Below are 144,179 nucleotides of genomic sequence, written 5' to 3'. Positions count from 1 at the left end.
TGTCAAAAAGGACTTAAGCATGGGTTAATTCTCAGGCTCCTCAACCACTTACCCTTCCTTTGCGCTGGAAACTATAATATCTTTATGTGACTTATGCATAACATAAATAAATACCTCTTATCAATAAAATGGGCCAGAAGGACGCGTTCAACGAAACTTCTTCTCTTATATTCATCTCAGTACCTATATTTATCTCATCACGCTTTTTTAATCAATTTATCGTCAAATTTAACCATGTTTTAACGTAAAACTTTCAACCACTTGTCAAAATCGAGAAGCAAATAGATTTACTTCCAAAATTTGTAGAAATTTGACGGTAAATTGGACAAATGGGAGAAATAAGATGAATATACGTGCACCGAGCTGTTGAGTTGAATAATGGAGCGATTACCCTAATTGGCTATATTTGGCAGGAGGAACGAGGCTCGTATAGTAGAGCAGATAGCGTGTAAAAAAGGGAGGGTAAAATCCACATTACACACAAGCACGGATAAAATAATAATAAGCATGCCTCTTCTCAATAGCGGTATTGCTAGTAATAAAAGCAGACACCGGGCATATGTCACAATAGATCAACGATTCTGGTCGCAGTAAGGAAGTCCATACAGGGAAAAAAGGTCATGAAGCTTATTCTAAAATACTCGTTTTTAAAGTTTTTTTTGTTAAAAAATAACCAAGTTCGTGGCCAAGACAAACCCACAATAAAGGCCAATATGCTCCAAAGCAAAAAATTAATCTACCGTAATTTCGCAGACTGACGTATGCGCCAGCGAATAAAATTTTCGTTCGTATAATAAACGTTAGGACGAATTTCAACAATCAAGTTTGTAAATAATGCAATTATATGGTCACAAAACATTGCCGAACGCAGGTTTACTAACTGAAGTTATGTTACCAACGACATTTTATTGTAGAAACAGCGATTTTTCCACCGTTTCTACAAGCGATTGAACCGCTCCAACAATATTTTAATAATCCATCAAATAGTCGCGATTTGCGGTCCAGAATACGTGATAGTTGAGTCTAATACTGCCGTGAGATGACATTGTGACGTAGATCCAAGTGATCCGTTTTTCAGTACGGCCCAAAAACGAAAGAATTCGTCGTCACTTTTGTATGGAAATGTGTGCCAACGTCACTTTGTTTTTTTGATTTTATGCAACGTACGAATAAGTAACAACGAAAAGGAAGATATCAAAAAATAGGTCTTCGAATAAGGAACAAATTGGCATGAAAAACTCAGATTCGAGAAAGTGGCACTTACGTCACTTTGTCATCTCACGGCAGAATAGCACTCGTGGCCTCTGTCATTATTCATCTGGACTTCTTACATAATTGTTTTGGATTTACGTCACGTGAAGTGAAAATGGCGGTCACGTCATTTCGTTTTTGTGAATAAATGACGCCATTTTTCACGCTTTTGGTCTTTCGGTCTTTATAGGTTAAATTTTGTATGTTCTATCGTTTAATCACAAAAAAAAACACAAATCGACCACTTTGGCGCCTACATTAATGCGCAGGAATTACTGCAGTAATATGCCTCTAGCAGAATAGCAAGCGAAGTAAGAAGCGCTGAAATCTCAGTAGTAAATAAATTCAAAAGCATAAAACATATTCACAGTGCATTCTACCTTAATTTTAGTCATGTTCGTTTTAAGGTTAACCAGGAAGGAAATTTTCCTTCGCAATTTTTTCATGTTCTTCGAAATTCTACCCAATCTTTGTTTTGAATTTAAATTCATCGATAATTGGAATCCTGCTACTTTCTTTACTGTGCCTCATTTTGTTGCAACAATTGCCGGTAGCCGAATTCGATAATGACCTAAATCTACAAGCACAACGAGTAATTGCCTACCCAGTGAAAAAGCCTAGAAATCATTACCAAATTTCAGATACTAATTACACCGTAGGTATATACCACTACCCAACTGAAGACTTCAAAGTACCGCAATTTATGAAGCGTCAAACCATTTTTGACCCATGCGCACAGATTTTCACTTTAGTTAACAATTAACAAAACACTTTCCAGACGGTAAGTTGCTAAACTCTGTGGCCCGCCCCTTTTCGGAGGTAGTAAGCTTACTAGCGCGTGAGCGGGCTTAATGGGTGTTTTCCGTTTTCGGTGAACCGAAAGTATCAGCAAGGGCGTCAATTGGACATTTAACGACCGACGGCATCTGGCCTAATGTGCTGTCTCCCATCCCAACCGACCTATTGTATATTAATGAGCTGGTTTATCAATAAAGCAGATGGTATTAAAACGGAAGCAATCTTTTACAGCGCTACTTATTATGATACTGATTTTCTTTTGGATTGGACATAGGTTCGTAGGTTTAACCTTTTCAGTTTACAAACTTTATAATGAACAACAGATCCAAAAATTGCTTCAAGCTGTTAACGTAAATGTAAAATGAATATCTTTAAATTGCTGCCACTAAATTTTGGAAACAAATAATTAACATTGTATGAGAAAAGCAATAGAGCGCAAGAAGGCTGAAATTTTAACGAATCATTTAAAGTTTTCCAGTTGTAAGAAATGACATTATCAGCTAAATCACAATCCTTCCTGACGGCCGCAATTCAAAACAAACGTCGTATGATTTGTGGGGTGTCCACAAAGCTGACAACAGAATCGCATGGCTTGACAGAACCATCAAAATAGAATCGGCAAACTAACCTGGAAACAGAGAGCCGACGCGTGTGTGCCATGCGAAACCCCCTTTCCGGAGTGAAACGGAAAGCGGATTTGTGTTCTTCGCCCTGCTTCAAGTTTTCTGTTTGACTTTGTACACACTGGCGCTTCCTTAATGAGGGCTTCTATCACGCAATTCTTCGTCCAGCTTCACGCAAGTGAACTCGTTATCGGTTTCGCTTGTCGGATCAGTCGTAGATTGGTGGCCAATACACACGCGCACACACTATTATTACTACTGTTTGCGCTAGTTCCCTAGGAAATTAATTGCCGTGCACTTGAAGGAAGGGCAAAAATGCGGCCATTCTGACAGCCAACCGTGAAGATAACAGCTCACCGTGTACCGCGAATTCATGCAACTGTCAGAGCCTACTAATTGGACGTCCTTCTGTCCGAGCAGCGGGCAGCGTGGATAGGAACTTTGTCAGAATGTTCTCTTGCGCCGGACTTCGGTTCTGGATCGATTATGCTGTCAATCACGTGTCCTCAGATTTGACCGAATCGGGAACTTTGTAAACCCCTGCCACACCCAGTTGCAGTTGCGTCGACATCTTTGACATTTGGTAACATTTCTAACAATTTTTTTGTGCGAGGGAATCATAAATAAATGTATTCAAAGTCTCTAGTTTCTAAGCGTCCGATAAGATTTTTTGTTCGCTGTCTAATTTTAGCCATACCAAGCTAGCGGTTATTACTTTCACTACACCGCTAGCCAATAACGGACACTCGACAGTTGCCTTTTACGTAAAGGCACTTCACAGGGCCATCGACCAAAATCAATTATGCGGAGCGCTCTTTCGCACTTGTCGGCTCCCATTCACTATCGAGTGGCCGCGCAAATGGTGAACTTTTCGAACCATCTAACCCACTAATCAACGGTTACTCACCTTCTTTCCAGCAGTCGATTCTTCCTGCGCTTGTAGGTCCCGGTGTGGCCTTTAATAGTCCGATACAGTGACATCACCATGGTGTCGCGTAACTTCGACGGTTCGGATTCAAACGTAGATTCAAGCACACTTTCCAAAACCTTTACCAACAAGGGACACTCTCTTCCAACAACAACGGAATAAAACAATACCACCGAAATCAAAATAATCAACTTCTCGGAAAATCACACTTTCACTTTCACTGCAAATAAAAAGAATAAAAATAATAACTATTCTACTAGTTTGCCATCACTATCCGTCGCTAAGCTATCGAACATGTTCGTCACTTTTCACGCTTTCCCGTTGGCCAATTACCAAGCGTGGCACGTGCTCTGCCGCTACCATATGATTTCTTCTGAAAAATCCACGTGATTGCATTCGACACTCGACCAGAGCAGCCAGTGCGGTTTGTTGGTCCGATATTTTCCATTCGAAACTGATAAGCGCTCGGAAATCTAAATCTTGCCAGTCAACGGATGGGCGGGGGCGGAAAACAGACCCCAAGCCAAGCGCGGACAACGTTACTAATTTTGTGGAAAATTTTAATTTTTCCTCCCGCGTTCCTTCCAGCACCGTGTTGTACGCAACCGGCAACAGCCTCGGAGCGCAGTTGGGTATTTAAAGTGTTTGAGGAATCAACTGCTGGAGCTTGCCGCCTCGTAGCACAGGACGTTAGCGAACCACCGCCCGGGGAAAGCACATAAACATAGCACGATTGGATAAGAAAAATCGCGGTCGTGGTGGTCCAAACATTGGGGCCTAATCGTTGCTTGCTCGATTTCCTGCAGGTTTTTTCACGTTGTGTTGCTTGTTTCTTGAGGCCGTTTGTCTAATTCAGATCTGAAATAAAACACAAAATATTCTCTGATTAATAACTATGAAATGCGTGGTAAGATTTGTGAATATTTCAACAAAATTTAAAAATGCCATCAAAGAATATCAAAGCAAATATTAGAATATTAGAATGGCAAACGATGTTCAATTAGATCAGATTCACTATTATAATTTAATTACTATACTACTATAATGTTTATATAGCCTTTACTAACCCAACATATTTCAGTTTTAGTGTTCTATTATGTTATCAATTTTTTGCCTAACAGTAATTAAGTTTTATTTTTCGACATCAGCTCAAAATTATTGGGATTTTCATGGATTCAAACCTGAGACGTTAAACCAGCTTTCCACCGTTGTACACACAATAATACAAAAATCGTTTCGTAATTAAAGACAGGGCAGATCATCTCCGGGCAACTTGGTGGTCATTAATTTTAAAGACTATTTGTTTTGCATGCGACCTGTTAACTTCAGATCAAGCAGTTTTTCAAGTTTTTATTATTTTCTATATTTTCTTCAACTTTTTATTTGTGCATATATGTTTCAATCTATTACATATTATTATTCTATTACTAACAGGCAGAATCGAAAAGCTCTTATTCCAAATGGCGGGTCATGTATGGGATTCAAATTGTGAGTTGACAACTTAAAAGAAGCGTCAAACTTAGCTGCGGTCCTCACATGTTCCTATCTCACAACTCCACGAGTCATACGATCACAATAGACCGCCAGCTAAAACATGAACACAACTGGTTGGTGTATTCTGGGTAATGTTGTCACCCGACAATAGCTAAGTGAGAAGGTGCGACGCGATCATTCGCGCATTAACCATATTTTGGCGGTAGAGGAAATGCTTCGCCAACCCGAGCGTCTGTTCACCAAGATGGTGCGGCTCAAAACAGCGTCTGGTCTTCATACTAGGCTGTGTGGCTTATGATCGTCCTGGTGCCAGCGTGGGACTCTAAACAGTGCTGTCACGATGGTCCTCCGGCGTGGACTGTGGTTGGTGCTGGCTTCACAAGCCAGCCGTAAAAACAATCCGTACAGGAAGCAAATAATGTTAATACGGACCAGAACAATCTTCGTAGACCTAGGCAAGAAAATCATGAAACTGCAAGTTTCTTATTTTCTGGGAAGAACTGGCATTCTTCCCGACTTATTTAGCGTCCTCAAGTTCGACAGTTAGCGCTCCAGGAGGTACCGTACTGCATTTAATTTAGAACATTTAAGCTATGATGTAACTTCTTGCACTAAAACATCAACGAAAAATGATTTTTTTCAACGATCTTAAGGGTTTAGCATGTTGGTTATTTCATTGTTGCTGCAATTGAATGCTATTTGTATTGATTTTAATACGTTTTGTACATGAAAACAGAGAATTTAGAAATCGGCTATGATTCAAATTCCGAACACTTCAACGTAGTCGCTAAAGGTATGTTTAGACTATCTGATTTTTTATCCGATTCGAGCTGATTGCTCGAATATATATTGAATGCAATGTTGGTTTACGTTTACATCTATTCGATATTGTGATTCTAATTGCCGTTCGATATGTCGAATGGAATAGAATCGTTTCTATTTTTCGTTCGACTCCAAGAACATAGCAACCTTTGAATTTTTTTTTCAGTTGTTTGTCCTGGCTTTTCATAACAAACACCATTTTCGTTTCTTTTGTGCTGGCAAATATTAACATGGAGAAGAAAAAACCAGACTGAAGCTGTATCCAGCAATAAAAAAAATTCATTTGACAGTTCTTCATTTCGACTTGTACAAGCAGTGTGAACACTGCCATACAAACAGGCAGCGATGGAAACGAAACGATTATGACCCGATTGTCGTTTTGTCCCAAACTGTACAGATTGCGATGTGTTCAAGTAATGAATAAACTTGAATCCTCTCAGTACGTAACAAAATGTTGATGCATTGCTCACTCGGAAATAATAAATACATAACTAGACTATATACAGCTCTTAGAAGAGAATGATCCGCGCAACTCGTTGTGTTTTTTTTTCTCCGTACGTGGCTCGTCGCACGAGGAAAAACGATAGCAAAAGAGAATAATAAACTTGACTTGTCCCCTTCGCATCACAGTGACGCAGTAGCAATGATGTGGTACGGTGACGGCGGGAGGGAGAGTTATTTTAGGCTATCGGACTACTTGGGCAACGATTGTTTTCAGCAGGTTTGCTACACCAATTAATGAAAAACTGCTGGAGTAGTGTGAAACATGATATTATATAATATTTTTTTGTTTTATTCATTTAAAAAAAAGGCTGCTTAAGCAGGTAATACAGAAATTAATAGGTACCAAACTTTGCTATTATTCAATTAACCGAATTATCCTACGTTAAGCTTGCGGTTATGCCGAAAAATTTATCTACCTCTCGTTTTGGTTATGTTTTGGTGAATGGAACATTTTCCTCATATTAATTTCAGAGGTAGTGCTAAGAGGAGAGAGAGAGAGAAGGTGGCTACCTGATATAAATAAATTTAAAAAACGCAAGCTTGGCATAGTTTGCGTGATTGATAGTAGACACTCAAATGCTTGAACCTATCTCTTAAAACTAAATTCTTTTTAGTCGTATTGAACTAAGATTTTTAGTAAACATAACAATAATTCTTTTCAAGCAACAATAAGTTTCAGGGTACCTACGTGTAATATTTTATTTTTTTATCGTTTCCTTTTGGATTGACTTTTTACAAAGAATCACTTCGTTACTTATTGTTACGTAGGAGGGAGGGAGGGAGGGGGGTGGGTAGTAGAGACAGTTACGTAACTATCATGTTTGCTGGAAATTGAAAATTTCGGAGAGGAGTCAGACTGATTAGTAAGTAAGTAGTAAGTAATTTTAGGGGGGGGGGGAGTCATGTCGAACGCTACCTATCGTTACATAGGAGAGGGGAGGGGTCTGAAATCTAGATTTTCAGCGTTACGTAATTTGTAATATAACACGTCGATGTTGCACCATCATGTTTCATATCAGAGCAATTCCATCACAAAACCGGGCAATCAATTTAGTCGACCATTGCAAATACAGTGATCACCCGATTATATCACCCCCTTGATGATGTTTGGAGTGATAAGGGAAAGTGATAAAATCGGGAATTTTTTTTTTTATTATTATTTTGTTATAAAAGATGGTAAACCAATAATTTAACACGTAAAATCAGCGATTTTGATTACTACATTACTACAAGAAATCAAATCATATGAAAAAGCAGTTCTATCGGTCTGTCTGCTTCTCTGATCCTTATAGACGTGGGAACTACTCTACTAATCGGCGTGAAAATTTTTATGTAGGGGTTTTTGAGGCCGGAAAAGGTTATTAGAGTAGCTCGAGACCCCTTCCTCATCTTAAAGGGAGGGCTTCCATACAAATATAACACAAACTTCTACGTAACTTAAAAACTAATCAAGCAAATGGAACCAAATTTGACATGGTGAGGTTATTAGGAGTAAGAAATATGTCAATGATCACTTGACACCCCTCCCTCCTCTGGAAGAGGGAGAGCTCTCATATAAGTAAAACATAAATTTCACTACTGGTTCGTAGGATAGGTACTAGTGTTTGCATAAAGCTGTGAAGTTGTTCTCTTAGTGTCATACATATCTCAAGCCGCTCAAAAAATTAGTTTCAGCTATTTTCTAAGGTTACGGAAGAGGGATCAGAAATGACCCAAAATGTGTTTATGTGGTTTACTGATAGCCCTTTCACAAAATATCTCTTCAATACATTTCAAAACACATGACTTTTTGTACTTTTTCTTCATTCACCCAGAAGCAGAAACAAATAGATGGCGTACGTAACGTATCTAACAGTCACAATCCCTGGCTTTTTGGACCGATAGGCCTGAGCAAAACTAGAGAGGGAAAAAAATCGATGAAGTAGTTGAAACAACACCAATGATTTTAAAAATTAATCGAGGATACTGTCTACAGGATACTGTCTACAGACATTAAAAGACGAAAGTTTGTATCTTAATTGACAGTGGAACTGGCACTTGTAAATAATTGCGAGATTCGGAGATGGTGGACGTTAAATGTTATATGATGATAAAATTGGGCGAAAAAGGTGATAAAATCGGGGGCAGATAAAATCGGGTACTGATATAATCGGGTGATTACTGTATTTTCATAGCCAAAAAAAAAAATCGGTTTTCGATGGTTTTTGATGCCAAATGACTTAGAAACGCATGAAACGTCGAGAATTGGTGTCATCTGAAAAAAAAATTGCAAAAATCGACTCTCTGGGACTTAATCGTTTTTTCAATTGTGGAAAGCGGAGTTTAAAACATTTAGAATTTATTTAATGAAATTGATTGCTAGTCTCTCGAAATAGCCTGTATAATGATATATACTATAACTAGCATCGAATACATCATAATTCATAATATTGTGAAAAATTAGTATAAAATAAAACTGTGACGTCTTCGACAAAGTTGTAGATAATAATTCTGTCTTTCCAAAAAAATACATTTAAAAAAATCATTTATTGAAAAATAAAATAAGACGAAAAATTAAAAAACAATTATGTATTCAAATGAGCTCATTTTTTAAAAATCTGATTTTTTAATAGAACCTACAAAAGATTGCCAAAACAATGAAACTAGTCCGACCATTTAGAAGTTAAGAAAAAAAAGTTATCGTTTTTTGAAAAAAAAAATTTTTTTTTTGAAAAAACAAATTGTTTGAATCGTTTTTTCAAAAGGAATATTTTTCTTTTGAAAGGACAAAATATTATCTACAACTTTGCCGAAGACACTATGTCAATCAAACAAACCGTTTCGACTGTAGACATATTTTTAATTTCCAATAGAGCACTGTATGAGGAATTCAGAATGTTACTACGGTCAAAAAGGTTTATTTGATTGTCATAGTGCACCTGGCAAAGTTGTAAATAATAACTTTGTACTTCCAAAAAAGATGTACCCCGTGAAAAAAATAGCTTTTTTTCTGATTCCTCCATGACCGGTTTCGTTGTTCAGGTAATCTTTCGAAGTTTTTATAAAAAAAAATCGATTTTTTTCAAATGGGCTGTTTTGGATAATTAATTTTTAATTTTCTTTTAATTTGTTTTTAAAAAATCAATAATATGTTTTTACAGTCTATATTTTTTTGGAAGACAAAACTATGAGTTACAACTTTGCCGAAGACGTCACACCGCTCAAACGAACCGTGTTGGCTCTAAAAGTATTGGTAATCATCAATACCATCATAATAGCATTTTTCAATAGCTTTTTAATATGAGTTGTGTTTCAAAAAATTGAACCTATTGCACAAAAGGGCATTTTTTGCCTATGAAAACGACTATGCAAAGTTTCAGCCAATGGGCACGTTCACGTTCTGATGATGTAAACTTGTCAGAAAATGTATGGTTGAACTGTCAAAACGACGCAAACTCAGAAACAACGAGTCAATTGTGTTGCTTATTGATTGAGATCCCTATCCCTGGCGAAGGACATTATTGTGGTAAGGGGCTGTCCACATACCACGTGGACAGCTTTGTGTGATGTCCACGGTCCTTACAAAAATTTTATAATTCATATGGGCATTTGTCCACGGGGGGAGGGGGGGGGGTCAAAATCGTTAAAAATCTGTCCACGTGGTATGTGGACGGCCCCTAAATAAAACGAATAAATTGTCTGGTACAGCATTCGCATAAACAAGTACAAGTGCCCTAGAGAGTAGATTTTTCAAACAAAATCAAAAAAACATATTCCATCAGTATCCACCGTTTCATGTACTTTGAAGACACTTGGAATAGAAAACATTATTCAAATTCCATGCACCTCCCGTGTGTGATTTTGTAAATGACATGGAAGCATTCAACATTTTCCGCGAGACACAATCTTAATTTTGGTTGAGTTATATTTTTTTGCACAGAGTAGTTTTTTGAAACATTTTGTAAATTTGTTTTGAAATATCTTGCCATTTTACATGGTATTTTTTTCCAATTCAACATTGCCATCCTAACGACAATGATGTAGCAAATATTATATTTTCAGGAATTTTTCTATTGGTATTGAGTGAAAAGTGATTTTTTTCTTTTTATACTCATTTTTACACAATATTATAAACCACTCTATGTCAAATAAATGAACCACCCTAATGAAACAAAATGTTTTCGATGCTAGTTATAGTGTATATCATTATACAGGTTATTTCGAAAGACTAGCGATCAATTTCATTAAATAATTTCTTGATATTTTGAACTCCGCCTTCCGCATCTGAAACCGCCATTCTCTACTGCGAAAACTTGCCGAACTTTTTGCGGATATGTTAACCTTTTCTACCTTTTTGTCCATCCTGACACACGTTTTATACAAGCAAGATCTCTAAACCAACTGGGAACTTGAACCTGCCACCAAAACAATCTCATTATGGGAGTAGGAGACAACACACTTTTTTTTCACTCTCTTTTTGACAAAAATCTCAATCATTGGCTGAATGATCATGAATGATCTTTGTTCATCATATGTACATATTGCGACTAACCCCATTTTGCCAGCTGTGCACATTTAGATACAGATGTTGTTGTTAGCAGTCACGACAAGAGGCGAATAGTGCGAAGGAAGAGAAAGAGAGTACGCCAGCAGGGATACTATATACATGGTGCTCCTTTGCAATCCTCGTAACTCGTCTTACACATAGATCTGCTTGCAAATGTGAGAAGAGTAAATGTGTATCGCACACTGACAGAGATGTTAATGCATCACAAAAGAGATTTATATGTATTCAAAAATCGCTAGAAACGATTTTCTTCCATCGCTGCAAACAGGTTTGACAAAGTATGTCGAACGGTAAATCGAGCAGACTTTCGATTTCTGCAGTGGTCAAAATCAGACCGACCTGTCTAATAGTCTAAACGTATCTTAAGAGATAGAAAGGCAAACCGTCTGAATACTAACTGTCACTTTTCTCAACGCCTGCTATTTCCTCGGAAGTGGCCCTACTGTGAAGAGCTATACATCACTGGGTGAAGAACATTCTAAGGAACAAAATCGTATATAATAATCATTCGTTTAATAACACTAGCTATGTATAATAATTCGACTTTTATTGTAAAGTGTTCGAAGTTTGAATCAAAACGGTATACTGGAAGGGAATATCGGTACATACGTACAGAGATGGTTACACCATCTACCAGAGCAGCGGCAACACACACTAGCTGGGCACAGTTTTCATTGTGATAGGCAAAATGCAGAAGCACGTGATTGGGTGGTGGTCAATCTACAACAGAATGTGTAAGTTGGGGATCAGAGGCCGTTTCTTTAACGTCAACATCATTAACGTGCACAGCCCTTACCTAGGAAGTAACGCTGACGGTCCTTTTTACACGCAGCTGGAGCATGCATATGATAACTGCCCAAAACATGACGTCAAAAACGTTGTTGGAGATCTCAACGCTCAGATTGGTCGACTCATTGACTTCGCCACCTCCAAAAACATGGCCATAGAAACACAAATCGATCACGTTGTGATTGACGCCCGAGCCTATCGTGGTGCAAACGTCGATTCTGACCACTATCCCCTGATGGTCAAAATGAGTCAAAGACGTTCGGTTGTCAACAACACCCGCTACCGTCACGCGCCACGGTATGATCTGGAACGATTTGAACTCCCCGAAGTCACTACTGAGTACGCACAATGCCTTGAAAAACTAACCCAAAGCAGAATATCGCGGCTCAAAAAGCATGAAAATAAGATAATCTCAAACATATCTCCAACTTCTGAAAGTCAGAACGACCAGAAAACTGCATGATCAAAATTCACCCAGAAACCCTGAAAAACGTAAAGCAGCGAAAGCCCACAACATAAATTAAAACAAATAAAAACCGTTCGATGGAGCAGGCCTCCAAAACAAAAACAAAAAAAAACTAAAAAACTGGTTTTATATTAGTATTTAATAATTTAAAAAAGCAACTATAAGCCTGAAAAAATAGCGAACTCAAATAAACGATATCAAACCTAAATCAAAATACATAAAAGCTCTCGTAAATGTAGCTTGAAACGTCTGAGAACGCCCCGAAAAATTAAAAAGAATAATGAAGAATCAATTCCGAACTCAACTCGAAACGGTTGAATAACGTCTATACAGACTAGAAAAAAACAACCATTGAAAAATTGTTAAAAAACAATCAAATTAAACAGAGACAGTCAGAATAAAATATAGCCAAGAAGTATTTCAAAATGATTCTTATGTACAGAATAGGTAAAACAAAATTAAGTTTAGTCAAAAAATATATCACAAATATCCTCTAAAACAATGAAATTCAATAAAACTTAACATCTTTTTCATTGGAGCTTTAAGTTTTGCCTAATTCCTATAGGTATATTCATCAGTTTTTATTTTCAAAAAATGTATTGTATTCCTAACATTCAACATTAGAAGAATGTTGTAGTTTTTCGTTTAGTTCAAAACCAAAGCATTTTCAAGGTTGGTCAATGGCTGGACTCGTATAACTCGACACTCTATTGTGATAGTCCACTTCTGTTCAGCAACTCCTATACTAACCTTATCGAATTACCGAGCTGCCGGGATATGAGTAACCTTAGCGGAGCCTTGGTATCAAACCCCGGTGCAAACTTCGATCTTGTGTTAACTTTGCAAAGGATTGTTTGTCTGTGTTGGGGGGCGTACAACAGCATTTGACCCGGAGCAAGAGTTCGCAATGAGAAAATAATCATGTCGCCAACTACTCAAAGGTGAGCCTGGCATCGGAATCGGATGGAATTTTAAAACAAAACAGCCATTAGGGGGCCCTCAGGCTATTCCGGAAAGTCAGAAGTACCTGAATGATTTCTCTTCCCGGAAAGGTGGAAGCGACAGAGACCGGTTTTATTGTCGAAGGCTGGGAAACCGCCAGATGTCCCATCGTCATAAAGGCCTGTCTGTCTGCCAAACACTTCCAGCAGCCGCCAGGCTACAATGAATCCTTGCGAAAAATCACTCAAATGAGTTGCTCTAAAAAAATGATGGTTCTTGTACTAGCTCTGCAGGCGAAACATTAGAGGTAAAAATGAAAACACACTTTCCCGGGTTGATTATCAACTCAAGTGAAGACCGAAGTACATCTGTTTCAATAAAACACAAAGTGGTTTAACTTCTTTATTTGTGACTGTTTGTTAACTAAAATTTCAATTGTGTTACATAACTAGAGGAATCTTATGCAGAGGAATAATTTTCACTTGCAGCATTTCTTGATATCGAAGAAGCATTTGACAACTCATCTCATGACTCAAGGACTGCTGCAATGCAGAAACGCGGTTTCGACAATTACATTATACATATTATCAACGAGATGTTATCAAAAAAAAAAAAATATCAGCAAGCCTTGGTAAATCTTGTATAAGTGTAAAACCTATAAAAGGGTTCCCGCAAGGAGAAGTGATATCTCCTCTACTGTGGTCATCAATAGTTGATGATCTTCTCAGAAAATTGTGAGAAAAGGTTTTGAAATAGTTGGATTTACTGATGATATAGTCATAATTGTTTGTGGCAACTATAATGATATCGTCGCAAACCGAATGCAAATTGCCTTAAACATCGTCTCCTCGTGGTGCGATTGGGAATGTATAAATATAAATCCTTAAAAAACCACTACCATCCCATTTACACGTAGAAAATAAATTGTGCTTAATAATGTTAGGTTGAAAAGGTGAGCTTCTGGAACTCTCAGATAATGCCAAATACCTTGTAGTAATCCTTTTAAAAAACTTAACTAGACTTGAATACACATCTAGAGCAGGCAATAAGTAAAGCTACATAAAATCTACATTGGAATAAAGCCTGTACTCGAAAAAAATGCACCATTTTTATCCGTGTGTATTTTATTTGTTCGTGGGTAAAAATTTATGAAAAGCTGGGTATAACTAGTTTGGATTGTATTATTTACATGTGCAAATTTCATAAAATCGGTTCACGGTTTCACGGTTCACATCGCCACAGAATTTTGCGCGCCGTCATGGAAAATCCGACTACGACCAAGAGATGGGTCGGAAGTCAACTAAGACAAGTGTGTCTAGGGCGGTAGAATCATTCAAGGAATCCCGGACGACCGAGCGGCAGGCTGTAAGTGGAAAAAAAATCAAAGACAGCTGACCCTGTGATGGCCCGGAAGGTGTTGGAATTTTTCAAGCGTAATCCGAACCTTCCGATTCGCGATGCGGCTCTGAAGACAAAATGTTCCGCCTGGTTCGTTCAGCAAACCATGAAACGAGCTGGACTACATGTATTCAAGGTCCGGAAGACACCGAACCGGCGTGATCAATAAAACACGGTGGCCAAATCCCGCGCAAGGAAGCTGCATCGAGAATGGTTAAAGAAACCGATGTGTTATGGAAGACGAAATCTACATCAAGACAGACGCAAAGCAGATACCGATGCTGGAGTTCTACGTTGCCAAACCACGGTTTGATGTTCCGGAAGACATTAGGAAGTAAAAAGCGGACATATTCGCAAAAAAGTACTTCCTTTGGCAGGCCATATGCCAATGCGGTGAACTGAGTAAATCGTACATCACAACGGATACCACCTACAGCGAAATTTAGCGTATCGAGTGGCGGTGTCCATGCCATTACGCGCAGTCAACGTTGGATTGATGCAGAGACAATAACGTTGTTTTTGTACCAAAAACCGCCAACCTCCCAAATACACCAGAGATTCGTCCGATGGAAAGGTTTTGGGCCATAATGAAGGCTAAAGTTCGGAAATGGTCCAAGATGTTTGAGAACGAGTTGGAGTTGAAGAAATAATGAATGAAAGTGACCCAGAAGGTCGGCACAACCATTCGACAAAATGCAATGAAGGGTCTTAGGGGAAAGGTGCTGCCTTTAAGCGATGGAAAGAAAATTGAATAATGCAATTATGCCGAAACCATTTCCTAATAGTATGAAAAAAATCCGACTTAAAATAAGTTTCTGGCGAACACTTTTGTATGGTGCGTTTTTTTTTCGAGTACAAACTTTACATTGAAAGCACTGCATACGCCAAGCTGGATGCACTCCAGAAAACTGGAGTTAGCGTTCCGTAATACGGAAATCACGGTCTTGAATAACCGTAAATTAGAACGACAGGCGGTGGTCAAAGTCGGAGACTGCACCTCAAAGCGATCTTTGAAGTAGTGCTGGGACTTTTAACCGGGTATATTCGTGATCCGGTATTCGAAGCTCGGATCGCATCGTACAGTATCGTACAGTAACGATGCAATCAAATCAAGGAAAATGTAGATTGATTCGACTAACATGAAACAAGAGATATACGAGGTATCAGGAGATAAATCCTCGGTCCCCCATAAGTGCCGAAAGCGTTGATGCGGAGAAAACCGCTGCGCATGTTTTCTTCGTATGCACTTACGAGGAATAACATGATGGTATTTAGCAGGCCAGATACTATTCCGGAAAACCTAGTTCAAAAGATATATGAATAACCGGACTTTTTGAACGCGGCTTGTGCAGCCGTCTCTTAGTTTGTCCTGGAGCTATAACGTATGAGACAATTCTACCATCAACAGGCCAGTGGCAGCTGCCATTTAGGTAATTTCCCAGCAGATATAAAAGTGAAGATGTATCAAACACAAAAAGCCCCGACGTACTACCTAACCGTCTTTCCGGGGAGATAAGAACTGAAGACTGGGGGGACTGACGACGTGTTGACGAATACCAATGTGGTTTTTGAGGGGGATGCTCTACTTCGGACCACTATTCACCTTGCGATCAAATCTCGATAATACTCGATAATTTTACTTGCAGACTCATAATCTGTGCATAGACTTCAGGCAACGTACGATTCAGAGAAATGAGTAAAGTCGGATTATGATCGAGCATGGTTTCCAACATAACTCATTAAGCTGACGATCCTACATCAACGTTAAATCATTTGAAGCAGGGTGATGGGCTGTGAAGCATATTGTTCTACATCGCATTGGAAAGTGCTTTATGGTGGCCTGGTGTGCAAAGAAGTGGCACCATTATTACGATATTTGTTTATTTTGTTTTGTGTCACATGCTCCTTACGTTTGCGGAGTTTTGCGGACGTTATCGACACCATTATTATTATTTATAGACCAGTGAAAGCGACCTTTCGACCGCTCAAGAAGGAAGTTGCGAGAATAGGGCTTGTCATAAACTCTTTCGTAACTATGTAAGGTCCTGCAGCCGGCAAACCCGTACAGAACTTGCATCCTGCAGTACACTGATTCTCCTGGTTTCCCTCTATGGCCATGAAACATGGATACTAAAAGAGGCTGATATATTTTTCAGTATCGAATAAAACCAAATTAGTGCTTCATACAAATGCACAAAGTGTTGCTCAATCTAATCTACTTTCTAATTATCATCATTGACTCATTTTCTTTAAACAATCGATTTGCGGAGTATTAAATCCCGAATAGTCGCGTTTTTCTTCTGTCGTAAACATAAACATTCCCGAGTTTAACTATTTTTACCTTAACAGTATAGATGAATTTTCGTAAAACAAGAATTTTTCAATTTTCTTAAGATAACACTGATGAACACAGGTGTGACCCTGAAGCTCAAACTGAAAAAAATGAAAGATTATAGCTTTTTAACCATTTCTGTGAATGTTGGTGCCCCTAGCCACAAACATTAGTTCAGAGACATCACTGAGTTTTCTAGTAAACACAACGATAAAACGACAAACCTTATGAGCAATTATTATGCGACACTTTGACGTAAGTTGACGCGTTTGAACTATAGCTTCTACAGGCATCTAATTTCACAGGAATTATTAAAAAACTATTATCAAATTGAGAATTTATGCACATATTACTAAATACGTAGAATTTCCGTTTTAATTTTTGTATGAAGGCTATTTAGATAAATCACCAATGTTTTTGTGAATCTCAAAAATAAAAAGCTGCGTTTGAATATTTTTGCAACAGCTAAGTTTCTATTTTGATCAATACCATCCCTTTTTTGACCTCAAAGATAAATCATGGTCTTTCCTACTAATTTGTAGTTTTTTTTTTTTTTTTTTTTTTTTTTTTTTTTTTTTTAAGGGGGGATTTGTTAGTAGCTTAAGTATTTATGATAAATATTAGTAAATAATAAGTATGTGTGTCCAATCACAAATCGTGACTTCTCAACACTGTTAGAAATTTGTAATTTTAATTGTTAGGATTTGTTTGCTTTCGCAATTAGGACTTATCATTCGTAGGGATTTAAACCTACTTGTCAGAAAAGGGGAAGTAAACTTACAACTAACTTAATTGCTAACTTATTGGCTATAAAGAGAGCTTATCGTAGCAATTGAGGATTGCAACGATTTTTGTCGTAAATTGTTAATAATTTTATTTGACATAGCTTCTAATGGTTCAACACCAGTAAGTCTATGTAATTCGAGTGTTCCAAACCAAGGAGGACGCTTCAAAATCATCTTCAGAATTTTATTCTGAATCCTTTGAAGCGTTTTCTTCCTTGTTGAACAGCAACTTGACCAGATCGGTACAGCATAAAGCATTGCTGGTCTAAAAATTTGTTTGTAAATCAAAAGTTTGTTCTTTAAACAAAGTTTAGAATTCCTGTTAATGAGAGGATATAAACATCTCGTATATTTGATGCACTTGGCTTGTATACTCTCAATGTGCTCTTTGAAAATAAGTTTTTTATCGTAAATTAGTCCCAAGTACTTAACCTTGTCAGACCAACTTAAAATAACCCCATTCATCTTAACAACGTGATTATTGTTTGGCTTGAGGAAAGAAGCCCTAGGCTTATCATTTGAGTTTTAGAAGCATTGGGAGAGATTTTCCACTTTTGCAAGTAGGAAGAAAAAATATCTAAACTTTTCTGCAATCGACTGCATATGACACGAAGACTTTTTCCTTTTACGGAAATGCTTGTGTCATCGCAGAACAATGACTTTGTGCATCCTGGAGGCAAATCAGGAAGATCTGAAGTGAATATATTGTACAGGACTGGACTCAAGACTGAACCTTGAGGTACACCTGCTCTGACAGGAAATCTATCAGATTTTGAATTCTGATAGACAACCTGCAGAGTTCGATCAGTAAGATAATTTTTTAAAATTTTGATAAGGAAAATTGGAAAATTAAAAGTTTGCAATTTCGCAATCAAAGCTTTATGCCAAACACTGTCGAATGCTTTTTCTATGTCTAAAAGAGCAGCTCCAGTGGAATAACCTTCAGATTTGTTAGCTCGTATCATATTAGTAACTCTGAGCAATTGATGAGTTGTGGAATGCCCATGGCGAAATCCAAACTGTTCATTTGCAAAAATTTAATTTTCGTTGATGTGTGACATCATTCTGTTAAGAATAATTCTCTCAAACAGTTTACTTATTGAAGAAAGCAAACTGATTGGTCGATAACTTGAAACTTCAGCTGGGTTCTTATCCGGTTTTAAAATGGGAGTAATTTTTGCATTTTTCCATAATTTGGGAAAATATGCAATTTTGAAGCAGCAATTGAAAATTTTTACTAAAAATTCCATTGTGCTCTCAGGGAGATGTTTGATTAGTATATTAAAGATTCCATCGTCACCAGGTGCTTTCATATTTTTGAAATTTTTAATAATTGATTTAATCTCATTCAAGTTAGTTTCAATTATTTCTGCAGGTAAAAAATTCTGGGAAGAAATTAAATCAAATTGACGTGTGACTTCATTTTCAATTGGACTCACAAAATTCAAATTTGAGTTATGAACACTCTCAAACTGCTGAGCAAGTCTTTGAGCCTTTTGTTCATTGGATACAAGAAAACGTTCACCATCTTTTAAAACTGGAATTGGCTTTGAAGGTTTCTTAAGAATCTTCGACAGCTTCCAAAATGGTTTTGAATATGGTTTCAATTTTTCAACGTTAGTCTCAAAATTTTGATTTCTCAGAAGAGTAAATCTATGTTTAATCTCTTTCTGTAAATCTTTATAAATAGTTTTAAAAACAGGGTCACGAGAACGTTGATATTGACGTCTGCGGACATTTTTCAAACGAATTAGAAGTTGAAAATTTTCGTCAATTATTGGTGAATCAAATTTCACTTGAGCCTTTGGAACAGAATAATTCCTGGCATCAACAATTGCACATTTTAATGCGTCCAAAGCGGAATCAATATTCACTTCGTTTTGCAAATCAAGCTCATTATTGAAATTTCTCTCTATATGAGTTTTGTATCTTTCCCAATTAGCCTTGTTATAATTAAAAACAGAGCTCATAGGGTTTAAAACTGATTCATGTGATAAAGAAAAAGTTATTGGAAGATGATCAGAATCAAAGTCAGCATGTGTGATCACATCACTACATACATGACTTTGATCTGTCAGCACCAAATCAATTGTTGAAGGGTTTCTTACAGAAGAAAAGCATGTAGGACTATTCGGAGACAAAATAGAATAGTATCCTGAAGAACAATCATTGAATAAAATTTTGCCATTGGAATTACTTTGAGAATTATTCCATGAACGATGTTTAGCGTTAAAATCGCCGATTATGAAAAATTTCAAACGATTTCTGGTGAGTTTTTGTAAATCACCTCTAAAATAATTTTTGAGCTCGCGTGTGCATTGAAATGGTAAATATGCTGCGGCAATAAATAAAATCACAAGTTCAGTTTGAACTTCAATTCCCAAAGTTTCAATAACTTTCGTCTCAAGATGGGGAAGAGCACGATGTTTGATTCGGCGATGAATAACAATTGCAACTCCACCGCCGGAACCCTGAATCCTATCATATCTATGAACCACGTAATTGGGATCATATTTTAATTTTATGTTAGGTTTCAAAAATGTTTCAGTAATAATTGCAATATGCACATTATTTACTGTTAAAAAGTTAAAAAGCTCATTCTCATTGGCCTTCAATGAGCGAGCATTCCAATTTGATATTTTAATTGTTTTATTTAAAATCATTGCTAAATTTTAAATTAGAAACAATTTTAATAGTAAAATTTGTGCCTATTTGAATGGCTTCAAACATTGATTTTGCCTGCAACATGGCGTTCATAAGATCGAACATTGCCTGTTGCAAAAAAGAAAGTTTACCTGCCGTAATAGGTCCCAGGCAGTTGACATTAGAAAAAATATTTTCGGCAGCAATATTAGCTGGAGTGATAGGTGTACAATTATTTTCTAGCCTGTTTTGCTTACCCATATTAACGGTCATTTTCGAACTACCAACACTAGGCGGTATAATGTTCGAACTACCTGTAACCTGTGCATAAGTTAAACGGGTATGCAAAGGAGTAGGTAAACTATGCGTCACTGGTACGCTTGGAGAATTTTGTTTTGAAGTTGGTTTAAATTGAGAAATTGAATTTTGTTTACCTTGCCTTGCCTTAACAATTGCTAAACGGACTGGGCATTGATAAAAATTTGACATATGGTTGCCGTTACAATTCGCACAGCGAAAATTTTTACTCTCTTTCACAGGACATGTGTCCTTTTTGTGAGAAGAGTCTCCACAATTAAGACATTTTTGGTCCATGTTACAGAATTTGGAACCATGGCCATAACGTTGGCAAGTACGGCATTGGGTGATATGCTTTTCACCTCCGCCATACTTCCTATAAATTTCCCACTTTACACGCACATTATACAAAGCATGTGCTTTTTCAAAAAATTTTATGTTGTTAACCTCATTGCGGTTAAAATGAATTAAATAATTAACAAGGGAAATTCCAGTTCTCTGACTGTTTTCGCCTCGTGATTTTTGTTTCATTAGAATTACTTGGGTAGGGGCTATGCCAAGTAATTCTGTTAAAGTAAGTTTGATCTCATCAACGGTTTGATCGTTGGTGAGACCTTTCAAGACAACCTTGAACGGCTTGGTGTTCTTGGTGTCATATGTAAAAAATTTGTACATCTTGTCAGTTAAATACTGAACAAGACGATCACGACCCTTTACTGAGTCGGCTAATAAGCGGCATTCACCTCTACGGCCAATTTGATAGGTAACTTTAACGTCAGAAACAAACGTTGAAAGTTCCTTTTTGAATATATTAAATTCAGAAGAAATAGTTATTACAATAGGTGGGACTTTCTCCTTTTTTAAAGATTTTATATTTTGTATAGTTTCATTATTAATAACTTCCATTTCACCAGCTTCTTACTCAGGCAAAATATCAAAAGGATTGTCACTACAGACACTCGAAGTGTCAGAAAGAGATGCCTCTCTTTTCCTCCCCGCAGCGATGCGAGGTTTCTTTTTCCGTCCAGCCATTTCAGGTGATACGAAAAAAGTTAAAACAAATGTTAAATTCAAAAGTAGGTAGTCTTGAGAAAGACTGATGGGAAATAACTTTCAGGTAGTCTTTAAAAGACACACTGACAAAACACAAACTTTGAAGCTATAGGCAGTCAAAGACCAGTCCACAAGCAACCGAAAAAACGTCTGATCTGTAGGACAGTTCAAGACGCACTGATTTGTAGTTTATCATCAGTATGATGAGTTGATCAAAAAGGTAAGCTCCTCTAGCCTTGACATTATAGCTTTCCGGTAGGTTGTGGCGAAAAAAATTATCTCTGGCCGTCACTCCACAATACCTAATTGCCCTAATAAATTGACCCTCGGTCTTTATCATCGGTCTTGTCATCTTAAAATTGATTGTTTCAAGTATCCTTGATATTCAATCATTCTTTTGAAAGAACACCATCACAGGAAGTGCTAACACAATATAGCTAACTCACATTTGCATTACTTTCATGTATCGTCAATTAAGTTGATTGTATCATATTGTTAAGCATGAAAATGTAAGCTTGAACGAATAAAACGTAAACATACATAAATAATGAAAATTAATTTTGAAAAAAATTAATTTTAAAATTTTTTAAAACCTAGCAAGGAAAAATTTATTGCTAGTAATAATGCTCGCAAAATTTGTAAACACTAGTTGAACCAATATTGGTCAAATGTTATGTATGATTTAAGCAATATATTTCCTGCGGCTCTATTAACGCCATATTTACAACGCTGCCGGTCCAATAAATATGTGTACCACAAGCCATACCGAACAATTCGAACAAACATTTCTAATATGCGCTTATAGCGTTAATGTTTGCATCGTTTGTCCAGCAAACTTTAAAGCATGAATTTTTAACATGTTTTACAAAACTCAAAAGGGTTGCTAGAGGTAATCACTTCTGGCTGCTTGGGCCACTCTAGGCCATTAGGTAATTGTTAATCGAGCGCGAACAACAACGAAATCCGCTGCAACCAACCGCGGCGATCAGGGGCGAAAGGTGACGGCGGTAGGACTGGTGGGCGTCTGCATTTTCCATAATGAGACTCCCGGTTTGCCGCCGGTGTTCTAAAGAGGGTGGGAGGGTGATTTCACCGTTTCACGCGCCGTCGTTGGAAAACAGCACCTGTCTGTACGAAACCGCGTGCGGTTCGCCGGCAGACGGATTTCGCCAAAAGCTCCGATGCATTAGACTGTGGCCGCTGCCGCTGCCGACACAAATCAATCAATTAGTTCAACATACCGAAAGTGGACTGCGCCATATAGGTATAAATGCAACGTCGTGCATGCCGCGGTCGACGGCGTCAAATCAGCCAGTGAACGAGCGAGCGAACGGGTGAAGAGACTTCGACGGGCCGGTCAGCGACGAACCTTGTCACGCGTGAATGGCGAAGAGAAGGCGGACAAGGAGGAGGTCTTTTGAAAAACTAATTGAAATTCGATGCGATTCGTCTGCCACAGCAGCGCTCGCGTGTCGCAATTCGGCAGTAGATCTATAGTTAGACCGAAAAGAAATTTGCCTCTCGCAGTAATGAATCGCTAGGCAATATGGTTGGGGTTCGCTTGACAAATTAGTTCGTCCGAAGATGGTATAGAATGTGCCAGTTGTGGTTCGGTATTGGTGAAAGCTTTAATTTAAAACTTTCTTGCTACGTAAATTCGGCAAGTTTATTTTTAGTAGCGACGAATTATAATTACAACGTTTAAATGCTACCCACGTTTCAATTCATTTGGCACGGAAGCATAATGAGAACAAGAAACACTTGTCGTTCAGGGAACACCGTGTATACCGGTTTGCTAAATTTACCACAACCGAAGGCGGGAAAGGTCAACTTGTTTCCTATCATCTAAGACGTGCAATTATAGCCAAAAAAAAAATAACAATCTTAAAACAGGAATCCAATGGAATACCAAAGCTTCTAAACAACAGAGCTTACAATGCCGAGCACTCAAATCAAGATAGTTACCACCTCGAATGGCAGCATTCATTTCAAGGTCCGAGGTCCCTTGCCCGCGAAAACACTAAATTAAATGAGATCTGGTGCAGCAACTTGTCGCCTGGCGCGTCATCATCGAGGCGATCTTTGTGCGCCAGTACAGGCCCAAGCGGGGCGGAAGTTTTTACAATGCTTACAGCCGAGAGTCGACCTTCGACTGTGATAAAAGAAAGACGACAATAATTTATTTACCCTCGGTGGATGAACGTCCGCGGCGTCGTCCTGTATGTCGTCCGACGCGAATGCCCACATATGGGACAGAAGGGCCGAGCCGGGAGAAACCGTGCTACGATTTACGACTTGAACCCTCCAACGAGAGCCTGACCTTTGACAGTTCGAGCGCGGTTGCTTGTACACTACTACAGCAGGTTAATCTGCCCTCGGGGTGCGTTCGCATCATTTCAGGAATCCGGTCAATAAAGTATTTTTAGAAAGGGAATGAGGGCCTGCATGCTGTGTTTATTGATTGTTGAGGGCGAAACCCCAAATTAATATTGGATCAAAATTAAACTGTAGCTATAATGTGAAGGTTTTATGGAGGGTTTAGCCACGAAAATCTATGGTTCCAAGATGCTGCGCTTCACATTATTCCGTAATCTATATCTTGAATTTTCGTTGGTCTTGAAAAGTCGATTTTTGTAGAATTTGAAAATTCAATGAGATCTAACACCGGGTAAGATGTAGAATACGTCAAAAAATTCAACGCCGAGTGAAGTAAGAAATTTAGTGCTCGAGTTAAAACACAAAAAATAGGTTGGTATACATAATATGCAGGTCACAAGAAATTCCCTAAGTGTTAGAGCATCATCCAACAGACTTCTCAAGTTCTTCTGTTAAGAATTACAACATTCACCATCATTCCCATATGTCGCATGAAACTCTACGCGGCCGATCGATATCATATTACTGCACTACGTTTATTCTTTCCGCTGAAACAGTGCTGCGACCCTTTACACCAAATGAGAAACCTTGTGCGAATTACTCCGTTTTTTTTGTCGTTCCTCTCGCATCAAAGTGGTTGACCATCAGTGACGATCATTTCAACCGGCGGTTGACTGACCATTAGTAAATAGTGGCAGCTAGTAGTAGAAGAATCGGTGATACGGAGGCTGTCAGTTTTTATTACTCACCACCGTGAGCAACAACAATAATAACAGCAACTAAAAACTTGTTTATTTTGCAATTTTTCCTTTCCAACACTCTCCCCCTCCCACAAATACAACACTATTCTTTGAGCAGTGAGCTTCAAACCCCCGGAGGCTCTCAGCCATCATGACTGGCCGATCCGGCTTCTTGTTGGCTAGCGACATTCGAGCGTATGAGCGAAAAAAAAGTGCTTCAATAATATGTGGTACAAATGATTGCTCGAAGCGATTTGAACTTTCCGTAAGGTGCGACTCTGCACGATGACTTCGAAGGACACCGCTTTACTCCGATGCGAACCGCTGGTTCGCAGCTAGCGGTCTCCTATCGATCTGCTGGCAGAGTGGCGGAATACCAATCAGGGAAAAACCTTACTGTTATCTAATTAACGAACGAATCTTGACTTCTATATCGGCTAATCATAATTTTCCACCTTGTATCTAAAAGCCCGCGGTTGCAGCGAACGGTGGCCTTGAATTGTTTTAAGATATTCAGGTCTCCGGAGCTGCCAATCGACCACGCCAACAAGTTACGCGGCTGAGCTGCACAGTTGTTGAAGCTGAAATCCACCCCAAAACGCCACTTGTTAAGCGATGACCACGGTTCATTGCCAGTGTGGTTTGATGAGTGTGTATCGCCACAGTTTTGCAAACAAATTAAGTATAATTACTAGCAAGACTCGCTCGTTAAGCTCTGTCCCGTGCAAGAAGTCAACACGGGTTTAACAAGTGTTTGCACCAGTTTGTGCACATTTTTGCTCACTTTTCAGTTGATCGACCACCGAGGATCGGCTGGGCTGGGTCTTTCGCCTAGCACGCGGATGCATGAAATATGTAGAGTAAATGATCGAATTATGCAGCGATCTACCTATTTTCGAAAAACCTATCATCAATTTAAACCACCTACCCTATCAATAAAAGACTATTTTCGAAAGGTCTCTGTTCTGTGTGCATCTATTTTAGCCGATCCGCCCTTCGGCTGGTTAAACACGCTAATTCTGAGTGGGAAGGCAAGCAAGACTTTCTAGCGGATTGTTTAGTGGCTTAGTGGCTTGACGCGTGCGGCAGGCTGCAACTCTGTTCGAGTTTGTTTTACCATTTTGGGTTGTTTCGTTATTTCGGTTAATACATACGATTGCTAATTGCATGTACTATTACGGTTAACATAGTATTATTTTTGTTCATTTTATATCTACTATTCGTGTTTAGAATCAATTATTTTTTATGTTTTTTCATTAATTTTATTTTCGAATTAGTGGGTGTGTTCCTCCACTATACGAAAGTGATTAAATTTGTATGTTTTAATTGAGTTATAACCGGAGCATGGCATATAAAACTTGTTTACACAAGGGTTTAACTGCTTCTTTTTATTCAGGTCTCTAATCGGGTTTGGAACTGTAATAAAAATTGGCAATACTCAATTTTCACAGTCTACGTTGGTCGTTATGTTTGTTTGAGTTAGTGAATGTATCCGCCTCTAATAGTCGCGTTTCGTAAAGGCCTGAACAGACATGTAAATAAATGTAGTATACTTTAGTGACCGCTTGCGGCATAATTTCATTCGGCTGCCGTAAAACGGCAGCTTTAGTTGTTTATGGGGTCGATATTTTTCTATTACGTTTTGAACTAATCGTTAATGAATCGTTCGAAATGTTAACATGTGCGACTTTCTGTAATCAATTTGTTTAGAATGTTTGATATTTTATTCAACATTGCAAAAGATAAATAACATGAGTCATGTTTGGCACACAATCTCATTATAACAATTTTTATTAGTATGCCATAGTTTTATATAAAATAAATTAGTTCCCCCTTGAGTAACTAATAATAATATGCATTTCGAGTTAATTAGCCCACTCACCACGCATGATGCCGTATAGCATCACCTGACATCTAAGCTTTGATTACAATTTAACGACTATAGTTGAAACTATAAAACTATTGAACACGGTTAGTGATCGGAACGATCCTTCATATGTAATACGGTTTGTGCCAATTATAATAAGTTATTACAATTCGAAGGTCTGTATTCGAAGCAAAAACTGATTTCTCTCCGCGAAATGTGGGTTAAAATTATTTGAAAATGTTTCATTATTGTGACAACTTAGTATTCTGTTTATAATTCATGACTTACTATAGAGAAAAATGTGCTTATGTAAAATGGTATTGATGATTATAAATATTTTCACAACCAGAACGGTTTGTTTAATCTGTGTGACGTCCCTCTTTCGCTTACCCACTTTTTCACATCTTTTTAAAAATCTCATAGTTTACAAAAACTGCACAAAATTAGCTTGGCATTGAAAGTTGTTTAAACTTGAAGAAATGAAAAAATATTTACGAATTACGTCTTTCGGCAACATTTATATGAAAATGATTCAAACTCAGTCATGTTCCAACAGATTTGCTTGAATTCTAACAGCATTCGGCTGGATAATTAGCGGAGTGGGGTGCATGAAATTTTGGTTTTCGAGATTTTTTCTGGTCGCAGATGACTCCAAAATGCATTAAACGTCCAGATCTGGTATTATCTAAATTCTCAATTTTGGTGATTTTTTGAATTTTTCAAGATCAAACTTCGATCGCTTTGCGCCACCATGTTTTTACCCAAGTAACACACGTTGTTATAGAGCAGTTGAGATAACTCCTCTAATAAAACCTTCAGTCATAGATTTCAGTTGACATTACTTTTTCCATGACATCTCTATCACCAGAAAAGCGCAAAAATTAAAGGCTACTAGAACAAGTACTGGTACTTTATGAAGTATTATAAAACTTCATGAAAGCAAGCCAACTTGTTAGACCAAGGCTGTAAAATACATCTCGAGTACCAATATGGTAGAAATACGTTGAAAATAGGTTATTTTTAAGTTGTAATTGCTAACTAATCAAAACATCGTTGACGCAAGCATAAAACTTCCAAATAAAAATATCGCAGAACGACACTGATTTATATCAGGAACAGTAATGGAAAAAATAGTGATTATGGCGTTTTGAATAATCAAGCTTTTGATACAAAGTTTTACGTGCGCGTCAAATTTCATGGTGAAACATTACGTTTCACTTCTGAAAAAATTATGCGCCATTCATTGGATTTTTTTTTATTTGTCAATCAGTGGAAAATAGATTATGCATTACAGAATGTTCACTGATTTATTTCATTGCGAAGAGTCAATTTACCCCACCACCGCATGGGCTTAGTTCGTGAACAACTATCTGGCATCTCTTTCTTACATGCGTCAACCGCAATGTTCTTTTTTTCCTCGGGTAGATCTGCACTGACCCAGTGCAATAAAGAAATTCGCGCATTCGTGGGTCAGAATTCGCCATAACAAAGCGCATGCGCAAATGCGTTGCTATGACAACATTTACCCAGCGCATGCGCAAATGTAGTGTTACGCGCAGTGTAACCAGTTCGATGATCGTTTTTGTCAGTGGCACTTTTAATCAATTATAAATTGATGATGAAGAACAATGTTCAACCTTCCAAATTAATTGTTTCTGTCGCTTGAATATTAAAATTGTTTTCGCATAGTTTCAACGTTATCCAGACATAAAATAATTCAAAACTAGAAAACGTTGTTAGATATACGGTAACAAAAATTAGAGTGATATTGGTTGCACTGTAAGCGTTTTGTTTACCTTTTCATGGCGCATTTTGACCCAGCTCGAATAGGTTTATTAAAATCGTTTAAATAATTCCAGTAACAATTTGATCAAGTAGTTTTACGTTGGTTTTCGAATACCAATAATAGGAAAAGTACTTTACAGGTACGTAGTATTGTTATTAGGCGTATAATATTGAACGCGCGCGGCTGCCCCGGCTGGGCATTTCATACACAGTTTTTCTAATACATAGTGAAAACATCTGAAAGACAACTTTAAGACAAGTGTCATTTGTGTCATAGTTGTTGTTTGTTCAACTCATGTTATTGAAAAACATCTCCAGAACTAGGAAAAAATGAGTTTGTGTTCGAAATGTGATTGAATTACTGATGAAAAACATCTCACAAATGTTGTATTTTAAGTTGCTTTCTGTACTGTTTGGATAACATCATAAATACAAGTTACAGATAAGCAGCAGCAGTTTATATTCGATAATATATTAGATACACTTATGCTATGAAATAACATCTCGAGGACAAGAATATAACAACACAAGCTTTGAATTGCGCTTATAGTATTCTTAGATGACTACTGTCATTGTGAATTATTTTCTAACATGTTTTGTGTGTTACTTGGGTAGTCTTGTCGAGCTAAAATATTGCATAGGGTGTTTTTTTCGGGTGGATGAACATTATGTGTAGGATTTTTTCTTTAAATTTTTTGGTTACTTTTTTCCCATACAAGTGATTGGCACTATAATACAAGTGATTTACAAGTGATTACAAGTGGATAACTTTTAGTAGTCACGCACAAAAGCTAGCATGCAGAAATTGTCATCGGAAGATGGAAATCCAAAATCAACGCTTCTCTTCAAAGCTACCAATCAACGCGTTACCTTGCGGTCGTGTCTTCTTAACAACCACTTTGACTTTTTTTACAGTTTAGATCTTTTTTTGGAAGAACAAAATGAGCATCTGAAACTTTGCCAAAAACACTATACCGATAAATGGTTTCAACTCAAAAAATGATCTAGAAAAATAATAATTTTAGGCCACCCGTTCACGAGTGCTCTAGAACTATACCTCATGATTGGTAGCGCTTAGTTAATCAGTTTGTATATACAATGTGACAAATATGACGAAGCTGACAAAGAGAGGGTTATTCTAAAGAACCCCAGTATATTACAGAGAAGGAGGATTCATCTTCCTTGTAGTTGTTTTTGTTGTTGTCTTAATTTCCATTCCTCTCAGTAGTACACCCAACCGGCCAACTCCCTACAAGGATGAAAACTTTGACGACAACAAAAACGGCGGAAGGCGAATCGACGCAGTTATAGGGCGAGCAAGACACGTGACTATACGGTGAAGACAATACCGCCATAACATTAACACGAAGATAAATACTGCGAAGCGACAAATATTCTCGCCAAAGTGGCAGGCGAAATACATTGCGCCAGAAATCTATTCCAAAGCTAGGGCTGCACTATTTCCTGCTTCTGCAAACGAGGGAAAAAAGAGCATCAATGTTAGCCTCGAAGGCGAAACTAAGCACGTGGGAAGAAAGGAAACGCCGGTAATTGAAGAGACATCAAGCCAACCGACACTAACGGATCCACTCGCAATCACGGAACTGTCTGCCTATGTCATCCATAAGGACGAAAGATAATTAACCTAGAACGCAGCTTCAGTTAGAGCTTAAAGACAAACCTGTCAACATTGGTCAATAAAGTGAAATAACCTTAAACTGTAAAAAAAAAAAACTAAAGATAATGAATGCTAGTCATGCTCTTCTATAGGGCTCACATCTTGTTAAGAAGGGGCGGATGTAACGGCACCCTTCAGCTCCAAATAACCTATGGGCCTCCGTTACTTGGTTTAAAGTATTTAAAACCTGGTAGAACCTGTCTTCTACCGGGTAATAAAATGCAAACAGATAAAATGTGAACTAGCAAACAGCCTTCTAGTGTGTGAGTTGAGCTGAAGTAGAACAGTTGACATAAAAATAACAGTTGTAATGAAAAATTGCGATAAGTTTGATCGAAAATGATGGAAGAAATTGCGTTTTCAGCAAGCCGTCCTGTTTGGGGTAAAATGGACAGCTTTTTTGGAGTGATATGGTCAGGTGAGTTTGAGATAAATTCCTTTTGTCGGGCTGATGTCGCGGGCATATAAAAACAGACAGACAGACGGGGGTGTATAAAGGATGAACTGTGAAAAGTATAGCAGGCAATCCGGGATGAATTATCTGTACACAAAGTGTTTTCAATCCCCCGCACAGTGGCGGGTTTCTGAACAAACGTTGGAAAAAACCTAAAAGTCTTTCTTAAGTGATCGAAAATGACATAAAATGCCAATTTTGGGGTGCTGAACTCATTTCTGATGTCAGAAAATTTTTGTCATCTAAAATGCCGTTGTACCTTCTTCCCCCACAAAGACATCCACGAAGCCACCTGGAGATCACCTGACTTATAAGTGGAGAACCAAATTGACCACGTTCTAATCGATGGTAAATTCTTCTCTGACGTCATCAACGTTCGCACCTACCGCAGTGCGAATATTGATTCGGACCATTACCTTGTTGCAGTATGCATGCGCTCAAAACTTTCGACGGTGCGAAACACGCGTCAAAGTCGCCCACCGCGACCAAACATCGGGCAACTCCGGGACGCCGAGGTTGTACGGGAGTACGCGCAGCAGCTGGAAGCAGCATTACCAACGGAAGAGCAGCTTGGCGCAGCTACTCTTGAAGATGGCTGGAGGGACATTCGATCAGCCATAGGTAGTACTGCTGTAGCGGCGCTTGGTACTATGGCTCCGAACAGGAGAAACGACTAAAGCGCTACCGACGCGCACGGAACAGACAAAATTCGGTCTTACGGAAGAAAAAGCGCCAGGAGGAAGATCGAGATCGCGAGGCTATGGAGGAACTGTACCGTGCGAATGACACACGAAAGTTCTACGAGAAGCTGAACTGTTCCCCCAAAGGCTATGTTCCACAAGCCGACATGTGCAGGGACCTGGGCGGCAACCTTCTCACGAACAAGTGTGAGGTGATTGACAGGTGGAAGCAGTACTACGATGAGCACCTCAATGGCGATGTAGCAGAGGAAAACGACGGAGTGGTAGTAGATCTCGGTGTACGCGCAGATGACGACAGAATCCCAGCCCCTAACCTCCAGGAGGTTAGAGAGGAGATCGGCCGGCTGAAAAACAATAAAGCCGCTGGAGCTGACCAACTCCCCAGCGACCTGTTAAAACACGGTGGTGAAACACTGGCTAAGGCGCTACACTGGGTTATTGCCAATATTTGGGAGGAGGAGGTAGTACCGGAGGAGTGGATGGAGGGTACAGTGTTCCCCATTTATTTTAAATCGGCATACGACACAATCGTTAGAGACCAGCTATGGCAGATTATGCACGATTACGGCTTTCCGGATAAACTGGCACGGTTGGTCAAGTCGACGATGGATCGGGTGATGTGCGAAGTTCGAGTTTCGGGGACACTCTCGAGTCCCTTCGAATCTCGAAGAGGGTTACGCAAGGTGATGGATTATCGCGCTTGCTATTCAACATCGCTTTGGAAGGTGTGATACGTAGGGCTGGTATCGACACGAGTGGCATGATTTTTAGAAGGTCTGTTCAGCTTTTGGCTTCGCCGATGTCATTGATATTGTAGTACGAACCCTTGAAAAGATGACGGAGACGTACATCAGACTGAAGCCGGACGAATTGGACTGGCCATAAACGCTTCGAAGACCAAGTACATGAAAGAAAAAGGTTCCAGAGAAGACAGTGTTAACCTCCCGCCACGAATTCTAATTAGCGGTGATGAAATCGAGGTGGTAGACGAGTTCGTGTACCTGGGCTCACTGGTGACTGCTGACAACGACACCAGCAGAGAAATTCGTGGACGCCTTATGGCAGGAAATCGTGCCACTTTGGACTCCGGAGGACGCTCCGCTCGAATAAAATCCGCCGCCGTACGAAGTTAACCATCTACAAAACATTGATCAGACCAGTAGTCCTCTACGGCCACGAAACCTGGACTATGCTCGTGGAGGACTAACGCGCCCTTGGGGTTTTCGAACGGAGGTGTTGCGTACCATCTGTGGTGGAGTGCAGATGGAAGATGGATCATGGCGGAGGCGGATGAACCACGAGTTGCATCAGCTGCTGGGAGAACCACTCATCGTTCAAACGGCGAAAATCGGGAGACTACAGTGGGCTGGGCATGTCGCTGGGATGTCGGACGACAACCCGGTGAAAATGGTTCTTGATAACAACCCAACTGGAACAAGGTGACGGGGCGAGCAGCGAGCAAGGTGGCTCGATCAAGAGGAAGACGACCGGCGGGGCCTCCGCAGACGACATGGCTGGCGAGCTGCAGCCATGGACCGAGTTGAATGGAGACGACTTCTTTGGACAGCAAGGAACACTTCGGGCTGGAGCTGGCTGGTAAGGTAAGTATGATACTATGAAAGTCACATTTCTTACCCTGTCCACATCCATTTCCATCCATGTCCATTTCACGCCAAACTATTTTTTTGTCCGAAAGTCATTATTTTTAGTATCGTTATAGTTTTGTTCTTTTGACCTCAATATCATATTTTTTTCATGTAAAAACATAGAAAACAGATCAATATAACTATAATAAATTATGTTTAAGGGATGAAAAAACAGGCTACGAAATAACAGGAGTTTTCCAAAGGGGGTCCAAATTACCCCAAACAACCCTACAAGTCACTTCGCTTTTTGCACCGAGCAAGATTATTATTTTTAGAGACATTCGCAAATTTAAATCAGTTCAACCGTATAAATGAGGTTACAACTGAGTTTGAAAAAAAAACAGTGGTCAGTTTCGTAAGATTTCCGTATTTCCGTGAAAGTGACCCATAATTGTAGCTGATCCATAATTGTGGAGGGACTGTAGATCACAGATATGATTTTATCAATAATTTGAGTGATTTAACCAGACGTTTATTTCAGTATTATATTTTAATTTGTTTTAATTTCATTACCTGATTAACCCTCTAGTGCCCAAATTAATTTTCAGACGGACTTCGAAAAAATCACTTTGAAACTTTATAAAAATTTTTCAAGTATTGATTGAAGCTTTTTAGAGGTCCAACTGAAGACCGTCTAAAAGCGGCTCTGGGCACTAAAGGGTTAAGCCTCATTTAATTTTCACAAATACAGCTAATCCGAAACCCAAAAAATTGTAGATAAAAATCATAAACTTTTTAATATTTATTTACCCTTTTAACTTTTCAACCTCTCAACTATTTTATGTGGCTAATGTTTTTGATTGCCATCTCGTTTACTATCTGTCTGATTCCGTGACGCTTCGCTACCGTCTTCCAAATGCAAATGCAAAGGCCAACTTAATCAAGAGTAAAGAAAGTCTCAAGCAACCATATGACATAAAAGCAAATGACTGGCAGCTAATGTGGGGTAATTTAGTCCTAGTAAAGTCCTAAAAGCTCCAGAACATGTGGAGAGGACCTTTTTTTATTCTCTGTATGCCTGAAGGGCACTGGGTACTGAAATGCCACTGCGACATTCTTGCTGATTGTCTTTTGGGGCGGGCCCCCATCGCTATGCACAGGTTACGGATTGCTCGTACTCATTGATGGAGTAGAACTGTTTTGTTGTATACCTATACCCCAATTAGGTACAACATAGTTGATGAAACTAATTACCTGTTTGGGAGTAGAGCTCCACACTTGGTATGGAGTTAAAAGGTAGCTTCCTAAGAAGTTGTACCTAGAGAAAGCAAGAGCTTCGCAAGAGCAAAGCAAATGCTCTGAACTCTCTGGTTCAGATTTGCAGTATCGGCAGGTGTCATTCAACACTACACCGATTTTCTTTAAATGATAAAAAGCGGGACAGTATCCGGTAAGGAGTCCCGTGATTATCCGTAGGACACTACGATTTAGATTAAGTAGCTTTCTGGCGGTTCCAGGGTTCGGGTAGATAAACTGTTTAGCTTGTCTACACTGTGCCTGTTGCCATTGGGATACTTTTTCTAGCCTTTCCCAAGTTAGTAGTTCGCTTTTGATAGCGGAAATGGACGTACCGAGAAACGGCTAGGGGCCAAACCGCTAAACCGCTGAGCTGATCCCTGTCTTGCTAGGTAATCAGCGTGTTCATTACCCTCGACTTCGCAGTGTCCGGGCACCCAAAACAGAAAAACTGAATTCTGTCGGGTAAGTTCCCTAGAGTTTCAATGCATTCTTAAACAAGTTTGGAAGCGCATTTGACGGACTTAAGTGCTAGTAGTGCTGCTTGACTGTCCGAGAATATACCGATTTTCTCACATACAAAATACAAATACAAAAATACAAATATATGGAATATACTGCCCTTACGAGCATAGTTGTCCCAGCGTGCATAAAGTTTGTATAGAACATGGGACTACTATGATTGGAACGGCAGTATACCTCTGCTTGAAAAACGGTGGGCCATTTTCCCAGGGAAAACGTTTCCCTGATACAGGGTCCGTATATACCAGATCCCGTTAGGGATCCCATTTTCGAGCCATCCGTATAAAAACTGACGATGCCAGGTGGAAGATTAGGCCCTCCATTGTTCCACATAGAACGGTTTGTTTCAATCACTTTATATGGAATATCCATGTTGGTCCTAAAGTCCATCCAGTCGGAGACTGTGGTTAATAGCGAGGTTAGTTTGAACTCCCTAAGTATACGAAGGTGGCTGATTTGGTCCCTTTCAAGTATAGTTTTCCTCCTTTGCAACCTTAGAGCGCCAAGCTCTGCTTCCTTTTTCACATGAAGATGTAGAGGTAGTAGGCAAAGCATAGCTTCCCTGGCTGCAGTTGGAGTTGTTCGCATAGCGCTGGTAACCGAAAGACATGCAAGTCTTTGAACTTTTTTGAGTTTGGCTTGCGTAGTCACTTTGTTCACCTTAGGCCCCACGCTAGGGCTGCATAGGTGATCCTTGGTCGGGCAATGGTCTTGTAAGACCAGAGTGCCAAGTCTGGTTTCAGTCCCCAGGTTTTACCGAACAGAGTTCTGCAGGCCCAGATCGCTGAGATCGCTTTCTTAGCGGCATGATCCAGTTGTGCAGACCAGTTCAGTTTCTTGTCCAGAATAATTCCGAGGTATTTGACTTCATTGCTGAAGCCCAGTCTAACTCCATTCAGTATTGGAGGTGTGATGGAGATCTTACTTCGTCTGCCAAATGGAATTAGGACTGTTTTTAAGGGGTTTGTGATTAGACCCTCCTGTAAACACCATGACATGGTGGTATTCAGAGCCGTTTGCATTCGCCTCGACAGAGTTGCGTCATATTTACCTCTGACGATGAGGACGATGTCATCGGCGTATCCAATGACCTCGTATCCAAGCTGTGGAAGCTTGTTGAAAAGTGCGTCGACAACTAGTGGCCATAACAAGGGTGAGAGAACTCCTCCTTGCGGGCATCCCTTGAACGCCGACATTGTAACAGACGAATCACAGCGTGACAAGCAAGTAATCCGGAGGAAGCGCAAGAAAGCGCAATCAATTCGAAGATTGTTGGAGAATGCCAAAAAGGAATGTGTTAATACCGCAGCGACGATGTTGAGACTACCAAATTCGAAGAATTATTTACACACAAAATCATGCACGACATGTGGACACAGAGGAATATTTCAGTTGAAGATAACAAGCTACAATATAGAATTGCGTTAACAGGAGCCGACCACTCGGGGCAATAGTTAAAAATGGATCAAATGATAAAAGGAACGACATTTAAAACGAGGAAAATTTGTACCAAGCACGAGGAACGATAAGACACGACAAATAGAACTAGGAGAGTTTTTTGAGAAGCGGGTCGAGCTTCCCAACGATAAGGCCGTCAGAAAGAAGCAGACGGTTACGAGGACAGTTGAACGGCGGGTGTCAATAGTCGACGGGGCTTAGGAAAACGATACTACCGAGAAGAGACGAGCAGCAACCAGTTCTCGGCCTTAGAGGGGGTCAGAAGTGCAACGAAGACGACTACAGGTGGCAAGACCAAATCCTTGCGGCCCATGATCTAATCAAAACACAACTTTACCGCGAAGACGAATACCTACCACAAACCAAGAGGGAAGAATTTGCGCCAGATAACTCCTACAAACAAGGATTCGTGGTTAGAATCATATAAGCAAAAAGTCACCATATAATTTTGCTTTCGTTTTATCAACTATATATTTTCCGCACCACGGTTTGAAAATGTGCGCACACATGGAAGCGAGGAATTGGGTAACCCGTGCAGTTGGAATTCGCAAACCTTTTCGCTACACGGTACGTAACGATAATATACACCAAACAAAATGTAGTCGGTTTATGTCAAAAGCACACGACTGGCTCCAACATTGAAGTTCAACGGCATACATTGAACAATCGTAAACTGTCAGGTAAAACGCTGTCTTATAGATGGTTTTGAGAGGATGACACCACTACCAACCGATGAGTACCTTAGCTGCCAAACCCACTCTGCCCTCAGAATCTCCAGTGACCCGGGCTATGAACATCCCCCTGGACCCCCCTGGAATCCGGTTATGAGCAACATTGTAAATGACCGCATTTTCCAAGCAGGATGAAACAAGACACATTATACAAAAACGAATATGATTACACGCGAATCTCATGCTCTCTCATGCTCCCGAGATCCTAGATTTTAGGTGAGAATTTTAGCTAGGTAAACGGTAGCCAGAGAGTAGAGGTGGGGTAGCCGCTCACTCTGGGTTATCCATAGGTATATTTAAATACACCCAGCTGACAATAAAGTTGGTCATCATCCGCATCCATCTTGATGAGAAGTGATTCCGCGCCGAGTCAGGAAACGGCGTCTACAGGACTTGTGTCTTTTGTATTTAGCATATATTTGATACAGACCGAGTTATTGCCGACAACATTATCTACAACTTTGCTGAAGACACCATTTTTCTAAAGTGCAGGACTGGAAAGTTTGATTTTACAGCGCCACTATCGGTGCAGTTCTGAACTCAAACTTTTAGGCATTCTCTGAGGCTTCTTATATACTTAATTTGCTCTTGAGAGTAAATGAAAAAAGTTCACGATTTTGGATTCTCGTAGCACTGCACTGTGGATATATAATCAAAGCAATAAAACTGTCCAAGAAAAAACTGCGACCTTCGTATTTAACAAACTCACTATTTTCCAGATTTTTTGTAGTAATTTTCAAACGTAGGATTTTTCAACAGTGACATTTTAGAACCTAAATTTTAGACAGTATGCGTTTTTATTGAACATTATGATTTTTTAGAACTTTCGGCTTTTCGACTCCCCTAGCTTTATATTAAATATAGAGTTCACGTAACCTATTTTTTACAATCCGAAAATTATTTACGTGTGATAAAAACCAGACAACCGGGTATCGTGTCCTTTCCAGCTTAAATATGGATATCGTGCGCTACTATGATTGTGCCCAGTGTGATTACATGAATGTATTGATACTCAAAGCAAAAAAAGGAAGATAATCTTTGTTTTCAGGTAGAATTTGCAATCGATTGAATTCGGCTCTCAGTTTCGCTTAATAATTGAGCAAATCCATGCCAAAAATACTTAACGTCTAGTATCGATCATTTTCGATTCGGTCAGCCAAACTTTACACATCTGTTTAACTTAACAAACTGAATGTCTTTCGCGCATGAAGGAGTTTTTCAGACTCAAGAGTAATTGTCTAACAGTATTCATTTTGGTGTAAGCCTTATGTGAAGTACTGTTGCATAGAAAAATTTTCTGAGAATGAATAATAACACATCACAGTGCCTTGTAAAAATATATACACCACAGAAATTTTTTTGATAATTTGAAATTCAAAAAAAAAAAACAAAATAAATAAAAAATTTTCAAACAAATTTGAATTTCTAAAAAGAAACACTTTTGATTAAAACTTTTTTTTATTTAAGTTGTTTTAAGTCAACTTTTTTTAAAAATCATATTCCAATGATGTAACATGCTTTTAATAATTATTTCAAATAATAGAATTCTTACGAGCGGGGGCCTAGTGTGGTTGGTAACGTCTCCGCCAACCACGCTCGACGCCTGGGTTCGAATCCCACCGCCGACATAGGTGTCGATGGTTGTGAGGTGGCGTGATCCACTCACAACCAACCCAACTGGTCTAGATTCAATCCTAGCCGACACCGGGAGATTTTCTGAGGCGAAAAATCTCTGGGATCACGCCTTCCATCGCATGAGGAAGTAAACGGGTCGTGAGTTAGGGTCCTGGGTGTGGAGTCGCCTCCCTGGGCGTCGGTGATTGGCCACAACAGTGGCGGAACTAGACCGACGGAAAATAAGCGAGAATAAAAAAAAATAGAATTCTTGGTGACTTACTTTCAAAATGCATCTATTTTCGAAATATTTTGAAATTAGGTTCAGCTTCTCTAGATTTCGAATTTTCATGAAAATACAAATTGTCTTTATTACATTGCTTCGCAATCAAACTTTCATGGTAAACTTTTTCATACCACTGACAAAAGTTACAAAGTTTAAAAAAAAACGGAATTTGTTTCAGTATAGGATCACGAATTCGTTTTAATTCGTTTTTTTTTCAATAGTTTGATATGAAAATCTAGACAATTTTCTTCAAACAATATCTTGAAAACTTTTCCCTAACTATTATCTAAAAATGTTGTCGAGTTAGCACAAAATTTATCTATAATTCCAAATTATTTTAAGTTTAAACTGCAATCTAGCTTGCAACAATTTAGTCAACTGTAATTGTTGAGCTTAAGCTAAGAAAAAAATAATATTTGAAGCGAACTACTCTAGGCATATTACTGACAATTTTAAATATGTAGAACTTTTTTTTTTCTCTGTGTGGACTCATCACTGCGACCAGAGACATTTTGATCTATTGTGATATTGCCCAGGTGCTTTTTGTATTGCGCACTTCATATTATTGGCAGTATCACTATTGAAGTGAATGATACGCTTTTTTTTTTTATTTATATCCGTGCTTGTGTGTGAGAGTTTACCCTTACGTTTCAAGCTTACTGCTCTACTATACCGAGCCTCTTTTCTATCCTACCAATATTGCCAAATTACAATTGCCTGAACTGAGGCTACACCTAACGTTCCTTTCTGGCCAGGTTTATTCTAAGAGGGACTTATTATGTCAAGAGGAAGGAGTCTTATCGAAACCTCGTTCCTCGTGCCAATATCGTAGAGGGTAAATATTTCTGAAATCAGTTTTATTATAAGAAGGACTTATTTTGTCAAGAGGAAGGAGTCTTATCGAACCTCGTTCCTCCTACCAACACCGCGTCACAATCACAATTCCCTGAAGAGGCACTCAATGGTTCACCTCTGGTCAGGTTTATTATAAGTAGGACTTATATTTTTGTCAAGAGGAAGGAGTCGTGTCGAAGCCTCGTTCCTCCAGCCAAGACCGCGTCATAATTACAATTCCCTGAAGAGAACTATTATACGTGGGGACGGGACACGAGGCATATGGACGCTAGGCATATGGATGTTAGGCATAGTATGCCAGGCATACAGACGTGAGGCATAATGGATGTGAGGCATAATGGATACGAGGCATACTGCCAAAAGGCATAACGGACGCGAGGCCGAATGGACACAAGGCCAAATGGACGCGAGGCCGAATGGACGCGAGGCCGAATGGACGCGAGGCCGAATGGACGCGAGGCCGAATGGACGCGAGGCCGAATGGACGCGAGGCCTAATGGACGCGAGGCCGAATGCGATGTTGTACGAACGCATGAGATCCAATTATGTAGTTCAGGTGTTATTATATTCCTTAAAGGTTTAAGTTGAATATAATACTTTTCTTGAAATCATGCGGTGAAGACGCATAATCGAGGGCAAGGAAACGAGGCGGCACTAAGCCGCCGTGGTTTCCGCAGTCCGAGCCGGCCGCCGACCCGCCGTCGGAAGCGGCGGCCTCTCGCACTCAAACGACTGATCTACTGGTTTGCTAGGTCTACTCAAACAGAGTTTTCTTCCCTTAGTTAAGTCCGAACGAGCGGTAGCGAGTAAGGACAGCATTCGCTCGAACAGCGAGTCGGCCGAAGGCCGCGAGTGTATTGCTTTCCAAATGACACTTTGAAACGAAATACATGATATTGAATGCTGTGATGATGATGACGATAATAACATATTCCGCATCACTTCCCCTTGGCCTTGTGTCCTTTCGGCCTTGTATCCATTCGGCCTCGCGACCATTCGGCCTCGCGTCCATTCGGCCTCGCGTCCATTCGGCCTCGCGTCCATTCGGCCTCGCGTCCATTCGGCCTCGCGTCCATTCGGCCTCGCGTCCATTCGGCCTCGCGTCCATTCGGCCTCGCGTCCATTCGGCCTCGCGTCCATTCGGCCTCGCGTCCATTCGGCCTCGCGTCCATTCCGCCTCGCGTCAATATGCCTCGTGTCCGTATGCCTGCCGTCCATTATGCCTAGCGTACTATGCCTCGCGTCTGTATGCTTAACGGGGTGTCATCATTATACGTTACTCAGAACAGTTTTATTATTAGAGGGACTTTTTTGTTAGGATGAAAGTCAGCAAGGGTACTATAGAATTCAGCTTTGGAGGAAGGGTATGTAGTAGAGAGCCTGAGAATGAACCCATGTTAAAGTCCTTTGACAACCAAATAACCTGATTCTACTAAGATTCGAACCCACGACCACTCGCTTATCAAAGCGGACTCTGTAACCTTGCGACTACGAAGCTCTCTATATGTAGAACTTAAAAATAGCAATAGAAAATCGAGTCTTATCTTACCTTGAACTCAAATCATCGCTAATCTAATCGTTTAGTCGCTAGCCGTTTTGGTCTTTCCATCACGGAATAACCTTGACCCAATTGTTTTAGGACTCGTGGTCATTCACTACACAGTTTCTTCGGAAAAGGAAACAGCACGCGCTTGAAAGTAAGATCCAAAATTAGCCACCCCTATGATGGTGCCATGTCGATGCCACTAATCAGCAATTCAATCCGAATGATTCACCCCAGACGCGATTGACCATCGCCAAAACCCGTTTCCAACCAACTCGATCGAATCCGCCAGCCAGAACACTTTTCCTTTCTACTTTTATTGAAAAAAAAAAATCACCGCCTGTGGCTAGTCGGTATTCCTTTCGCTTGTTGTTCACATTCGTGTTCACACAGACAAACAGAAAAAAACCGCGATGTCCTTCCGGTTGAACTACTCCAACTTGTCACCGACGATGCCACTGAGCTGCCAGCCTTGATTTTTGTGCAGATCACAGTCGGTAAGTTTAACGAGCTTTATTTTAGACTGTCGAATATTTTCACCTAAAATTTCGAACTGAGAATTCACTACCCACCAAGTAGAAGTAGATTTCTAAAAAAACATGAACAGGAGACTTCTTTTCACCAAGTTGCAACGAGCAAACAGGATCGCCCGTCGACAACATATGCCAAAAGGATCACACCTCGCAGCGAACCACCAAGCGGGACAGAAGACGAAAAGCACACGCGAACAACAATTCGACACTAACCTCGCGGCACACTTCCAGCGCGCGCGTTCGACAACGGAATAAAGTCTCGTCGAGTTTTCGACCATCGCCGACTGACAAGTTACCTAGCCTCTCACTCTCACCCACTGCACTGCACTGCTACGCTGCGATCTACTTGACAGCATAGTGCACTAGCCCAAACTAGTTGCTTCATTCATTCGCGCGCGCTAAGTCTACTAGCAACGATGAACTTGAACAGACGTCAAGAAGACGCAGAAGGTCTCATTGTTGTGGTCGAGGAATGAACGGAACTCACACTCACTCTCTCGTAGAAATGCGAAAATTTACAATTCAAAAATTGGCGCCCTCTCATAAACAGAAATGAATCCCAAGAAGCATAAAACTACCAACAACCGGCTTAGGCTGGGGGCAGACCCGGTTGGGTGGGTTTTCGTGATGGTGTAAAGATAAGTTAACAGTAGCAACTAGCAACCAACAATGTGGAGCCGACGACGGTGGATGAAATGGATTTCAGTTTTGTGCCGTGAAAAATGAGTTATGGCAATTTTACCAACCGAATGCGCAGAGTGATCAATCATCGGTGACTTACAATTAAGATTTTGGAAGTATAGCACTAGAAATAGGTGAAGATTGAAGTTGCGATTTCTTTAAATTAAAATGAAAGTTTGAAGTAAATACGTAAAATGTATTTGCTACATTTGGTAAGGAATTTATTCACATAACATTTTTTTTGGCAAATATGTTTTTGTACGTGGTGCAAATTATCTTAAGGAAATAAACTTCATTGAGAATGTAATCTTGTTTTTATTTGCAGAATCAGTTAATTTCTCACTCGATTTTTTTTTGTTTATAAGCTATATCTATTATACCAATATGTATTTTGGTTTGAGTAAGAATGGCTGATCATGAAGACGAAAAAATATTGTTAGTTTGCTTTTTTGGTCATGATTACCATGCGGATGCGTGATTGAGTGAAATGACAGAACATCGAACGTTGCTCGATTTTATTTATGCATCGAATGTTGCTCGATTTTATTTATTTATTTATTTAAATATTTATTCAAAATGACAAAAGTCTGATTAAATGTTGTGCGGTCGAAATTGAGTGATGGTTCTTCACTATTGTGACCTCAAATATAGCGATATTCCGCAATTCCAACGCGAATCCCGAAATCCAATGTAATAAAATTGCGCTTTTCCTATTCAGTCGAGCTTGTTGCCTAACTTTACACAAAAGCTTCAGTATGCGAACACTTTTTTTTTATTCATGCACCAACTACCCAATTTTTCTACTACACAACTGCTAATTTATTAACTCAAAGAAGATTTTACACTCTTACAACTTTTTATTAGACTTTTCAAACTTTATTACACTAACTACTTGAATTATTTTAACAACTTTGATAATCGATTTGGTTACCAGCCGTGATATTCGTTATCGAGTTGATCGAAATTGAGTATGAGGAAGCTATGATGGTGAGGCGCGGGGCAAGAAGCATTAAATTATTATGCTGAGAGATATCAGTTAATTTGCTTGGGATCGTGTCTTTGGATAACCTTTCGACAAATATGGTAGTGTCTCGGCTAAACTACACCTACCCTACAATTGCTACTAATGGTTACCGACAATAGCCCTTTCCATACCGTGAATCTACACTCACAATCGAACAAATTTTCCACTACAGAGAAGATGCCGATATAGGCAGTCATAATTACCCAAATGCGGTAGGATGGAAATTTCGTTGCAGCAATCCAATAGAGCGAAGAGTTTTTTGTGAAGTCCGAAAGTTTATTAGAGACAACGTTCTCAGGAAGTCGACTTCGTTATTAATTATCTTAACGATAAATACAGCTCGATAAATTTTCCTTCGTCGCTCAAATGAATAGATGACAGCGATCAGGATACGATGGAAGCTTGTTTGTTTGTACCGAATTAAAAACTATTTGAAGCCTGCAATATTTAGAATAAGGTCATTACGTAGCGATTCTATATTCATATCCAGCTTTTCGAAGCTGTAGATGCAAAATAGAAATTAATAATAAAAAAAATGAATAAAATTACAATACACAGTTGCTTTTAGCTGCTTTAAGGGGTAATATCTACCAACAAAAAATTGCTCTTGTCATTTTTTTAGTGGCTTAAATCATGCTAAAACTATCCTAGAATCAAAATTTACATCGCCCAAGTACTGAAGTACTAAACTAAACCAAGTACTAAACTCAAAATTCGTTGAAATCAATTTTTACCGAACAACTTCTATGCTTCAAGATAACATTTTTCGTTTATTTTGGTGATGCTCGTTTTTGTTTTTAATTCGGAGGCTTTGTAAACTAGTAGAAATTACCTATGATCGATATCATGTTTCAAATTTGAAGTATAGTCGCTGGATCAAGTTTCGCTTTCGATCAAGTTTCGACCGTTACAGCGTCTCTACAGCAGGTGTTTACTCACAATTTCCATATGTTTAATCGATCAGCCGTTCTTGTTGTGTACGTTTTTTGTTTGAGTTTTTCTATGCCTTTTAACTGTGAATTATATTCAAAAGTACTTAAATATGAGTGTCAAGTTTGAGTTTTGCGTGGGATCGGACACAAACCGCGTCAAAGTCGCTGAGCATCTCATGCCTGATATCGCGAAAGAGGCTAGGCGTAGCCTTACATCAGATAACAAAGAGAAAGAAGAGGAAAATAAAGCCCAGGAAGGACAACTTTACGGCGCAGGGATAGCTGACTGAAGGTAAAAAAATATTAGGGGATTTATTATTACGATTCTCAAGATTTATAGCATTTTGAAACTTTAAACGCGTTTTTCTAAAAACCATGTTTTCAAAATCGCACAGAGAAGTACCTAGAACAAAAAATTGGCCAAAATAAGAAAAAAGTTTTTTGTCGCTTTTTGGTGCCGCTATATTTTTTTCTGCAGCTTTTATAAATGCTTTACAAGATGCAATCACGCGATGAACGTTGAACGGTATTATCATATGCTGGGAGCACTGTAAACATTGACAAATTTTCAAGCATTTTTTCGGGAATCGGACCATTTATAGTAACGAGTGGTGCCAGGGGTCAAAAAAATGACAATTGATCAATATTTTGCAGCAAATGAGTTCTTTACGTTCAATGCTGATGAACCGGTTGAAAGAAATTCCGAAATTAAAAATTATAGCTACTATTAGGAAATTTTCGAAATTACTTTCTTTTTTTTTTTTAAGGGGGGATTTGTTAGTAGCTTAAGTATTTATGATAAATATTAGTAAATAATGAGTATGTGTGTCCAATCACAAATGGTGACTTCTCAACACTGTTAGAAATTTGTAATTTTAATTGTTAGGATTTGTTTGCTTTCGCAATTAGGACTTATCATTCGTAGGGATTTAAACCTACTTGTCAGAAAAGGGTAAGTAAACTTACAACTAACTTAATTGCTAACTTATTGGCTATAAAGAGAGCTTATCGTAGCAATTGAGGATTGCAACGATTTTTGTCGAAAATTGTTAATAATTTTATTTGACATAGCTTCTAATGGTTCAACACCAGTAAGTCTATGTAATTCGAGTGTACCAAACCAAGGAGGACGCTTCAAAATCATTTTCAGAATTTTATTCTGAATCCTTTGGAGCGTTTTCTTCCTTGTTGAACAGCAACTTGACCAGATCGGTACAGCATAAAGCATTTCTGGTCTAAAAATTTGTTTGTAAATCAAAAGTTTGTTCTTTAAACAAAGTTTAGAATTCCTGTTAATGAGAGGATATAAACATCTCGTATATTTGATGCACTTGGCTTGTATACTCTCAATGTGCTCTTTGAAAATAAGTTTTTTATCATAAATTAGTCCCAAGTACTTAACCTTGTCGGACCAACTTAAAATAACCCCATTCATCTTGACAACGTCGCAGACGCCATTTGTTCTTTGCGAGCATACGCCAGCTGAATATCTGTTGAAAGCAACGCAAGACAATCATTCGTCCCTTTGGCACGGCGGAAGCCAAATTGAGTTTCTGATAGTAGACCATTTGATTCGACCCAGTGGTCTAAACGACGGAGTATCATTTTTTCCATCAATTTCCGGATACAGGATAGCATTGCAATCGGGCTATAAGAGTTGTGATCAGAAGCTGGTTTTCCTGGTTTTTGGATGGCGATCACCTTCACTTGCCTCCAATCCTGCGGTACAATGTTTTGCTCCAGGAATTTATTGTACAAGTTCAACAAGCGCCTCTTGGCATTGCCGGGTAGATTCTTCAACAAGTTGAAATTGATTCTATCTAACCCAGGCGCGTTATTGTTACAGGACAGGAGGGCAACTGAAAATTCTGCCATCGTAAAAGGTGATTCTATCGCGTCGTGGCCCGGAGACGCATCGCGAACAATGTTTTGCTCAGGAACAGAGTCCGGACGTACTTTCCTGGCAAAATCAAATATCCACCGACTTGAAGACTCCTCGCTTTCGTTGACCGTTACGCGATTCCGCATTCTTCGGGCTGTGTTCCAAAGAGTGCTCATCGATGTCTCCCTCGACGTCTCGTTCACGAACCGACGCTAATATCCGCGTTTCTTTGCCTTAGTCAAGCTTTTAAGCTTGGTATTAAGCTCCGAATACCGTAAATAGTCGCCAGGTAAACCTCCCTTCTGGAGGGCTAAAAACGCGTCGGATCTTTGCGTGTAGACATCGGAGCACTCTTTGTCCCACCACGGAGTTGGAGGCCGTTCTTTGATCGTTACGCCGGGATATTTCTTCGTTTGGGCTTGTAACGCGGCATCGAGAATCAAGCCCGCGAGGAGGTTGTATTCTTCAAGTGGTGGATGATGTTGAATCGACTCGACCGCTTTTGAAATCATTTCCTCGTATAACTTCCAATCGACATTCCGTGTGAGGTCATACGGAATGTCAATTGGTCGCATGCGAGTTGATCCGTTAGTAATTGAAATAAGGAAAGGCAAATGGTCGCTACCGTGAGGATCGAGGATTACCTTCCATGTGCAATCCAGCCGTAGCGACGTCGAACATAAGGATAGATCCAAAGCGCTTGGGCGCGCTGGAGGTTTAGGGGTACGTGTCATTTCACCGTTGTTTAAAATAGTCATGTCGAAGTCATCGCAAAGGTTATAGATTAAAGAGGAGCGGTTATCATTGTAAGGGGAACCCCAAGCCACACCATGAGAGTTGAAGTCTCCCAAAATCAAACGTGGCGAGGGAAGAAGTTCTATTAAATCAAAGAGCAGCCGTTGCCCAATCTGTGCTCTGGGAGGAATATATATATTGAGGCAATACAAAGCTCTTTACCTTGTATTGTCATTTGACATGCGACAACTCCGATGCCTGGAATCGAGGGGAGGTTAATACGATAGAAAGAATAGCACTTTTTAATCCCTAAAAGTACTCCTCCATATGGGGTGTCTCGATCAAGGCTAATAATATTAAAATCATGGAAGTTGAGATCAATATTTGAAGTAAGCCCAGTTTCACAAAGGGAAAATGCATCGCATTTGTTTTTATTTATCAAAACTTTAAACGAATCAATTTTTGGTAAAATACTTCTACAATTCCACTGTAAGACAGAGATAGAATCCTTCAGATTAGCAGATGAATTAGGCATCAAAGGATCGATCGCTGCAAGAAGGGGCCATTGAGCAGTCAACTACTTCAAAAATGTTCTAACTGTTGGGAGGAATGCTGTAAGAAAAACTTTTATTGGATCGGGTACATTGAAAGTTTCAAAAATCCAGTCCACAATGTCAGAAAATTTCACCAGTCCAGCATTTGATTTTTCAACTGGATGTGCAAAAGGAACGACTGGGGTTTTAGATGTTCCAGGAAGTGCTGGGAACTCCTTCTGGGACTTTAGATTTGCAAGCCCAGGAGGAGTTTGCTTCGGTTTTTCCGCTGCACTTTTAGGTTTGTTTGTACCATTCATTTCACTTTGGGAAATCTTTGGACCTTTTCGGGGAAGTTTAGGAGAGGAAATATTTTTCCTCTTTCTAGACTCCCCAGGATTGGCATAGGATGTTCCCGCTGGTGAATCGTCAGAATCGGTTTCATCAGAAGACAACAGATCGAAGTGGTTAGAAGTAACAGGAGAAGTGGTAACGGTCTTCTTCAGCATGTCAGCGTAGGAACGCTTTGAACGCTCTTTGAGAGACCGTTTTATTTTATCCCTGCGCTGCATGTACACCGCACATGTCGAGAGCTCATGCAGATTTTCCCCGCAGTGAATACACTTTTCAGCGTTAACACTGCAAGAATCTTCCGCATGAGACTCCCCACACTTGCCACAACGTGCCTTATTGCAGCAGTAGGCGGCTGTATGGCCCAACTGCTTGCAATTCAGGCAGTTCAAGACGCGGGGCTCGTAGAGCCTCACAGGGAGACGAACCCGGTGGATCGAGATGTGGCTTGGTAGTGCAGACCCGGCGAACGTAACTCGAAACGAGTCTGACGGAGTGTAAACTTTTTTGTCACCGACGAGCGATACCGACCGCAATTGCTTGCAGTCGAGCACCTTCGCATCGGGACATGTGCTGTTCTTGAAGCACCCTTTAGCACTTTTCAATATACACTCCACGGAAAGACTCGAATCGGTCACGACACTGTCGATCTCCACATCTCTAGCGGGTACATAGACACGGTATTCCCGTGTCAAGAGCTCGGAGCAAGCTAGATCGTTGGCCTCTTTAAGGTCATTGACCACGACACGGAGCTTGTTCGGCCTGATTTTAGAAATTTCAGTCACAGCTTTATAGTGTGACGTCAGGTCTTTCGAAATCTGTAATATATTCAATGATTTCGATTCCGGCCCTGCTTTAGGCCTGAGGTAAACTGCCACTGGAAGCGTCGATCCGTCTGGATACAACCTGACACGTGAGGAAGCTGAAGAATTAACAGTAGAAGGAGGGGCAGGTGGGACAGGGTCGGGGGGATTCGAGGATGGAGGTGCGGGAGGTGGGGGATCTACATCCATCGCGCTAAAACTAGCGCGCCGATGGGACAGACAAGAAGTACGTACCTTCCTTTCCTTCTCTCCTTCGTGTTGGATAAACGTCCACAGGAGTACACTGCACTCACCACCAAATCGTTCGACAGCAGGCAGCTACAAAGCGACACAGTTACACAAAGGCACTTGACCTTGAATGCGAAACAGCAATCTAAACAAAAGACACCGGGCCCGGTCAAAAAATGCCAGCACTTGTGCACACGTTTTGAATTTTATCGGAGCGGATTCGAAACACAACCGATGCTGAAGCGTGTTCGGCACAGAATCCATCAGCCGTTCTTGTTGTGTACGTTTTTTGTTTGAGTTTTTCTATACCTTTTAACTGTGAATTATATTTAAAAGTACTTAAATATGAGTGTCAAGTTTGAGTTTTGCGTGGGATCGGACGCAAACCGCGTCACAGTCGCTGAGCATCGCGAAAGAGGCTAGGCGTAGCCTTACATTAGATAACAAAGAGGAAGAACAGGAAAATAAAGCCCAGGAAGGCGCAGGGATAGCTGACTGAAGGTAAAAAAATATAGGGGCCTCATTATTACGATTCTCAAGATTTATAGCATTTTGAAACTTTAAACGCGTTTTCCTAAAAACCATGTTTTCAAAATCGCACAGAGAAGTACCTAGAATAAAAAACTGGCCAAAATAAGAAAAAAGTTTTTTGTCGCTTTTTGGTGCCGCTATATTTTTTTCTGCAGCTTTAATAAATGCTTCACAAAATGCCATCACTCGATGAACGTTATTCGTTAAACGGTATTATCATATGCTGGGAGCACTGTAAACATTGACAAATTTTCAAGCATTTTTTCGGGAATCGGACCATTTATAGTAACGAGTGGTGCCAGGGGTAAAAAAAATGACAATTGAACAATATTTTGCAGCAAATGAGTTCTTTACGTTCAATGCTAATGAACCGGTTGAAAGAAATTCCGAAATTAAAAATTATAGCTACTATTTTTACGTATTATCGAGCGTTTTCAATATTAAAAAAGTTATGAAATCTCGCGGAATCCGATCATATAATCATCGGGGGAATGAAAGTTCTTAACATCACGAGCACATCCTCGCAAATATCTCATCCGGTAACGTTCGTACTGACGTTTGCGACCCGTTTGAAAAATATTGTTTATGATGAATTATGACGTAAAGTGCTCACGCGTACATGGGAAATGAAAAATAAAACCTGATGGGTCCCTGTCTCATGCTTAAAACAGTATTTTAGCTCAACAAAGATTAAATGAGATTAGCTTAGTGAATGAATTTCAACTAATTTAAGTTAACTTGAAATTAACTTGATGCACAGAATCTATAATCCGGGTAAATAACACACCGTACAAAAGGCTACGTAGGCTCCACGAGGGATCATATAATTTGTGAGCATCAAATTGAAAATTCTTAATAAAGATATATTGCTACATCATTTTTCTGGTAAATTGTTCGATTGTTTCGCTGCCCGTTTTGCAAACGCAAATTATACGAGCGTATTACTTCATCTGCTCACTAACATTAATGAAGACACATAGGCTATGTAAATGTAAACATTAAGTTGAGTGTGTGATATTTAGAGTTACCCTTTGATACAATACTCGAACCAGCCACTAACACTTCTCACTTTAAATATTGCTAAATAGCATCGAAAATAATTTTGGCCAGGTTTTCACTTAAGTTACTCCTCTGTGCGATGCCTTAATAGATTTTCAAATTCAGATACCTGACTTCCTAGCCTACAAGGTCAAAATTGATAAAATACAGTTAGCAGAACCACGTTCTATCGCACGACAAAAATAACAAACATCATCATGTTATCCGCTAACGTCTGTCACCATGGGAACAGAAACTAATAGTCGTTTCTGAAGGGGCCAGGGTGTTCGCATACGAATACATTAGCGCAGCCTGGTTGTCACAATTAATAATAACTTTGTGTTATTGTTAATGTTCAGGCTCAAGTTCAGATTAAGATTCTGATTAAAATTTAAATGCAAATTCAGGTTTGGGTTTGAAAGTTTTGATTCAGGTTTAAGATTCTGAGATTAAGATTCATGTTCAATTTAAGGCTCGGATTCAAATTCGGATTTAGATGCAGATTAGGATTCAGGTACAGGCTTAGGTTCATGTTTAGGTTAAAGTTTAGATTTAAGTCAGGTTCAGGATCATGTTTAGATTAAAGTTCGGATTTAGTTTTAGGTTTAAGTAAAATTTTAGTAGAAGATTCAATTTCAGGAGCAACGGAATTTTATTAGAAGGCGATTGTTTCCATCGCAAAATGCCTAAAACTTCCCGAACGAATATTATTCTTACTGAAAACATGATTGAAATGTATATTTCATCCTTTCACACGTAAATGCAATCTCCCGTTAATGAACACTTTAAATCATAATTGCCAGTTTTTGCTTTGTTTTGTTTCAAACACTGCTTTGTTTCGCATCGAACCGACATGCCTCCTCCTTGCTGACACGCAAGTAAAGCCTGAAGAGGTAAAATCGAGCACACAAGTATGTAAAGCGTTGACCGGCAAGCGTGTTAAAATCCTGTATCGATAATAGATTTTTTTGTTACACACCGCCCGTCCAGCGCGAACGGATCATAAAGCTGTTGCATAATTACAGGGCCCCCAGGCGACAGCGCCGATTACAGACGGTTCGGGTGAAAATTTTTGCACTCCGGAATGGCTCAGGCGCACTGTTTAGTGTCCGAAACACTTCCAGTCAACGTCGAACGGCCACGCCGGCCGCTCTGTTGGTAGGTATTAGGTAGCGAACGAGCGCTCAACAACTGCTCCGGTTTCGGCGTTTGCATCCTTTACGTGTGTGAAACTTCAAGATTGAATTCTAATGATTGCTATTAGGGGCAAATATTTGCGATGCCGTGGCTCGATTAGAATATTCTGCATCGAGCTGCATTGCTGTGCAAGTGCGGAAACTTCGTGGAGGTCTGCTTTCGTGCAACATGCGCGTAACATAAAAATTTGAAGTTTTTCAATTATGGTTTGATAGCCAATCAATGAGAACATTAGTTTTTTAACTGCTCTCAAAAAAAGGCTATGCAACATAAATCATATCCGGTGCTCTGGTTAAAAAACCAAACTGTAAACTACAATATGAGCAACGTTGTAATTTTTTAATAGCAATATGCGCTCCTTCGCTGAAAGCTTTCGTTGTAAACGGTATTGTATCAGATCAGACCAATTTAGTATGCTAGTAATTAAAAAAAAAATCTACTCTAACAACGCATTCGAAGCGCACAGTATATTACTTCGAACCAAATATCTGTACATACCTACCTCAATCGAATGGTTATGTAAATAATATCAAATCATAGCATTAGTTTAAAATTGCTGTTGCGGAATTTGATCACAGCTGCGAGCTGACATAATCGAGCCGTGCAGCGGTTGTCGATGTCGATTCTGGTTTGTCATCGGACGAATGTGGTGACGAAAATGCCGAATTTTATAGCAAATATTGACCGACCGTTTTAGTAGTTGGTTTCTTGCTCGGACGCACCAGTGCTAATGCTAATTCCATTCCGGCTTGTTCGAATCGTTTAATACAGATGGTCTGGTCGCGTCTTTTGGGGCTGACCGCCTTTCGCAGCAGCAGTCACTATTTGGCGAAGGCCATGAATAAAATGGCTGAAAGCTATCATTATGAGGGGTATATCTTGTATACAAGATGAGTTTTAAACGAGTAGGTAGGTATGTATTGGCTTTACGACCGTAACATGATTGGAAGTGGTTATTAGCGTGAGAACTACTGTCCGCAGCACTTGCGTGTGAATTGTTTGGCTATGAGCATCCTTGTCTGTAAGTCCATGATGTCTTTATAATATTCGCACAGATGGTTTCAATAATTAAATTGCGGTGCATCAAGGTTAATGAAAAAAAAAAAACAGCGCATCCAAGAATCCAAAGGTAAACAAACGATTATTAAACTGATTGGAGTAATAAAAACCTAAATTAATCCATCTAGCGGTCAGACCCAGCCTTTCTCATTCAAACTTTTATTTGTTTCAATAGATTTACATGAACGCTTCGATCCAATAAATGTATATTCACTCTTAAGGTTCTAAAATATCGATGTTGTAATCTATACATATAAAAATGCAGTTCGGTCTGTCTGCCTGTCTGTCTGTCTGATCCATATGAGCTCGAAAACTACCGAACCGATCGACGTGAAAATTTGTATGTAGGGGTTTTTGGTGCCGATAAAGATTTCTATGATAGTTAGAAACCCCTCCCTCTTCTGGAAGAGAGGGGTCCCATACAAATGAAACACAAATTTCTGCACATCTCGAGAACTAGCCAACTAAATGGAACCGTATTTGGCAAGTGATTGTTTTTAGTGGTAGCAAATTTCTTCCATAATCGACCTTAGGCAACATTTTGGATTGTAAGATGGCAACTTCCGGTTTCTGGAAAACAGCCAAAATGGCCGATTTCCATCCAATATGATAATATCCGGATCTAGAACGATACTCAGGAGCTAAAATCGATAGGAATGTCATTATGAAATCCAAAATGGCGACTTCCGGTTTCGGAAAAACAGCGGCAAACGAGCAAATACCACCCAATATGGGTATTTCCGGAACCGTAATGATGCACTGGAGCCACAAATCGACATCAGACAACATTTTGAATTGGAAGATGGCAACTTCCGGTTTCTGGAAAACGGTCTGAAATGGACGATTCCCATTAAATATGAGTATCTCCGGAACCATAAGATAGACCGGAACCATAGATGAACAGAAGCTAAGAATTGAATTGAATTGGGTCCTATGGGGCCTTTCATTTGCAATTAATTTCATGAAAATCGGACCAGCCATCTCTGAGAAAAGTGAGTGAGAATAAAAATCTGCACATACACACACACACATACACACACATACAGAAAATGCTCAGCTCGTCGAGCTGAGTCGAGTGATATATGCCATTCGACCCTTTGGAGCACTTTTATACTTTCGGTTTTGCAAGTGATTGCTATACCTTTCTAGGAGAAAGGCAAAACGAGGGAAATTTCAAGCCTCATAAAACAAGTTAAATTCGACACTCAAAGGCTCCGATAATTCGTGGTTACGGTCATCATCTTAATAAGCTCGAAATTAATTTCACACAGAACGCCTCCCATTTTGCACTTCAAGTTTAGCTTTAATGATTCGTTCTCGTTGTAACGTGTGCATTTCGCGCAATGCCATTAAAAGTAGCGATACGAAACCAAAGCTGCCACCGAATCGTGCTGTTTATGTTTGAAAATCTTCTTCTCGTCGGATCGAATTGGTTTCAAGCAAAATCCGCATTGCATTGACCGGTTATTTGGTGATTTTTCACGATCTCGTGTGTTTGCTTTTGTTTTGCCACCCGCAACGAAATCGGTAAGAAGTTGCGAGAGGAGACGAAAAGTGTACCGTTTCGCCACCTCGTGCGCTGCCATCTGCCAAGTTCGATTCGATGCGATGAGCTCAGCTCGGAGCGGTACTCAAGCAGGGGCTACTGCAGCAGGACCTGTTTTGATACATTTACTGCTACGATAGGTGCGATCGGAGATGAGGAATCGACTGTGATCTTTAACTCGTGCTTTGCAATTCTAAACTGTAGATCTGGAAGTCTACGTTTAAAACTCGAAATCAGGAATGATTTCATATGTTCATTTTGAATTTTAATTTTGAATTCGGGAATTTGAAATTCGAATCCAAGTTTGTTTTCTGAATTCATAATTAGAAAATTGGATATCCGTAGTCTGTCGCACCGTGTTCTCAGTTCAAATCTATGATTAAAATTTTGTGTGTGTTGAATTTATTATTCGAAACCTAATTTCGAAGCTCGGATTTTTTATACTAAAAATTGGAACGATTTTTGAATTTCTATTTCTACAATCCAGGTTTGGATGCGGTCGGCGCTAGAATTTTCTTATAAAAAATTGGGGTCTTTAGTTTTAACATATTTAGGATGAATGTGGTTCTCTGTGTAAATACTTTAAATTACAATTCCACAATTTGAAATTACGTACTGAAACTGACTAGAAAAATCTATATTACGTAATTCGAAAAAGAAAGGTTATGTTTTGAAAAGTGAATTCAAGCATTCAAAATTTAAACTCCGAAACATGCGAGATCTGAAGTAATTTTTTTATGGACTGTGGATGCCAACATAGACGACTCACATGGAATGTGCTGTCTTTCTGTGAAACTGTGCGCCAAAGCTTGAGTGCGAATTTTTCAGTAGCAAAAAAACTTGTATCCTCCCGTGACCAAAACAAATTGTAAAACAATTGTTAACGATCGTTGTTAAGCTAGTCCAAATCGGGGTCGGTGTCACACTATTTTCCCGAGTGGGTAGTGAGGAATAGGGAAAGTTCATGGGTGACAAAGGCGTAGCCAGGGGGAAGAGCGACCTACTGATACCTGAGCTTTTTCAGCTGGGCGAGCTCCCCGACTTCGGTACCACATAAACCACATCAGCACCTTCTTGGGGAACTTGATGTGAAATGAACTTCACCTCGGAGCTCACTTCCTTCGTGAGGAAAGTAAAATACGAAGTGCCCTGCCAGTCGTTGCCATCCAGGATGAGATAGGTCTTGACGTCCATCACCACCACCTCGCTGCGATTCGCCGGAAAAATCAACTCGATCATCTTATTCAGCCGCTGCCGCTGCCTCATTGCCTACAGCTCCGAGACCAGTGGACAGGAACGCCAGGAACTGTTTTCACCGGCAAACGGTTGCACCAGACTCACGGCCAGGCGCACGGAGCGATTCAGCCACTTTTACCTGGTCTTCCTCTCCAGCATCGGCTCAGGATCGTCGGCCGTCCGGAGGCGGGTTTTCTCTCGATGCTCTGATTGTTGTACAATAGTACCAAGATGTTGTAGATTCCGGGCGCTTCCGACGTCTGTTTTCCGCACGATGTTTTCGACGCGGCGGGTGCGTTTCTTTGAACGCGCACATTTTTGAACGAAGTAACTTCACTGTTTTCGCCATCACGGTTAGAGTTCGAGTCAAATATTTTCTTCTGACTCATGGGTTACTATGAGTTAGAGTGCCTATATATAACTAGAGCGGCGCCGTGTCATCCAAAGTAACGCTGGTAACACTGGTAACACTGAGCATCCTTTCTCTTTTCCCCACACGTGTTTAATAGGTTGTTTGTTCAATTGGAATGACACTGACAGATAATTTTTATTCTAATTTTGACAGTGTCGCCACTCTATATATTTACAGGCACTCTACTATGAGTGATGCTACATGGGTAGTTTCATCAGTGCGTGTGAAGGTAAACCCATAAAAAACGGCGCATTTTGCTCATTTTTATCAATGCAATCATCAGAGCTCTAAAGTATTGTCTTCTCGTAAGAAGTCTCCATCCAAAATTTAAGCATAATCGGACTCCTGGTAATGTTTCACTTACAGTCGTGAAAGTCGCACTTTATAGACCAACGAAAAAATGCACAAGAGTAGTTCTTGAAGTTTCCGAAATCGAAATTTTGATTGATAGCAAATCTCTTAAAAATGAATGAAACATTGAGATGTGATGTTCTCTCATAAAAATTTTTCGAAAAAGAAAATCAGCTTTGAATAGGTAACCAAACCAGAATTTCCCATAGGAATTTTTTTCGAGGAGACAAAACTTTAGAAAGCTTTCGAAAATGAAATCCAAAAAGTCGATTTTTATTGGAACCCTAATCATCAATCAAACAATGTTGAAAAAAAAATCTTATTCTGGTTGGTGTACAAAATGTATTTCATACCTGTATATGATTTCTAAGATTAAAAAATGATAACAAGCCGTGACTAATATTATTTTTTATCTAGAAGTCAACATTCAAAACTATTTGATCGTTTGAAAAAATCGGAAAAAAAGAAGAATAATTTGAGATTAAGAAGAGAGTCTTTTAAAAAATATTTAGCTTTCTTTGCTCAGGAGAAAGGCCACGCATTTTCAAAATTTGGCACTAAATGTTAGAAAAAATGACAGCATATGTTTCTTTTGGACGTAAACAACAGGACGCAGCCAATGTTTGGTTGAATACTGCACGTTATTTGAAATGACGGTTGATCGTTAGTGTATTTATAATTATCGGAACGGTCTATACAGGGACCCATCAGGTTTATTTTTTTCATTTCCCATGTACGCGTGAGCACTTTACATCATAAGTCGTCATAAACAACATTTTTCAAACGGGTCGCAAATGTCAATACGGACGTTACCGGATGAGATATTTGCGAGGATGTGTTCGTGATGTTAAAAACTTTCGTTCCCCCGATGATTATATGATCGGATTCCGCGAGATTTGATAACTTTTTTAATATTGGAAACCCTCGAAAATACGTAAAAATAGTAGCTATAATTTTTAATTTCGGAATTTCTTTCAACCGGTTCATTAGCGTTGATCATAAAGAACTCATTTGCTGCGAAATATTGATCAATTGTCATTTTTTTGACGCCTGGCTCCACTCGTTACTATAAATGGTCCGATTCCCAAAAAAATGCTTGAAAATTTGTCAATGTTTACAGTGCTCCCAGCATATGATAATACCATTTAACGTTAATAGAGTGATGGCATTTTGTGAAGCATCTATTTAAGCTGCAGAAAAAAATATAGCGGCACCAAAAAGCGACAAAAAACTTTTTTCTTATTTTGGCCAGTTTTTTGTTCTAGGTACTCCTCTATGCGTCGTACACAAATTACGTAACGCATGAAGGGTGGAGGGGGGTTACTTATATACTGCGTTACTTATCGTTACGTAGAAAGGAGTCACAAGTCGACTTTCGCGTTTTCACAAGGCTTGATAATTTTCAATAGTACAATAGGTTGAATAATAATATTACAATTTTATGCATTTGGGAGGAATCTTAGAAGATTTTCCAATCTATTGCTGCAAGAAGAAGAAAATCCATCGAACCGATTTATTATCATTTGAAATTGGACATATTTTTCACTTTTTCCGGTTTTAGATTTTCATTTTACATCCCTATATAGTCTAGTATGTAGCCGAATTTCCTGAAAGACGTAGGGTAGATGATCCAATAGTTGTGGTAGCACCAATAGTTGCGGCATCGCTTTCAAATTCATCGTTTAAACTAATTAGAACCGAACTGCTTATGCTACATGTTGAAGAAATAATAGATTAAACATAAGTACATATGTTACTACAACAATATATACTGAAAATATCCAAATTACTGAAGAATACTGTATTTTTCAGAAACTTACCCGGAAGGCACCACTCACTACCCATTTTCTTATTTTGTCCACGATTGTTTTAAGATATGTGTGTGGTTTTAGTACGATTATTACTCATATAATTATTTTCCCAGATAACAGTTTATTATGAAAACTGTTGCACAGGTGAAGTTCATTAATAGATGACCATATAATTTATAAATTACTTCCTCCACTATTGGATCACAGGATACACTATGCTCTTATAGTTGCGGTATGTTTCGCAATTCTGATTTACGTTTATCAGAACATATGTATGTGGGACTACTTGTGTACATTAGGGACAAAAAGGTACTAGGGGACATACCTAAATGATGTAAATTATTACTATTCAATTTTTGAACCCCACCTTCCCCTGCCACCGTGTATTTACCGATACTTCATACATGATCGGCCACAAAAGCTATCGCTCTCACCCCTAAAATTATGCATTTATGACCTCTTAATCGATGCTTACCCACTGCTTTTGGTCTTGTAATTCTTTTAAAGAGCCTTTCACAGCTTCAGTCGCTCTTTTAGTTAACACTAACGTCAAAAATGTAGGCGCAAACATGGTACGAAGCAGAGGTAATAGACTCTAACTTGCGCTGAGCGCCATTGGTCTTTCTCTTCAGCCAATTTCAGCCCTTTTCAAATGTTAGTCTAAAGACATTTTATAAAAAGTATGCAAAATTTGTTTTATTTTAACAAAACCTACATAGCCTCACTGAATTTTGCCAACATCTGACCAAATTGGCGCAAAATCCGTCTCTTAGTTAACTTCGTGGATTTTTGTATTTACTTGCAAACCGACTTGTCAACCTATTAAAAACAATATGATAAATAGTAAAACAATCAAAAACCACTTCAAGCGAGGCAAATACCTTCATTTAACCAAGCAAACACGAATGTTTTATATACCGCAACTACAGGAACACCCATTCACAACTATAGGAACTCTACCGCAACTATTGGAACAAAAGCGTGCAACTTATTTTAGTTAATTTGAACCCTCAAAGCGGGTTCAAAGTCAATTTTAAGGTGCAAAATTATCAAATAGAACCCATTTCAACAGAAAATAGTGAAACGGACCAGCTAGATTCGTTGTTTTTTAGCCAAAACATGGCTAAACATGCATAACTCGTGCTTAGCTCCTCCACAATTGGGTCATTTACCCTAGTTCTTATATTATATTCGCTTAAGCATGGTGGAAAACAGAACTGTATAGTTCTTGGCAACCAACGGCACAAAAACTGTGTTGCCGAAACCATAGATTTTCTCTTTGCGGGACTCTATATACACAAAGACTCTGGTATCCGTTAGTGTCGACTGTGCTTGGGAAGAGAGGTAGTGATTGGCTGCGCGGCATGATTTAGACAATCGATGTTTTTCACCAATTTTCAATAGTGGATCTCAAACAATAGGTTGGTTTTGTTACATAAATTTAACCGTAAAAGAATTTCTGATCGATTGATGCAAGAACCTCTATAACCTGATTATAAATGTCTGAAATATAAGCGCTCAAAACCTGACCACTTTTCTTTGGTTTTCCCTGGTTGCATTGGGCGAATTGAAGATTTCGGAGGGGGGTCAGGATGTTCAGCGTTACGTAATTTTATGGGGGGAGTCATATCGAACGTTACCTATCGTTACATAGGGGGGAGTGGGTCTGAAAGTGAAATCTAGATTCTTAGCGCTACGTAATTTGTGTACGACGCTGGAATGCTGGCTTTCAAAGTAGGTATATAGGCTGTCAAATTTTCAGTGAGAAAACAGCTTTCAACTGTGTTATCGAAAAAACACCTTTATCTTCTCTGTCGGGGTAGCACACGGATGCTGATATAATGTTGATCCTTATGGGTCCTATAACAACCGTGTAACTTTTCATATCGATCAGTGTAACTATATTTTTGTGACCGATTTTTAAAGTTTCCATACGATGTTATATGGGAAAATCACATTTTCAAAACTTATTCTCTAGACATGTCCAGTTGGCTTCTAAAAATATATCGATACATGATATTTGAGCCGTTGCGGAACAGAGTGGTCTAAAGACCTTTTTTTTTCGAAAATGAGTTTTTTGCATAAACCGCATCTACTCAAGAAGCTGAAGTTGGGAGATTAAGAAAATTTCGGAAAATCGAATTTTAAAGCTGATTTATTCCGTGTTGAAAATTCGTCCGAAACAGAATGGCCGTTTTGTTTTGGAACAGAGTGGTCTATAAACATTAATCGATGTAATACTTTCATGTAACACGTAACATGTAGCATATTACATGTGATAAGGAACATGCCACTTGTTTTGTACATGTCACACCTAATATGTAACATGTTACACGTCATGTAACACGAAAAATGTAACATGTAAAAAAATGATGTAATATGTAATATCTTGTGTTACATGTAATGTAACACGTGACGTCTTACATGGTATATGTATCTCATATAACATGTGACACTAGCCATTTTATACGATTAATCGTCATTTTCTTTGTCATTTACTGGGTTTGTGTACATAGACTACTCTGTTTTCCGAACGATTCCAGTATACATATATATATATATATATATATATATATATATATATATATATATATATATATATATATATATATATATATATATATATATATATATATATATATATATATATATATATATATATATATATATATATATATGTATATATATATATATATATATATATATATATATATATATATATATATATATATATATATATATATATATATATATATATATATATATATATATATATATATATATATATATATATTGGCAGAGCTGTATGCCACCACGGGTCGGTATTTGGCGATTACCGTAGGCCACAGAAGTGCTCACTGCAAGCAACTGCAAGTCCCGGACCATCAGCGAGAGCTAGCCTAGGTTGTGGTGAGACTCAGGCATTGGCCGCCGAATTCTCGCAAAAGCCACATAATCCGGAAGCAGCTCTGACGGAGCGAATAGTGCCGCTCCCACCACCCAAATGCACTAATTCACCGATTGGGATTGATGCCAGTAAGTTCCCAATTACGGCAACTGGTCGCAACGTCATATGATAAGAGTCGGATTTTGTTTTCGTACTACGATTCTGGGCTGGCACCTGCGCCGAGCTCCCTTAGTAAGGTCGTGTGACAACGGCTTGAAACGGCGAGACAACAACCGGCGCAGGGGTCTCCGTCCCGTAAAACCTGGCAGGCCTTCCAGTACGTTCCAAATTCATTGCCCGGTGGGAACCGGGCAGGAGTGGGATCAGATGTCCTTTCCTGACTTGCGCCGGTCGGGGGTGTCATAGTTGCCCATAAGGTGCTATGGCAGCCGCCCCTAGCCATGGCCTCACTGCTTCGGCATAGACTACCATGGGACCAGATAGGCGACCACTCCAGTATGGATAAGGATAGCGGCTGGAAGGGGGACCCACTAAACAAAAATGGATTCAACTCAAAATAATCAAGAAATGGGCGCAGATGGGTTGAAAAACCCGTTTGCACGAGGAGGCATCCAGAGGTCTCCGCCGAGAAAGGCGGAGATGGATGCAGTAAAGGACGCCTGCGAAGACGGCAAAGGCAGTACGCCTACCGGATCGACGCAAGACATCGCAGTGGCTGGTCCACTGTTGATAAAGGCGGTCGGAAGACAGCGAGACACGCTATCGAAGGTAGTAGCGCTGTCGGAGCAGCTCGATGCCATAATCGAGTTTGTGAAAAGTCGCACCAACACGACGAAGTAGCTGAAGCAGGCTCTCTACATGCTTCGGTCCTCCGTCGATGCTGCGAAGAAGGAGCACGCCGAGCTCAAGGCAAGAGCGGTGGCTGCAGAGAAGAATGCAACGGAGGTGACCGGAAGGGCGACGAAGTCGGTCCAAACGGACACCTGCACGTTTGCAGCGGTTTACGCCTCCGGGTCAGCCGCAAAAAGAGCAAGGCAGTCTCCGGGGGAAGCCCCCGAGAACAGCAAGAAACGGTTGGTTGTGCTAAGCCCGCGAGACATCACACCAAGTCCGCCGAAAAGTCTGCCGAAGTGGCAGCTACGGGAAACCCTTGGGTTACCGTGGGAGGAAGGAAGCGCCAAAAAGACAGCAAGCGCAACGACGAGAAGGCGACAAATCGTCCAAAAATGGGAAATAAGGCACGAAGCAGGGGCAACGCCCTCATACTCAAGACGGATGGGTCCAAGTACTCCGAAGTCTTGAAGAAAATGAGAGGCGAAACCCAGCTCAAGGATCTGGGAGCGGATGTGCGGACCATCCGTCGTTCTCGCACCGGCGAGATGATCCTTGAGCTCCGTAAGGATGCTAAAAACAAGGGCGCTGCCTACAAGACGGTAGCCGAGCAGGTCCTCGGGAAAGATGTGCAAATTCGGGCACTCACCTCAGAGGTGACTCTCCAGCTCAAAAACCTGGATGAAATCGCCGAGAGGTGCGATATTGCACAGGCCCTCAAGGAGAAGTGCGGAGTGGAAGTAGCCACTGAGGTAATTCTCCTCCGAAAGGGTCCAGCGGGGACCCAGGTGGCCACTTTCCGGCTTGCATCGGCCGATGCAACTCTGGCCCTGAAGACAGCCAAACTTAAGGTTGGCTGGTCAGTATGTCCCCTGAGCATACTCCAGCAGCCGGACGTTTGCTTCAGGTGTTTCGAGGGAGGACACAAGTCCTGGGCCTGCAAGGGGCCCGATAGGAGCCAGTTATGTAGACGTTGTGGTGGTGCTGGCCATAAAGCTAAAGACTGCGGGGAGCCTCCCAAGTGCTTGGTATGTACTGGAAAACGGGACGCCAAGCACTTTATGGGAGGCCCACGGTGCCCAGCTGGCAAGGCGGCCACGAAACCACGGGCGTGAGGGTGACACAATTGAACCTGAACCATTGCTATGCGGCACAGCAGCTGCTATACCAAGCAGCGTCTGAGTCGCGGTCGGACATCGCAATCGTATCGGACCCCTACTGCATTCCTCCCGGAAACGGTAATTGGGTTGCAGATAAGTCCAGTACGGCGGCCATATGCACGACCAGCAAGTTCCCGGTTCAGGAGGTTGTGTCAACCTCAAATGAAGGATACGCGGTTGCCAAGGTGGACGGAGTGTTCTACTGCAGTTGTTATGCTCCGCCGCGTTGGTCTATCGAAAGGTTCACCCAGATGGTCGATTTGTTATCTATGGAGCTGACGGGACTAACACCCTTAGTAGTGGCGGGCGACTTCAACGCTTGGGCCGTTGAGTGGGGAAGCCGCCGCACGAACCGGAGGGGTCAGATCTTGTTGGAAGCTTTGGCAAAGCTCAACCTAGATCTGGCCAACGTTGGAACCAAGTGTACATTCAGCAGAAATGGTGCGAAGTCGATCATCGACGTGGCGTTCTCCAGCCCAGGACTGATCGTGAACTGGAGGGTAGACGATGGCTACACCTATAGTGACCACCAGACGGTCTGCTATAGCGTAGTCCAGAACGTGAGGCGGCAGGCGACGGGTAGAGCCAACACTCCGACCGTCCGCGGGTGGAAGACGTCGCATTTCGATGCCGAGGTATTTGCAGAAGCAATGAGAAGAGAGCGTGAGGGGGGCAGTTGGCTCCGCCCGAGTGCTGACCAATTAGTTGCCACATTATCGCGGGCGTGCGACGCCACCATGCCTAGGACCCGCCAACCTAGGAATGGTAAGTCACCTGTATACTGGTGGACCGACGCGATAGCGGACCTCCGTAGCGCGTGCCTCCGTGCAAGACGGATGTTGCAACGTGCACGTACCGATGCACAGAGGGTAGAGCGCCGTGTAGTATTCGGATCGGCAAGATCGGCGCTTCAAAGTGCGATAAAGGCGAGCAAAAGGGCCTGCTTCGATAGGCTATGCGCGAGTGCCAATACGAATCCGTGGGGCAACGCCTACAGAGTCGTAATGGCGAAGACCAAAGGCGTGTTGGCGCCTGCAGAGCGATCACCAGCGATGCTGGAGCGTATCATCGAGGGACTCTTTCCACGACACGAGCCAAATCCTTTGCCTCCGGTTGCTGAGTCTCACGTCCGACGTTCCAGTATCTCAGACACAGACCAGGGATGGTCGGCCAACCTGCCGGGCATCCAATCCGTAAGAGACGGCAGCCGTGCAGAGGTTGTGGAGGAGGTAAGGGTTACGAATGAGGAACTCATCGTGATCGCCAACTCCCTAAAGGCGAGCAAGGCACCGGGACCGGATGGAATCCCGAACTTGGCCATCAGGATGGCCCCCGATCTACTTCGAGCAGTCATGCAGAAGTGCCTGGATGACTGCCTCTTTCCGGACAGGTGGAAGCGACAGAGATTGGTGCTGTTGCCGAAGGCTGGGAAACCGCCAGGGGACCCATCGGCATACAGACCTATCTGTCTGCTGGACACTACGGGCAAGGTGCTTGAGAGGATTATCCTCAACAGACTGGTGAAGTACACAGAGGGTGTAAACGGTCTGGCAAGTAACCAGTTCGGCTTCCGGAAAGGTAGATCCACGCTGGATGCTATTCTCTTTGTCACCAAGACGGCAGAGGTAGCACTCCAGCGTAAGAGTTGGGGCATTCGCTATTGCGCAATCGTCACGCTTAACGTGAAGAATGCATTCAATAGCGCCAGTTGGGACTCCATAGCGCTCGCGCCCAGGAGCATCCACGTACCGGTGTCGTTGTACAAGATTTTGGAAAATTATTTCCAGAATCGGGTACTAGTTACAACACGGAGGAGGGTCAGAAGTGCGTCCCAATCACCGCAGGGGTACCGCAAGGTTCCATCCTGGGCCCGGTGTTGTGGAATGTCATGTATGACGGGGTGTTGAAACTAAAGTTCCCTGTAGGGGTTGTGATCGTCGGTTTCGCAGACGACATCACGCTAGAGGTCTACGGCGAGTCGATCGAAGAGGTCGAGTTGACGGCTGCGCACTGCATACGCAAGGTCGAAGACTGGATGCACTCTAGGAAACTGGAGTTAGCGCACCATAAAACGGAGGTTACGGTTGTGAACAACCGCAAATTAGAGCAACAGGCGGTGGTCAGAGTCGGTGACTGCACCATTACCTCAAGGCGTTCCTTGAAGCTCTTAGGGGTTATGGTTGACAATAAGCTCACATTTAAGAGTCACGTCGACTATGCCTGTAAAAGGGCTTCAACGGCCGCTGCAGGACTATCTCGAATGATGTCGAATAGCTCAGCGGTATATGGCAGCAAGCGTAAACTTCTTGCCAGCGTGGTTTCGTCCATACTTAGGTATGGTGGGCCAGCGTGGTCCAAAGCGTTAGCTACCAACAGTCATCGTCGTAAACTGGAAAGTACCTACAGGCTCATGTGCCTGAGGGTTGTGAGCGCGTACCGTACAGTGTCATACGACGCAATCTGCGTCCTGTCCGGCATGATGCCTATCAGCATAGCCATTAAGGAGGACGTAGAATGCTTCGATCAACGTGACACAAGGGGTATACGAGGCACCAGAAGGTCATTCTCGATGATCAGATGGCAGCAGGAATGGTCCAATTCCGTAAAGGGTAGATGGACGCATCGACTTATTCCGGACGTATCCGGATGGGTCGGGAGGCGCCATGGAGAAGTTAACTTCCACTTGACACAGATGTGTCCCGAGTGCGCGGATGCGGAAGAAACTGCTGAGCATGTCTTCTTCGTGTGCCCTCGTTTTGTGCATGCGCGGAGCGACATGATGGTAGTGAGCGGGCCAGACACCACTCCGGACAACCTAGTTCGGAGGATGTGTAAAGGCCCAAACATTTGGAGGGCAGTTTGTACAGCCGCCTCTCAAATAGTTTTAGAATTGCAAAACAGGCGACAGGTTGACCACCGACACGCCAGTGTTAGCTAACGGCCAGTCTGCAGGTTAGTTAGCTAAGTTAGCAAAGATACCTAAAGAACCAAGCGGGTGCACAGAGCACAAAAGCCGCTCCCCGAAGCAATACCTAGCGGTGGTCCCGGGGAGTGTTATGGGCTGGAGACTGGAGGGGTTTTAGTGGGTCCGGTCACTGATTCAAACCAACCCCACACTCCCTGAGGTTGGTCACCTCAGGGGTTTGGATGCAAATTTCCCCTCCACCTGAAACAAAAAAAAAATACATATATATATATATATATATATATACATATATATATATATATATATATATATATATATATATATATATATATATATATATATATATATATATATATATATATATATATATATATATATATATATATATATATATATATATATATATGAAGTCAGAGTGGTCTATGTACATTGGTGAGCTAAAATCACGATTTCGCAAAGAAACTGTTAATTTTATGTATCCCAATGTTAAACCACTTCATAACTTTTATGTTAGAACATTTTGTTTGAAAGAATCGGTTGAACAGAATTTTATTCAGAGATTTTTCAAAAATTGCTTCTCCTGAACAATTTGCTCGATGGCACATAGAACACTCTGGTTCGCAACGGCTCATTTGTAGGAAATTCCTCGGAAAAAACTCTTCTGATGCTACGATGCTTGTAGGAAAAATTATTCACCTCGAACTGATTGAATGTCTGACAAACGGCTCACCATTGGAATTTTTCCAGCAACACTGCTGCTATTGCAAACTTGCTTAAGGATGAGAAATAATATCGCGTGGAAGTAAGCTTGAAGGTATAATTTTTGCTCATATTATCTCTGGAGAAGCCTCCAAGATAAATTTTACACGATATCATTGCTTATCACATGATTGAATTTGCAACAGCAGCATGCTGTAGCAGTAAAAAAAAAGCAAAGCCTTGGTGCTACATTCCAATTCGGAACTTCTCTGTTTGTTATACACAGACTTCGCAGCCGACGTTTAGTGTACAGGACAATTGCGGGGCTAGCGCTCCTACTGACACTAACAGTTTCTCCCGAGCCGAGACTCGAACCCACGACGACTGGCTTGTTGGGCCAGCATCGTACCTCGAGACCATCTGGTAGACATATGCTGTAGCAGTATTGCTAGTAAAATTCAATGGTGAGCAGGTTTAGGTGAATATCTTTCTCTACAAGCATCGTAGCGCCTCAAAATTTCCTACAAATATCATGTAACGATAGATTTTTAAGAGCCAACCGGACATCTCTAGAGAATAAGTTGATTTTCCCATATAAAACCATATGGAAACTTCATAAATCGGGCGCAAAAATATAATTACATCGATCGATCTGAAAAGTTACACAGTTGTTATAGGACCCATTAGGAACTAGAAAAGTGCATGGGTGCTAGAATTTATTTTTTGTCCCAGCCTACTGCATACACTGTCTGTCTTGATCAACTTAACTTTTATCGGTACCCGAATCTGAATCTGAAATTTTATATGAATATGAAAATTTTATATAAAGTCTGAACCTAAACTTAATTCTGAACCTGAACATAAACATGAACATTTGAACTTTGATCTGAATCTAAACTAAAATTTGAACTTGTACCTGAACAAAAACATGAACGTGAATATAAAATGGAACCGGAACCTTAATCTGAAACTGAATTTTAATTAGTAACTAAACCTAAATCATAAGCTGAATCTGAACTCGAATCGGAATTTTAAACTAAATTTGTATCCGAATTTTAATCTGAATGAACATGAAAAAGAAATAAACCTGCATTCTGATCTGAACCTAATTCTGATCTGGTGCCTTAACCTAAAACTGAATTTGAACCTGAAACTGAATCTGAGCCTTAACCTGAGCGTAGACCTTAACAGCGGGACTAAATTTAAGCATGAACTTGAACCAAAACATGAACCTGAATCTGAATCTCAATCCATAGGATTTGAATTTAAATCTGAACTAGAACTTGACCCTAAATCTGAACCTGAATCATAGCCTGCAACTGAAAATGAATATAAACCTGAAACATGAACTGAACCTAAACCTGAACATGAATGGAAACATGAATTTGAACATAAATCTGAATTTGAATCCGAATTTTTATTTCTGAATTGATTTAGAGTTTTAACCTAAAAACTGAACCTGAACTTGAGCCATAACCTGAAACTAAATTTGATTCTAAACCTGAACCTGAGTCTGAATCTGTATCTGAATCACGGCCAGTCCGGAGCTAAAGAAGAGCAGGTTTTACATCCACTTCTCGCTGATTGTCAGCCACATCAGCACCTTCTTGGAGTACTTGGTGTATGAAAGAAACTTCACCTTGGTGCTTACTTCCTTCGTGGGGTAAGTAAAATAAGTAAGTGCCCTGCCAGTCGTTGCCATCCAGGGTGAGACAGGTCTCGTCGTCCATCACCACCGCCACGTCGTGATTTGCCGGGAATATCGATTTGACCATCTAATTCAGGCATTGCCGCTGCGTCATTGCCTGCAGCTCCGAGACTAGTCAACGGGACTGCTGCTTCCTGACGTGTTTGTCCATGTTCGCCAGGCATTATTTCACTGTTTGGCAGGTTGCACGGACTTTAGTGAACATGAAACTAGCTTTAAATTACTGTTTTAAATGTACGTTTATTAATATTCCTTACAGACCGTTATTTTCATGGCCCGACCGATATCAACGCTAACTTTCCAATCTCTCTTTGTCTCGTTCCCTCTTCTTTTCTGCTGAGCAATGTTTCCAGAGCATAAGACCCCTACAATCCCCCCCTTAACTTCATAGAACTAATGAGCTACATAATCCTTGAACTTGGATGGCTCAAATCGTTGACGCTTCGAACGAATTGGCGTTTTATTGCTTTCTGGTGTGATGTCTGGGTTGGTGGATGCGGGTTGACCACCTTCCGAACGAATTGATATTTTGGTGTTCTGTGGTGCGATATCAGCGCCATAGGCTGTAGATGAAGATTGAACATCGTCCAAATCCTCCGACGGTTCGTGCTGATGTGATACTGGTTCAATAGTGTGTCCAGGAACCCTTTTCAAGTGTGTGACGTTGCGTCGGAGTTCCGTACCTGATAATGTCGAGCGAATGATTACATCCGATCCTGTTTTCTTTACTACCTGGAATTCTTTGGGCGAATAGTCGGCTTGCAGCTTATGATCTCTCCTCATCCTTTTTACGAAGACCCGATCACCTTCACGAATTTCACTGTATTCTGCCCGGCGTTTCATGTCTGTGTACTCCTTCCCCTTTTGTTGCGAAGTTTGTCGAAATCCCTCACCGCTTCATCATCGGTATGAACGGGAACACGGGGTAGTTTGGTCTTAACGCGTCTGCCAAACATCAACATAGGCCTGGATGACTGTCTCTTTCCGGACAGGTGGAAGCGGCAGAGACTGGTCTTATTGCCGAAGGCTGGGAAACCGCCAGGGGACCCATCGGCATATAGGCCTATCTGCCTGCTGGACACCGCGGGCAAGGTGCTTGAGAGGATCATCCTCAACAGACTGGTGAGGTACACGGAGGGTGTACACGGTCTGGCAAGTAACCAGTTCGGCTTCCGGAAGGGCAGGTCCACGCTGGACGCAATCTCTTCCGTCATCAAGACGACGGAGGTAGCAATCCAGCGCAAGAGAAGGGGAATACGCTACTGCGCAATCGTCACGCTCGACGTGAAGAATGCGTTCAATAGTGCCAGTTGGGACTCCATAGCGCTCGCGCTCAGGAGCATCCATGTACCGGTGTCGCTGTACAAGATTCTGGAAAATTATTTCCAGAATCGAGTACTTGTTTACGACACGGAGAAGGGTCAGAAGTGCGTCCCAATTACCGCAGGAGTTCCGCAAGGTTCTATCCTGGGCCCGGTGTTGTGGAATGTCATGTATGACGGAGTGTTGAAACTCAAGTTCCCTGTAGGGGTTGTGATCGTCGGCTTTGCAGACGACATAACGCTGGAGGTTTACGGCGAGTCTATCGACTCTGTATACGCAAGGTCGAGGACTGGATGCGCTCCAGGAAACTGGAGCTCGCGCATCATAAGGCGGAGGTCACGGTTGTGAACAGCCGTAAATCGGAGCAACAGGCGGTGGTCAGAGTCGGAGACTGCACCATCACCTCGAAGCGATTTCTGAAGCTCTTGGGGGTTATGGTGGACGACAAGCTCACGTTCGGGAGTCACGTCGACTATGCCTGTAAGAGGGCCTCATCGGCTATTGCAGCACTATCTCGTATGATGTCCAATAGCTCAGCGGTTTATGGCAGCAAGCGAAGACTTCTTGCCAGCGTGGTTTCGTCCATACTTAGGTATGGTGGGCCAGTGTGGTCCAGAGCGCTAGGTACTAACAGTTACCGTGGTAAACTGGAAAGTACCTACAGGCTCATGTGCCTGAGAGTTGCGAGTGCGTATCGTACGGTGTCATACGATGCAATCTGTGTATTGTCCGGCATGATGCCTATCAGCATCGCCATCAAGGAGGACAGAGAGTGTTTCGACCAACGTGACACAAGGGGCATACGAGGTACCAGAAGGTCATTCTCGATGCTCCGCTGGCAGCGGGAATGGTCCAACTCCACAAAGGGCAGATGGACGCACCGACTCATACCGGAGATATCCGGCTGGGTCGGGAGACGACATGGTGAAGTGAACTTCCACCTGACACAAATCCTGTCAGGCCATGGTTGTTTCAGGCAATATCTGCACAGGTTCGGACACGCGGTGTCCCCCATGTGTCCCGAGTGCGTGGAGGAGGAGGAGACTGCTGAGCATGTCTTCTTCGTATGCCCCCGTTTCGCAAGAGCGAGGAACAACATGATGGCTGTGAGCGGGCCTGGCACTACTCCGAACAATCTAGTCCGGAGGATGTGCGACGACCCGGACATCTGGAACGCGGTCTGTGCGGCCGCCTCTCAGATTGTTCTGGAGCTGCAACGTGTGTGGCGGGTCAACCACCAACACGCCAGTGGTAGCTAATTACCAGTCTCCAGGTAGTTAGCTAGGAGGTTATAAGAGTAAAGAGGGTGCATCACGCACAAAAGCCACTCCCCGACGTAATACTTAACCGTCGTTCCGGGAAGACCAGGGCTGGAGACTGGAGGGGTTTTAGTGGGTCGGGACAGGGATCAGTAGGTGTCTGGGCGAGTGTAACTACCCCAGCATCTCTCCCCTAGTCTCATCCCCACACCCTGAGTTCTCTTCTCAGGTGTCTGTTTGCAGATTTCCCCGCCACCTTTAAAAAAAAAAAAAAAAAAAAAAAAAAAACATCAACATAGATGGCGCTTGTCCGGTGACCGAATGATTTGTCGCGTGATAGAGCAGCAAGTAGTTGTAAAGTTCTTCCCTCCAATTTTTGCCAAGCTCCTGGGCGATTCGCAATCGTTTAAGAATAGAACGATTCTGTCGCTCTACCTGTCCGTTCATCTGCGGCCAATATGGAATGGTGTTAACCAGATGTATGTCGCGTGTCGTGCAATAATCCCTGAACTCTTGACTGGAGAATTGAGGACCATTATCCGCCTTGACCAGAGTCGGAATCCCGAAGCGGCTAAATATCATTCGTAGACTGTCAATCGTGTTCTGCGTATCAATACACGTCATCTCGCATACTTCTAAAAATCGACTATAACAATCGACTACAACGAGTAGATATAGTCCCTCCAGAAGCGGTCCTAGGTAATCAATGACTATGTCTTCCCATGGTCCGGTAGGAAGTTCCTTACGAACGAGTGGCTCGGGAACATTGGTAGCTGACACTAAAGTACATCCTCTGCAACCTGCCACGAACGATTCCACATTCGCGTCTAGCTTCGGCCACCATACCGACGTACGTAGATGCGACTTCATCATATTCACGCCAGGATGACCATCATGGGCTGTGTCAAGAACGCGTTGGCGTAAAGTAGTTGGCACTACTATGCGATCTCCTCGCAGCAGTACTCCTCCAACGTTGCAGAGCTCTACAGAAACGATACGATATTTAATAGGTAGTAAATCTAAGCAATCATTTTCCAAGCAATTGAGAACATTTGAAATTTCTTCATCATCTCGTGAAGCTTCCACTAATACGGACCACGAAACTGCGACAGTTGAGGCACTCACAGTAGCGATATGTTTGACAATGATTTCTTCTGCAGAATCGAAAGGCTCTGCAGCTGTATTCGGGCGCGACCTAGGAGTAAACAAATATGAAAGAGCCTTACAATCTGTTACTAGATCAATCTTTTTTCCGAGTAAGTAAAATTGAAACTTCTCAACTGCCCAGACCAATGCTAGTGCCTCCTTTTCGGTCTGACAGTAGCGTTTTTCGGTCTCCGTTAAAGACTTGGAGGCAAAACTGTTGACCCTCTGGACTCCGAACTTATCCGTTTGTACCAGCATGGCTCCGAGCCCCGTAGGACTGGCATCCGCAATCACTGCTGTTTGTGATCTTGCATCATAGAATCCTAGCTTTCGCACATCCGCCATGGTACGCTTAATCGTTTGAAATGCCTCTTCGCGCTCTTCCCAAGAAAATCTTGCACCCTTCCTGGTTAGTTCTCGTAACGGTTCATCTTTTGATGCAAGATCCGGAATGTACTTATTAAGATAGTTTGCCAGCCCTAAAAAAGCTACGGACTACGGCATCGTTAGATGGCCGACGAAAAGATAAGATTGCAGTTACTTTTGTGTCCGATGGAGCTATGCCAGTTTGGCTGATTTTATGACCCACAAATTCAACCTCTTCAGACCTGAACAAACATTTGTCCCAGTTGAGCTGGACTCCCCTATTCTCTAGCCTATCCATAGCTTGTTTGAGTCTAGCATTATGCTCCTCCAGGTTTTTTCCTACTACGAAAATATCGTCTAAATACCAATGTGTCCCATTACAACCACATAAGATTTCATCAACCACTTTTTGAAATATTTCTGGTGCGGTGACAAGGCCAAAAGGAAGGCGTTTAAATCTGAACAGGCCTTTCGTAGTTATGAATGTAAGTATATCCCGAGACTCCTCATCAACTAGCACCTGAAGGAAGGAGTCTTTAATGTCTAACTTACTCCAAATGTTGCCACCTCCCAGCCTAGCAAGTATCTGTTCGATGACTTGCATTGGATGATGCTCACGTAGTACCGCTTGGTTCACTCTTCGGAAATCTACACATAGGCGGAGCCCTCCTGCGGCTTTAGCGACCACCACCAATGGAGACACCCACGTTGTTGGACCATTTTTAGGTTCAATAATGTCTCGGTTAAGCATCTCGTCAAGTTTACGGTTTACCTCTGCTTCAAGCGGTATCGGGAGTCGACGGACAGGTTGCACCACGGGTTTAACGTTTGGTTGCATGTGAACATGGACTTCTACATCTTTAATGCAGGCAAAAGGATGCACTGTGATCACTTGGTTCACATATACTCCTACCTTCAATACCGCAAGCTGTTTCGCAGTTTTGTCGCCGAGTAAACATTTTTGTCCTTTTTCCACAACATAAAATTCAGCGATTGCCGATTTATCATTTATCCGGATCTCTGCTGTGAATTTACCACGGATATTTAAAGGTGCATCGTTACTATATGCAAGGAATGTGCTATCTGTCTTTCTGGAAGATGATAAAACTCGAACTTCTGCCCTTTTCAGACGCTCCCAAGCATCCACGGTCAGCATATTGGCATCTGCCCCTGAGTCGACAAGCATTTCTAACTTAACTCCTCCTACATCGAACTCAAGAACGTTGGACTGATTCCCAGAGAAGAACGCGTAGTATACTTTGTTGTCTTCTGATTTATCGGAGGCTACAGCGCTGACTTCTTCGACTGCGCGAATTTTCTTACTGGGGGAAGGACGAGTGTGAGGATCCTCGTGAATGCCTCTATCTCTACGCGAAAATTTGCATTTGAATTCAAAGTGCCCAATACGCTTACAAAATCTGCACCGCTTTCCTCTTGCAGGATAATCTTCCGAAGATTAGTAGTGACCGGTCTTGCCGCAGTTGAAGCAGACAACATTTGAAAAATCTCTAGCCGGAGGACGTTTGGGGCCAAAGGCTTCCGAGATACCCCTGCTTCTACCGAATCTCTGCGTAAACTTTTCCTTCACCGGATACAATGTCTTCTCACCAACAGTTTTGGACTCAGTTTTCAAATCATTCAACTGAGAATCGACTCCTTCCAGACTATTAGCAATTTCCACGATTTCATCTAACGTACGATCTTTCTGCAACAACCTTCGGCGAAGTTCATTCGATTGACACCCCTCCTGTATAACATCCGTAATCATAAGATCCATTAGTACACGCCTTGTCGACTCAGAGTACTTCTCAAACCCGCAATATGCCGCTTGTTGCCGTAGACGAACCATGTAATGAGCAAAACTTTCCTCTGGCAACTGTCTTATTTGCCGAAGACGATGACGTTCCAAAATATCTGGTCTTGTTGGCTGAAAGTAGTTATCCAATGCCGAAATAGCCACATCGTAGTACTGCTTCTTGGTTGCAATCACCGGAAAATTGCTTGCCTCCGGAAGGTTGCGAAAAACCTTGTCCAACTGTGGACCTCCCAAGTACAATAGCTTAGCGCGCTTCTTGAACTGGTCATCGATGACATTCGCTTCGAAATATCGTTCGAGTGAACTTTTCCAATCTCGCCACTCATGGTGGAGTCGAGACTTCGCAATGTCCTCGCAACGGAATTGTTGTACTCGTCTTGAATTGTCCATCTGAAATAAAACATAATCAATTGAATTTTCACCAAATTCGAAACGTTTGCCCCATGTATCTTCATGTTGCCCCTTGCATAATCATTTGCCCCATGCATTATCACAATTTGCCCCATGCATAATCACTAACTCTAAAAAGAAACATTCAACTACCTTCCTAAACTCATCATGCAACTTCTGCAAACAACAACCCCTTTCTCTCCTTACAAAAACAACAGAGTGTCATCTTCAAATGCAACTGAAACCAATTTTCAACGCCAAGGTCATGAACAACGAAGTGTAATTTTCAAAAGCAACTCAACCCATCTTTTAACACCAATACAAATGTTCCAAGTCGGCCGTCGCTATGTGTGCTCACTCTCATTTTTTGAGTTCTTTTTTCTCGCCATGATCAAGTAGAGAAAAAAAACGCCAGAGCTCTCACTCAGCCACGCAAATGTACTGACCGAAACCTCCATCTTAATTTTTTTAGAGCGGATTTTAAAATTAACAATTTAACAACATTTCCCTAATGTATTCTAATTCTAATAGCTCACACTGATTCACCGTCGTCGCCAAGTTGTAGTGAACATGAAACTAGCTTTAAATTACTGTTTTAAATGTACGTTTATTAATATTCCTTACAGACCGTTATTTTCATCGCCCGACCGATATCAACGCTAACTTTCCAATCTCTCTCTTTGTCTCGTTCCCTCTTCTTTTCTGCTGAGCAATGTTGCCAGAGCATAAGACCCCTACTTTTAAGAACTTTTCCCTCGGTGTTCCTCTTCAGCATCCTTTGGAGCTTCTTGTCGCAGAGGGTCGTCAGCAGTCCGGAACCGGGCTTTCTTTCAATGCTCTGATTGTTGTCCAATAGTGCTAAATGTTCAGATGCCGGAACGGGCGTATCCGGTATCCATGAACTGCCGCACGCTGTCCTTTTTCGACGCAACAGGGTACCGTTCTTTCAACGTGCACACTTCTGAACGGAGTAGCTTCACTATTTTCGACATCACGGCTAGAGTTTGACTGATGGAGCTATCAATTTTTTTCTGCTGGCTCACTGGTGATAATGATTGATGCTGTGCGTGTAGAGGTAAACCCATGAAAAATCGGCAATTTTTGTCCATATTTTTAGCGCAAACGTTATTTCAGGCTAATTTAGAGGATTGTTGTTGGGATGTTCTTGAGAACAATTACTACGTTTTCCGATTTGTACTAGTCCATGGCCAGTTAAGCGTAATGACACGAAGCAAGGTCGGGCCAGCATATTACAGCAGTGTTATGTTGACGAATCAGTGGCAACAAATATTTTTTCAAGCATTCCTTTCTGGCATCCACAGGTTGCTCCAAAATCTTCAAGCTTCTCAAATGTTTCCGTGCTGAGTGAAATAGTGCGCGTAATAACACTGCTGCTTCAATGGTCACCGCCTTAAGCTCAATTTTCATGACTATGTGTCGTTTCAGTTGTTCTTAATGTATGTGTTTGTTATCTACACATGCAGAATTCGTTGATCTAAATACGACCCAAGCATTGTTTTTCAGCTCAGGTGCTGAGGAAGTATAAAATGAAAATCGATAATTACAGCAGAGAAAACCAACCCGTCATTTTTGATGGATCCAACCCGTGCGTTGGAGACAAATGTCTGCAAGATCCAGAACGGGACTTCAATACGACCCACGTGTCGTTCTGCTCTCTCAATCAACCTTGGTGTAAATTTGGTTCTCGTTACAATAAATTTACCTCTTCGATAAACAATCCGGTTCGAAGGGCCACAAAATGTGTACTACTATTTCTGCTATGCGCCTGCTGCGGTTGAAGGTTGCGAAAAAAAGAGAAAGATTGGATAGCAAACCATGTGACAGTAGTCGATATAACAGTTAGCACAGTTGTAGTGATACAAGATAATACACCAAAGGAAATGCGTGCGATCAATTCAGTTGACTGTTTATTGAATCCTCAAAAATTGTGCTTTGTAAATTTACCGCAAGAACAAATTGCCTGCCACACCATCACTTTTTTTTCTAAATTTTTCTAGTGAAAACTGAGCTATCCACCATCCATTTTCACGAATTGTGTAGTATCGCGTTCCCGGAAATGCTTTGTAGTCCAACTTTGAATACGTTGCGTCGTCCATCGTAATCCAGTATTTGTTCTCGGCGAAAATTGTGTCGTACAGCTTTCGCGCCCGTGGTTTCACGCTGGCTGCCTGTGCAGGCCTTCTCTCTGTCTGGCTGCTTCTGTCTCTTGTACGTCTTCGATCCAATCTTCATTTGGATCGCTGACCGATGGACTTCGAGTTGTTCAGCTTTTTAACTGCATCGCGAACTGAGAAACCTTTTATTCTAGCAAAGCAAAATTTGTACGATTTTGTTGTTGTCGTTCCATTTTTCGTCCAGGACTACGCATCTGCTACTGAAACACTTTTTTTTTTTGCTGCTTCATACTCTGAGTAGGACGTTGTAGTTTTAACGGAAACATGGCTGGACGAAAGCATTCTATTTTCCCAGCCTTTTGGAAGCTCATTTAACGTTTTTCGAACGGATCGCAGTAGAGTGAATAGTGGAAAATCACGAGGTGGACACTGCTGCTGCATCGATCCAGCACCGATAAACACCGATACTAACAGATCACGTTGGACCGCAGCTGGGAGTTCCCTGTACGACGCATTCGTTCTCCATAGTTTAATCAGACAAATAGAGTCGAGGATTCTCGCTCGAGAGCTCTTGATCTAGTCCTTGCGAACGAGCCGGCATTTCAAAATTGCTCTGTGATAGAGGCCAACTATGCTATGGTGAACATTTCCCCGGATCATCCTGCTTTGGATGTGACGGTGACCGAGGAAGTGCCCATTGTCTTTGAAATAGCATCAAAACGACGTGGATTCCAATTTCGGCGGGTTAATTACGATGTTCTGAACGAAGTGTTATCAGCAATTGACAGGTATTGTCGACATATTCAATGCAGAGATACGAACAGTAATCGAAGTTTACTTCCCATTTCAATGATCACCGATAAAACCTGCTTGGAACAGACATCTCTGTGAATTAAAGCGCCATAGACAGGCTACTTAGCGAAACTATAAAAAAACATCTCACGTTTCTAGTAAAGAACTAGTTTAGGCTTGCTAGTAAAAGGTACAAACTGTACAACCGATTCCTGTATTCTCGTTACATTGTCAATGTTCCATGCAATGAATAGCTCTCAACTAAGCAATGAACAGCTCAACTAAATTTAAAGAATGAAATATTTTTATCAGATATAATCTATATTTTGTCACTTGAGCTTTCATCGTTTCGCTCCAACTTGCTCTTAAACATTTGTTCTTCCCAATCATCGCATCATAACTCAATATAAACTACAGAAGCACATTTACAACAATCGTCAAGGAACATTTCGGATCAACAACTCCCGCACAGAGCAACCCGTATAGAATCACAGCGATCTTTATTCACCTGTCATAAAACGAAAGCGAAGTCGTCGTGTTTTCTAACAATTTTTACCGTTATTTTTATTTGTCATGTCATCCCTCTCTCTGTTTTGCGATTTTGTTTCATAAATAACATTAAAATATAACACTAAACACTAGGCGGTAGGGACTTACTGGCTACAGACGTCGAGAACACACTTGACAACGTTAGAAATTGATACAGAATGAAGAACATACTTTCCGATCAATCTTCAACGCATCGCAAGCAGGTATAAATAATAATAAGCATAATGTACAAAACGATCAATTTGATTCAGGCACTAGGAGACGAAAACGAGAGCAGATGAAAGCATAAATTAAGGCTGTTCACTCGTAGCTTCGTGTGTTTGCTTCGAGCAGAGCTGGGTGTGCAAGACGCGTGAATTATTTCACGCTGAACTGTCCGAGCGGAAAGCAAGGCGGAAATGTTTCACACTAAAGCTTTAGTTTCTTCGCAGAGAAAAGAAAGAAAAGCGTTTCTCGCTTAGACTTTCGTTCAAATCGTCATCGCGCATCGAACGAGGTAAAAAACAGCGAGGACGAAAACGCCTCAAATAGGTATCCTCATGGGCCGTTGTCCCGGCCCGTGCAGAACCGGTTTCCAGCTGTTCAGCGATGAAGACGATGACGAAGAGGATGGTGCACTGTTGCGACCAATTCGATCGATAGGTTCCGATGGCGTTTCCTGGGCTTCTACCTCACCGAAGAAATCGATTATGGGGTGGTAATTGTAGTTGATCCGCTGGTGCCCGTTGGTGGTAGCGGCCGTCGTAGTCGTTGTGGTCGGTGTCGTCACCGGAACGAACGGTGTAGCGTCGGTGGTATGCGGGGCAGGTTTCTGGTGGGGTATCCGAAAGTGATGTGGTTTTTCCTTTTTATGAATAGTTGGCGGGGTGGTAAAACGTTTGCGATGTTTTTCCGGTGCTTGTGTAGGCGGAAGCCGGTCGTTTTTTACAACCGGAGGTACGACCTGGACCTGGTTGATGCGGATGTCGGTTTCGGCGATGTTTTGATCGTTGTTTACGTTGATTTGCTTTCGAACCGGAAGCCGATTTCGATTCGGCTGCACCTGAACGGTTCGTTTTAGCGAATTGTCGTTGGTAAAATGTGGGCCCCTCTTGAATGGGATGTGGAAGCCAACGTCGTTCGGTGGCGGGCTCAGGTACGTGTCTAACACCTGAGATGGCATGTAATGTGGGTGTGATGGTTTCTTCGGATGCATCTTCGGTCGCTCGAATCGATTTTTGTGGAAGTGTGGAGGCGGACTCGGTGGTACCAACAGAGCGTTTTCGTACTTTGGTGGTTTCATCCGCTGGAATCCATTGGCAAAGTGGTAAGCGATGTTTTCTTGTACGTTCTCCGGTTCATCGTTGTCAAACTTGAGCGTACTGTAGTGAGTGTTTTTAATAAAATTACTGGCGGCTAGCGAAGGGTCTTCGAAGGATTCACTCTTGGAGTCGTACTCATTATTAAAGTTGCTTAAAGGGGGGAATGATTCTCGGTATCCGTCAATATGGCAGGAGCAGCAAGTGGGAACCTTGAAGATATCCACGTGGAGACCACGAGCAGTATCCCAGCTCAGCAATCGGTGATAATTATAGATTTGAACACAACGTGAGCGAAAATTGTCCGTCAAATAGGTGCAGCTGTCTTGGGGTGTTCTGAATAAGAGAAAAAAAAATATTAAAAGCATTAATTAAGCTATTACATATGCATTAACTGAAACAAATGCATTCCAAACTTCCATGATTTTCACCGGGTACTTACGTGCACTTTTCCAGCCGCAATGTTTGCGTGTGCTCTCCAGTATTAACGATGTACTTCCACTCACCGGTGGCCGAGCGTGCTTTTTGCGGCCGTGCGTAACGGATGATGCTCGGGCACATACCACCACCAGACTTTGAAGGGTCATCGGAGCGTTTCCTAAAACGAACGGAAAAGAAAAAAAAGACGAATACACGTTACGAAACATGATTCACACACACGCGTGGAGACAGAAAGTCTTTCGGTCGCGGTTTTGATCTTTACGTCAACTTGGTGTTGATGCCACTCTCGATTTCCTCCGGCTCGAAGGCGTTCTTGTCAAACTCGTTGGTCTTGTCGATGTACTCCGCCAGCAGGGCTCCCATAGCGCTCTTGTGCCGGGTGATGCTGTTCAGGATCTGAGACCTGCAAACGGTTGAAAAAAATAAATGGTATTATGGTTTTGGAAAATTAAACAATGAGCAAAAAATGGAATCGTTACGTGGATTATTTACTATAATTTAACGTTGCGTGTGATGCATAAATTGTCGGAAGTTTTCACCTTAATTAAAACATTTTACTCATTTGTATAATTATCGACACGAGGGAAACCCGAATTTGACTCCTCTCTACCTATTTTTTGTCAATTATTGGAAGTGCGGATTTAATTTTTATAGCTCGAGTCGCAAAGTAAACTAAAAGAAATTAATGACCTGTAATGCAGTTTAATCGGTTTTAGACTGAAATGTGATAGAGGCCGTATAACAAACTAAAATTGCAGTTAAATGCAGTGTTTTATTTCACTACAATGCCAACCGAAATTGTTCTTTAAAACGCGTTCTGAAAATGAAACAAAATAAGTTGCAAACTATCAAATATATTTAATACCAATATAGTTCACTTACGTGAAATTATGAAGACAAATTGAAAATGACAGAAGCGTTAGTCACCTTTTCGACCGCTAGGTGCGCCACTTCTGATTTTGTTCTTCACGACATGCGAAATAGAGCAACTTTTGACAATAATATTACCCTAATGAGTACACTGAAAAAAAATCACATTTTATTGTGAAGTGGACTCGGCCGAATATTTTATAATAATAAAGTTCGCCTATGCATAAGGCAATCCATGGGTGGTGTTCCACGGTTTGTACGTTTGTCGACCTCCGAAAATATTTTGAGTTGTAAAATGGCGACTTCCGGTGACTGGGAAACTGCCGAAAATGACCAAATACCACCTAATATGGGTTTTTTTTAACTAAAATAACGCTCAGAGGCCAGAAATTGTCTCGAAATGCCAGTTTGAAATCCAAGATGGCGACTTCCGGTTTTTGAAAAATCAGACAAAATTTTGAATTGTAAGATGGCGACTTCCAGTGATTGGAAAAAAGAGGAAAATGACCAAATACCACCAATATGGATGTTTCTTTAACTAGAATGACGCTCAGAGGCCAGAAATTGTCTCTGAATACCATTTTGAAATCCAAGATGGCGACTTCCGGTTTCTGAGAAACAGCGAGATATGACCAAATACCATCCTATATGGGTATTTCCGAAATCGTGATGATGCACTGAAACCACAAATCGACCTCAGACAACATTTTGAGTAGTAAAATGGCGACTTTTGGTGACAGGAAAACTGCCGAAAATGACCCAAAAACAACCAAATATGGGTGTTTCTTTAACCAGAATGATGCTCAGAAGCCAGAAATTGTCTCCAAATGCCATTTTGAAATCCAATATGGCGACTTCCGGTTCCTAAACAACAGTGGCAAAAGACCAAATAACACTCATTATGGGTATTTCCGGGATTGTTATGTTGCACTGAAGCTACAAATCGACCTCAGATAACATTATGAATTGTAAAATGACGACTTCCGGTAGATGGGAAACTGCTGAAAATAACCAAATATCACCCAATATGGGTATTTCTACAACCGGCTGATATCCATCCAATATGAGATGTTTCGATACCAGAATGATACACAGGAGCTAGAATCGACCACAGACAACATTTTGAATTCTAAGATGGTGACTTCCGGTTTCTGTAGAACAGCCGAAAATGACTAAATAACACCTATTATTGGTGTTTCTTAAACCAAAATGACGCTCAGGTGCCAGAAATTGTCTCCAAAAAAATAGCCTAAAGGGACCAAATACCACCCAATATGAGTGTTTCTTTAACCAGAATGATGCATGGAGCTAAAAATTGACCTCAGACACCATTTTGAATTGTAAGATGGCAACTTCTGGGAAACAGCCGAATACTACTGCATATGAATATTTCCGTAATCGAAATAATGTATAGAAGCCAAGCATTGACCCTGGACACCATAATGAATTCGAAGATGACCACTTTCAGTTTCTGGAAAACAACGAAAATAACTGAATACCACCTAACATGAGTGTTTTCGGAATAGAGGTGATGTACTAAAGGCAAAAGTCGAGGATGTTGTCATTCCGATAAAACCAATAATTTCAAACGATATAAACAAATCGCAAGAAATCAATGAATTTGGAATGTTGAAAAATATTGAATCAAACACAAAAATAGGCGGGACGAAGTTTGCCGAGTCAGCTAGTAAATACATAAATATGCTGGTTGAAGCAAAGCTGCAAGTGATGAATACGAAGATTAGAACTCGAGAGCAAAAAATTCGGAGGGATAAAAAACAATAAAAATACTTTCAAAAAAAAAGCAAACTAAACATTAAATAATAGTTTTTGCATAACAGTTGTTATCACTAATTATGTTTGTTTTGTTGAATATCTTTTATATATAATATAAAAAAGCTTTTAAACCAATTACAACATGATATGTATCCATACTCAAATTGTTAAATTGATAGAACATTCAAGTGTTATCTAAGCTAAAAGTTGCACAACAACCATATACGACTATTGACAACTATTGTGCGGTTTCTCCTTTTATCTTTTTCACGAGGTAATTGAAATATTCATTTAATTGTACACTTCGTGGCCTGATTATTGAGCTTGAGCTTGACGGCAGCACATTTCGTAGTTGCTTCCCGTGATGGATCTGAGCTAGTGAAGTTACACAGGGAACCACGTATATAGCAACTTGGGATTTGTTTACCATTTACACGTCGTGGCCTGATTATTTGAATATTTCTTCTTCGTGCCTCGATAAGCTACATCTATTATATTATCAATATTTAACTCCCGGAATGACGTTAGTTTTACATACAAACAATATACGCACGAAATCTGCAACATATTTTTTTCTGTGAAAGTATGAAATTGAGTCAACTAAATCTAAAATTGAGTAAATTCAGTTTCGTGTGTGAGAATGTCACACGCTCACAGAAATTCAACAACAATGCACAGTGATACAGTAAGGCAATATAGGCGGACACGAGTTTTTCGATGCGATTTTGTGATTTTAGAGTAAAATTTTTTTCTAAGAACTTGTTTCTTATATTTAGTCTATCTTTTTAATGTGCAAATGAAAATTAGGGTGGTCCTGAAATCGACTAAATGAAAAAACTAACTTTTTATTTGCATAAATAAATGTATACATTCATTGGCACAGTTGTAGATCAACTAATTTTAAGCAACTTTCGGTATTTCTTTACAATACTTATACAATATTTGTTCTATCATATGATACCAAAAAATATTATTTATGTTTGCCCTAAACGGAGACATCAATATATCAAAAGGGCCTATTTTTAAAATAGAAATAGTGAAAACTCTTCATCTATATAATATATCGACAATGTTTTTTCGTCAAAATTGGCGTATTTTTGATTGAAGTTACCGAAGAAAACTTTGTTTTTAAATTAGAATTGAAAAAATAGAGCGAAAAGACTGTTTTTGGAAACCAAATTTCATGTCTACAAAAAAGTTTTTTTTACAAAGTTACTTAGAAATAGTTGGTCTACAAGTTTGCCAAAGAATGTTTTATTTCGTTGATTTAGGACCACCCTAATTTTCATTCGCACATGAATAGAGGACTATGTATAAGAAACAACTTTTTACAAAAACTATGGCTTTAAACCGCAAACCAAAATCGCAACGAAAAGCCTATGTCCGCCTAAATTGCCCTACTGTACCACTGTGCAATGAGTTTAGTTACCTTTTTCACCACAAGAGGGGGTGTTCCCTGTCTGTCTTCACGGGAATATATGGGAAATTCGAGAGTGAACTATATTGTTATTTTAAGATATTTGCTGTCTGTCTTCACGGGAATATATGGGAAATTCGAGAGTGAACTATATTGTTATTTTAAGATATTTGAAACTATATTAAGCATGCATACTAGCATGTATTTAAACAGCAAAGAGTACCAAAATGTATTCTGAAATGGTTTAAAAATTCTTTTTAATATGTGAAAGGGTATCGAAATGCATACAAAATTGTGAACTGAAGTTCAATGAAATGAGTACCTACCAGAGAGGACAAAAAAAAACATGTACGAAATTGAGTTCCAAACAGAACACTGAAAAATATACTTATTGTTTTACCAAAATGTGCATCTTAACATGATTCAAAATGTGTTCCAAAATGAGCTCACATATGCATCAGAAGTCCAAAATGTTGTCCAAACTGAGCTCATATTGTTTAAAAAAATTTCAGCGAAATGAGTTTGAGTTTTGCCAACAAATGAATTTGAATGTGTTCCAGATCGTGTACTGAAAAGAATACCAAAAAACGAAAATTCGGTGTCTCCAATCGTACCAAAATCTATACAAATATCAGTTTCAAATTGTACACCAAAATTTTAATCAAAATGTGCACCAAAATGAGAACTAAAATGAGTACTAAATTAAAACCACAATTTGTTGCAAAATATGTACCGAATGGGTACCATAATTAGTACAAAATTTAAGTTAATAATGTGTACAAAAACAAGTTTCAAATTGCAAACTGCTGCAATTAGCAAACAAGGGCATAAAAATCTGTATAAAATGAGTATCAAACTTAATGCCAACATTATTTAAATAAAATGTGCAACAAAATGTACCATTTTCTAATTTACAAAATGGTGTTTCAAATTGTGCACCTAGAATATAGGAAATACGTATATTCAATTGCGTACCAATATATGCACAAAAGTTCACACTGATATGTGAACCAAAGTTTGATCCAAATGTTTGCAAAATCGCTAATGTCCACGGTCCATACAATTTTTTTAGAATTTACATGGGCAGTTGTCCACGGAGGGAGAGGGGGGGGTCAAAATCGGTAAAAATCTGTCCACGTGGTATGTGGATGGCCCCTAACCACAGCATACACAAAAAGTGCACCAAAATTTGTACAGTATAGAGTACTGGAACGTATACAAAAATAAACACCCAAACTAAAATCTATATTAATTTTTTCCCAAAATGCTTACAAAATCGTGTTTACTAAAACGAGTACCGGAGTGGGTAACAAAACGTGAACAAATCGAACACTTAAATGTGTATTAGAGAGACTGTACACTAGGGTGGGGAATCGTTATATGGAAAAAACGAAACTCGATAGCAGAAAGCCAGAACCAAGTTTCTTTTGTTATATTTGAGGTCCCAAACAATGTTATATTTATCGGAAGTCGATTGGTTTTGTCTTCGCTTGGCGCATTGCATTTCATATTTATATGGAGGTTTGTATGGAAAACCCAACTTTTCTGCATTTTCCATTCTAAAGAGCTCAAAATGGCCCAAACCATAGGTTTCATGACTTCAAATGGTAGTTTTTTTGATGCCCAACAACTTGGCCGAAGACACTAAAGAGCTAGGGTGTCCCAAAAATATACTAGAGCTGTTCAAAGTTGATTATGTCGAAATTTATGTTGCAAATCATTTTTTCTGCCAACACTGCCAGTGTACCGGCGTCAGTCAGATTTCCATCAGAAGTAACCTCTGGAACACGTTGTAGATTTTACCTACACCGAGAATATTGACCTGAATTTGTTTGCTTGATCCAGCTGAGTGTATAAACTCGTTACGACAGGTTACTTCTGATGAGAATCCTACTGACGCCGGTACATTGGTAATGTTGGCAGAAAACAAGATCAATCGACATACTCAACTTTGGACAGCTATAGCTCTTCTTAGGGACATCCTAGCTCTTCACTGTCTTCTGCAAAATTGTTAGGCATCTAAAATACTATACTTTAACATATTGTAGTGCATTATTAGAGCATTATTGAGCTCTCTAGAAAGGTAAATGCAAAAAAGTAGGTTTTCCCATATAAATTTTCATACAATTTTGAAATGCAATGCGCCAAGCGGAGACAAAACCAATCGACTTTCGGTAAGTTTAGGGTTGTTTGGGGCCCCAAAAGGAACCAAAAAAAAACTGGTTCTGGAAAATCGATCACTTTTCCTCACTATACTGTACACGCTGGCTCTGAATCAGTGGAATATCACGAAGATATGCTCCATGAACACGATCATTGTGCTTTTTCAAAACAGTCTCCAACGTGAACAGTTTTTCATCTGAAAACATTATGTTGTGAGCAGCGTGCGTTTTCAGTAGCAATCGGGATCTGGCAACCCTGTCGGCAATATTTCTGCGCTATAATCCGTGACTCTTGCCGACCGGATTGAATTCTGTCGAAAACGTTCTGTAACCGCTGCAGTCCACACACTCCGTTGTGGAAGTGAAACACTACCACTACCACTTACCGCAATCAAAACAAACACTGCTGAATAATAGCAAAGATGACAAGTGAAAGATACCTGACTCTTGCAGTATGTAGCAGATACGATTGTCGCTGCGCGTGAACGAAAATCGATCTAATTTGTATACTGGTAATTTGATAATGACGGCAATGTGGTGAAAGGTGAAGCATTTTTTTTTAATATCCTTATATGGTTCTGCCACCTAATTTTCAATATCCTTATATGGTGCTGCCATCTAGTTTTCATTTTAATCTGGCGGACTACGCACGATGAATCGATTCTGCTAATAACCATAGCTTTATGCGAATTTAAGTCGTAAGATGGCAGCACTAACTGTTGTGAAGGTGTGGTGGGCAAAATGTATGGAAAAACTGGAAGTCAGGTATCTTGTTCTAGTCGTCTTTGTTAACAGAGTAGGCCTTCCGTTGCGAAAACAGGCACTCAAATGTGTGTATCACTTTCACGGTGACACCCTCCTGTACATTAATCGCACCGCATTTTCGACCCAATTACAATAACACGATTGAACAAGAAGCTTGAAGCTTCAAGTAATGTTATGATCAACAACTGTTCGTGTTTATCTCATCGAAAAGAAAACTGACCGCGTCTTTTTTCTGATTGTTTACCAATTTCGGTTACCTCATACACACCTTCAGTCAACTTGACCGCCGACAGGTTTTCAATGACTTTTTGAACTACGCGAAATCAGCCCCAGCCATTCCAACTGTCAAATGGTTACATCTGATGACGTGATATGACTGAAATTATCAGGGGATGACATTATGCTATCTCATTGTACGTTTAATAAGTGAAGAGTCTTCCCGACTAAAGTAGCAGGTGTTTGTAATTTATTCTCGACATCTGCTTCGAGGCAGTATTATCAAGTTTGTCAACTGTCAAACGTAAAGAGTTTAAAGAGATAGGGCTGTCATCCCATTGGAAAATTCTGTCCTTGGCATTACACAGTTAAAAAAAGTGCCTCTATCGCTTAGGAGCCGTTCAATAATTACGTAAGCATATTTTTCCACTTTTTCTAACCCCCCTCCCTCCCTTGTAAGACATCGTAAGATTTTTTGATACCCCCTTCCCCCCTAGTAAGATCTTACTGCCAGCATATATAGATATTTATTTTAGTTTTATCATTATGAAGCAAGCACAGTACTTCGCTTCATCTTCTGTCCTCTATCTCTATTCGAGTAATTCTGTAGTTTTCTTTTCATTACAAGCCTGCCTCCTCTTGGATTTTGTTTTTGGCGTCATCCACGAATTACGTAAGGACTTTTTTCAAAATTTACGTTTTTGCTACTGACTGACTGCGATGCGATTGCCTTTCATTGGTGCTTATTACGGGAGTCACCTCACGGTGAAATCAAAGTGAAGTGAACAAAATCCTATTACGGGACTCACGTAAGTGAGAAAAACGTCGCGAAGTGACATCTGCCGTGGAATCTGGGTTATTATGAGTGTCATATCAGTGAGGTGAGAACGGAAAAAGCGACGTTTCACGTGGAATTATTTCACGACCATTTTGAACGGTGAAATGATTCCACGAAGCTGTCATAAGTCATAAAGTTGATTGATTTGTGATCTAATGGTAAATATTGGATTTATTCTTCAGTAACGAAGCGAATCAGAGTTTGATCCGTGCCTTAAAGCGGTCAATTTTTCATTTTTTTGCCCGATGAAAAAAATGCAAACTAGTTCAGTTAATTTTCGATACCGAAAAAAACATTTTTATTGATGCCGAATGTCTTAGAGCAAGTCAAGATCTGGTGTTATCTAAAAAAACGGGAAAAACGGCCTTCTGGGACTTAGACATTTTTGAGCTGGGAAACAATCTCATTTCACTTGTCCTATTCTCAATTTCACTTCACTGTCAATCTCACTCCACGGAGGTGATTTTTGTCTTGAGGTGACTTGAGGTGGAATCGGGAATAGGTCTAAAAAAGTGAAGTGAGCGTGAGAGTGAAATATATTTCACCGTGAAGTGACTCCCGTAATAAGCACCATTGGCTTTGTTTTAAGTTCTGACTGCCCTTCGTGTAGCTTCCGTTTGACAAAAACCTGCTCGAAGAGGCATTCTTTCGTTTTCACTCCGACCGATGACGTTTTGCAACCTTGGACCAGTATAATCTTGTTGAAGGCGAAAATGAAACAATAGAAAAAGTTTCAAGCTTAAAAGAATGTTCGTTTCAATCGAGAGCGAGAAGAGTGTGGCCATCAACTTAATCGGACGTGACGTTCGAGTGGTTCATTTTTAGCATGAATTTTACTCATTGAACTGAAATTGTAGGCTCCTGGATCGCTTCGTTTGAAACGATGCTACCAAATCATCAAATTTTCGCTTTAATTTGCGTCTTGCCTATGTAGAAATGTGCAATTTTCAAAACACTCATAACACTATACACAAAATAATCTAAAACGACCTTGAATACAGTGATTTAAAAAAAAAAACAAAAGATTCACAGATTACCTCATTGAACAGAAACATTGCCGACAGGGTTTTCAGATCTCGATTGATACAGAAGTGCATCTTCTTCTATCTGCTCACTGCGTATTTTTGACGTAGAACTCAGGAAGTTTTGTTACATACATAGGAATGTAAAATGAAAATCTAAGAATGCAAAAAGTGGAAAACATGTTTAATTTCAATTGGTAGTAATAAGAGTTTTCAATGGATTTCCTTCGTTCTTGCAGCCCAAATGCAGAATATTGTAATTTGATTATTCGAACTGTTGTACTACTGAAAGTTATCAAGCCTTGTTGAAACGCATAATTTGACCACTGATTGGTCGCTAAGTGTTTACCTTCCCAATCACGGTTGCAAGACTTATATACTTAGTAACCTGGGAAAGTACTAGTTGACCTTTATAAGAGCCTACATCTGGTTGACCAATTCCCGGCGGGCGATGCCATATAGCATCACCTGACATTCAAACTTTGATTTGAGTTTAACAATTATTCATGAAAATTTGCTCGACGAAATCATTCAGTATCGTTGAAGAGCAGATTGATCTTTTATATGCAATACAGTTTGTGTCAATTGTGCATATAGTTAAGAGTCTAAAGTTCATTTTTTGAGGAAAAAACTGATTTCTCTTCATCGGAAATGGGTTAAACTAATCATTTTAATAGTGGATGGCGACTAGGACGGCCCCAACTAGGTTGCAGCGGGAAGCAGCAGCAGTGGCAGCGGGTATCAGCAGCAGTAATTGCAGCACAAGGTGCAGTGGGAGCGGAAGTAGCGTTACCGGTATGTGCACTTTCTTCAATAAAAAAATAGCAGAACGTTTGTGTGCAAAGCCACAACCGCAAGGTTGACGTAAAACTACATAAGGTTCATTGTTACACTTGTTACATTTTGTTACACTAATAATATAACTTTGAAAATAATGTGATGACACTTGAAAGATTCAAAATGGCGTCTGGGGCCGAATAACGGTTATTTCAAAATTCAAGATTTTGGCTCCCGGTTCCTGGAAAATAGCTGAAGATGACCAAATACCAGCTAATAAGAGTGTTGCCGGAACCTGGATGATATCAATGGGACATAATTCGACCCAAGCTGGCATTTTGAATCCTTGAATCCTGACATGGCACTGGTAATGGACGACGAGATCTATCTCACCCTGGATGGCGACGACTGGCAGAGCACTTCGCGAAGGAAGTTGGCTCCGAGTTCATTTCACACATCAAGCTCTCCAAGAAGGTGCTTTTGTGGCTGGCAATCAGTGAGAAGGGGATGTCAAGGCCGCTCTTATTTCGCTTCGCACTGGCCGTGAACGGGGTAATTTATAGTACGAAGTGCCTGCCGATTGTTGCGTAGTTCATCAAGGAATACCATAAGGGCGAAAACGCGGTGTTCTGGCCGGATCTGGCGTCGGCCCACAATTCGAAGCAATCGTTGGAGCAGAAGGAGCGGCTGAATACTGATGGGGTACCTAAGTCGACGTGTAAGTTTTTTATCGCCTTCCGGAAAAAGTCCATTTTTTAATGCAAGAACTGTATAGTGAAAATCTAAAATGAAATGCCGATCGAAGTCGTGCGTGCAGCTTGTAATAATTTGGAACCGTTTGAAAATTTTGAGTTGAACAGATTCAACTGGAAATTGAAAATTTTAAGTTGAACAAAAATTTTAAAGTTGAACAGATTCAACTGGAACCTTACTACTTACTACTATCACAGACAAACAGAATTGCCTCTTCAATTCGAAACGTTACACTCATGCGCCACCATGTGAGCCTGTTACCTACCAACTTATTTTCGTAAAACGGTTTTTGTCTTTGCTAATGGGTGTACACGCTTGCTTAAATCAACACAAGCGGCATTACTGATGGTTTTTGTCTTTGATAATGGAAAAGCACGCTTTCATAGCGACATTAGCGGCATTATTGCCCACTAAGCAAAATTTCAAAATTATCGTTATTTTTCTGGCCGATGAAATCGTCTTCGAGTGGCACGTCTGTTTGTCTGTGATTGAAATCTTCTAATAAATTTTAAATACAGTCGAGTCTCTCTATTACGACATAACGACAAATCTCTCTATAGCGACATTCTCACGGTCCCTCCTGTTTTATATTCATGAAAAAATAATAGTTTTATTGCGACATTTCTCTATAACGACGGTCCCTTGTGATGTCGCTATAAAGCGATTCGACTGTAATTGTAATTAGGTTTGTTCCACTTAGCATTTGACCGTTTCCTTTTATTTACCGCAGCGTCTCTATTTGTCGTACCGAGAAACCAATGGCAGCGTTTTGATCTGGAAGGTTTATTTACTTAGTGGTGAAAATTTCGTCAGAATTTGTACACGCGTTAAACAGTTATCCAAAATGGAACGCGAGAGACGAGAAAAAAAAAACATACACATGATCAGGAGGAACAATCGGCAAGGCTCTCAAACTTCAAAAATCGACTGTGAATACCGTGCTCAAACGTTACCAGGACACTTTGACGGTGGATCGCGCTAAACAAACCAAACGTAGAAGTGGAACATTGGACCGGAAACTACAAGTGAAGGTCATCAGGACAGTCCGGAATAATCCTGGGGTTTCTCTCCGTGATCTGGCGAACGGGTACAATGCAGCACATAGTACAGCTCGTCGAATCTGTATGCGTGAAAGATTACGGTCGTATCATACCAGCAAACAACCCAACAGGACGCTGAAACAGAACCTTGTTGCCAAAACCCGAGCAAGAAAGCTATACGAGCTAGCCCTGACCGAGTACAACGGCTGTGTTTTGATGGACTATGAAACATATGTCTAGGGTTACCATTCGGTCGGGGTTAAAAATCAGGACAAATTTTTCCGGTACAAATTTGATATGGGGTGTTTTTTTTGTTTGAGGTATCAATAAACAAAACACGTAATTTGAGATTTGCACTTCAAAATACGCCAAAACACTCATTTATTTATTTGAAGTATTTCTCGGACGATCCAATTTTGCAACTTTGATTCATTGGGCGTTAGAAGATATCTAAAACATGAGGCACACGTAAACGGTTTAAAATTGAGTCCTAAAGTTTTACACGGTTTTCTTCTTTTTTATACATCAGTTGAAAGAATGCATTTTTTCAGCAAAACGTGGCTTTAAAAAAATGTTTATCGTTGTCCTTCGATTCGAATAAATAAAGAATAACAAACTGCTCGAAATACCTTAAATGACAGTTCTCCCATATACTGTACGTGTGCGAAATGTCATTAAGGTCATTTAGAGCAGGTTTTTATTCTTCAATAAAAAATCGAAGAAAAACGATAAACATTTTTTTAAAAATCACGTTTTGTTCAGAAAACGCGGCTTTTCCAAATGATATATAAAAAGTGGTATACAGCTTTTTACGCGCCATAATGACGGACGCTAAAATGCAAAGTTCGTATTAAATCATCCACCCTTTTGACAACTCTGCTCACGTCATTTTGAAGTCTTCACGTATTTTTTCAAAAGAGAAATAAATTTGACAACATTTGTGTTGCCAATACCTCATAAATCCCGAAACTGACGTAAGCAGAGAGGTTCGCATATTACGAACACGCATTATAGCGACCACCATCATGGTTAGGACTTAAAAATCAGATAGTTGAGGGTTGCAACGACTAGACAATTTCTCTCGTCAAAATTCAACCGAAAAAAAATCGTTCGAAATAAGTCCGTTTCGTTCCGGAGTCGAAGTAAAAGTACTGAACAATTTTCAACATTTCTGAACATCCGGCATAATTCAGAAAAATCAGGACAAATGCTAAAATATGAAAAATAAATCAGGACGCTCCAAATGGGTCTCGAAATCAGGACATGACCTGCTAAATCAGGACGGATGGTATCCCTTACTTACCTTACCAATCAGACGAGAGCCGTGGTGGCTCGTGCTGTATCAAGAATTTGTCGCCATGTTGCTCGGTTTTGGGCTGTGTTTCGCCAGTTCCCCAGGCGTCTCATCACCTGCAAGTTTCCTTCGATCTGGTCGAGCCATCGTGCACGCTGCGCCCCTCTATTTCTGGTGCCGGCAGGGTTGCTGAAGAGAAGTGATTTCACAGGGTTGCCGTCCGGCATCCTTACGACATGACCGGCCCACCGCAACCTATTAACTTTCGCCAGGTGTGCAATGGGATTCTCTCCAAGCAGCGTGTGCAGTTCGTGGTTCATGCGCCGTCGCCATTCACCGTCGTCCGTCTGTACTCCACCGTAGATAGTCCGTAGCACCTTCCGTTCAAAAACTCCAAGAGCGTTAAGGTCCTCCGCGAGAAGCGTTATCGTCTCGATCCCGTAGAGGACTACCGGTCTTATCAGGGTTTTGTACAGCGTCAACTTCGTGCGTCGTCGCACTCGATTCGATCGAAGTGTCTTCCGGAGTGAAAAGTAGACAAGGTTTCCTGCCTGGATGCGTCTCTGGATCTCTATGCTGGTGTTATTGTCGGCGGTCACCAGTGACTCCAAAAACACGAACTCATCGACCACCTCAAGCTCATCACCGTCCACAGAGACTTGAGTTGGGAGGCTGATGTTGTTCTCCTTGGAGCCTCTCGCTCGCATGTATTTTGTTTTCGACGCTTTTATCCGCAATCCGATCCGTCCAGCTTCGGCTTTCAGTCGGGCGTAAGTTTCCTCCGCCGTCGCAAAGTTACGTGATATGATGTCGGGTTGGTAAACGGCTGGGCAGTGCGTACCAGCAGTACACCCGTACTAGTTGGCATAAAATAGACCCCAGTGTGGTCCAAAGCATAATGCCCAGCAACTCCTATCCCTACCTCCTCGTGGTACCGACTGGGATACGAGCAACCAAGGGAAGATCGGTGAACCGGTGGGAACTTGGTCGTATGCTGACAGGGAAGGGGGAGATGCTCTCCTAGGAGGGCAGCTTGTCCGAGCGTCTGTTCCCCATGTTAGGGGCGGCTCAAACAGCGTCTGATCCGGAGCGGACGGCTGAATTATGAAATGCGGCGTCTCGCCAGCTACACCCAAGACGGCAGCCCCGTCGCGAGACTAGGCATCCGCGGTCCTAGTAAGGCAGCATGCCGAAACATTAAAATACTACGAACAATCAAGAATTGAATACGGACCGGAACAATTGGCAACGACCTAGGCGACGAAATAAGGACGACGATTGGAAGGTCGGTACATTGAACTGTAGATCGCTGAACGCCCCGGGTGGCGACCGGATTCTTCTGGATCAGCTAGAACCCCGCCACTTCGACATCGTTGCGCTCCAGGAGCTTTGCCGGAAAGGAGAGAAGATACGGAGGATTTGTGGCCGCAGGGCACAGTACTACCAGAGCGGCGGCACCACCAATGAGCTGGGTACCGGCTTTATAGTGCTGGGCAGGATGCAGAGTCGTGTGATCAAGTGGCAGGCGATCAGCGACAGATTGTGTTTGTTGAGAATAAAAGGCCGGTTCTACAACTACACTATCCTCAATGTGCACTGCCCTCACGAAGGAAGACCCGATGTAGAGAAAGAAGAGTTCTACGCACAGCTGGAGAAACTCTACGATAGCTGCTCGCGTAGAGACATCAAGATCGTCATCGGGGACATGAACGCGCAGATCGGTAGGGAAGAAATGTACAAGCCGGTGATCGGCCAGCATAGCCTGCACACCGCGACGAACGACAACGGCCAGAGATGCGTCAACTTCGCAGCTTCCCGAGGACTGGCAGTCCGAAGTACCTTCTTTCCCCGTAAGGACATCCACAAAACTACCTGGAGATCACCTGACCTACGTATAGTAAATCAAATTGACCATGTTCTCATCGACGGCCGGTTCTTCTCTGCATTACAAACGTACGTACCTATCGCGGTGCGGATATTGGCTCGGACCACTACCTAGTTGCGGTATCATTGCGCTCAAAACTGTCAACCGCATACCACGCGCGACATCGCCGAACCCCGCGGCTCAACATTAAACAGCTCCGGAACTCCCAGGCTGCGGAGTAATACGCGCAACAGCTTGAAGCGGTGCTACCCACAGCGGAGGGGCTGGGCGCATTGCCTTTCGAAGACGGCTGGTGCAGCATTCGCACAGCTAACGTGGAGACCGCAACGGCGACACTAGGAGTGGAAGCACCGAGTGGCAGAAACGACTGGTATGACGGGGAGTGCGAGGCAGCGGTGAATGAGAAGAACCGGACCTGGGCGATATACCTGGGCAGGTCAACGAGAGAGAACAAGGCCAATTACAAACGGGCACGGAACGACATGACCACGATTCTCAGACGAAAGAAGAAGCGGATGGTATCCCTACATATGTCAAAACGGACTTTGGACAAAGCCCTGGTCGGAAATGTCACCTTGCTAACCGTCAGGGGAATGATCCAGGTAGGTTAAAATTTGTTTTCGCGGATAAATTCGCCCGCAAGTTGATGATTTGGCAAGACACCTATGATAATGGGCAATAGTCAAGCGTAAAATGAAGAAATGTGGCAAAAAAATCAAAACATTATAAAATCTGGCAAAAAGAAAATAAATCTGGCAAAAATCTGTCTCATTTTCAAATATCTGGCATATTCTGAGAAATCTGGCTAAATCCAGATTTATCTGGCATACTGGCAACGTTGGTTGCCACTGTGCAGAAATTGACGGGAGGTATTCGACGAAAAGTTCTGGAACTCATCAAAACAGCAGACAAATAATTTGTTTTGTATTTTTTCCTGCAATTTTAATAAATACATATTTTTATCAATTTTGTACGTTATTTCCTTATGGAGAAATCGGAAATTGTGTGCGGCCAAATTCTGAATGAAACAAACCTAAAACCACAGACATAACACGTCGAACAAATTTTCAATAAAATCATGATTTGGATGATTCCAGTACTTTACGTTAGCAACACTAGCACCGTCTGCTGTCGTGTTCACGCTGCGTCATGTATTTCGACATCAGCGCCAACGTTGCTGCATTTGTCAAATGTGGAACTACAAAATATGTATGAGATTGCATGACAGCGCCCTTGACGACATTTTCGCGCGATGACTGTTATTCGGCGATGGAGCTAGGTTCCAGTGTTTCGTCTGTTAGTCTGTGCTAAAACTGTGCACTGGAATTTGCAATAAAATATACGCTAAATTGAGTGTAGAAATTCGCACTAAACGTATGTTTAAATGTCTTCCAAACCGTTGAACCGTGTTCTGAACTGTTCAAATAAAGGGTAATATCAAATTTTGTTTTAATATTCTCTTTTCTATTGTCACACCATAGAAATTAGAATAAAAAACAAAATTTGAGAAGGTCAAGCGACAAATAGACTCACTTACTTTGCGTTTGTCGCAATTTTTAAAATGAAACACTGCAAATGTCTGCACTGCAAACAAATGTCTTCCAAACCGTTGAACCGTGTTCTGAACTGTTCAAATAAAGGGTAATATCAAATTTTGTTTTAATATTCTCTTTTCTATTGTCACACTATAGAAATTAGAATAAAAAACAAAATTTGAGAAAGTCAAGCGACAAATAGACTCACTTACTTTGCGTTTGTCGCAATTTTTAAAATGAAACACTGCATCCATAATTTAATAAAATGAACAGTATAATAAATGTGGTTATCCGCAAGTAATTTCAACAAAAGTACTATAGTACAAATCTTTGTCAACAAAATGAGAAGCGAGTTTATACTAGGTCAATATATTCTATTTCATTCCAGCGACATTTAAACTGAACAATAGCCCAGGAATCCTGTCAACACTAGATCAGCTTAGAAACAGGAAGCAATGCGCAAATACTGTATTGAAAAGGCTGCATTAATGACAATTTATCAACATATCCGTAAGTTGCCACCTAAGACACAAGCGGTTTTACAACAATAACGGCTCAACGGCTCAAGAAGATATGTCACATTGGGAAACCGAACTCAATAGAAATCTCCAACTAACGAGCATTCCCGTTCAACCACGAGGTCAATGGCCCTCATACATTCCCAACAATTCGCTAAGCCGGAAAACCACCCAACTCGAGTTAAGTTCAGGGGCTGCTTAACAAAACCCACCGAAAAAAAAAAACGCTTTACCCGCCCCTTCCGGTCGAACCTTGCCTTGCCTCACCAGCAAACAGAAGGTGCGGCAAATTGAACACAACCCTCCAACTTAACACTCAGTGCGATTGAATTTGCTTTCACGCTGCTGTTGTTGCGGCTGCTGCTGCTGTTGTGACCACGCAGGGTACCCCCTAGCTCTTATTCAATGCCAAATCAATGATTATTCATAGCGAGAAAACATAAAAAAGTGTGTCCATTCGAAGTACTTTCACCACTTGGATACAAGCAAAACACGCACTTTTTTAACGCTTGCCACCCAACCGAGCTGGTAATAATGAAACGAAAAGTGATGTTACAGTAGGAAGTTACTATCTCCCTAGACCGTAGACCCTGCAGGGTCTGCAATCTGTTGTTCGGTTTGTTTTTCGAATTGTAATTCTACGCAGCAGTGCATAGGCAAACAGGTAATACAATAGCAGGTGTTACATGCGTTATTTTTCGCACTTGCCTCATGTTGCAGTTTGTTTCCGCACCCGGATGTGAATTTGTTGCTTGATTTGTTTACAAAAGCTACAATCAATACTCACTCAGGATAGTTTTCCACCCGAATGCAAACGCCAGTGGAGAAATGGTCACACTTTTCGTTCGGCAGCAGCATATGGATTTTGTTAAAGTCCGAGGGCCGATTGCGGAATCCACCGATCAGCAGTTCCGCCACCGGTCCACTTCCATTCGAACTGCCCACACCGGATTTCTCGAGCGCATCCAGCTCGGTTCCATTCAGTCCCGAAAGAGCCAAATCCTCTATTTCCTCCATGGTTAGTGTTGTTACTTCCGGAGCTGGTGCCGCTGTTGTCGTAGCAGTCGCTGGCTGCAATCTCTTCGAATAACCGGGAGCGGATGCCTTGGGTAGAGTAATGGGAATCGGTCCATCCGATGGCATAGCCAGCTGATCTTTCTGCTTTCTGGTGGAGTTGAATGCCGTCATGTTCAGCTTTCGTTCGTGAAACGACATCCGCTCTTCTTTATCGCCCTTGGCCCTCGTTAGTTGTTGGCTAAACCTGGGAAACGATTGAACCAAAGCTTCGAACATCGGCACGTCACTAATAGTCATGGACCGGCCGCTCTGTTCATCACTTTTTGCCCCACTATCACGAACAGATCGCACGTCATCCTCTTTGATGTCTACCATTAGTCGATCGTCTTTCAGGTTCGAGTCCGCCGTCTCAACCGTGTTCACTTTGAACCCGGACGGTTCCGGCCGAACCGAGAAACTTCTTCGCAGCAACTGGTTCGCCGGTATAGTTTCTTCCTCCTCGGTGGGATACCGTTCGTTTAGTAGGCTCTCCTTCTTGGCAACCGTTCGGATCATGTTCGCCACATCGTACACCAGCGGGAGGATCAGCTCTTGCCGATCGCCGAACATTTGCTTGACCTAAACCGAATAGAAAAAAGAACAGAAATAAAAAGATAATCGTTTAATTTAATAGCTACTAAATGATCTGCACGAGCGATGGAGCCCGATCGATAAATGCTGGTTGCACTGATTGAAAAACAAACAACCGTATTGAACCGTCATCCTACAGGTAAGAGCCGTTAGATTGGCCGGCCCCTCCTTCTTCGGCCGCGTACAAAATTGCCAAAGCACATGTGTAACTTCACACGTCTTCGGAATCGTGCAAAGAAACAAAGCTCTAATAATCATCATTAACTGACGAGGAAATAAATGACTCAACAGAAACGGGGATGCAGCGTATAATGAGCGGTATTATGTTGAGGAAGGTCGGGTATGAATTCAGCGCTTATGTTAATCCCCCCTCGGAGAATGATGGGCGGGCATGTATATGTGTGTATGTTAGTGTGCTAGCAGTTTAGTATTCCTCACCATGTTCCAGCCTCTTCCATGTGCTTTGTAGGTTCGAGCTGGAACTGGAACAAATGGATGCCGTGAAACCGCAAGAATGGATTACAATTTATACCCAAGCTTGAAGGTTGTTGCCTCAATAACCCAATTCGTTCGCAGGCGTTTGCCCAGTTTTACTGTGCCTCTCTCCCTCTCTCTCTCTCTCTCTCTCTCTCTCTCTCTTTCGCAGCATGCTAGTCGCATTGTTTGGATGTAATTTCATTAAAAGCATTCCAACAACGACGACGCCGTCGCCGGACTCGCCGAACGAATAATGTACATACGCTAGATTGGCTTCACTTCGGTCATGATTCCCGGTCAGTTTCCAACCGATATAATGGATGATCTGTATTTTTTTTCTCCTGAAGATCATACGCGCCTTTTTGATCAGGACTCAAAGTAGGGGTCTTTAATTGAGTTTTCCGAATGCGAAGCTTTCTAGTGCACAATAGAAAATTTAGCAAACCTGTAATCTATTTCAATGGACTCTTGTTGAGATAATTGGGAAATAGAAATGAAACGCCGTTGAATGAGGGTAATCCAATATGTTTGCATTATGCAAAGTAGTGTAGTAAAAGTTGAATGATAGCCCATAGATATTCCCGCTGTACATTATTTTGTTTGCAATAGAAAATTCAAATTTTCGTTTTGAATTCTAAGTCGCATAAGCTAGAAAAATGTCACACTTCAAAGCAGTTCGAAGTATCGTCCAAATAAAAATGTTATACTAAAAAGTAACATTTTTTGAAAAAAAAAACAGAGTTATGTTATCATATCTAAAATATTTGCTACTTGTTCAAAAATTGGCAAACTACATGTCAAACAATCTATGGTGAAACAATACCGATCTATGCTACACAATCATTGCTGTGATGTTGTAAAACTTGTTTGGTTTCGTATCTTTCCTTGTGCATGCTTTAAGGGATTAAAATCTTTTTCCCAAAATGAAAAAGAATTTCTAATGTTGTTTTTACTACATCAGCTTAAAAATCACCGACCTGTTATATTGTTTTCCTTGGTAAACGATGAATTTCATGTTTTAATTTGTTCCTGATGCGAAAAAATAGGTACCGTTCAAACAGAACAATGACTTGATAAGTATTACGGAGCATTTGCTTTAGCCAATTTAATTGTAAAGTATTGAGTTCATTTTTCAAATTTTCAAAGTAGTTAAAGCAATAGTGTCTCAAAATGCGCTTCGCTACGACCATATAAATTGACCTTGGAACTTTTGATAAAATCGCTGCGGTAAGTCCATTTGTGAGCCGGAAAGGAACTTTTTAAACTGTACTGTGTAGTAAAAATTCACTTTGTGCATTTAAAAAAAACACACTCTCCTCTGATTTTTCTAGCAAAACGATACATAAATGAGCCGTTGCGGAACAAAGTGGTCTAAAGACCATTCTTTCCGAAAATGAGTTCTTTGCATAAACCGCATCTATTCAAGAAGCTGGAGTTTGGTCATTAGGAAAATTTCGAAAAATCGAACTTTGAAGCTGATTTATACCGTGTTGAAATTTACAGGTGAAATCTTACATGTGACATGCTATATGTATCATATACCATGTGACACTGGCCATTTTATACGGGTTACCGTCATATTCTTTGTCATTTACCTGGTTTGTGTACATAGATCACTCGGCTCCGAAACGATTCGAGGATTCCAGTGAATAAATATATATAGTCAGAGTGGTCTATCTACATTGGTGAGATAAAATCACCTTTTCCCAAAGAAACTGTTGGTTTTAAGCATTCCTAGATAAGCCACTTCATAACCTTTATATCAGAACATTTTGTTTGGAAAAATCCGTTTAACAGAATTTTATTCAGAGATTTTTCGAAAATTGCTTTTCCTGAAAAATTTCCCCGATGGCACATAGACCTCTCTGTTCCGCAACGGCTCAAATAACACCTATGGCACACACGCGATTTAGCAAAATCCATAAAAGAAAACTTATTTAGTTTGCCGAAATCGAAAAAATAAGAGAATAGCCTTGATTTCCAATGCAATCATCAACCTTTGGGTGATAGAATTTCGCGTTTCCATTAGGGTCATTCTATACAAAAGGAGCAAAAAAGGCACAAACTTGGCATCGACCATCACAGATTTTCCTCAAGGATAGGAGAATTATTCTTCTAAGGCCGCTTTGGAGAAATATTTGTTGCAAAATAACGCATTTTTTGTTCAAAACTTCTTTTTAAATGTACAGACTTTATACGTCCGAAAAATACTGATCAGTGATTTTTGAAGGAAATAATACAAAAAATCCAGAAAAAAAATATCATTTTTGACGGGAAATGTTGCCAGATAGATTTTTTTTATTTCAAAACTAAATTTGTATTTTTCGGCAAATGCAGTCAGTTTGATTTTAAATTTGATGATTTCATCCTATTCCTCGGGAAATTTCACGTAAGAAACATCTATCTATTACTTCAGGGTGATAGATGTCAATAGGTCAATTTCGAAAACAATTTTAGATTTCTTAATTTTCAATTATTCGAGCATTTTTTTTAATTTGTTTAATTCAAAGAATAACTCTAGAAATGATTTCTACAATTTTGCTGGGTATGAAAGAATCGAGAAAATCCTTTTCTTTTTAACATCTCACAACTGGTGCAACCGGCCAAACAGTGAAAAAGTACCTGACGAACATGGACATACATGTCCACTGGTCTGGAATAATTGTCAAGTCGATTTTCCCGCCCAATTGCGACGTGGCGGTGGCGACAAGACCTATCTCACCCTGGATGGCAACGACTGACAGGGCACTTCGTATTTTACTACCCCACGAAGGAAGTGAGCACCGAAGCGAAGTTTATTTCACACACCTAAGTTCCTAAGACGATGCTGCTGTGGCTGACAATCAGCGAGAAGGGGATGTCAAAGCCGCTCTTCTTTCGCTCCGGACTGGCCGTGAACAGGGAAATTTATAGTACGAAGTGCCTGCCGGCAGTTGCGTCGCTCATCAATAAATACCATAAGGCCGAAGACGCGGTGTTCTGGGCCGGATCTGGCATCGGCCCATTACTCAAAGCGATCGTTGGAGGAGATGGAGCGGCTGAATATCAATGTGGTACCCAAGTTGGCGAACCTACCCAACGTCCCCAAGTTGCGTCCCATCGAGGATTCTTGGGCAAACCTGAAGCGTAAGATCTACTCCAACAATTTTGTCGCGAAAGCTGAGGAGGAATTGATAAATAAAACGAAGAAAGAACTCAAAAACATGCCTACTAGGCTGTCCCAAAAAAATCATTGTTGAAAAAGTCAAGGTAAATTGAAAGATAGGCTTATTTATAGCATTTTTGTAGAACATTTCGACTTTCTAAAAAATCGTTTTCAGGTTGCCCAAACGTGATTTATGAAAAAATGACTTTTTCAAGCTACAAACCCACTCGTTTGCACTTTTTTCAAATCTGTTTGATTCTTGCATTTTTTCATATATTTTTTTTATTTTTATGAGGTTGTTTTTGGATATTTTGCATGGTTTAGTTCAGCATCGCATTCAATTATTTGACTCACAGAGCCCATTGAACATCACAAAAAAGTGAATTTTTCTCATAATTTTCAGATAAAACCCTTAAAAACACATACTAAAAAATTTTTTGATCAAGAACTAAAGCTTTCATAGCAAAGCGGGATTCAAGACGAAAATCCACATGAAAAAAGATCCTTGATATCTTATCGGGGGACGGGGATATTTGCGTTTTTACATGTGATGGAAAACTGTGCATTTTCTCAAAAAATTCAAAGCTCAATATCTTCATTGCAGTGTTTTATTTTGCCGTTTGTGCGAATAATTTCCTAAATAGTGATTCAAATGTTGATTATAGCCATAGGGTATGTTCGGAGAAGTTTCAGGATATTCAAAAATGCATCTATTAAAGTAGAAAGATGGTTGATCAATCCACCAGTGAGCGAGATGAAAAAATCACAGGAAGGTTGTATGCAAAGCCACGACCGCAAGGTTGAAGTAGAATACTTTTACAAGAAAGATAACCCGGCTGCTTGCGTGTCAGTCATTTTTTCTAGTAAATAAACGTTGACCGTTCATTGGCAGTATTGTAATTTCTTTTTGTTTGATATTTTGAATGAAGTTCATTGAATATTTTTAAATTTTGTGCAAATGAGAAGTTGAAGTGCTGCCGAATTGTAATATGCACATTTAATACGACATCATTAAACAGGAACGGAACAACGGCTACGGTTGTGCAGAACGCGAATGCCGGCGCGATGCGATTCGCCTTACCGTGGTGAAATGTACAGCTCTTTCTAAGGCGAAGTAGAGCTATACATTTCAACACATTTCGTCTTGCCGAATCGCATCGCGCCGTTGTTTGCGTTCTGCATGACCGTAGCCAAACACTAAGCGACGCAAACACGTACTAATAGTCAGAGTAAGTATGTAGATGAAGATAATTAACTTTGGATTATAGCGTAAAACGAGAAAATATTAACTCTTCAAATATTCATTTGTGTTCTTCAAATTTCAGTTGTTCAATTTAATATCCGATGAAATGTCTGTTTATTATCTAATGAAGCTCTTATATAGGCCAAATGATGCATTCCCAATTTACTAGGACCATAACTCTGCCGACCGTGCTTGGGAAAGCGCGGTATAACGACCAATCAGAGGTCGAATTTTGTGTTTTAACAAGGCTTAAGAATTTTCAATAGTACAATAGTTCGAATGATAAAATTGCAATTTCATGCATTTGGTAGGAATCTTAGAAGATTTTCTAATCGCTTGCTGCAAAAACGAAGAAAATCCATCGGATACTAACCGATTTATTAGCATTTGAAATTGGACATATTTCTCACTTTTTTTCAGTTTTAGATTTTCATTTCACATCCCTATGTAGCCGAACTTCCTGAGAGAAGTATTCTACTTCAAAATTTACTTTTCAATCAGAATAAGATAGACGCAAGGTGTCTTCGACAACGTTTTAGGTTATCTTAAAACAAAAAACTTTACCGATGACATCATGTTTCTATCTCTTACATATTACGAACAACATTGAGTTTTCTAATAGAGGGCACTAAAAATCACAATTTTCGTTCTAATTTTGTTCGCAGATTTTTCCGAATTTTTGAACCTTCTACTAAGGATGGAAAAACTCGTATCGCATAACAATCATTCAGGTATCATTTCTGAACGTGCTATTTATAAGCTTTCAATCCTAGCAAACCATCGCTATTAAAAGTTACATATTCTCAAGCTTGCAAGAGACAACTTAAAGCAATGAAATATATGGTAGCTTTCTTTGATGATTTTGTTTCAGTATTGCCTGCTTTAGGCGGAGCGAGCTACATCTAGCGAGTGTTTCACGAAAGAATCGTAAATGATTGCACTCAAGCGATCGCAATGATTCTTTCAAATGTTGGCTGCTTGTAGGCTGAATTCGGCTACTCCACGTCGTGCTTTCACCGTGATATACCACGATAATTCTTGGTGATATCAAGTATCACATGCTAATGCACCATGTTGCAATTTCCGTTAGCATTGATGATATCTGCTTCCTCCGGTAAGCAAACAATTGAACGCAATCTAACGTTCATTTGGATTCATAGTTTTGTATCACTGGCGATAACTTCTCAAAGATTCTCGCGATAATGTTGAATGCAAGTGAACTTGGATACAATAAATACTATCGTGTTTGAATCATTCAGTCTCCTTCTAGGGTAGTCGGAACTCTTAGAAGCGAAAAACAATCAACAGCGTTTCTATGGAAAACTTGTACGCGAGTGGAAATAGTTGAACGATAACTGATGAATCAAAGAACACATTTGCATGAAATATTGCTAGTGAGTGAACTTTTCCATGCTTGTTCTGAACATTGTTATATTTTATCTCCCACCGTAAAAAAGTTATTTAACATATTTTTTAAAATGCATAGTTTTCAATTACATATAAATGCCAATATCACAGCCTCCCAATAAGATATCAAGGATCTTTTTTCATGTAAATTTTTGTCATAAATCCCGCTTTGCAGTAAAAATTTCAGTTGTTGATCAAATAAAATTTTTATTTGTGTTTTGAAGGGATTTATCTAAATATTATGGTAAACATTAATTTTTCTGTGATGTTTAATGGGCTCTGGGAGTCAAATAACCGAATGTAATGCTGAACTGAACTATGCCAAATATTCAGAAAAACCCCACAAAAATGAAAAAATATATGGAAAAATTTAGAAATCAAACAGAATTGAAAAAAGTTGAAAAGAGTGGGTGGTAGCTTAAAAAAGTCATTTTTTCATAAATCACGTTGTTGTCGTAGTTGTCGAAAAAGAAAAGTTTAACTTCATGCAATTGATGATTATTTGACACAAAAAAAGATATTTTCACGCAATTTAAAGTATATGACGCCACAGTATAACCACTAACGTGTTAAAGTGGGCTATTTATCAAATGTTTCAGTGGCGTCTCGTGGGTTTGGATATTGATTGTGCCCTCAAACTTGTCTCATAAAAACATTGTTTCGATGTCGACAGTTGCCTTAACGGTGAGTGTCATGACTACTCTCTTATGTATAGGCTACATAGTTTGAATGAAGTAACGAGCGTTTTGCAGAGAGTGTCTAACGTTGTTATATTTATTACTCCCAGTGATTGCTCTCATTTTCTTCAAGACCAATAATGGGGGTGCACGCAATCATTACAGGCACGTTTTTTATGCCTCTCGCTCGTATTACTCATTGATATCGAGAGAATGCGCCAGATGACTTACAGTTAAGTGAGTAAAGTATGCTCACACGTATTTCCTCGTTTTGCGCACTAGAATCATCTCACTAATAGCGAATTTCTTTATTCCACGGGGTTAGTACCAACTTTCGGGTGGAATAAAAAAACGATTTCGATCTACGATTTAAAGCCTTGCGTTGGTGTTCGTGAGACCATGTGCGAAGTAGACATAATGATGTCGAAATACTTTTTCCGTATTTCCCTACCTTTTTTCAACTACGTTGATGACAAAATTCGCCACCCGACTCCTACTTGTTCTCGATGGCTTACTGAAAATTGTGATTAAAGCACTTTCAACCCCGAAATCGGAATCCAAATCTAAATCCATTAGTTCCACAACAAACACATTTGATGCAGCAATTATTTCTCGTTTGCCTTTCATGATTTCACTGCACTTAGCGACAAATCACATTTTTTGACGTAGGACTACGTCTAACCGCACTATACCGAGATACATTTCGCGAAAACTAAAACCAAGATGTAACGACGGAATGAAAGATATCAAACGGTTATACTGATGTAACCACATGATGGACCACAATAATCGATATGTCGTTGGATTGATAAGATGAAGGACAATTTTGTGATTCTTCAATTTTCATTATCACTTCATTGTTAAACAGTGAAAATTGAATAAAAGTTTCAAGGTCGAATTTTCACCAACAATGTACCAATCATATGCGAGCACGCCTAGCACAGACTTCATGAATAGACACCAACTGCCTGCAGTGATATCCTGTATAGCAGTGGCAAAAAAAATTTGACAGAATCTCCCCGTCCCAATAGGTTAACTTATGTTAGCTTCCATCAGCCTAGACTAAATTGATGTCTTGAAGGTAAAGCTTTTTCGGAAAGTTCGTAACCACCTCCACTACCAGACAGTTTTACGTTCTGCTGTTAACAAATATGTTAATGTTAATAAAACTGATGTCTTGAAGGAGAATATGATGGCACAGGCAACAGTACTGCACCAAGTAATGTATGCACTGGTTACTCGTCGTCTATCAGTGCAGGAAAACTTGATATTCATTTTTGTGCAGTCAAGCCAAGTGAAAACTACATTGCCACTGTTGACGCACAGTGGGGCGTGGAACACAATCGAATTGCCGTTTGAATTGTCTTCTTCTTCTTCTTGTTTCGTATAGCAGCAAATATCAGAATTCAATATGATTTTTCGGATGTCGCAAAATAGGCTGCGCCGCCGGGGACAACAAAATGCGTTGTTTATTTTTGAACTCTACACTCTGCCTTTTTTTAGATTTATTTAAATAACTAAATATAAGGTATTTAAAAGACAATAGAAAACCAAAATGCTTCGTACAGATCTTTGAATAGGTAGTTAAACGAGCTGTACTGATGATTATATTTTACTAGCTAAATGAATTTAGTCCAATATGACAATACTAGTTGCATCACGCGGTGGCGGTTTAGAGAAAAACCAAATTCATTTCATCTTGATATTAGAGTTCCGACGTTAGTGTTTGTATTTTTCAATTGAAATTTTTTTGAATTAGCATTTGCAAGAAAATATTACTTTCCATAACCTTACTTGTAATTGAACAACGCTATGCAAACATTAATTGCTGAGGCTAATGTTGTGCATCACTCTAGCCCAGCTTATTTTCGAAGATAACGGACATATAACTTTCAAATATGGTATCTTCGTTGTTCTTTGCTATCTTGAAACTGATCAAATTTTTTTCTGATTGATTCTGTATACTGATAAAATGTTTAAATTGACCTGAATTGAATGTTAACATGTTCATAAAATTCTATGTCAATTTCAAATTTTCTGTGAATATACATTTTCTACTAAAACTGTAATTCGTTATCGATATTTTTTCCACGAGCTTGTAATTACAGAAAAAAATTTATGTGACATCTTTGCCGCTTTGTGATCGGTGAGTGAGCCAACTTCAACAAGACAAATAGATATAGAAGGAAGTTTAATTTCTACTAAATCGTACTCAATTAAATATTTTATAGAAGGTTGCCTTTTCGCGCATTAAAGAAAATTCGCTGTATAAGAATGAAAGGTATTCATCAATGGTCCAAAAACCAAATTTAGGGGAAAATCAAGTATCTAACTTTTCTATTTTTGTAGATCGAAAACCTTGTTTTACAATTTTATAGCTCCAATAATTTTAAGTAACTTTGTAAAATAAAGACCCAAATTTTCTCCTAAATTTGGTTTCTGGACCATTGTGAATGTTAAAGAGAATATTCTTTCTTCCAAGATAGAGTGCTGCAAAGAAATAATCAAAATACAGACCCCGTTCGATTTTGGCAACACCTCAGAATTTTTTCTGTTGCCAAAATCGAACCATGCCAATAATGAACGGGTTTTTCATGCCTTTTTTGATTTTTTAAATGGTCAAAGACGACCTTAACAGTAGAAATGGCCACCAATGAACTAGTTTTAGTTCCAAGTCGTTTCAGGTGTCGCTTGATGAATTTGGACTGACGACCTAGATACTTGATATTACCACCGGAACCAAAACACCTTCCTTTTGGAAGATGTTGAGCTTAAATTGGTTAAAATAAATCAAGCAAACTACAAAAGTAAAACGAGCTCAAATCAAACATAGCTTCAAAATAAAATTATAAAATTATTGTAGTCCTACGTCAACTATGCGGTCGTATCTTGGTTACCACCCTCCTACTATTTTTGTTTTCTGCACGACCCGCGTGTTTTGACCGTTTTGACAGATACGATGTAATAGTATTGGTGAACCCACTCGCAAAACTGACAAAAGTTACAGTGCGAACCTGTCTGTTTTGCAGGCGCTTCCAGGTCAAAATCGAGCGAATAAAGAAGGGTTTTGACAGTAGTTAGTGCGCTTCCAGGTCAAAACGAGGTGAGCTGGTGGAATAAAAAAAATCGCTATAAGCCAACGTTCGGAGAATGCACGGATTAAACAACAAAATTTTACGAAAAAAAAAAAAACAAAATATGTTTACCTGCTCCTCTGGAATCGCCCAGTAATGGAAATATAGTAAACTTAGCTGAATTTAATCTGAATTTTGTTAAACAAACCATTTTTCACAATGCTTCCATATTCATCTCAACACTTAACCAACCACTCAATCATTAACCCTCTAGTGCTCAAGTAAATTTTCAGACGGACTCCGAAAAAATCACTATGAAACTTTATAAACATTTTTTAAGTATTGACTGGAGCTTTTCAGAGGTTTACCTGTAGACCGTCTAAAGGCGGTATTGGGAACTAGAGGGTTAATCTTACGATGCACCCATATTAATTATGCTGTTAAAATGGCTTTCATAGAGAAACGTATCGGAACGTAAAGTAGGTTACCTAGGTATCCGCTAATGTTGTTTACGTCGTACAACATCGGTAACCTTAGTAACCACTGCTGTGCTGTCGAATTCAACAAATGTACAAAAACAATCAGTTCTGGTTTTGAGGTATTGTATACAGATGCCTAACAGCAGCATCAAGAAACTTCAAGTGTGCAGAGTAAACAATCTTATGTGTGGTACTTTCCGTACAGAATAAGTGCTGCAATCAGTATTAATTTTGCGTAACACTTGAGTTATGTTTTCAACAAAAACGTGTTGGTCATGCTCGTTATTAGGATAGATGAATTGAAAATTAAAAAATTTGTAAATATGTGGTAGAACGATTTCTTTCGAAATTCCATTGCACATTCCTTCGCGTACGGAAAGTCACGCGGAATCAAATCTGGTTGCCAGAAATGTTCAAAATAGCATCTTAACAAAGGGTTGCCATATTAACTACTTTTCCTCTTTGCGTATCTGTCTATAACTCCGTCTGTAGTTTGGATCTATACTAATTATTAGACATGAGCAATTGTATAGCAATTCAATAATTTCAAAATTATTTCTTCGTGTTACTAAAACCTAATTTGTCAACTCTTGATCATCATCAACACAGCGAAAACAGATGAAAATACATATAGTTGGATTTTGGAATTTGTGAAAACTCATCTCATAAAGCAAAGCATGGCAAAGCAAGGCAAAGCCTTGGTGCTACATATCGGGGCTAGCGTTACGATTCTACTTACACTAACTGTGATCGACAGAAAAAGTGGTTCACCAATGATCGAACAACATTGCTCGGCTGTTGGACGAATTCCGTTGTAGCCGAAATGAGTAATGCGACGAATCTGTTTTCTGAAATAAATGACTGAAATAAATGATTTTTCGGGTAAAGATGCCCGACCCTTATACCAAATAGAGTTTTTAAGTGAGAGTCTTGCCCCTTATAAAAAAACACATAAAAATATTTAAAATATGGTCAAGATTTAAACCTTTCAAATGAGCATTTGCGTGTCTTTGCTAGGAATTTTGTCATGTTTTTCATGATTTTAGAGTCTAAATAACTCACTCTATATTTTATACCAGCGTTTAATAACACAAATCTCTGGCTTTTAAGTTCCTAGATTGTTTTCCTATACTCAGTTCTTCGATCTCCAGGAGGTGGCAGCCCTATCTAAACTCTACAGCTACACGTTTGACAGTAGCCAACATATCGGGGCTTTATTTAATAATAAAGCCCCGAGGCAGGCGTCCAGCAAAACTTCCATATACTTTTCACTTTAGTCGGGAAGACTCTTCACTCATTCAACATAGAAAGAGATAGCATGATAGCATGTTGCCATTCCCCTGATCTCGACGGTACACGGAAAATTTTATTTATTGTCAATTATTGAAAAGTGAAATAGAATTTCCTAATGATTCCAGTAGAGCATATAATAACCTACTCTCGAAAAATGAAAAATGAATTGGTAATCTGAAAAAAATACTCGCGGCAATATCTAGAAAACATTGCGGTGTTGGTTGGTGTTTGTCGGCCAAAGTATCTTAGAGACCAGGTCAAGTAAATCACCAACTAGCAGATTTTCACCAAAAACCCAACCAAGATAGTTATCAAAAATTGCGAATTCCCATCTAGTTGTATAATATTTTCCAAATTTTTGTGTCTTGGTCGTTATCAATTGCCCTTGCACGGCATTGGTAGAAAGCAGGAAATGCCTGTGCCTAAAAATAGCGTTGAATTTTCTGGTTAATTATAAGATTTGTAATTGCTTTCTTGTTAAATCTGAAATTCACTTGCTTCCAAGTGTCATTTTCCGATGTGCGAAAGCAACTGATTCCAAGAGATAAGAGAGCTTCTAGAAACAAAACTATCAGGATTTTCATCAGGGAACAGAACCTGGATCTAGTTCGTAATCTACGTGGGATGAGCGTCCAATCTCTCATGGAAACGATATGTCTGATTCTGATATCGTTTGTTCTATGATTGCTTGAATTATAGAAACTCGTAACACAGATCGTCGATAATACTCTAGTTAAAGAAATTCTCAAGAGGCAATCTTTTTTGCTGCCTTCAGTGTCCTGCCAAATAGCACGCTAGATTCCCCTTCGAGTCTTTTGATCCGATTTGATTGAAAAAATTAGCACTCATTCGATGTGTTACTTTTCATGATGTAGTAATAAAAAAACGATTTCAAGGTACGTAGATATCATTATTTGAAAAAAAAACTTTTATTAAATGGTGACGTGATCGAATTAAATCAAAAAAATTAAACATTCCAAATATTAAACGACTAATAGGCAGTTAAAAATACTACCTTTCAAAACCATTCAACAGCGAACTAATTTAATTCGTGAATTTAATTTATTCCAGTTTCAGCGCCGTCCAAGTCAAAAGCTTGAGTATGTTAAATCGTTAAATCGAAATCGTGAACTCATTGCGTGACGTTGATGATTACCATTAACTTTCATATACAAAGAGTGGCCAGGAACGAAAAAAAAACAGCTCCACCAAATGATAAAACGAGGCGGCAAAATATTACGCTTCCCGGTTGCGTTGCCATCATTGTTTTTATAAATCTGTGTAGAAAATTCGAGTCTCAAGTTATTAATGGAGACGGTTCCCGATCAGTCAGAAACTTCTGTTCTGAAAAATTGGTCTCGTTAATAGTTAAAATATCAAAATTCCTATCAAAATTACTTGAAAAAAAAACCTTTGAACATTCAAGTATATGATAACAGAATTTGATATAATTCTGTATTTTTCATCATTCTGGCATATCAAGAGTACTACAGATTTTGTTATTTCTATCAAGTTCAGATATATTCGTGTTACCCGTTTGTTATAATCGTTTGATCGGGTAGCTCTAACTTACGACGCCAAGTGCAATTCAATCCGTTATTGCTTCAAGGATCTGCAATGAATGGTGGGCTGATTCCGTTCGTCTAGTTATAGTCACGCGTAATGCACAAAACAATTATGTTATTGAGCGCTAGGAGAAGTTGTACAGTTCGAAGCTAGGCGCGTTGTAAAACCACTTCAGGAAACTACTTTCCACATATTAACATTCCAATGAAATATGCGCCTTCTTCAATAAAAATTCGGATATACGACGATTGGCTTACGCAACTGCCAAGAGAGCCCAATTACAGTTTCCGGTTCCCAAAATTGCTTCGATTCTCTGAGGACAGCCATGGCAAAAAAATAAAGACCTTCCTGCTTTTAAATTTTATTCAAAAGCTGCTAACGCACATTTTGTCTGAGACGGTAACTTTAACACTAAAAACAGGACGGACGGAAAACAGGAAATTGGACGTTTGAACAACTTAATTGCACACTAAGCTGCACTAGAAAATATCTTGCCATATAACGCAACACCGTGTGAGATATCACGAGGATCATAAAATATATTAATTTATAGAGCTGCTATAATCTGGTTTTATACTCTACAACATTCGGAACAGCAACTACTAACTATTTGTTGTAGTGCTTTTCAAGAAGTAGTTTTCAATTCTACAACTCATTGGCATGATAATTTCATGTTACATTGGTATGAAACCATTATTTTCCATTTTCATCTAACAACTTGAACAAATATCGATCAATCAAGCTCCAGCTCATCAATCAACAACCCGCAGACAGTCGACTCACCTGCTCAAGAGACATCGTGTGCCCGTCCCGGGAGTGAACCTGGGCCGAAATCAGCGCCGCCAGCGTCGTCTTCTGAGCCTTTGACATCACCTTCAGCAGGGGCAGCACTTCGCCAAACTTTCTCTGCATCTCGCTGTTGGCGAAAGCTCGCATCATAATCTGCCGCATAGCGGCCTGCTTCCGCTGAAAATTGCTCGCAGCAGGGTCCTCCACAAAGTCCACGTCGTCCATCAGCTCGAAGCTGGTGTCGTCGTCCTCCATTAGGAAACCGCCGGCTTTAGGGCCGCCGGAGGCGTCGTTTCCTTCGCTGCTACCTCGATCTCCCTCGGACTCAGCGTCCAACAGAGTTCGGTTGTAGCTAATAATCTTATGCGACGGCTGCATCCTCTGATCGTCTCCTTCACTCACGTAATAGTACTCATCCTGGTCATCACCCTTCGGGCTGTCGAAGTCGAAATCTGGTAGCTCTGCGTCTGATTTTATCAAACCAACGGTATTGGCCAGCAATAGGGTGACCAGTACGACACTCCCCACTTCACCCAGCCACATTTTTCTTTTCACTTTTCAATAGAATTCACTGAGAAAACACGCCCCAATTCAATTGATTGGATAATTCTCTCTATTTACTAGAACATTAAATGACACAAAAAAACTGGTTCCAACACTTTCCTCTTCAATATGGAAATTTTTCTTGCTTTCCTAAATTAACCTTTCAGAGAAGAAAGAGAGCGAAAACCAATAAGTTACAGGCGACACACATTTATCTCGATAGGCACGAACGACAAATTCCGCATATTTTACGGTACCATTGACACCTTAATATCTCCGCTTAAATTCACCATCACTTTCGCTTGCCAGAGTCTCGTCATCACCGCTTTTTCCTCTGCACTCCCCACAGTTCGTTCGTGTAATGGTGTCACCAGGTGCCTTACTGAATTACTGTCTGCATTGTCTCTGGCAACACATCACAACACACAACACATGCCAAGTTCTTTCGTCGGCACCCGAATGTTGAATGAAGCAATCAGTTTTCTAATTCGTTTCGAAATTGGATGGCCCGGTCCGGATGCAACCGCAACCTGCTCGATCTAGCTGTTTACGATCTCGTCTCAATTATTTCGTTTTTTTTTTATTATTGTTATTATATTTAAAGATTCGGCACTGTGCCATACATTGGGTAAGCTTTTGAGAAGAATTGAACATTTTTACTCCCCGCAGAGGACCATTATTGATTCAAGACTGCGCGGAACAGTTTCCTATTAACTCTGAAGAGCCTATATTTCAATGAGAAAGTATTCAATTTGGGATCGATTGTGTAGCACAGGAAAATCACATACCTTGAGAGGTGTACCGTCATGGATATCATCGATCATGAAAGTGTTATTTCCGAACATACTGTAAGTATGAAGATGTGATAATTAGCAATAATTGATTCGCTCATCTATTGCCAATAATCATATGGTCGCCACGAAATAAATTGGTAAAAGTGTATGCGCAAGAATGGTTTGCAACTTCCGAGAAGATAGGGTAAAAATGAAATATTATTTCACGTTTTTGATCTGTTATGATACCGTTGATTTACAGATACAGACTGTAGAAATTTGCGATAAATATCTTCAGGACTACCGTAGAATTACACTTAATACACTAACTTATCATTCATACTCTTTTGACGTTGACTAACGTCTATATCGAAGTTAGGCCCCTGAATTTGAAAATCTAGTAATTCAACCAGGGAAAACCAGAGAAAAGTGGTCAGGCTTTGAGCGCTTATTTTGCAGTTATCTATAATCAGGTTTTCGAGGTTTTGGCATCAATCGATCAGAAATTCTTTTACGGTTAAATTTATGTAACAAAAACAAACTTTTGTTTGAGATACACTATTGAAAAATTGGTAATTAATATCGATTGTCTAAATCATACCGCGCAGCCAATCACTACCTCTCTTCCCAAGCACAGTCGACACTAACGGATACAATCGATCTGACTTTGTTGTTATTGTTGTTGTCACTTTCTGTTTCCGATGTTTATGCTGCTGCTAGCGGAAAAAACCTTGCAAATATGCATTTTTTTGTTGGTGTTAATATTACGACAGCGGCCGGCGCCCCATCATTCTGATTCCAAAACCGCACCAGTGACATGCGGACGCTAGGTGATAGCAGCTGAAAGGAGGAAATACAAAATAGTACCGGTCATCTCGTGCCGGTTTCACCCGTTATGCTGGTGGCTTTAGTAGTAAATGGCTACTGCAAAACACTTAAATGGCTGGAATTCTGGACGGACTAACCAGGAAACTATAATCGGCAACTGGCACCTTTTGGTGCCTCGAAATTTTGGTACAGAAGCGGCTAATTGAATTTTCTGTTTTACCAAATGCTGCTGCTAGCGGAAAAAACCTTGCAAAAATGCATGTTTGTGTTGGTGTTAATTTTACGACAGCGGCCGGCGCAGCTTTCAAGAAACATTTGTCTCTACCATTCCATCATCTTTGTAGCCCCGCCTTCTTTCTAATTATCTGACGAAGCCTTGGTATAAAACGTACCGTTCGAACATTTCACCCCATCAGTTTCATTACTAAACCGTACCGGCTACATACGGACGCTATCTTGAAAGAATGCTGAACGGACTGACCAAAAACATGGATACATTCGGCACCTGGCCCCTTTTGGTGCCTCGAAATTTTGTTACAGAAGCGGCTAATTGAATTTTCTGTTTTATTACAAAATGCTGCTGCTAGCGGATAAAACCTTGCAAATATGCATCTTTTTGTTGGTGTTAATTTTACGACAGCGGCCGGCGCCCCATCATTTTGATTCCAAAACTGCACCAGCGACATGCGGACGCTAGGTGATAGCAGCTGAAAGGAGGAAAAACAAGAGTACCGGTCATCTCGTGCCGGTTTTACTCGTTATGCTGATGGCTGTTAGTAATAAATGGCACTGCAAAATACTAAAATGGCTGGAATTCTGGACGGACTAACCAAAAACAAAAATATATTCGGCACCTGGCCCCTTTTGGTGCCTCGAAATTTTGTTACAGAAGCGGCTAATTGAATTTTTTGTTTTACCAAATGCTGCTGCAAGCGGAAAAAACCTTGCATAAATGCATGTTTGTGTTGGTGTTAATATTACGACAGCGGCCAGCGCAGCTTTCAAGGAAAAATTTTTCCTTACCATTCCATCACCTATGTAGCCCCTCCTTATTTTTATTTATCTGACGAAGCCTTGGTATAAAACGTACCGTTCGAACATTTCACCCCATCATTTTGATTCCAAAACCGCACCAGTGACATACGGACGATACGGATTTTGGTTATAAAGGTTTACAGCTATATTAATTTGCTAGCAGTTTCGTCTAGTGCTAAAACGAACATATTGAGAATCTTCGCAATGTCTCGACACATGAACATGATCTATAAGCGCAATTCTCGGAAGCGTGCGAAGGATCGGCAGAAGACGGTTTCTCCGAAGGTACGAAGAACGATTGCTGGGCAAGAACGAGATCAAGACGACATGCTAGAGGTTAAAGTTAATACGCTTTCAACTGATTGGGACGCTGGAGAAGGACCTTCGATTCGAGGTAGGAAATTCAATTCAGTTTATAATGAGGTCAGCAAGTTACGGTAGTCAACGTCATGCGGTCGTGTCTTGAATACCACCATCCTACTTTTTGTTAAAGGGATCGCAAAAAATAAGTGAGAAATTAAAGGAAATCAAGCAATTAGATAGTTTATGATGGTTTAATGCAGAAAATCAGACATCTATCAATCTCCGATTAATAATATGATTGAACGTTTTAATACCATTACAATTCAGTGTATTTTCAGGTTCAGCATAACTGTATTTCATCAAATTAAACATTCAATTCAAAATCTCAATATCCGATATCATCTAATACGATGTGGTCCACACATGAAATTCACACCTCAGATAATACTATCTTTGCTGGTATGCACAAGACAACCTCGCAGCTATCTGCTTGCTTATGTTGTGGTGATCAACTAAAGCGTGGGTTTTTCTCCGCGTACACTTTTTCTAGTGGAAGCTTGCTCGAGCACTTGCTACTGCGAGTAGGTACCTTGTTGAGGGGCAACGAACTCGAGTGGGAAAAAAAACGTAAACCACGACATTTGCCACCTTCCTCCGCACTAGCAGTGCAATGTACGACATTCGAGGAAGTGCAGTTTTCACTCGACGCGTCGTCGTTAGGTAGGTACGTGCGAAACCGCTACAACTCCGAAGGGATTTCGGAATCAATCAACCTTTGTTGCACAATCGCGCGACCATTCACTTCCAGGTTTCCAAATATCTTAAAATAACAATATAGTTCACTCTCGAATTTCCCATATATTCCCGTGAAGACAGACAGGGAACACCCCCTCTTGTGGTGAAAAAGGTAACTAAACTCATTGCACAGTGGTACAGTAAGGCAATTTAGGCGGACATAGGCTTTTCGTTGCGAAAAGCCATAGTTTTTGTAAAAAATTGTTTCTTATACATAGTCCTCGATTCATGTGCGAATGAAAACTAGGGTGGTCCTAAAATCAACGAAATAAAACATTCTTTGGCAAACTTGTAGACCAACTAATTCTAAGTAACTTTGTAAAAAAACTTTTTTGTAGACATGAAATTTGGTTTCCAAAAACAGTCTTTTCGCTCTATTTTTTCAATTCAAATTTAAAAACAAAGTTTTCTTCGGTAACTTTTATCAAAAATACGCCAATTTTGACGAAAAAACATTGTCGATGTATTATACAGATGAAGAGTTTTCACTATTTCTATTTTAAAAATAGGCCCTTTTGATATATTGATGTCTCCGTTTAGGGCAAACATAAATAATATTTTATGGTGAAGAAATACCGAAAGTTGCTTAAAATTAGTTGATCTACAACTGTGCCGATAAATGTATACATTTATTTATGCAAATAAAAAGTTAGTTTTTTCATTTAGTCGATTTCAGGACCACCCTAATTTTCATTTGCACATAAAAAATAGTCTAAATATAAGAAACAAGTTCTTAGAAAAAAAATTTACTCTAAAACCACAAAATCGCATCGAAAAACTCGTGTCCGCCTACATTGCCTTACTGTACCACTGTGCGTTGTTGTTGAATTTCTGTGTGCGTGTGACATTCTCACACACGAAACTGAATTTACTCAATTTTAGATTTAGTTGACTCAATTTCATACTTTCACAGAAAAAAATATGTTGCAGATTTCGTGCGTATATTGTTTGTATGTAAAGCTAACGCTATTCCGGGAGTCGGGCCACGACGTGTAAATGGTAAACTTATCCCAAGTTGCTATATACGTGGTTCCCTGTGTAACTTCACTAGCTCAGATCCATCACGGGAAGCAACTACGAAATGTGCGGCCGTCAAGCTCAAGCTCAATAATCAGGCCACGAAGTGTACAAATAAATGAATATTTCAATTACCTCGTGAAAAAGATAAAAGGAGAAACCGCACAATGGTTGTCAATAGTCGTATATGGTTGTTGTGCAACTTTTAGCTTAGATAACACTTGAATGTTCTATCAATTTAACAATTTAAGTATGGATACATATCATGTTGTAATTGGTTTAAAAGCTTTATTATATTATATATAAAAGATATTCAACAAAACAAACATAATTAGTGATAACAACTGTTATGCAAAAACTATTATTTAATGTTTAGTTTTCTTCGTTTTGAAAGTATTTTTTGTTTTTTTTTATCCCTCCAAATTTTTTGCTCTCGAGTTCTAATCTTCGTATTCATCACTTGCAGCTTTGCTTTAACCAGCATATTTATGAATTTACTAGCTGACCCGGCAAACTTCGTCCCGCCTATTTTTGTGTTTAATTCAATAATTTTCAACATTCCAAATTCATTGATTTCTTGCGATTTGTTTATATCGTTTGAAATTATTGGTTTTATCGGAATGACAACATCCTTGACTTTTGCATTTAGTACATCACCTCTATTCCGAAAACACTCATATTGGGTGGTATTCAGTTATTTTCGTTGTTTTTCAGAAACTGAAAGTGGTCATCTTCGAATTCAATATGGTGTCCAGGGTCAATGCTTGGCTTCTTTACATTATTTAGATTACGGAAATATTCATATGCAGTAGTATTCGGCTGTTTCCCAGAAGTTGCCATCTTACAAATCAAAATGGTGTCTGAGGTCAATTTTTAGCTCCATGCATCATTCTGGTTAAAGAAACACTCATATTGGGTGGTATTTGGTCCCTTTAGGCTATTTTTTTTGGAGACAATTTCTGGCCCCTGAGCGTCATTCTGGTTAAAGAAACACCAATAATAGGTGTTATTTAGTCATTTTCGGCTGTTCTACAGAAACCGGAAGTCAGCATCTTAGAATTCAAAATGTTGTCTGTGGTCGATTCTAGCTCCTGTGTATCATTCTGGTATCGAAACATCTTATATTGGATGGAAATCGGCCGGTTGAAGAAATACCCATATTGGGTGTTATTTGGTTATTTTCGGCAGTTTCCCATTCACCGGAAGTCGTCATTTTACAATTCATAATGTTATCTGAGGTCGATTTGTAGCTTCAGTGCATCATAACAATCCCGGAAATACCCATAATGAGTGTTATTTGGTCTTTTGCCACTGTTGTTTAGGAACCGGAAGTCGCCATATTGGATTTCAAAATGGCATTTGGAGACAATTTCTGGCCTCTGAGCATCATTCTGGTTAAAGAAACACCCATATTTGGTTGTATTTGGGTCATTTTCGGCAGTTTTCCAGTCACCAAAAGTCGCCATGTTACTACTCAAAATGTTGTCTGAGGTCGATTTGTGGTTTCAGTGCATCATCACGATTTCGGAAATACCCATATTGGATGGTATTTAGTCATATCTCGCTGTTTCTCCGAAACCGGAAGTCGCCATCTTGGATTTCAAAATGGTATTCAAAGACAATTTCTGACCTCTGAGCGTCATTCTAGTTAAAGAAACATCCATATTGGTGGTATTTGGTCATTTTCCTCTTTTTTCCAATCACTGGAAGTCGCCATCTTACAATTCAAAATTTTGTCTGATTTTTCAAAAACCGGAAGTCACCATCTTGGATTTCAAACTGGCATTTCGAGACAATTTCTGGCCTCTGAGCGTCATTCTGGTTAAAAAAACACCCATATTAGGTGGTATTTGGTCATTTTCGGCAGTTTCCCAGTCACCGGAAGTCGCCATTTTACAACTCAAAATATTGTCGGAGGTCGACAAACGTACAAACCGTGGAACACCACCCATGGATTGCCTTATGCATAGGTGAACTTTATTATTATAAAATATTCGGCCGAGTTCACTTCACAATAAAATGTGAATTTTTTTCAGTGTACCCATTAGGGTTATATTATTGTCAAAAGTTACTCTATTTCGCATGTCGTGTAGAACAAAATCAGAAGTGGCGCACCTAGCGGTCGAAAAGGTGACTAACGCTTCTGTCATTTCCAATTTGTCTTCATAATTTCACGTAAGTGAACTATATTGGTATTTAATATATTTGAGGTTTCGCACCAATTTGCACCTATTTGTACGAGAGCGAAAAAATTGATTTTATTTTCTTTCCAATATTATTGTAAGACCGCATTCATGCATAAATCGATTACCGTTTACTCTCATTTGCCGCGTTAATTCATAGCCGCAATATAACAGACTATTTTAGTGCGATCGGCGTAGAAATTCCTCAAAGAATTTCGCATCGATTTTCCTGTTCACTTTTCCCATTCACACACTATCCAACTTCAAACATATGTTTGTTCGCGCATTTTATATGCTCAATTAAGTTGTTAAATAGCAACTAAAGACTGCGCAAAGGCAAAATAATTCACCCCACACCGGTAATGATCGATGTTTAGCATGCGTAGCTTGTACTTTCGTGCGGCGAAGAACTTTCTACTTCGAGTGAGCTGATTGATCGAACAAGTGAAGTGCATTTTTTGTTTCGCTGAGCGTCGTGTTTTCAGGTTGTTGGATTTCCTGCCGCCCAATGCATGTGTGAAGTGCACTTTCCAGTATCGCAAACCCTGGTGGGCCCCGGCTCGAATGTTCTACACAACGTGCGTGGCCACGCAGACGAAGCCGTGGAAAATCCCCTGTGCGGCGCATCTGTGAGGCGTAGGTGTAGGTGACCGTGGATATCATTTGAGTCGGCCCGACAGCTGCGTATCGGCTCATGCCGGCCGATCCGGCCAACGGACACTAATTTATCTAACCGCTTTTTTCCGCTCCGGTCGGAGATCGCTTTCTAACTTGTGCGGGAGTTTTCTGCCACCCGTTTACTGCTTTGCATGTACTGTTTAACGCTCAAGCGATCCGAAATGGTTTTTCGGAATGGCAAAGATCTTTGCAGAGTTTGCAATTGTAGTGTAAATAGTATGATGCGTGCAATTATACCGTGAATTTTACGTTTTCTGGGTCAATTTGTGCCGAAAAGTTGGCGAAAAACTGCCAGGCGGTTTGATTTTGCAAGGCAGAATCGAAAGATTCTGCGCGAGATGATTTCTGTACCGAGACGATTGGATATCGATTCTACGCGTTTAATAAGTCGATTGAAATAACGGTGAAATTTCGTACGGAGTTCTTGCTGGGGGTGCCATGATGTGCTGTGTGCATTCTACGTAAGAGGTTCCGGGATGCAGGATAATGTATTTCCTATTGAAGCTAGTGATCTAAATTTTTATGTTTCCCGTATAATTTTTATTACTAAGCGGTGATAGCGGGGGTGCTGCCAACTATACATTCTTGATCTCCAAGCTATGACGTATATTCTAGCGCTCAGACGAAAGTAGTGTATCGATGATTATTGAGATGTTACTCCGAAAAACGAAACATGTTTAACACTTTCGATAAAAGGAAATCGGAAAATGTGGGTCAGTCTTTTGAAAAGGTTTTCATTTGATTCTACTATTAATAGTCGATTAATGATTGAACTGTTCAAGTGGAAAATATTGTGTGATGGAGGGAAAGAGTATCGCTTTACAGTTTATTTTACCAAATACAACCAGTATAATAGAAGAATTTAATGTAATCTTTTTATTCCTTTCAGTGAACTATTTGATGAAATCGAGTATCAAGTAATCGAGAATCGAGTTACAAACGTCGTTCTGTTTGGCCTGTCTTTCCCAACCAGAGATACCAAACTGTTCTGTACCATTCCACGTAAAACGAATAAATACCAAAACATGAATCTTTTTTAATTTTGATAAAACTTTGTTTACTTTCGACTATAGTGCACATGATTCTTCCATTGGTATACGGACTATTCTGATTCAAGCGTCATTTTTGTTATGGTGTCTAACTCGCACTTAATGCCTCACGTTTCAATGTTCTACAAATTGCGCCACAAAGTCCTCAACCGTGTGTTGTTGCAAAAAAAAAGCCATTCTGCAACTTAACACTTCTGTTATTACAACAAAACTTAAATTTGTTAAAGTGTTTTACATTTTACTAGTGTGCGTAGGTGAAAAGTCAATTATCTCTGTGAGAAATTGTCAAAAAGTTGTTTACAACATCAAGGCAGCATTTTCGAGTGGGAACAAGACAAGTGCAAGGCTGTACAGGTACACCAGCTCCCTAAACTAGGTACTTATTGATTTTTTTTGAGTTTTTTTTTCAGAAGATGGTAATACTCGAGTTGTTCATTTGGTACCAACTTTTTTGGAAGATTTCTTCCTGACTGTTACGTATGTCTTTTGTATGTGGTAATATACTGAGCCTGCGGCGTGCTTTTCGCTGATACGTAGAGATCAAGAATCACAAGGGTTGTACACAAAGCCACACAATACAGCACAAACAAGTTTCAACAATCATGGTGCATGCAGATTAAAATAACGGTGTACTTTTAATTCCAGCGCGAAACGAGAAAATATTAAATTTTCAATAATTTGTTTGTTGTCCTTATAAGATCTGTTGTTGTTCAATTTAATTCCGCGTCGAAGTCTCGATAGAAACGGCAGGGTGGCCAGCGAACAGGGAAAACCGGGAAAAGCCGGAAATTCGAAAATGAACCGGGAAAAAGCCGGGAATTTCAATACTAAACCGGGAAATTCGTCATGTTTTTTTTTTCAAATATTATTTTTCATTTACTCCATGCTTGGGATCTGTTGCATAAGTTCAACACGCTATACATTTTCTGCCATCTCAAAAACACTGAAAGACTCAAGGAACCACTTAGTTGGTCTCGGGGTAAGATGCTAGAGTAACAAGCCAGTCGTCATAGGTTAGAATCTCGGCTAAGAGAGACGACCGTTAGAGTCAATAGGATCCTAGTTCTAGCCCCGCAATTGTTCTGTACACTAACAGTTCGCTGCGATTGTTCTTCTCTAATTTGTCTACCTTCTCATTGGCACTGATTAGGCCTTCAACAATAAGTGGCGATCGAACATCGAAACAATCATCACTTTACAGGATCAACGTCTAATGTCATTTATGTCTGAATATGTTTCAAAGTTGTGTACGGAATTATTCATAATTGACGTAAAAATATTCTTTAAAAAGAAACAAGACATGAATCATAGGTTACAAATCGCCAACAAAAACTTACAAAACCCGGGGAAGGTTAAAACTTTAAATTACTAAAAAATATTTTGAAGGCCAGAGAAGTCAAGAATGATTCCAATTAGGCTTTATATTTTAACTTGAAATAGGCAAAAACTAAACTAACACCAACGCCATAGGTGTCGATGGTAGTGTGATGACGTTATCCACTCACACTCAACCAAAACTGATCTAGATTCAATCCTCCAGAGATTTTCTGAGGCGAAAAATCTCTGGATTCTTCTATCGCATGGGAAATTGAAGCCATTGGTGCCGGTCCGTTAGTAAAGATTCTAGTAGTAGTCGCCTCGCCGGGTGTCGGGGATTGACACAATAGTGGCGGAAATAGACCGACAAAAATAAGCAAAAATAAAAAAAATCGTAACCTAACACATTCCCACCGTGAATGGGTTAAGCTTAAATCCGATTGAGAAAATGTCCTGAGGCCAGAAATTTCAAAAATCGATTTTAAAGAATTTACGTTTTCAAAGACCAGAGACAACGGAAATAATTTAGAATTCAATTCAAAATTTATGAAATAGTATTGTAGAGGCTTAAAATTGCAGAGCCTGTCTTTTTTTTTCTTCTCAAGTTGCATACTCCTCCAAAATCAGAAAGACTTATTTTTCAAATAGAAAAGTCAAAACAATAAGGGACTATAGCGAAAATTATTCTCTTAAAATAAACCTGGAAAAATACCACGTAAGGATAACAATGGTATCAAATTAGTTCTTTCTCTATTGTCGAGGCAATGACTGAGCCTCAAGAGATCCTTAAAAAAACGGAAAAAATATTTTGAACGACAGAAATACACACAATTGTTCATAATTCAGCTCACAATTGCCATGAAACGTTTACTGAGACTAGAAAAAAATAATAAATATGTTCAAATATTTCTGAAGCTCTTCGATAAAAGTCAGCAATCAGATTTTAATTTAAAGTCAGAAATGCACCAAAAACATAAAAAAATTCAGTAGTAATAAATGCAATATTTTAAATTTGTTAAAAACTCGGAAATTTAGAACGCGGATTCAGAGAACACAAAACAAGCTTCTTATTTAGCTCAAAAAGGCAAAAATTATTTCTAAGTAGCATTAAAATTGTGTTGAAGCCTGAAAAAAAAATTCGAAAAATCAACAGCAAATATATGTTGGGCGAAGTAGTTAGCCCTTAAGAGAGTTTTGAATGAAATAATAATACATATTAAAATCGAAATTCTCTCACAAATTTATTTTGTCAATGAAGGAACGTGGTTGAACTTTTATATTTATGCGTCTTCAAACCGGAAAACCCAATTTCTAACCAATTGGAAATCTGTTGGCCACCCTGAAACGGGCGTGCAAAGTTGTCATTCCATTATATTTCGGTCCGTGTGTACGAATAACGAAACAAAAAATTAGATAATCCGCGTTCAAGGCTAACCGGCTGTAGTGTGTTGTGTCGCTGTGTGAAGTGATTCAGTACCCGGCGCACTGCGGTATGGCTTTATTTGGCTTTTTTCAAACCCGTACCCGAATTTTTTTCGGTTGAAGCCCGAACCCGAGACTTTTTTTTTCGATTGAACCCGAACCCGACCCGAACCCGAAAATTTTATTTTTGCGAAACCCAAACCTGAAACTGTGAAACCCGAGCCCGACCCGGACCCGAGATTTTTTTTTTGAGAGTCGATTTTTTGTACCAATTTGAGGCTGCCCTGAAGCTTTGAGCCTCGAATGGTATTGGAATGTTAGTGATTTTTACAGTTGGATGAAGTTAGACATCATTATCTTAGTAGGGTTTCAGGTACAGGTACAGATCGGGTTCGGGTTTCGGATTTGAAAACACGAAACCCGACCATCTCTAGGCTGTAGCTCTGATCTCACGGTGTGCAGTGAAAAAGATATTTCGCATTCAAGGTCAACTGACAAGTGAGTTGTGTCACTGCGTGAAGTGATTCCGCACCCGGCTCGCTGCTGTTTTGCTATATTTGCACTGCTGTGTGGCAGTAACGGCTGCAGTTTCGAACAATCGGACCCTGTTGGAAGGAAGAAGTTAAAAGGTACGTGTTCTTGTCGGTGCTAGTGCGCTAGATTTAGCGCGATGGATGTAGAAGATCGCTCGCCTCCCGCGCCACCATCTCCGAACCTCCCTGACCCTGACCCTCCTGTTACTCCCTCCTCTGTCCACTCTACAGTCCCCCTTCGCCCCAAGCTTTACTTGGACGGATCTCAGGGCAGCTTTACTGTATACGGCCAAAGGCAGGACCGAAATCGAAACCGTTAAAAATTCTGCAGATTTCGAAAAACCTGACGAAGGGGTACAAGGCCGTGACCGGAATTTCCAAGGTTAGACCCAACAAGCTCCGTGTCGTGGTCAGTGATCTGAAACAGGCCAACGCTATAGCTCGCTCCGAGCTTTTCACACGCGAGTATCGCATTTATTTACCAGCACGAGACGTGGAGATTGATCCACGTGGTAAAGTGTCAGGTAAATTTTTTTTAGCACAGTTGCGAGATGGAGATATGAAATGGAAACGAGACAAAATGACAATGGCGATAATGACCAAAACAAAACAAATTGATAGCTTTTCCTATTATTAAGCATAGCAATGCAACTACACTGAAAATGTTTTTTTTTTTTCAAGTTGCTAAGTGTAGTCCAGAAAAGTGTAGCTAAACCGCGAAAACGAATTCGGCATTGCTTTTCTTTTCTCTCTATATGCGTGAAATATTGATAGTGACAAAATTAAATCTAAATAGGTACGGAGAATAGTTTGAATCTCAAGTTTAAAGGGCTTTTGTTTGTTAAAAGTAACGAGGTAGAACTCTAAAAGTAATGTGGAAGATTTTTTTCACGAATTTTGGCAACATTCGCTCGTTGACGAAGATCTATGTCACAACCCAAAAGCACGTGTTTTTCTATTTATTTTGTGCTACTACTAGAGACCAATTTCTTTTTTGTCTCACCTGTTCACTACCCGCCATAAGTTTGGAATAGCCTAACTGAGTATTGCAACACCCAGTTTGCAGGACCCCACAAAAAAATAGCTCGCCAGGAATAGACTGATGTGTATCTCGTGTTTCCGAAGACCAGAATAGTTGCGATCTTCAGCAAAGTTATTCAGAAAGTCAAAGGCTTCTAGCTAGTGAGCAGTTTGGTGTGAAACTGCACCATTACGTGGGGCTAATAAGCACGTCGTATGTTGACCACAACTTATCTCACGATTCCGACCTCCTAGAAAGCTGTGGTCTCCAGCATAGTTTGTCAGAAGTTCAAAAGCTTCTGGATGGTAGAATGTTTAGTGCTAAATTCCACCACTGCAAAGTGCTATTGAGCACGCAATTCGTCGTATTTTAAACTTAAATTATCTCACGATTCCGACCTTTCAGAAAGCTACGGTCTCCAGCAAAGTTGTTCAAAAGGTCATGGACTTCTGGATAGTGAACAGTTCAGTATGGAATTTCACCACTATGTAGTACTAACGTGCACTCATGATGCTATTTTGAGCTCAATAATCTTCATATTTTAACCCAACTCATCACGCGATTTTGACTTTCTAGCAAAATGCGATCTTCAGCAAAATTGTTCAGAAGGTCAGTTTACATTCGATTCAGCACATTTGACCCTAACTTATCTCGCGATTCTTCCTTCCTAGAATATGGCGGTCTACGGCCAGTAGTACCAAGTTGACATTAGTCAACTAAAAAATTTTTCATCCGCATGGGTATTTCTAAACAATGGATAATGCCGCTAGTCACTTCGGATCAGCGTCAATAGTAGTACAGTGCCATACTACATGTAGTGTCCTGCTCGAATTAAACCTCTTTTTCAGAACAACTCTGCTGAAATCTACAACCTTTTAACTGGTTGGATTTAGAAGATATGTCTAGATACACTACAGATCAGATTAGATATACTTATACTAAACTTATTTGACACCGCGTACGAAAGCGACCCCAGTGTAATCATTTCAAAAGGTCCTATCTGCTTTCATCGTTTTTCCGGAGCGTCTTTTATTGTGGTAATGGTTCAGCCTTACTAACTCTCCTAAGCGTGGTTTTCGTTCGGAAGGCTAGAGTAATCTCTCCGCTATCAACTTGTGCAAATAACCGGTCATAAAAGGTGTTTAATAAGTTGTGGTGATTGATTGAAAGTGATCGATCAAACAATCGATCAAAGCATATAGGACCTTTTGAAATGTTTCTCTAGATGTGTCAAAATACTTAAAACTAGAAAGGTAGAAAGGTCTACTACGTACGAATGTGTTAGTGCTACTAGTTGGGGAAAATATTTATAATTAGCTGTTTTGTTTGCAATGCTACGTTTTTAGCAGCTGGACAAAAATTCAGTTGAACACTCATTTTATGTTTTAAACTTGTTTCTGAATAAATTTTCTCATTCGTGATCAGAATTCGGAAGAAGGCGCTAAATATAATCGACAAAAATGGTGAATAAGTGATAAAAGTCGAAGCAACGAGATGCGATGATTTACAGGTTGGAAAAAAGCAACTTTACACGGGTTTACACGTTTACTAGTGTGCGTAGGTGAAAAGTCACTTATCTCTTTATATATACACTAGGGCCGCATTGTGGTCAAGTGTCGGATCAAAATTTGGCGTTTGCTCAAAACGGCAACTTTGTACAACTTTCAAACGGTCTGATTCTCGTGATAACTTGAGTTCAAAATACTTAAAACTACATGGCACATTGCGGTCGAATTTTCAACCTAGCCACCTATCCACCCTTGGCGTCCTGTAGAACACCTCTGATGACCACAACTCTCTAGGTTTTCGGAATCACGAGATGGAGTTACTTAAATCTACCCATTTTTGGTTACGTTAAACGTTTCGGGGGGCTGCAATATCCAAACTGGGTGTTGCAATACTCAGTGAAGCGATTCCAAACTTATGGCGGGTAGTGTAGCTTATTGATAGTGACGTAGTTAATTTCCACTTTCAATTGAAAATCACTTCTTTCCTTTTCGAGCCCTTCAGCTGTCAAACTCAATGCAATGGCATTCGAGTAGTTTTCATGTGGCTCACAAAGTGCTCGAAAATGGAACAAACGTTTTTCAATTGAAAGCGACGCACAATGGGAAAAAATGAACGCAAATTCCAACTAATTGGAGGCCGTTGGGCTAGCAACCTGAGAGATAGCATTTCTTATGTAAAATTGATCGATAAATATTTTGATGATTTGTGATATTTTTATTCTGTGCGGGGCATGATAAAGGGTCAAAATTTCCAAAAATACGCAAAAAAAAAGTTTGAAAAGGGGCAAAATGGACCATTTTCCGTACCCTGTCCAAAATTAAACCATCACCAATCGATTTATTGACCAATTTTACATAGAAAATGCTAAAAAAAAAATATTATTACTTAAGGGCCTTCTACATTCCATGTGAACAGATTTACGACGATTTGAATTCTCCCCCTCTCCCTCCCTCTCCTTTCCTGGGCAGTCGCTATAAAAATTCTACATATTTTGTATGGATCGTGGACATTTCAGGAAGGCTCGGTGGCAGCGCACCGTTTATTAAACACTCCATGCTGTAAACCCTATCTTTTTATCCAACATCCCAGTGATTTCTCGTGGACGTGCAGAGATGCTCTCGGCTTCCATAGAGATGAGTATCATGTCAACATATTCCTATACACAATCCCTAACTGAACTGCACTCGGATGCGGACGGTGTTGGTGTTCGCTAATAAATAGATTTGTCTCACCAGTTTTAATACATTGAGGATGAATGTTAATCCCAAACATCATCAATTAGATTCCAGTGTAAATCCAGGAAACCAATTGATCATGTTCTGGCAATAACAGTGTAGTAACCCCAGGCGGTCAATCATGCCCAGGCTCGTGTTCATGCTTTACTAAAATTTACTCTGTTTCTTTTAACTGTATTTGTAGGGTTGACAAAATATTGATGAAATTTCTGCGGGAAAATGAAAAATTAAAGAACTAAAAATGATCGATCTAGACTAAAGTAAAAAGTATGCAGTTCAAAAACCATAATAGGCCAAACTAGAATCAGCTTGAAATATTCAAAGTAAATCTCACTAAGCACTTTAAAGTTATAAAACATAAGCAATATTGCCAATGAAATGTTTACGTATCGTCACTTTAAACAAGAGTGCCAAACCATGAAAAAAACCTTTTCACTTGGATAAACGCATGAAACCATTTGATAACTGTTTGGCTTGCACTGAAGCAATGTCCGAAATGCCTTTCTTTTATGTCAACCGTCAACTTTGGCACGCGAGGCTATCCGTGACGTTGATCGGTGAATGTAACAGAAATGCTACAACGTAAAACATAATTATTATGTAATGCCGCATTCCATTTAACGCTATCAAAACTCCAAAGATCAAGCGATTGTTTAGAAAGTGTGAATTACTTCACGTAATATACACCAACGACTAATTGATTGAACGTATTTATATATTCTGCTGATCAACCATTGGTTGCGTAAGACTGCAGTTTAGGGGCTGTAAAGAAAGCCACAATCATACACAGCAAAATTGAAGAAATGTACAATTTATAATCAAGGGAAGCCACTTCGGTAATCATTGTTAAACCCTCTAAGTTGTATTTTGTAGTTAAGCCAACTGATCGTCGGAACTGACAAACTACGAATTAAAATGAAGCCATTTATCGGACTGAATTTTTCCATAGTTAATTCCCTTCGCAACCGCAGCCGTTGCTGTTCGATTAATCGTCGAAAGCAGATAGCAGCATGCGTACGGACATGCATAAACATTTTTTTCGCGCCTACCAGTGGCAATTTTCCTTCTCCGCCTCCGCAACGCAACTATAAGTGCTACCGGTCGGATGGGCCGCCACAACAACGGTGAATGTGAACGCGTCCGCGCGCGGACAGCTTCCATCAATTGGCCGGAGTGCGCGATGATACTTTTCCTAAGAGGCGAGGTTCATGTTTTCTCTCTTTTCATTCAGCTCTTTTCGCTTGGCATCATTCGAAGCCAATTTGTTGGTTCAATCAATAGGTGCTTCATATTCAGTGTTGTTTTGTTATTAAACTGCAACCGAATGCTGTTGCGATCCTTGTATACCTCACTAGTTGCTGTTTTGATGATTCGTTGTTAAGAGCGTACAAGTGGTGTAGAAAATTTATTCCTTTCAATCATCACTGGTTATCCTAATAATCACTCAATACACTTTGAACAAAATTAATTTTCACCTCCGATTGACACATTTTCTATTTTCTTACTTTATTGCTCGACAGAAGTAAAATAAATTGAATTGTTTTTCTAGAGTTACTTTCAGCAAAAAGCAAAAAGCAAAAAAATCAAACCGGATAGAGGAGAGTTAAATTATTCACCGTAGCGACACCCACAGCCTCCGTTTCTGGGTACTCTCGTGCTCGCCGCGTATGACCTTAACGGATCGAAGGTAAGCACTAGAAAGCAACTTGAAAAATCAAAATTCACAAATATTGAGCACACTTGAAAGAAACAAAATGTAAACCGACGGTAATGCATATTGGGGCATATGCTGAAGCTTGGTTGAAAAAAATGTGTGTATGTTTCATATGTACCTTGGAAACCTTAACCCAATGACGAGAGGAACCGACCAAGAAGAAGAAGATGAAGAAGATCATAGTGAAACAACAACAGAGTCACACAGAGTAGGTATGTGGTATCTAGTCAAATCGGAAGGCTAAACTGAACACGAACGATTGCGATCACCGAACAATTGAGCGTCTATTTGGAATGGGTGGTAGCAAAAAAATAAGGTGAAAAGCGGGATCTTATTTCTGTTGCTTATGTGTGGTGTGCAAATTGCTATTATATGCTGGCCTTTGGTTCCGATACAGCACCAGGAAAGTTGAAAATAACCTGCCTTTGGCTGACGATGATGATGATGATCATCATCATTATCATACGGATGCTAATGACGAGTAGGAGTTCGTAAGGAGAGCAACCCGTTTTATGGGAAGAGTGCGAAACCTTACTGAAAACAAAACAGAAAATCTCCCTCACTTATCTATGGCAAAACGGTGCGCAAAGGTTCGCAAATGGGCGGTGCCAATTAGGTCACGAAATTAACCTGCTAATTTTGCTGTTCCCGAACTAATTCATGATCGAATCGTTTATGACCGACTATAAGCTGGGAGCTTGTTCTTCTCAAAAATCAAATTTTTGTTTTTCTACATCATACGGTCGAACTGATTCATATTCTCGGCTTTCTATAAATGTGAAACATTTGGCACTATCATAAAAAAAACTTTCTAATTGAGGAAATATATTTATAACTTCAACATAAAACCAATCATCAATAAAAGTTTATTCATTAGAATCGGGCAGTAGTATCATAAAAGCGTTTCTTTACTAAAGTATAAAAACCATTTCTTTTGTACCAAAAAAGGTATAATAAAATGCTTTCTTTCGCTGTTATAGAACGACAGATTAGCATAGATTGCTAATATGGGTCAAGTTTTTGTATTAGCAACAACTCATTAAATAAGGCAAATAAAAAATCAACAGTTAGAAGACACTGTTTGATTACAGGTTCCATTCCCAACCGTTGATCACTGCATCACATCATTTAGCGGTTATTCTTAAACGCGAAAGCACTGTATTTTAGTTGACACGAAGATGATACTTGCCTACATTTAAATCGAAATTAATCGCATAATTTGAATCGAAATATTATACGTGCGTGCGAAAGTAAAAAAAAACATGTCTCCAAAAGTGCTCAAACCATTTTCAATTAAAAATCGTCAGTCGATCATTTGTTTCATTTTCGAGCATTTCAAAAGCTGTCAAAATCAATGCAAGAGCATTCGAGTAGTGACTCACATGAAATCTACTCGAAAGTTCTTGCATTGTTTATGACAACTAAAGTACTCGAAAAAACAACTGAAAAGGAAGGTTAACAGCGTCACTGACGATTTTCGATTGAATGTGATTTTGCAAGCCCTACATGGGACAGAGATAGAGTTTAAATCAAAAGCTTAACTAACACATATTAAAAATCAATAAAATAAAATGCTTAGCAAACAATTATCATGCTGATTTTTTGCTTCATAAGCTGCAACAATAATGAAATGAATATTGGTAGGGTAAGGAACGGCTTAAGCAGTAGCGCCTATTTTAATCAGTCGAAGAAAACAGGCCTCAAACTCCTGCATTTTGATCAATATCGAGAATTTGAATGATGGAAACGAAAACTTTGATTGCCTAGCTGTCTTACGAATATGAGAAATACCGTTATTCACAAAGAAATCACACAGAAATCACCATTCGAAACAAATCGACCTGTATTGCAGCCATTCAGGAGCCACTTCGGGTTCTGAAAAAAACGCCAGCAAAACAGATGGAAACTGCTTAAAATAGGTTCGGGGTGATTGAAATAGTGTCCCTCGATTGGTAACTTTGATTGATGATTGTTAGAGTTTGCCAACTTAGTATTACAATCTGAAAACAAGCTCTGACAGAAATAACGATAGAGAACAGATTGATATACTACTGTTTGAGTTTCACCCAACACATTTCGAGTATTTCGCCTGAATACACAGGCGGTTCCTAAAGCTGCTTAGAATATGTTCCCTACCCTATATACCCAACAAACAGCTGTAGTTATGAATGAAATTTCTTCTTGAATTCGTTTACTTTATGTAACAAATCCGAGAATTCTCTAAGGTCCTATAAGATGAATCTGGGTGGAAGTGATCACGCATTAAATCCTTGCATTCTATTGGAAATGCGCTTTTGTACATGGTAAATGATGATTTTTTACTGAGAAATTGATAGTTTATTTTAGTTCAGTTTACCATGTACGATAGCACATTTCGCACAGAGCCTTGAAAACGAAAACAGTGATATTTCATCTTAAAATCTATTCATTGTGGCTCACGGTATGACATAAGATCAAAGATTAAAATAGGAATTCAAGTTTTTGTGAATCATCATCATCATCAATCAATCATCAGTTTTACTTTGGTGGTACGATACTTCCATCAAACTTTCCTCAGTTCTCAAAGTTTAACGAAATTCACTTAGGGGCTAGACAAATTTTTAAAAAAAATAAGATTCATTTATATCACTCCGACAATAATGTACTGACAAGGAGTTGTGATATAAGTAAACAAGTACCTGAAATGCAACGATAAATACTTTGTAATATCGAGTATTGGAAATATTTCGCAATATATCAATAGTGTCTTGCCCCTGATAATTCACCCTGAATCAAGTTTTTTGTAAATAAATTCAATAAACTTTTGGCATTATGAAACATGTTCAAATTTGATTAAGTTTTGAAAAGAAAGTATCAAATTTGACAGATACGTGATTCTCGTAAAACTTGTAATTGAGGACACGTATGCATTCTGTAGTGTAGTAAAATCAGTATCTTTTGATCAATACTTTATATTTTGAATTTTCGAATTTCGCCCATTTCTACGTCCAATCAGCTGACATTTTACTACGTTGTTTTGTTACTACGTTGTTACTATGACAACACTACGAGACGCTCCACCGCCAGGGCTACACATTTCGACCCAATAACAATGACACGATTGAAGAAGCTTTTCCCTGTCACTTCGTATAATGTCATAGTCAACAGTTTTATTCGTGTTCATCTTGTCGAAAAAAAAAACTGACTGCTTCTAGAGGGCAAGACATGTCAGATATCTCTTTAAAATAAAGTTGTCTAGCTCCTAGGACTTCAGCAGTTTTCGTGCTTGCTTTGAATGTTTACCGATTTCGGTCACCTCATGAACACCTTCAGACAGCTTTACTGCCAACAGGCTTTCGATGACTTTTTCAACAAATAGAAATCAGCCCCAATCGTTTCACCTGTCAAATGGTTGCTTTTCATGACGTGAAACGACTGACGACTGGAACGAAACGACTGTCGTTGAAATTATTTTTTTTTTGAAGATTCGTGCCGTGACACAATAAATAAATGGATCTGCCGGCTCGCAAAAAAATGCTTCTATCAAATAACAGTCTTCCATGAGGCTTTCGTTTGACAATAAACTACTCGAACAAGTAAACTTTCATTTTCACTGCGACCGATGACGTTTAACAACCGCGCGTCAGTATGATCTACGGAGAAGGCGAAAATGAAACAGTCAAACAGTAGCTGTTTCTTCACATTCCGGACTACACTGAAACTACACTTTTTCTGTCCCGCACTAATGACGAAAAAGACAGGCTTTGTAGTTTGAAAACACCAACAACAACAACAAATGTCAAATCCCAAACGAAAAAAATGATAGCTGAATGCAGAGCCTATGTTTGTAATATAGAGCCGCGCAAAGATGAAACCAAAGAAACCAAATCAGTGTCAAACGAGGGTACCAATCGAGCAATGTGAATAAACAAGGTGATAATGTTAGGAGTGGATGAAAAGTGTTGTAATTGAGCGTGATAAACAACGTTGCCAGTATGCCAGATAAATCTGGATTTTGCCAGATTTCTGTTTGCGCGCCAGACAAACAGATAAACCTCAGAATCTGCCAGATATTTGTAAATGAGCCAGATATTTGCCAGATTTCATCCGCGTCGTCTCGCAAAAAGGTCATTACTGCGAGATGGGCCGTGCCTGGTCTCTACCTACCTACTCCCGGCGAGAGCAAAAAAAAGGTCATCACTTTCAATTCTGCCAGGAATTTTATCCAAAAATGAGTGACAGATTTTTTCCATACTTTTTATTTTCGTTTTGCCAGATTTTATTCAAAACTTAATGGCAACGCTGGTGATAAAGAACATGTGTTTTTCCGAAGTTTTACTTACACATTTTAATCCAACATTAAACCTGTACACTGGTTCAGGTAAATTTAACAAAGCATCACCGATGTAATCTTTCAAAACTGTGTACCTTGTGAAGAATTTCAAAAAATGATATTCGCTTGTGCATGATGTAAAACAGAACTGTATAGTTCTTCGCAACAAACGGCACAAAAACTGTAATGTCGAAACGATAGATTTTCTCTTTGCGCGACTCTATATACACATAGACTCTGGCTGAATGTAGTCTTGTTTATCTGTTCGTTTTCGAGCTGGAAAGTGTAGTCCGGGACGGTGTAGCACCGTCGCAAAAATGAATTGAATATTAATAGAATATTCCTTCCAATCGGCAGCGAGAAGAGTGCGGCAATACATCGAAACTCCAGGAATTCTATTGAAAGTGACGCTTCATTTTCGGCATAATTTTTACTCACTGAACTGAAAATTTTGGGCCCTACCATCGCCTATCGCGATGAACAGTGGTATGTAAATCACGACTTTGGCTTTTGAATTTTAGTGCGTTTCTTGATTGCTCAATTTAAGGCGTAATATCTACCAAAAAAAAAATCTTGTCATTTTTTTATTGGCTTAAATCAGCCTAATACTATCTTAGGATCAAAATCTACATCGCCCAAGTACTGATCTAAACTCAAAATTCGTTTAAATCAATTTTTATCGAACAACTTTTATGCTCCAAAATCACATTTTTCGATTATTTTGGCGATGCTCGTTTTTCGAGGCTTTGTAAACCAGCAGAAGTTACCTCTGATCGGTATCGTGTTTCAAGTTTGAAGTATAGAGGCTGCTGCATCAAGTTTCGATTGTTATAGCGTCTCTACAGCACGTGGTTACTCACAATTTCCCTTTGTTACGTCGATTAGCCGTTTTCGTTGTGTACGTTCTTTGTTTGAGTTTTTCTATACTTTATAAATGTAAGTTATATTTAAAAGTACACAAATATGAGTGACAAGTTTGAGTTTTGCGTGGGAATTGACGCCGACCACGTCAAAGTCGCTAAGCATCGCATGTCTGATATCGCGAAAGAGGCTAAGCGCAGCCTTACATCAAATAACAAAAAGAAAGAACAGGAAAATAAAGCCCAGGAAGGACAACTTAACGGCGCAGGGATAGCTGACTGAAGGTAAAAAAAAATATTAGGGGCTTTATTATTGCGATTCTAAAGATTTATAGCATATTGAAACTTTGAACGCGTTTTTCTCAAAACCATGTTTTCAAAATCGGCAAGCAGTAGAACTTAAAATGTTAACATCCAATTGATTTGAAATTTTAACTGTAGCTTCTTCATTAGATTATCTAGTGAAGTACACACGATTTTAGTGATTGATTAAAAACAACATAAGTTATAAACAATAAAAGTCGATTTTTTTTGTCAAAAAAGATTTTTTTTTTCAAACCGTTGCCATTTTGCTTTTTTGTTTTGGTTATAGGTGGCGTTGGGCACGACTTCTACTGCTCGCCGCGGGAGAACTTTTAAAATAAGTGTTTCACGGCAATCACTGCACAGCCGCCATTTTGTAAAAAATAGCAATAATTTTTTTTTCTATTCTCCAAGAGTTGCTTAGTCCATTGACATATTATTTATATACCTTACATCTCAAATGTCCTTTGAAAAATCATGAAAAGAGCCTTGTTTTTTGAGCATTTGGTAGATATTACCCCTTAAAATGATTACGCCTTTTTTTAATGGCACTGAATCGTCAATCGAAGAGATGAAAACCCCGTGAACGATTTTTTTTTATCGGTAAATGCTGAGTGAATTGGACTAGTAATCGAAAAATATGATGCAATTAAAAAAACAAGTAGCGAGTGAAATAGAGGAAAAACGGGGGGTATTCTGTTTGATAGTTTAATAGAACAATTCGCAGAAACATTTTGTTTTAAGTTATGAAAACAGGATAAAGAGTGCAAATTTCATCACAGAAAAAAGCTGTAAAAACCATCCATTGGGTATTATTTCTTGGAAATTTGTATAGAAGTAGTTTAGAGTGTATTGTTTACACTTGTTCTTGGTAAAATAAAATAATTCTTATATATTTTTAATATCGCAATTTTTAATATTTTCAAAATCAAATTTTTCCTCAATGATATATAATTGAGAGAAAAATTTTGGCAGGCCGCGAAGCTATAAATCAATTGATTAAATGATTCATGATTCAGTCAATTCATTTACATGATACCGTTTTGAATAAAACTTCGAACACTTTACAATATAAATCGAAATATTATAGCTAGTATAATAAAATCAATGATTATTATATAACATTTCGTTCCTTGGAATGTCCTTCACCCAGTGATATATAACTCTTCACTGTAAGGCCACCTTCAGGGAATCGGCAGGCGTTGAAAAAAGTGACAGTCAGCATTCAGACGGTTTGCCTATCTATCTCTTAGCGATTACGTTGAAGTGTTCGGAATTTGAATCAAAGCCGATTTCTAAACTCTCCCTGTTTCTGTGTACAAAACGTGTTTAAATATATTTAAATAGCATTTAATTGCAACAACAATAAAATAACCAACATGCTAAACGTTTCAGATCGTTGAGAAAGCTCATTTTTCGTTGATTTTTTAGTGCAAGAAGTTACACCATTGCTTGAGTACTCGAAATTTGATGCAGTACGGTATAACGACATAAAAAAGAAATTATATTTGACTGTTCGAAATATAAATCATTATCCTAAAATGTGATTCGATTTCCGAACACCTTAATATTCAGAACATTTACAAAATAAAGCATTAATCATTAGATTTATGGTTTAATTTAGCATCTACACATTTCATTAATCAAGCGAGCGTTTACCCAAACTTATCACACTATCACTTTTTTCAACGCCTACTGGTTTCCTGCAATTGGCCCTGTACTAAAAAGCAACATCACAGGAAAGAGGACATTCAAGTGTACGGAACGGTAAATAATCATACATTTTTACTACACTCTAGCAATAATAATTCGATTTTTATTATGAAGTATTCGTAGCTTGCGACTGCTCGATCAAATCAAAACGGTACACCGAATAAAAACTTGGGTTTATCGGAATAGCATTATATTACGCATGCAGTGAGAGGACATGCGCCTGCTTTTCGATCCACTATAAGCCGCTGTTGAAACGACACATGTCTAGTCAGCGCTCAAAGCAATTTTCAATCATAAATTACCAGGTGATAGTGATGCTACTCACTTCTGCTTTCAATAGAAAATCTTTTATTTCTTCTTCGAACACTCCAGCAATGCAAGAGCATTCGAGTAGTGAATCACATTAAAACTACTCGAATGCTTTTGTATTGATTTTGACAGTTGAAGTACTCGAAAAGGAAACTTGAAAGCGGTGAACAGCGTCATTGATGAATTTTAATTTGGCGTTTTTAAGCCCTGCATTGAACAGATTAAAAAAACATTTATCTTCTAAAATCGCATAGCGGTGCTGTAATGAAAACACTTAATGTTGCATTACAAATTACCAGAATACAACTTTTTCTTTTCAAAGAATTCATGATAAGTTTGCGTATGACATTTGAATAAAATTTGCAGGATAACAAAAGCGGACTAGAAACTTAGTCGCTTAGCAAAAGATTACACAGTGCAACAAAAATTTACTTTTTCTTCTGCCTTAGCTTCTATGTGTGATTTTGACGTATATATGTATTTTGACTCATAAACAAATTTCCCCGAGTTTGAACACATTTCACCTTAAGGGGTAACGGTGGCCCCATTTTGAATTTTTGAGTAATCGGGAATTTTCGATGTTTCCTCGATGCCATTTTGTTTTTAAGCTAAATTTCAAAATTCTAAGAGTTTATCCACATATTAGCATTTTCTTACCCATCTTTAAAAAAAAACAGATCTCAAATCGGACAAAAACTGAGCTCAAAATGGTGATTCTACGTAAACGGTTTTGACATGGTTTTGATATATTTCACAAAGCGAAATAATATCGAGTATTTATGAGTATTTATGGCAATGAGCTAATATGTAAAAGTGGAAGTCAAATTATGTCTTATATTAGGTGAAAAAGACTCAGGAATCGATTGATAGGCATCTGATTCACTTAAAATATTAGCAACATGTCAATCTCTCCCTAACTCGCCTACAATACTAAAATAAAATTTAGAAATTTCGATATTTGGCTTTAAATCAAAATGGCGTCGAAAAAACATCCAAAATTTCTGATCTATCAAAAATTCAAAATGGCGCCACTGTTTTATTTGCTAAACATCACCAAGGGTAATCATTTAACACATTTCGAGCAGTATTTTTTTCTTCATTAAAATATCGAAGGACAACGATAGAATTTTTTTTTGTAGAATCACCATTTGATCAGAAAAAATGGTATACTGCCCATAATTGAAAAATGGTTTAATATGCTATAGACATGACATTGAGAAAAACGCATTTTGAATGATTACGTTGGTACAACAAGTATTGAACGTCCAAGATAACTTTTGTAATGAGTATATCAGCCCTCATATACAGGGTGTTAGGTAGCTCACTTCAAATCCTCTAAGGGGTGATAAAGGACCTTATTTGATGAAAAAAAATCCTTCTACGCATGTGGTGAACATTCAACTACTGCAGAGTTATTCACTTGTTCCAGTTTTCGATTATGTTTGCCTTTAACGTGATCTAGCACAAGAAGTATGATAGCTAGCTCAATTTAAAGTGAAATAGCAGCTAAACTAATAAAGCTAGATGCTTGATGTCAAAGAACAACTTGAAGAATGGATTTCAATGTTCAATTTAGTTAACAAAAAAATTCATATTCATCACACATTTCAGAGAGAAAACTGCAATTTAGTTCTCAAAAAACATTTGATTTCACATTTGTTCCTTTCTAAGTGCTTCCTTTTTTCTCTAGTTGGACATTTTTAAGACACCATTGATTACGAAATTTTCTCAGCTTTCCAACGAAATCAACAGAAATGAGCTAGCTATCACACTTCTTGTGATAGACCTCGTGGAAGGCAAACATAACCGAAAGCTGGAAAGGTGAATAACTCTGCAGTAGTTGAATTTTGACCATATCCATTGAAGGATTTTTTTCATCAAATAGGGTCCTCTATCACCCCTTCCAGGATTTTAAGTGAGCTACCTAACACCCTGTATGCTAGACAAAACCTTGCCGTTTCATTCAGACAGAAAAATCTGCGACCATCCGTCAAGCATTTTTAACGCAGTAGCCCGTTTTTTCAATTATAGTTGGCAAACCCGTGTGCAATTCGGCTAATACGCATATCTTGAGAATTATATCGTGTTTGGGTTGTGGAAAAATGGTTTTATATTACTTAAAACAGTATGGCAGCACAAATGAGGACGAAAAGGACGACGAGACAGATGTTCCGTGCACCCTGATCAAACCATTGCGGAAGCGTAAGATTCAAGCTCTTAAAACACGAAGAACGAAGCAACTTCAATATATTAGACATTTTCTCAATTATTTTAGATATTAGACAAAACTGTTTCCCATTTGCTGCTTCTACAAATGCTTTTTTGACAATCGACTTCCGTAGAGATGTTGATTGGGGTGTTTAAAATTTCCAATCACGAGAAACTGTTTCCTCGATTTTGGTTAAAATGGCATATTAGACAATTTTTTTAAATATGGGCAGTAGAACCGAGTTTAGTTGAGAAGAGAAAAAAAGCGATATTTCAGGACTACACTTTTGAGGTAAGTTTTAGCCCATTTAACTAGACCGATTTTTTGCGAAAACTAGTCACGATCGCAATGTTCATTAGTGTAAAGATAAAGTATACATAGTTTGAGTGCATTTGTAAAAAGTACATGTGAAAAATATTATAGTGATTACCGACGTGAAAATGTTATCGACATCGGGAAAAAAGCATTTGCGTGAAAAATAGTAAGTTAGAAGCATTTTGAAAGTTTTATGGTGAATCAAAAAGTGGAAATTGATCAAATTGAGTGCTCTGCTGTTGGTTGAGCAATTTGGTAATAAATAAATAAATAAGTCGAATAATTTACTATATTTCAAGAGCCTCCCAGGCTTTGTTTCCATGCCAGAGTCTTGGTAACATATTTGCTATTCGATTTTGTGTTCACTTGCGAACCAAACGAAAGTTGAAGCCATTTGTAATAAGCATGATTAAGAATACTTTGAACCTTTAACCTTCCAGTTGGTCTCGAGGTACGAAGCTGACCTAACCAGCCAGTCGTCGTAGGTTCGAGTTCCGGCTCAGGAGCGATTGTTAGTGTCAGTAGGATCATAGCGCTAGCCTCGCAGTTGTCCTGTACACTAAACAGTCGGCTGTGAAGTCTGTGTGTAACTAAACAGAAGGTCAAGTTCCGAATGGGAATGTAGCAGCAAGGCTTTGCTTTTAAGAATACTTCGAATGTTTGATTTCACTTCGTCTCCGCAACTGTTTCAGTTATCATATTCCAGATATTCAGTATTACCAACGTCTTGGCGATGTTGAAGGTGAAATGAACAGAAATTACTTCTCTGACACAACCTGTTGTTTTGCTTTTCAAAGGCTGTGCAACTAGACCGCGACAGTAATGTTAAATTGACACTGAAAAATCGCAACACTGGCTGAATGTGATGAAGTAAGAAAAATCATCGCATTTGGTAAATAATTGGCGCAGTAGACAGTTGTCAAATGATCCAATGTTTTGCCAACCTTGTTTCGATTACTGAATTTTCATTGTCAACGATCGTGAACTTGTTGAGTTCTCTCTGAAGTAATTTGATTTTTCTCAGTGCCTGTACAAGGCTTTTAGGAGGTCATCCATCCAACTAGTATTGTGTTAATTTTGCTAATAGTAGCGGGTCCAATTTTTTTTTTTTTTTTTGTATCTTCAGGAGAAATAACGGAAAAGATTAGTATGCTGCAAGACGAAACTCATTTCCTTGTTTTAATGTAAATACCCATTAATCTTACTTGCAGCTAAATTTGAACGAATGTTCGCACAACCTCAATGAAGCTAGCTTGCAACCGTAACTGATTCCGTTTTTCTTTCCAAAATAACAAGCTGTCAAGATGAGCGTGATATTTGTGGTAATTCATTGTCAGTACGGTAGTTTACAGAAGAGTGATAATAATAATAACAACAGAAGTTGACATCAGCTAAAATCATAGAATCATCGCCTGCTCATTCGTAATGCACATGGCATCATAGTGAGTGCACTTTTCACTACTTTTAGCTAAGTGTTAGATGTATGAGATTGACTTTTCACTGTGGAGCGTAACGAAATACACGAGTAATTATAACTTACATGTTAAAAAAATCAATAATATGAACGGTGTTAATGTTCAGGTGAAGTTCAGGTTATATTAGATAAGCTTACTCATTTAGGTCTCTGAAAAAGTTATCTTTGCTAGGAGCATCTAAATTTACAGGAATAGTTAAAAATCTATAATCTACCAATTTTTTCCAGTCTGAGCTTCAGGGCAGAACCTGTTTTTACCAGTGTCATTGTTCGATTCAAGTCTAAAATATACAATGATTGCAAAAAATACCTCAAACTTAAATTTGAGAGCTTCAATGAAAAAGTATTCCCAACTAAAGTAAAGTTTGCTTTTTTATTACATTATTTGCATTTACTAAAACGGGAAAAGAGAAGAGCCCTCACAATTTTCCACAATTCAACTTATTGCTGTAGTTAAAGTGAGATGAACGAATATATGACATAAAATGACAACAACGTACAAAACTTTGATAAAATCAGAGGTTGTGGGAAGATTTACTGAAATGCATGCAAATTTTTTCATGCATTGCGTAATGATTGTCTTTTCAACCGCTTGATATATCGTGCCAATAACAAAATCTGACAATTTTTGAACAAAGCTCAAACCGCACATCTCCACATGGTGAATCAAAACTATCAATTGAAGTGTTTTTCTTTATTCGGGTCATCCAATTTCGCGCACATAAACACTTTTGGCACAGTTTCGAGTGCACTCAGCGCGCACAGTTTTACCACTAGTTTTCAAACATAAATAACGAAGCGAAATCTTTTCGCTTTCTCGCCACAGCCAACACACAGCAGCAGCAGCAGCAGCGTTCGGTTTTCAAAATCCCACGATTATCATCGTAAACAATAAACCATAAATGTTGCTCGCTTGTTCAGTGGCTTTCTTCTGGCCGGGAAGCCGCAAAGTTGTGTCCCGTCCTGATATCAATTCTTTCAATCCGCAGCCTCGGTCTTCCCAGCGAACCCATACCGCATTCCGAAACAAGATCAGGGAAAACTTCGCGGTCACTTTCTCGAAATTGAGCAACGCAGTTGCACGCACACCCCGTTAACGGTCATTGATTAATTGCTTGTTCCGAACGATATTGGCACCTCCGAGGATTATTCCGGGACAGAGCTTCAAGTTTCCGCGAATCAACCAACACTCTCGCACACACAAACACTTTGCTTTGCTTCACCTGCTTTGCTTCAGTGCGATGAAAATCCAAACATGGCGCTCTGAGACGCACGAGAACCAAAGAAAACACCTGCGATTCCGTTCGAGTCCGGTTAATGACTGAGCTTGCCCGCCTGCGGTGATCCTCGCGGAAGTCACTGCAACCTCAACCTTGCGGCAACCGGTGGACTGCTGCTGCAGCTGAAGAAAGAAGAGAAAGAATCTGAAGCTGACTTTGGTGGATCAACGGGGGCCTCCACAGAGCAGCCAGCAGCAGTGGCTCACATCGCGAGCATGAGTACCCGTAACGGAGAGCCGTTGTGATCGGTCGTTGCGGTGGTACTGTAAGCTTGGACTGGTACGTAGTGGGGTGGTAAGAAGAAATGAAAACTGTGGGATACAATGCACAGCAGGTTGCTATTGAGTTGCCGTTGTTGATGTTTCGAAAATGTGCGGACAAAATATGTTTTGATTAGAATGTTCAATAGAAGAGCGTCCATGACCTAGAGAGAATTTTGATTGAAGTAGGAAATCTAAAAGAACTTTCGAGCGATGAATTTGATCTATCTCTCGACGCAATTGATAGAACTTTGTTCATCTTCTATCAAACAGTTGTGAATAGACACATAAAGCAACAATCAAAATAAAGAAAGTCAAGGTTAAGGTACAAACCAGTTCTTTCCTAGCATTCATTCCCTTTTCCTCAACCTTTTCATTTCATCAGCATCCACGGCGCACCATTTTTACGCTTGTTAATTAATCACTAAGTTCAAACCGCGTTCCATCTGCTGTGTAAACACTTCGCAAATGGTATAGGTACTCGTAAAATTCCAAGGGTGCACACTAACCGGAACCCCTTCGGGGCGGCTGTCGCTGTGACATGCCGAATTTGGCAAGCGCCTGCTGTTGCTGGATTTCCGTCAACAAAGCGCGTACAGATTCGCTCGTGAGAAGAGAAAGCACACCGCCCAGCATCTCGGGAGCGGAAAAAGTTGATCAACAGGCTATAACAGCATCGGTAAACGGGTTTGCCACCCCAGCAGCCCCGG

General features: G+C 39.9%; 3 protein-coding genes across 8 annotated transcripts in view; all 3 read right to left on the bottom strand.

Moving 5' to 3' along the window:
- Nucleotides 1-41,939, bottom strand: part of LOC129722872 (uncharacterized) — a 477,511-nt gene extending 435,572 nt beyond the window's left edge. Inside the window, exons 1-2 of one of the 3 annotated variants that reach the window (XM_055676678.1) lie at nt 41,170-41,939; nt 3,580-4,458 (exon numbers count right to left, since the gene is read on the bottom strand). In XM_055676678.1, the coding sequence (XP_055532653.1) occupies nt 3,580-3,659 (80 nt within the window). In that variant the 5' untranslated portion in view covers nt 3,660-4,458; nt 41,170-41,939. The remainder of the gene's footprint in view (nt 1-3,579; nt 4,459-41,169) is intronic. The other 2 variants (XM_055676679.1, XM_055676680.1) reach the window with 2 other exon arrangements.
- A 26,753-nt stretch (nt 41,940-68,692) lies between these two features.
- On the bottom strand, nt 68,693-75,057 carry LOC129725467 (uncharacterized protein K02A2.6-like). Its single transcript, XM_055681343.1, has 5 exons — nt 75,046-75,057; nt 73,971-74,599; nt 72,946-73,760; nt 71,317-72,458; nt 68,693-69,160 (listed from the first exon to the last, which is right to left on the bottom strand). Exons 1-5 carry the CDS (start codon nt 75,055-75,057, stop codon nt 68,693-68,695), a joined length of 3,066 nt encoding a protein of 1,021 aa, XP_055537318.1.
- A 2,952-nt stretch (nt 75,058-78,009) lies between these two features.
- On the bottom strand, nt 78,010-143,279 carry LOC129723941 (neurotrophin 1). 4 transcript variants are annotated; one of them, XM_055678441.1, is made up of 7 exons: nt 143,153-143,233; nt 113,280-113,565; nt 112,474-113,182; nt 97,470-98,317; nt 80,077-80,217; nt 79,816-79,971; nt 78,010-79,709 (listed from the first exon to the last, which is right to left on the bottom strand). In XM_055678441.1, exons 3-7 carry the CDS (start codon nt 113,020-113,022, stop codon nt 78,599-78,601), a joined length of 2,805 nt encoding a protein of 934 aa, XP_055534416.1. In that variant the 5' UTR covers nt 113,023-113,182; nt 113,280-113,565; nt 143,153-143,233; the 3' UTR covers nt 78,010-78,598. The 4 variants fall into 4 exon arrangements, with proteins under 4 accessions (XP_055534416.1, XP_055534414.1, XP_055534415.1 ...); XM_055678439.1 differs by lacking the exon at nt 113,280-113,565 and having other exon boundaries at nt 143,153-143,279; XM_055678440.1 differs by lacking the exon at nt 113,280-113,565 and having other exon boundaries at nt 143,067-143,251.
- Between the last annotated feature and the right edge of the window lie 900 nt (nt 143,280-144,179).

The sequence above is a fragment of the Wyeomyia smithii genome, chromosome 2, assembly GCF_029784165.1.
Source record: "Wyeomyia smithii strain HCP4-BCI-WySm-NY-G18 chromosome 2, ASM2978416v1, whole genome shotgun sequence".
In the NCBI taxonomy this organism is placed as follows: Eukaryota; Metazoa; Arthropoda; class Insecta; order Diptera; family Culicidae; genus Wyeomyia; species Wyeomyia smithii.
The sequence above is the reverse complement of the archived record's forward strand: the minus strand, read 5'-3'. Positions and strand labels throughout refer to the sequence as shown.

Excerpts from the sequence above, each read along its gene's own strand:
- LOC129725467 (XM_055681343.1), bottom strand. Across the intron at positions 72,459-72,945 it reads GGGAGGTGGCAACATTTGGA|ATGAACCGTTACGAGAACTA; the intron begins GTAAGTTAGACA and ends TTGCATCAAAAG. Across the intron at positions 69,161-71,316 it reads GGCCGCAGATGAACGGACAG|GGGAAGGAGTACACAGACAT; the intron begins GTAGAGCGACAG and ends TCGCAACAAAAG.
- LOC129723941 (XM_055678439.1), bottom strand. The coding sequence starts at position 113,022 with ATGTGGCTGGGTGAAGTGGGGAGTGTCGTACTGGTCACCCTATTGCTG. Across the intron at positions 80,218-97,469 it reads CGGGTGGAAAACTATCCTGA|GTCTCAGATCCTGAACAGCA; the intron begins GTGAGTATTGAT and ends AACCGTTTGCAG. Across the intron at positions 79,972-80,076 it reads GGCATCAACACCAAGTTGAC|GAAACGCTCCGATGACCCTT; the intron begins GTAAAGATCAAA and ends CGTTCGTTTTAG.